At 43.0% G+C, this 137905-nt stretch overlaps 2 protein-coding genes and 2 non-coding genes across 4 annotated transcripts; 2 read left to right on the top strand and 2 right to left on the bottom strand.

Annotated features, from left to right (window-relative positions):
• The first annotated feature begins 17884 nt into the window (after positions 1-17884).
• Positions 17885-30993, top strand: Psmc1 (proteasome 26S subunit, ATPase 1). The gene is made up of 11 exons (XM_076849758.1): positions 17885-17927; positions 21032-21085; positions 21489-21585; positions 23616-23740; positions 23967-24152; positions 24334-24462; positions 25304-25400; positions 27226-27415; positions 28279-28430; positions 29251-29405; positions 30648-30993. Exons 1-11 carry the CDS (start codon positions 17925-17927, stop codon positions 30780-30782), a joined length of 1323 nt encoding a protein of 440 aa, XP_076705873.1. The 5' UTR covers positions 17885-17924; the 3' UTR covers positions 30783-30993.
• Positions 30994-36479: 5486 nt separating this feature from the next.
• Positions 36480-80892, bottom strand: Nrde2 (NRDE-2, necessary for RNA interference, domain containing). The gene is made up of 14 exons (XM_076849756.1): positions 80794-80892; positions 70158-70266; positions 68919-69152; positions 64866-65015; positions 57942-58392; positions 56632-57037; positions 55068-55201; positions 52598-52718; positions 47970-48145; positions 45517-45903; positions 43834-44762; positions 42598-42736; positions 37248-37319; positions 36480-36757 (listed from the first exon to the last, which is right to left on the bottom strand). The coding sequence occupies exons 1-14, from the start codon at positions 80855-80857 to the stop codon at positions 36629-36631; spliced, it is 3501 nt and encodes a 1166-aa protein (XP_076705871.1). The 5' UTR covers positions 80858-80892; the 3' UTR covers positions 36480-36628.
• Positions 80893-84725: 3833 nt separating this feature from the next.
• On the bottom strand, positions 84726-84846 carry LOC143395955 (U5 spliceosomal RNA). The gene has a single exon (XR_013090860.2). It is a non-coding gene; the product is annotated as a U5 spliceosomal RNA (small nuclear RNA).
• Positions 84847-119804: 34958 nt separating this feature from the next.
• Positions 119805-119877, top strand: Trnaa-ggc (transfer RNA alanine (anticodon GGC)). The gene has a single exon. It is a non-coding gene; the product is annotated as a tRNA-Ala (tRNA).
• Positions 119878-137905: the final 18028 nt, after the last annotated feature.

The raw sequence follows: 137905 nt of genomic DNA, 5'->3' as shown, positions 1-137905 counted from the left end.
ACACATGGTAAAAATAGACACATTAAAAAGATTACACATAGTGGTCCAAGGATAGGCCATACCCATGCCAGAAGGGGAGTGGACATTAAGGAAGAGAAAAGGTTTTGACTTGTTGGGGGTCCTTAAGGTGGCTGCCAGGTCAGTGAGCTTAGCAACATTGTCTTCTACAAGATCCAATTCATTGATATAATAACAGCATTCTTCCCTAAGGAAAAGACAGGTTCCACCCTTTTCAGCAGTGAGTAAATCTAGGGCCCTGAGATTCTGAAGGGTGATTTGTGCCAATGAGGTGACCTGTTTCTGTAAGGATGTTAGAGATTCTGCTGTGGAAGTAAGTGCTCCTTCAAGTTTTGAATTAATGTTTAATGTCCTTGACAGCCCATAGGGAATGACCTAAGTTTTCCTCCCGATAACCCTGCGCTTGCCGCTGAGGGCGTTAATGAAATGCCTATCACTAAGGGAAGGAATTTTCCTTAGCCCATTTTCCACGTTTTAGAGGGTTAAGGATGGATTTTACTTCAGAGTTGCTATAGAGAGTAAGCTGTGGAACTATGGTGACTAATAAACATGGGCTAGGCATGTTGGGAGTATAATGGTGGTGAGAGTGCCATTGCACCAGAAGAATAGACCTGGTGGGGAATAAGTGGTGTGGTTGATGGTTAGGTTACCGTGGCAAAAACCTGCCAGAAGGGAATTGGGAGTCGCGGATCCCAGAAGGCAAACCTGAGGAATTATGGTGTGGTTATTTTCCTTAGGTTCCCATAAAGAAACATTCTGCAGGGGTTTAATAGGATCCTTTTTGTAGGATGAGTTGGGCAAGCTGGAAACATCCGCACTGGAAACTTTTATTGGAACTGAGGCAAGTAAGGGCCGTGCTAGGGAAGCGCACAGAAAGCAATTTGCTGGACTTGCATCGGGGAAAGTTTGGTTTAGGTAGGACAATGTGTCAGTGATGATCTGTACCCAGGTATAGATCGGTGAAGCCTGAGAGTCAGAAGTGCGTTGGCTTTCTAGGGATGCGAGCAGCCGTTGTTCTGCTTGTTGAGACAAGAGAGACTGGGGACTCTATGGAAACATATTCCTGGGTGATGGATAAGGAACCACAGGGAGTGGAGGCATACCCACCGAAATAAAAGGAAGCCTTTACTCCTGCTGCCCAGCGTGGGTTCCCAGGGTCTGGGATGGTCAGCTTGTATTGGTGGGAGGCAGACTCAAGTTTAAACCTTCCTACACTTAATTGCCCTGAATATGCATCATGAATTCTGCATGACCAATAGGGGCAGCCCCTGTAGGTTTCCGGCCACTGTTTGCAATAATCCTTATTTTGGTCATATAAAACATAAGTAAGGGTGGCTGCCTTGCTTAATGAGCTCAGAGAAAGAGGAAGAGAGTACAATATAGATGGCTGAGGAGCACCCTGTTAGGGGACAAACAGAAGTGGTAGCCAAGCAGGTGGTCCGGGTATTTTTTGTGTGTATGTTTCTCTCACCTTGAAACTCCAGACATACGATGGTGAAGGCATTACCCTTGGGGTGGGGATGAGGATGAGGATCAGAAAGTTAAGGTACATTTTTGGATATGTTCTCAGCTATGGGTGTAAGGGCAGAAACACAAGAGAGACGAATTTTTAAAGGGTCAGTAGGGTGGGGAGAGCAAGAGTATGTAGGTGTGGATTCTTGCGAGTCCTCTGGTCCAATGTTGCCAGAATCAGTTTCCCGGATGCATGGTTTGAGCCTGGAAATGTGAATCCATGGAGTTAGTTGATTATTTGTGAGTCTTTGCTGCCGAGGGGGTGCACATGATAACCGAGGCGGGGCCCTCCCATTGGGCTGCAGTTGGGGTCTTTCACCTGGGGGGCAGTAATATACCTGTTGGCCGGGTGTTAGGGTGAGGGGGTTTTGAGTAATGGTTGAGTCAGGTAAAAGCCAGTCCTGGTATTTCCAAAGTTCAGAGCGTAGATGGAAAAGGAGGGGTAGAGCGTAGGAACCAGGTATAGGTAATTGTTCAGTCTGTATTCCGGGGGTAAGAATGAACAGCCGTACATAACCTCAAATGGGGAAGGGTTGGATGGTTTCTTTGCCCTGAGACACAACAGGACCAAGGGGAGGACCTTAGTCCAGTCTAAGCTTAATTCCATGGTGAATTTGGTGAGGGTTTCTTTGAGAGACCGATTAGTTCTTTCAACTTTCCTGGAAGCTTGGGGACAGTAAGGGCAATGGAAATGCCAAGGGAGTGATAGTGCGCTAGCTAGCCCCTGAGTTATTTGCAAGGTAAATTCTGGGTCATTATCCGATTGGATGGAAGTGGGCATCCCGAAACAAGGGATTATGTCAGATATCAACCGATCCACAACTGTGGATGCCCGCTTATTGGATGTGGGAAATGCCTCTATCCACCCTGAGAATGTGTCCACCAGTACTAAGAGATATTTGATGTTTTTTACCCTGAGCATGTTTGTGAAATCAATTTGCCAATCAGCTCCCGGGGTGTGACCACGGGCCTGATGAGAAGGATAGGGTCTGGTATTGGTCCTCTGGCAGATCTGGCATGTGGATGTAACCTGTTGCAGAAAGGTCCGCTCATCGGAGGAAAGAGGGGAAAAAAGATTGAAGGAAAGTTGATAAGCTCTGGGGCTAGAATGGAACAGTGAATGGAGGAATCTAATGAGCTGGTGAGGGTCAGGAGGTCATTCCTCAGAGGAAGGGTGGAGTAATGAGGAAGAGGATGGGGCCTGTAGGGTGGCTGACCCGGTCAGCTTTAGAGTCGCCCACTGTGACAGGAGAAGAGTCGGTCTGATGGGCTTTACAGTGGACTATTCCCAGCTGTAAAGGCAGCATGGAAGCTCGTAGCAGATTAGAAATAAGGCTGGCATTTATAAGAGCAGTTCCTCTAGTAGTTAGGAGTCACCCAGTTGAAGAGGGTCCGATTCAGTTTGTGGTTGTGCTGGGATTGAGGCAATGAATGGCCCAGGAAGGCACCGGTCTGCGTGTTCCCTTAGGAGTGTGTGTGGAAGTGTGAGATAGGGCAGGTAGGACACAGGGGGAGGAGGAGTGATTGGAAAGCTTTGGGTGGTTAAGAAAGGGCACCTATAGAGTTGCTCAAAGGGGCTAAGGCCTGAGGGGGCCCTTGGGGCTGCCTGAATTCAGGTGAGGGCCAACAGCAGGAGACTGGGCCAGAAGAGCCTGAGTTCAATAGCGAGTTTAGTGAGATGATCCTTGAGAATGCCGTTAGGCCTCTCAGCCTTACCCGAGGACTGGGGTCGGTAGGAGACTTGGAGCCTCCAAGTGATGTGAGGCCTTTGGAGACTAGCTGAACAACCTGAGAAGTGAAGGATGGACCATTGTCTGACTGGACAGAGGCGGGAAGTTCGAACCTGGGAATGATCCCCTCAATGAGGATGGAGGCAACAGTGTCAGCAGTTTCCCTGGATGAAGGGAAGGCTTCTATCCAACCTGAGAAAGTATCAACCAGAGTAAGTAGGTAGCGAAGCTTTTTGTGCCTAGGCACAAGAGTGAAGTTGATCTACCAGTCTTCGCCTGGCTGGTGGCTCCTCATCTGAGGGCTGGGGAGTTTAGGTTTGATGCTTCCTTGTGGGGATGCTGTAGAGCAGACAGAACAAGCAGAGTGGACCTGCTGGAGAGTAGCTCTCATTCCTAGGAAGTGAAAGAAGGTTGTGAAAACTGGAAAGAGGGGTTAGAGGGGGTTTTAGATGGGCACAGAGTCTCTGGAGCCAGAGGAGTTGGTCGTGAATCGTAGGTCTCCATCTTGGGCACCAGGGCTGGTAGTCTTCAAGAAGGGGTTGATTGGCTGACTGGTTGGTGAATTTGTGTATCTGATCTTGCAGGAACTTCTGCAGGCAATGTAACAGACGTGGTCCTATTGGTGGTCCTATTAGGAGAAACATTAAGAGGACTAACAGGAGTCCTGTGAGGGGGGAGCCCAGGCCATACTTGACTGAACATTCCCCATGGAGACTGTTGGCTAGTTGCTGTCTCTTCTTTTCTAGTTGTTTTTGTCGTTTATTACTCCTAGGAATGACTTTTTGGCCTCACTGGTTTGGGTAGGTGTTTAAGATCAAGCTGGTCAAAATTGACTTTGTTTCTATCTATTGTTAAGGGTCAGCCCCTAGGTGGCTCGTGGGGGAACCTGAGAGCAGCTTCTTAGTTCTGCTAGTGCCGTTTGTGCTAGGATGGGTCCAGGCCTTGCTTGACCATGTGGCTTTCCTTGGAAGCATCAGGGATATCTCCCTTCTCTGGTGACCCTCCTATTCACAGCAAGTGCATGGATTGGCTTTTCATTCTCCGGTGGTCTCATTCATCTCCCTGATCAGGAGGTTATGTGGCCCAGAGTTGCAAAGCTCTTTAGAGAAGTTTCCTGCCCCTGGATTCAGACTGACTCAGAGGGCCAGAGCCAAATATTGGGGGGGTTTTGGCCATTTTAATTTAACTTTAAATCTTGATCCTAAACATCTAGCAAAGTCAGTTTCACTTTAAATTAAGAGTACTGGGCTTTACCTGAAGTCTGGCCTACTTTGGAGTCATTCTGACATGTAGTCATATGGGAGGCACAGCCTTATCTCAGGTAAGACAGGGCTCTTTATAAATCTTAGGTAAAGTGTTCTAGTATTGAAGCTGATCTTTGCTTTTTAAATATCATTTTATAAAGTTTACATAAACTGTTGTTCAAGTTCACATGAATATTAGCTAACACAATATAATATCACATCTAAAACATGAATTAAATAAAGGCTGAAACTTTCAACCTTTTGTAGAAAAGTAGCAAAGTATTTTTGTGTTTTGCAGTACACAATTAATCACATCTGTTGACCATTTCATGAAAACATGAACAATGTTTAAGTATATGGAATTATACTGTTGTAGGGACGGACAAGGCAAGGCACCTAAGATAGCAGTGAAGGTAGGGAAACAGTCCTATTTGGTTGCAACCGGATTCAGAAGGCACAGCTTTTGTTGTAATCAATTAATCCCCTGAACCCCAAGTTTAGGTAGTTTCAGAATTTTGCACCCAACATGTAAGAGAAGGGGCTCAGAAGTTCACAGTCTGCAGAAATTCACAAAAAGCAGGGGTTTTTTTGTTTTTGTTTTTGTTTTTTTTCCTGTTCTGGGCAAGTTAACTTTTCAAGTTACCTGGGAAGGGGAGAACTTTTTCTTTTTCTCTCCTCCCCCTGCCAGCTGTTACCATGGAGCCCAGTTGGTAATTTCCTTATCTTAGAAATGTAGCCATCTCTGTGAAGCCCCAGCTCAAGGCCAGAGGCCTTGTTCACATATTTTGTGAAAAACTAGAAAGGGGGTATCTAGCTTTTGATTTTTCCAGCCAGTGGCCAAGTAGAACAGGGCAACATGAAAAGAGGAAGTTTATCTACACTGAACTCTTTTATAGGGATTTTTTTTCCTGAAAGTCCTAAAATCAGCCATGGTGAAGATTTCTGGAGAAGGTCCGTTAAGACTTTTCTGTGGGCCTGGTAGGGAGGGGGAAGACGGGAAGGTGGGGCTGAGAGCAGCTCTGGTGGATCTGAGAATGAGGAAGGAGATGTAAAAAAATAATGGGAAAGGGGTTTGGGATTTTCCTAGCAACAAAAACTTGAGCTGCAGAACAGGTAGAGCAGAGGGGAAGATGGGAGTGAGTATCCCAAAAAGCCTGTAAGGGACTTTCTTAGTAACCTGTTTTCAGTGATGACAAAGCAACTTTAAAGGCCATTTTCACCAGATCTTGAATAGGGGTCTGAGGGCTCTCCTCAGCTGGTTTGAGCTTTGGGTTAGCTGGTAAGAGGACCTGGTGGGACCCGTGGCACTGGCAGGAGAAGAGAGGAGTGAGTGGGTGGAGGGGTACCTCAGTACCTGATACCTCAGCAAGGGGGCAATGGTCTGAGAGCCGGCGGAGGTTTGGGTTTTTGATCTAGTAATTGGAGGGGAGAAATCAGGTTGCTGAGGTGGGAGTGACAGCAGAGAGTCTGGGGCAGAAGGCTGAGGGTGAGGATCTATTGGAGAAGCATAGTTCAGGGTGGGAGCGAAGGAGGGAAAAGGCCTCCACATAGGGGATCTCCTTCCACCCTTTTGAGCACTTGCAGAAGTTAAAAAGGTCACGAAGAATTTGAGGATCTAGAGACCCCTCTGGGGGCCATCGGTTTTGGTTGTCTAATTGGTAATATGGCCAATTCTGTGAACTGAATTTGATGAGGAGTTTGGGTTTGATGTCCGGAGTGAGGGACAACCGGTTAAGGTTAGCCAGGAGGCATTTGAGAGGGGAATCAGCCAGGGAGGGAAGAAGAGGCTCCCATGATGACTCTCGGCAGGAAGAGAAGAGGTGAACGGCCTGGACCGGAACAGAATTTGGTTGAGTTTCCTTCAGGCGTCCCCGAAAGGAGAGGTCAACCAAAGAGACTCGGGAGAGCCCGGGCCGGGAGGGCAAATGAGTCGTCACCCAAGAGCCCAACCAGCAAGACCTTCTGAAGGCCGGGAGTCACAGCCACCTGACGTCAGGGCTTTTCCAGGAGAGGAGAGGAGATAAAGAGAGTCAGGGAGTGCCTATTCTTCTGTCCCTTATAGCTCTTCAACCATGAGATGGGCATCCAGAGAGTCCACCGTAACTGTGAAAGTTGTGGTGGGGTGCGTTCTCTCCTCCAAACTAGGCGTCAAGGGCCTTGCTGGACGTTCACAGCCAAAACCTTTGCATATAGCCGTTTGGAGATGGATTCCCAAAGAGGGAGAGGGGGACTCACCGGTTGTTGATCAGAAGGAGTCACCTATTGGAGAGCCGGTGTTGGGTGGAATGTAGCAGGGCTCAAAAAGGTGAACGAGGACGGCGAACCTTGAGAGAGGGGGTCCTCAGAATGAGGAATTTCCCCTCCCGGGTCTCGGCACCAATGAAAGGCCAAGGTTCGTCGTCGGAGATTAAAATGCACACACACAGACAGCAGTGACAAAGATGAAGCACCTTATTGCAAGTTGGTGCTAGCTTATATAGAAGGTGAGAGTCAGTTATCTTAAACCAGGAAGCTCCCGGGGCCAATCATAATAAAGGTCAGGTCATCACCTATGGTGCACGCACGTCCACCCTGCATAAGATTCATGGCGGGCATGAACTGTCCACGTGTACGGAAGACGGGAGGGCCAATTAGAAGGTTTTCAAAACAACTTGTTATCCGCCCACTGGCAACTTGCCTGTCGCCATGTTGCATTAGGGGCTCCTTATCTGAAAGGCCCGGGGAGTTCTAGCCGCCCACTGGCAATTTGCCCACCGCCATGTTTGAAAGGCCCAGGGAGTTCTCAGGGAGACTCCCAACATCTTTATTCCCATTTTACAGAGGAAAATCAGAGACAGAGCTGTCTAGGGTCACAGTCATTAGTTGCCATTCATGTGGCCATCTTTTCAACCCCCTAGTGTCCATGGAGGCTCAAAGGAATGCTCTCCTTGCTATTTGAGTCTCACTGTGTGACACAGCTCCAGGTGACATCATTTGTAGGCCTAGATATTGAGGAGGAAGTATGTGTGGGTTTGTATCTGTCTATTTGGCTGTGGTGATGCTGAGTAACAAAAAGCTCCAATCCTCAAAGGCTGGCCATGATGAGCGCCGATACAGTTCATTGTCTGCATCTGGGGACAGCTGATCCAGGCTGGGCTCTCTGGAGGTGGCTGTGTCCCAGGTGTCTCTCATGCCCCTCCTGGAATCAGCAAGCTGCCTGGACCAGTCTTCTTATGGTGACAGCAGAGAGACAAGTGACAGGTGTAAACACAAAAGATGAAGCAAGGCACTTTCGTCTCTGTCTCCTGACCAGCACAAGCCCCAAGGCCCACCCAACATCAGGCCCCACGGCAGAAGTCATGGCTGCAGGGAAGAGCCGAGGTTTGGGGCCGTTCTCTCTCCCTCTTCGCTGAACCTGGCAGCATCTGGTGTCATAAAGTAGATGCAGAAAAATCTTCAGTTCTCTCCGGAGGACACCAGAATGTTTATTTCCGCCTCCACTCAGCAGGATGAACTGGTGTTGCTTTGACTAAACACACTTCAGTGGGTTTAAAAAATACGAATTGGTTTTTTTCTGTACTTCATTGTCTGATGATAACATTAATGACCGTCTGATTCCAGTTGTCTGGGTCCTGAGCGATTACCAGGCATTCATTATCTCCCTCACCTCCATGTCAACCCTGTAAAGTACCAGAGGAGGGAGGGAGCCCGCACTACCGTATAATTAACACCACAACAGAGGAGCAGTGGCGCTTCTTCAGCTCTCGCTAAGGCAACTGGCTCATTAGATGTAGAAGATGTAGACTCATTGCTCATCGTCGGGGCTCTGAAAGCAGAAGGCGCTTTGGAAACCCCGGGTACCAGTTCCTCAGCTGTACGCCCCAGGCAACTCATTACCCTCTCTGTTTTTCTTTCCTGAAGCTGCTCTTGCAGATGACACAAACTGGGTGACTTAAAACAGTAGAAATTCACACTCACAGTTTTGGGAGTGTAGAAATCCTCTTCCCTAATGAGCACCACCACAAGTCACCTTGGAGTAAGAGCCCACCCGAATCCAGGAGAAACTTTACCTTAACCCACCCGGTTTAATGAAGAACATCTGCAAAGTCCCTATTTCCATAGGAGGTCTCAGTGGGAAGTTCATGAATTTTGAAGGGGACCCTGCCCAACCCAACACTCTCTCTTGTTTTTATTTTTCTTTTCCATCTATAAAGTGGTGCCTTGAGTGGGTTCTATATAATAGATCGCCCTGAGGATGGAATAAACAATGACAGGAAAGCTCATTGAAAGTTCCCATCAAATGGAAGCTGTCATTGTCACTTTATATCCAATAAAATGAGGTCCCCACAGCAAAGCTGATTGTCATCCCCTAAATGTCAGAGACAGGTCTTCAGATTCCTGAGCCAGTGTGCCATGCATACAGTAGATGCTCAATAAATGCCCTATGAAAACGAGCTGAAGTTCAGCAGGTGTGCATCCATCTTCAGAACCCTGTGGTCACTCAGTGCTGGCACCTGGGGGCTGGAGTCCTCCACGGTCAGCACTTTCTTCTCCACCCGGCTCCGTTGCTCTCCAAAGTCTTGGGGACTTCATTCCGCAGTTCTGGCCGGAGGTGGGCCGGCGCCCGGGGTCATGATGCTCACTCTTACTATTACAAGCTGGATGCCGTGAATCAGTCCATCAGCCGCTGGCAGCTGCCTGGCTGGAGTCCTTCTGGCAGCTGGTTTTTAGCTGCTCAAATGCCACAGGGACTTGCCACTCGCTGCTTTTCCCCGGGGGCTGGGCTGGCTCGAAGGCTCTGCCAAGGTTTGACATTTGGCGAACACTCCTGTTAACAAATTGCACCTAACCTCACCTCTGCACGGGCTTCCCTGGGTGCACAGCTCATGTCTCCCAGGCATTAGGGGCAGCCTGCGGGGACACATGGGCGTGCGCTGATGGGCAGCTCTGTTGGCACAATCCGAGCAGAGCCAGGCCCAAGAAGATCAGCAGGGAGTGAGTTTGGCTCAGATGTGCAGCTGCTCAGCTCTGCCCAGGACCCATCTGTGACCCCTCATGACCTCATTTTCATTCTTGGGGAAGTTCCTTGCTCTTCCCCCCATAAGCAAGCCACTAGATCAGACACCCGTCCCGGGAAACAGACACAAACAGACGTGGTCCCTGCAATCTAGGCTCAGAAAGGGAACGAGGCACATACAGCCTCCTCAATTAAGCTCACGAATGAAAAGGCTTTGAGAAGTGAGCTCAGGAGCACTCGCTTCTGAGATGGTCAGGAAGTATTATAGACAGGTCGCATCTGAGTGGGCCTTGAAGGTTGAGTAGGAGTCTCTTGACAAGTAGTAGCAGAACTGGAAGTGTACGTCAAGACAGGAGACGCAGATCCCAGGGCAGGTATGAGAAACAGGACTGGCCAAATATGACAGGAAAGCAGGAATTATGGGAGAAGCAATTGGAGAGATGATGACACCTAATCAATCTTTGTCATCACCGTCACCACCCCCAGAGGAGTCAATCCACAAACATACAAGCACTGGAGACCGTCTGCAAGCTTCTCAGGATCCTGATTTTGTCGGGTGGGAGATGATCCAGATGCCACAAGTGCTCAGCAAGGGTCCCTCCAGGACTGTGGCTAGAACGCGCTCTCACCCCCGACGCCTCGGCCCCGTGGCACAGCCCCGGACCCCTCCCCATTCACCCCAATGCATTCCATCCTCACCGCATCAAGAAGTAAGGATGAGGAGTCCACTTCGCAGACGGGAAAGCAAGGCCCAGGGTTTTGAAATGGGAAATGACCCGCTCCGGGTCTCCAAGTGTGGAGTCCTGAAAAAAACTGACAGATGAAAGGAGGAAGGTTTTTCCAACTAACTTCCAGTCGTTGCAGAGTCATCCTGAACAATTCAGTGCACACTGTCATTGAGGTGCTGGGGATAGTGAGGTGACCCTGACTGAGCCAAAGACTACAGCAGGCCATTGTCGTCATCTCTGAGGGAACTGAGAGGGGCTCCTGATGTGCCCAGGGGGGCTGGGAGAATCTCCTCAAGTCCAGGAAGACAAAGAGAGCCAGACATTCCAGGTAGAGGGCACCAGCACAGGCACAGAGGTGCGCCGTGCAAACCACCTAGAATATCTGCCCGGGTGGGCCAGCGCTTTGTCCCTGCACCAGCGTGCCCAGTGACAGCGTGGCCCAGGACAGGTGCTCGGTGGGGATTGCGTGAGTGGATTAACACTGGTTTGTTAAGATTCAGGAGCCTTCAGGGAAGAAGCGCTTTTACTCTTCTCAGACTTGGGCTTTTGCCCAGTCCCTGAGGGGTCCTGCCGCCGGCCCCTCAGGCAGATCCCACAGTCATTTCCAACACGAAGACCAGCCCTAGTTTTGGACTCACCCTTATTAAAAAGTCCAGTTCAGGGGTTTGGGGTTGTAGCTCAGTGGCAAGCACTTGCCTAGCATGTGTGAGGCCCTGGGTTCCATCCTCAGCACCACAAACAAATGAAACAGGCCGGGCCCGGAGGCGCATGCCTGTAAACCCAGAGGCTCAGGAGGCTGAGGCAGGAGGATCTGGAGTTCAAAGCCAGCCCCAGCAATGGCGAGTCGCTAAGCAACTCAGTAAGACCCTGTCTCTAAATAAAATACAAAATAGGGCTGGGGATGTGGCTCAGTGATTGAGTGCCCCTGAATTCAATCCCTGGTGCCCCCCCAAAAAATGTTTTTAAATGAAAAAAATTAAAGCCATGCTTGTCCATCTACAGCTAAAAAAAAAAAAAAAAAAAAAAAAATTAAAGTCCAGCCCACTCCAAAGCACCCCGCCCCCACCTGACTCCTGGCTCAAGACTCAGGAAGCACTTTCCTTCCCCCAACTCTGCAGCTTCTGGCGCCCCCCAGTGTCACCACACACGCAGAGGGAGGGACCCAGGGAAAAGTTTCCGAAGTTTTGTGAGTAAAGTGTCTGCCATAGAGCTGTCGGGGACGCTCTTCACTGGGCATACACCTCAGGATGATTGACTCCCCCGTCGCTAAATGCCAAGGGCATCCTCCCTAACCATGTGACAGCACAAACACCCCCTCGTGCTGACAAATGCTCCCGATGAGGGTGACATTCCCTCACTTTGGGAACTGAGTCTTAGTGAGGGTGTTTGCCATGTTCTATTGGCCAACGCCTGTTGGTCCAAAGGCTCCTTCATGAAGCACACAGGGATTCTGGGGAGGTCCCATGGGGACTTCCACACTGTCCTGTGGTCTGACTTTGGCCTTACATCCTCCAGATGACCTCTTGTGACCCCCAGTCTCACCCCCAGGACGTCTGCCACAAAGACCTGTGTGTGTCCTGTTGGGGTCCAGCAAAGCCTCTTGGTTGGGATCCACTGAAGGCTTCAGCCAGCTACTTTCAGTAGCATCCCTGTGTCCCGTGATGAATGTCAGCTGTGCAGGTTGCCATTGCCATTGAACTCCGCCCATCCTGCTGTTCCAGGCTGGGCCTCTGCAGGGGAGGTGGGGGGGGGGTGTCCCCTGAGCTCCAGGCTCCTGTGTTGCAGTCTCACAGTGCTGCCACCTGGTGTCCCCGATCGGCAAAGACTTCAACGTGCAGCTGCCAAAAAGAGACACCGGTCCCCCTTTTCTTAAGAGAAACTGTCCCCACAATTATTCTCCTTGCATCTCTTTCACTCAGCAAGGGACCAGGAGGGGGGTATCTGTCCACTTCCACGAGCACCTGCCTCTCTTCAAGGTCGAGTCTTCCATTAATTTTTTGATCTGAGGAACATGTCCTCAAATTTGATGGTTGCGAAACTCATCCACCTGTACAGAAACATGGGTGAATTTCATGGTTTTGTAAGTCATACTACTACAAAATATTTAAGCAAGCACTGCACAGAAGAGGCCAGTGAGCCCACAAGAAGGTGCTCAGCAGCGTTGCTCGCGGCCACAATGGGACCCCACTCCATTCCCTATACATTTGCACTCTAGTGGCTAAAAGTTAAGACAGAAATGGTATGTGACACAGGTGATGGAGAGCACTCAGAACCTTTGTACCTTACTGGCGAGAACATAAAATTGTACGACCACTTTGGAAAATAGTGTCTGTTAAGCCTGTGACCAGCTTTTCCACATAAGAGCTGTGAGCACATACGTCCACCAAACACTTGTGTGAGAATGTACACAAAGGTCTTCCTGGCTATGGCCAGTGGCTAGAAACAGCCCTTTGGATAGTTGTAGCACATACATCTGCAGATTAGACCATTAAAAATGAATTGCTAGACTGCGGTTGGGGTTCAGTGGTAGACCACTTGCCTAGCATGTGTGAGGCACTGGATTTAATCCTCAGCACCATCTACAAAAATAAATAAATAAAAATAAAGCTATTATATCCATCTACAACTAAAAATATTTTTTTTTAAATGTATTGCTAGATGGGCTGGGGCTGTGGCTCAGAGGTAGAGTACTTGTCTAGCACGCGAGAGGCACTGGATTCAATCCTCAGCACCACATAAAAATATAATAAAGATATTGTATCCACCTGTAACTAAAAATAAATATAAAAATGAATTTCTAACTGGGCTTGGTAGTCTGCATCTGTAATCCCAGCTACTGAAGAGGCTGAAGTGGGAGGATCCCAAGTTCAAGGCCAGCGTAAGCAATTTAGGGAGGCCGTATCTTAAATCAAAACTAAAAATGTAGTTCAGTGGTTAAAGGCATACTTAGCCAGATGGGAGGCCCCAGGTTCAATCACCAGCACCAAAGTAGAGAGAAGAAGAGGGAGAATTACCAATACGTGTGACAACACAGACGAATCACAGAAAGTGTTTGAGGCTGGATGCCGGGGCACACGCCTATAAATCCCAGTGGCTCAGGGGGCTGAGGCCGAAGGATGGCAAGTTTGAGGCCAGTGTCATCAACTTAGTCAGACCCTGTCTCAAAATTTAAAAAATAAAAAGGACGGGGGGTGTGCTTCAGTGGTAGAGCACAGCGGAGTTCAACCCTCAGTACTGCAAAACAAAGGCAAAACAAAGCAAATTCTGAATGAAAGCAGCTAGATACCAAAATGTGGGCACCACCGTCAGTCATATGAAATTCTAGAACAAGTAAAACTACATGATGATGACCAAGACCTGATCCCTGAGCTCTGGGCTCTAGGTTGGAAAGGCTGAGACTAGGAAGGTCCATGAGGGAAATTTCCGGGTGCTGGAAATCCCTCAGCCCTTGTCTGCACAGCTGTGGTACATGAGCGTGACACATGCGTGCATACGCACACCTCATGCATTTGTATCTTATTTTTTTAATTGATTTGTTGTGTAAAATTTGCCTTCATAAAAACAATCAAATAGAGGGGAAAGGCTGAGGCTTAGGTGGGAGAGGCAGTGGAGCAATGTTCAGAGAGGCAGGCGGAGACCCAAAGGACGTGGGGAGACCGCGGTCGAGGTCCAACTGACCCCAGCAGTGGCCGGATTCAGAAGGGAAGGACAGGCCACGAGGTTGGGCAGCCAGAGGATGAAGGGAGAGTCTGGTCCTGTGTATTCCAAAGAAGCTCCGTTGATCAGCTTCGTGTCACTGTGACCAAAGAACAACTTAGAATCAGGAAAGTGTCTATGGGGATCACAGTTTTGGAGGGTTCAGTCCATCATGGGCTGACTCCCAGCCCAGCAGGAACCCCAACTTCTTTTTTCATTTCCTGTTTGTCTTAAGAAGACCTGGTAAGCTCACATTCCAGGACCTCCCAGGCGGTTGTTCAGTGCCTGGGTCAACCCTGGGGGCTCCCGAGACCTCTGCGTGGGGACCTGTGTGCTCCACTTCCCCCACTTAACTTTCACAGCTCAACTTAACACTGGGGGGACCCACGTGGAACTCCAGGGTTGGCATATGAACAGCCTTTGAGGCTGAAGAGGTTTGAGAGTCAACCTTTTGTTGGAGATAAACAAAGGAGCCTTCTTGAAGCTGCCCTTAACTAAGAGCAGCAGCCTGGGGAAGGAGAAGCTGGAGAGAGGCCAAGAGTAAACCTGTCACCACTCTGAGCGAGTCTGGTTTCTTTCTTTTTTTTTTTTTTTTTGATACCAGATATTGAACCTAGGGACACTTAACCTCTGAGCCACATCCCCAGCCACTTTTTATTTTTTATTTTCAGACAGGGTCTTGCTAAGTTGCTTAAGTCCTCTCTAAGTTCCTGAGGCTGGCTTTGAATTTGTGATCCTTCTGCCTCAACCTCCTGAGTCACTGGGATTATCCGTGTGCGTCACCACACTTGGCCACATTTCATTCCTTTTATTTTATTTTATTTTATTTTATTGTAGTTTAGACGGACAGCATGGTTTCGTTTTATTTATTTATTTATTTTTATGTGGTGCTGAGGATCAAACCCAGTGCCTCACACGTGCTAGGCAAGTTCTCTGCCACTGAACTACAACCCCGGGCCCCAGCCCTTTTTTTTTTTTTTAATTTTATTTAGAGACAGGGTCTCACTGAGTTGCTCAGGAATTTACTAAGTTGCTGAGGCTGGCTTTGAACTCACAATCCTCCTGCCTCAGCCTCCCAAGCCACAGGGATTACAGGTGTGTGCCACCTGCCTGGCTTAATCTTCAATTATTTATTTAACTGATACATAAAAACACAAAACTTGTAGGTAGCAATGGGATAGCATGTGATGTTTCGATGCATGTATACATTGTGTAATGTTTAAGTCAGGTCAAACATATCTGTTTCCTTACACACTTATCATTTCTTTTTTAATATTTATTTTTTAGTTGTAGGTGGACACAATATCTTTATTTTGTTTATTTACTCTTATGTGGTGCTGAGGATGGAATCAGTGCTTCACACATGCTAAGCGAGCACTCTACCACTGAGCCACAACCCCAGCCCCAACATTCCAAATCCTTCCTTCTAGCTTTTTGAAATATCCAGTACTTACTTGGGTTTTTGCTTTTGTTTTGTTGCTGGGTATGGAACCCAGGGGTGCTCTACTGCTGTAGGAACAAACTAGTGAAGGCACTGAAGACAGCAGGAAACAGTTTTATTTGGCTGCAGTCAGGTTCAGAGGGCACAGCTTTTGCTGTAATCAATCAATCCCCTGAACCCCGACATTAGGGAGTTTCAGAGTTTTACACCCAGCATGTAAGGGGAGGGGCTCAGAAGTTCACAGTCTGCAGAAGTTCACATAAAAGCAGCTTTTTCTTTCACTGTTTTGGGCAAGTTAACCCTTCAAGGACAACACCTGAGAAGGGGAGAGCTTCTTCTCCCCTTTCTTTCCTCCCCTGCCAGCTGTTACCATGGAGCCCAGTTGGAAACTTCTCTCATCTTAGGAATGTAGACATCTCTGTGAAGCCCAGCTCCAGGCCAGAGGCCTTGTTTGCACATTTACAAACTGCTATGCTGATCGTTTGTGAAAAACTAGTAAGGGGGTGTCCAGTACCTGGAGTGCTGGTATCTTCTCGGCCAGTGGCCAAGTAAACAGGGTGACACGAAAATAGGAAGTTTATCTACATTGGACTCTTTTTCTGAAAGTCCTAAAATCAGCCATGGTGAAGAGGGCTTTTCTGTGGAGAAAGGGGGTGCCACTTCACTACCACTGAGCTACATCCCCAGTCCTTTTCATTTTTAATTTTGAGAAAGGGTCTCACTAAGTTGCCCTTACTAAATTGGCCTTGAACTTATGATCCTCCTGCCTCAGCCTCCCAAGTAGCTATGATTATAGATGTGCACCACCGCGTCTGACTACAGAATGTAATTGTTATTCTTGGTCATCCTATGGTGTAATAGCACCCCAGAACTTCTTTCTCCTATTCAACTGTAACTTAACCTACTCCCCCACTGACCAACCTCCCCTTATTTCTCCCTCCCCTCGTGATCAAAAATTAGTATTCCTTGAAAAGACATTCTGATGGATTCCTTCAATACCCTAATGGGTCCTTGGACCTCCAGGGTGTGTATATCCTACTTTAGAGAGTTCTGCCCTGGAGCTCTGGCTCTCAAGCCACCAAATCAGAATCCCTGGGGATATTCGTTTAGAATGCAGACGCCTAGGGCCCTGTCCATGGCCTGCAGAATCACCATCTCTGGGATGCTGTCCTTTGACCAGCATCCTGACTGGTTCTCATGTGCCCTGATATCAGAGAAGGGCAGGTGAGCAGGGAGAGCCCTAGCCCCAGCACGAGGCCTCTGTCCACCTCTGGCCTCCACCCTCTCACCCACCATTCCATCCACTTTCATGAAAATCCACTGAGAACCTGGAAAGTGCATCATCCTCTCCGGGTATTCTCGGCCTGTGAGGTGGCTGTTCACAATCCCACCCGCAGGTGAGGCAACAGGAGGAGACAAGTTTCCTGATGCCAAAGTGACATTGCTGGAACTTGGCTTGGGTCTTAGCCTCCTGTCCCTACCCCGTCCACTTCCCTGGGCTCAGGGATATTCTTTCACAGCTGGACTTTGGCCTTCCAGCCCCCAGCAGTACTCTCCCCAAACCAATCTCCATTGTTTACACCTGATTCATCTTTTGAATGATTTTGGCCACCAAATCAGTTCAATAAACACTGTGTCCAGCTAGGACACCTCCATGGCACACGTATATTTTGCCTTTTGGGTTTTTTTGTTTGTTTGTTTGTTTGTTTTTTAATAAAATCCATTAGGGTGTTGGCATGTGCAGAATCCCCAGAACCTGGAGGAGAGCTTGAAGCAAAACCAGTACTCAGAAATTTTTTGCTGCATTCATATTCAGATAGGATCAAGAGGTCTGAAGAAGGCATTGAAGGAAGGAAAAGTAGGTTGAGGAAATGTGACAGAGGTTGACAAGGCTGGACTGCTAAGCTGGCTGGGATGGGTGAAAGAGAATGAAAAGCTTCTGGTTTAGGTCTCTGAATGGTGACATTGGCCAGGACAGAGTACAGGTGTGGTTGAACAGTTCCTGCAGAAGAAGCTAAGTTCGGTTTTGGAGATTCTACACCATGTAAGGTTAAGGTTAAGGTTAAGTTGCTTAACCACAGGGACACATTCTGCAAAATCATCATTAGTGGTTTTGTGCATACCTCATAAGTGGACTTACACAAACTAAGACAGCTGTGATGTCACTAGGCAATAAAATCATATGGGACCACCGTCAAACATTAGGTCTATTGTTGCCCAAATCATGTTCCAATTATTTTGTATACTTTTTTATTTTCACAATTGCCCCAGTTCTTTGACAGTCGGTGTCACTGTCGTAAGTTATTGACAAAATCCCAGTAAAATCTAACTTTTTCTTTCTTTCTTTTTTTATTATTTTTTTTTAAGGTAAAATATATACAAGGTGCACAACATATGTGCGAGGTACTTCGATAGCACAACCCACCAACACCTGCTCTTTGGGCGCAACTTTATTCGTAGGATGTTTGGCCTCCTTCGGCTTCCGTAGTCTCCCAGCAACTTCCTTTCCTGAGTGGTGAATGCACTTCCGGCAGCAGCAGCCGGAGCAGCCGAGGCAAGATGGTGAGTGACTAAGGGTTTCAGCCGGTGGTCGCGGTAAGGCAGTATCCGAGGAACGGCCCGAGGCGAGAGAACGAGGCGAATACCGAGGAGCTCGGTCCTCCCTCTCCCCTCTTGTTGGCCTGCTCTCCACTGCGGGCCGAGGCTCGCGGAGCCTCCGGCAGACGGCGCGCAGATCCACCGCGGACCGGGCTGACCAGTGGGCCTGGCCGGGGGCCTGCTGCCTCTGCCCGGCGCCGTGGGTCCTCACGCGGGGGACAGAAGAGCGGGCCGCCTCGCCAGCGTTGCCTCTCCGCCGACCGGGCTGGGCCGACGGCGCTTCCTTGCAGTACCGGGCAGGCGTTTTCCGAGCGTTGGGAGGGAGAGGTTGGAGGAGGAGGCGGAGGGAGGGACTCGTTGCAGCCGCCGAGGGGTGAGCGGGGCGGGGAGCCGTTTGGAGTGGGCCTTGGAGGGAGCCGAAGGACGGCGCTTTGACAGGCGGACTGGGAGGGAGGGGGCCGCGGTCCACTGCTAGGAAAGGCGACCCGCGTGTCGGCGTTGACCCACTGAAGGGCCGAGCGCGGCGCACCCCGGGGCCCGGGCGGCCGGGGACTGACGGCCCCCCGCAGGGCGCTCGAGGTCCAGAGGCGAAGGCGCACCGAGTACCTGCGGGGACGCGCTGGCCGGTGTCACCACTTGTTCTGTTTTATAGGAAGGGAAAGGACAGCGAGGGCTGGCTGTTTTTTGATAGGGCGTCAGCCAAAGACCCTCCGAGGAGGTGAAATTTGAGCAGAGGCCTAAATTGAGGGAGTAGCCATGTTGAGGGAAGCCAAGACCGCCAGTACAAAGGACCTGAGAGGGGACTGCGTTTAGCCTCAACCTTGGATGGCAAGAAGGCCAAAGCACGCAGTGAGGACTCTGGGTGGAATTCTAAGCCTGTGCCGGGTGTTTTACAGCGTTTCTCCTTATTCCTTACAACACACCAGCCCTATCTTTTCTGGAGCAGTAAGAAACAGCTGTGCTTTAGTATCTAGCAGACCTGGGTGTGATTCATGGCTGTTTCTGGCAGGCTCTATGACAATATGTAAGTCACGTACCCTCTCCAAGCCTTGGTTTCCTTATTTGCAAATTGGGGGTAATGATAGTACCAATCTCTTGGTGTTAGTAAGAATTAAATGGGATAATATTCCAAGAATGTTTAGCATACTACTTGGCATATAGTAAGGGCTCAAAATTCAGTGAACTTTTTGTTATTTGAGACTGAGAAACATGTAAAATGCCCCAGAGATGGAATGAGGGACCCATTCAGGAAAATGTTCTGATTTTTTCTGATGAACCTGGAAAGTTTAAGTATAGACAGGTTGGCAAGGGCCAGGCATGCCAAACTAAAGATTTTGGGCATTACACCATAAAGGCCAGGGACCGCTGGATGATTTTGAGGAGAATTGAAGGGCTAGCTGTTTGTTTTTAAAGGCAGTAGCTATATTGGTGAGAGAAGAAACTGAACCCAAGGTTCTCATATCAGAGGCTATAATCCAAATAGATGATGGCTTGAATACTGGGGATGTAGCTCTATAGTACAAGGCTTGCCCAAGTGAGGCCTGGGTTCATTCCCCAGTACCAGAGTGTGGGAAGTGGGGCAAAGGAGGCAGGGGATGATGATGGTTTTGGATGAAAACCAGAATGAAGGAGTAGAGATAGGAGAGAACAAAAAACAACCAGAACAGAATCTGGGCTGTTTTAAGGCCCACATTTTGTAGCCAGACTGACAAAATCTTGACAGGCAGAGCTGGGAGGGAGGGGGCCACGGTCCACTGCTAGGAAAGGCATAAAGTTTTAAGGTGAGGAGTAGATAAAGTGCAGTTGAAATTCTTCTGGATCATAGCGTAAGGTACATATACAACGTAAATGATTGTCTGTAACCTTGATTTTCTTTATTCACTACATATTGGTGAGAACTTATTTTAAATTGTGTATGTAGTAAGTTGTCTGTCATTTTCTGCAACAGGAGCTAGTATCATCCCCTGCTCTTCAGTTAAGACACCAAAACTCAAGGAGGTGACCTGACTTACCCAAGGCCACAGAGCCTATAGTAATAGAACCAGAATTCAGACCAGAGTCATCTAATTCCACAGCCCTATTCTCAGACTTATTGCAGTTCCTCATCTATAAAGAGGGAATAATGAACTCTTCTTGGAGGATTATATGTAATTAATGAGATTGAAGGAAAAAATATCTAGTAGAGTTGGGCACTTAGTAAGCATCTCACCAACATTAGCTGCCCTAGCCATCAGCAAGTTTAATAAATGTTAAAGGCTTATAATTTGAACTGCCTGTTTAAGCAAAACAAATTGTGTTACCCAGATTCTCTCTGTGTCCTTAATTACTTTCTTCAGAGAAATTACAAAATTTATTGTGCTTGTGGTGCAGAATAGAGTCACCTACATGGAAGTGAGTTGAGGGAACTAAGCAGTCCCCTCTATAATCAGTAAGTTAACTGTTAATTCATTTCTAAGTCATTGCTCTGTGTTAAGCATTGTCCTATAAATGAAGGGTCTATTTTAAAATAAGAAATCTCACAAGCTTTTTAGTTACATTAAGTTCTTAATATCTTAAGGTGATTCAGCTTTTCAGATTGAACAGAAAGACCTGCCTGGTGGCCCCCAGGTTTTAAGGTGAGGAGTAAAGTGCAGTTGAAATTCTTCTGGATCGCAGTGTAAGGTACATACAGTGTAAATGATTGTCTGTTATATTCACTTTCCATAAGACGATTCCTTGAAATACACTCTTGGTAGCCTCACTCTGGTAATTTTATATTAAAAAATGTCAAGCTCTATACCTTCTGCTCAAGAGGGAATGATCTTAGAACCCCAGCCTCCTTAGTTCTGTCTACTTCTTAATAGAGTTACTCTTGCTTCTAAGATGTAGTCAGTTATAAATAATCTCTACTACACTAAATACACACATTAGCTACAAGGCACATCCTGGGTTTGAAAATGTTAAAATAAGAAGATGTGTTTGTGTTTTAGAATCAGGACAGTAAGAAGGATGTTCTTTTGAATTGATCGTATTCTGAATTTATATCTATGTCTGATTTTTTTTTTTTTTTTTTTTTTTTTTCCTTTCAGGGTCAAAGTCAGAGTGGTGGTCATGGTCCTGGAGGTGGCAAGAAGGATGACAAGGTAAATAAGAAACCAGATATGTACTGTGATGTGAAATTATGGAAAATGGCATAGGTCTCAACTGAGTTCTTTGGGTATTCAAGAATTTTAAAAAACAAAATGATCTAATAATTATTTAGCCTGGTCTATAGATAAAATATACTTTGCATGAATAGTCTGACTCATTGTCATTAATGTGCATTATAAAAATATTACATTTACTTATTATAATTACATTTTACTTATTAAAATTGCAAGAATGTGAAACCTAGTTTTTTTGTTGTTGTTGTTTGTTTTTTAAGGATGTTTTTAAAATAGTATCCTAAAAGATAAGGAAATTGTACCACCTGATGGTACTACAGGAATACATTTATGTTTTATGATTTCCATATGACCTTTTTTCTTGCTCTTCTAAAAACTCAAGGATAAGAAAAAAAAATATGAACCTCCTGTACCAACCAGAGTGGGGAAAAAGAAGAAGAAAACAAAGGGACCAGATGCTGCCAGCAAACTCCCACTGGGTAATGACATGGTTCCTCCTTCCTGTCTTCCCAGTTCCTGGGGGAAACCATCTCTGTGCATGTGGCTTAGTGTCTTTAAACTTGTAGCTCTGTGCTCCTAACCCCATTCTACCATTCCTCTGAGTTATAGTTATACTTTATTTTAAAATCGAGTATCATATAAGTCTATCTCACTTAAAAAAAATTCATTTCTTTAAATAGCGAGCCCCTTTAGCTTATCAAAAGTATGTGTGTTGGTCAGCTTTCCGTCGCTGTGGCCGAAGTACCTGACAAGACAGCTTAGAGAAGGGAGTGTTTATTTTGAATTCACAGCTTCTGTGGTTTCGGTCTATGGTTAACTGACTCCATGGCTCTGGGCCTAAGCATTGTGGCAGAGGACAGCTCCTTAACCTCACCCTATTTGCCTGTAGTTACCAATAATCCATTCAAATTATCAATCCAGTAAAAGGGTTGATACACCAATGACGTTATAGCTCTCATAATCTAATCATATCACCTCTGAATATCCCTGCATTCCCTAACACAGGAGCTTTTCAGGATACATTAAAGATCCAAACTATAACAGTATGGTTTTAGATTACAAAACCCAATTTAAACTTGAGTAACTCAGAAACATTTCATGAAATGAAAGGTCACTGTATTAAAATTTGGATCATGTAATGCCTGAACTTAAAATTCAGTGACTTCCTGCTTACTAAATAACAAGTGTCCTGACCCTCTCCCTCTCTATGTCCAACCCTGCCATTCCTCTTTGCTCACTGGTCACACTACCTGCTTTTTGTCTTTCAACTTTTCTGTATATCAGGGTCTTTGCCCTTACTCTTCCCTTTGCTTAAAATGTCCTTCCCGTGGCTGTCTGCTTCTCATCTTTTCAGGCTTCAATTTAAAGACCACCACCATGTCCACCTAAAAGTGTCCTTCCCTACTTAGAAGAAATAAACTATTTTTTTAAAAATTTTGCTCAGTTAAAAACAAAGGGAGTCAAATAGTAAAATCACCCATTAATCTACTATGATAACATGGATATATAATGAATGTTAAAGGTGACATTTCAGTTTTATAGGCAATAGGATGGGTTATTTGATATAAATGGATGAGGTTTTTTAATCTTCTGTCCAGAGAAAATGAAATTAGGCCACTTGCCTCTTGCCAGATGGATTATAGATATACATGGGAAATAAATAAATGAAATATTCAGGGATATATTTAACCTTAGGGAAGAAGAGGCCTTTTGAAGAAAGCTAGAAAACCCAGAAACTATGAAAGGCTGACAGATTTGTCTGTGTAAGTGATAAAATTTCTCTGTAGCATGAGACTTCAAAACAATGTCAAAAGAATCAAAGCATGGAAAGGTTAATATCCCTGATATTGTAGAAGCCTAAAAATGGATGAGCATAAAATAAACCAACTATCTAGTGGATCAGTTGCTTTTTCTTCTTTAAATATATACACTGTTCAGTCAGTACATGTCATTTTGCGCTAGCAGTTTGGTCCTAACCTTGTTCCCATTTTTAGATGTTTGGTTATAACTGCCAGCATCCCTTTTCTATTTTCATCTCAGTACTTGCTTTGCTTGGGGTTAGCAAACTGACTTCTCCACAGTTTTTCCAACTGAAATGAGCTTATTTTATTTTGTTGTTTTCTTCTCTTTTGGTACCAGGGATTGAACCCAGGAGTGCTCTACCAATGAGCTATATCTCTAGTTCTTTTTATTTTTTGAGACAGGGTCTCAAGTTGCTGAGGCTGGCCTTGAACTTGCAATGCTTCTGTCTCAGCTTCCTAGTCACTTAGATTATAGGTGTGCACCACCACCCCCAGCTAAAGTGAGTGTTTTTGTTTTTGTTTTTTGTTTTTACAAAATCTTGGACTGGGGATACAGCACAGTGTTAGAATGCTTGACTAGCAATCATGAGACCCTGGGTTTGATCCACAACACTGCAAAAAAATATATATATATATATTAAAATGCTAATATTTTCTCCTTAATTGCAAAGTTCCAAGTAAAATAGAACTTTATTTTTTAATTACAGTGACACCTCACACTCAGTGCCGCTTGAAATTACTGAAGTTAGAAAGAATTAAAGATTATCTTCTCATGGAAGAAGAATTCATTAGAAATCAAGAACAAATGAAACCATTAGAAGAAAAGCAAGAGGTAAGTGGAGAAGTTACTCTAATTTTCTTTTTTACAAACTGAATTCTATTTAGAATCTGAAACTGTCAGATAAGTTAGATTCCAGTAGGTAAACTTCTCCAGGCCTGTGTGAAGCCTTATTAGGTATTTTAGAAAAGCATCAGCTGCTCTAACAACTAAGAACCTATAAGGACTACCTGGTGCCTCTTAGGTCTAATCAGCTTCTCCTTCTTGGTATATTCTATAGGAGGAAAGATCAAAGGTGGATGATCTGAGGGGGACCCCAATGTCAGTAGGAACTTTGGAAGAGATCATTGATGACAATCACGCCATCGTGTCCACATCTGTGGGCTCAGAACACTATGTCAGCATCCTTTCATTTGTGGACAAGGATCTGTTGGAACCAGGCTGCTCAGTTCTGCTCAACCACAAAGTGAGTTGCTAGTCTCTAAGGAAATCCATAGGAGTGCTTTCTGCCTCCTCACACCTGTCCCAAGTATGTGGATGCCAGAGCACTCCTGGGAGGGGAGAATGATGCCATAATTGGCATACTTTGTTGTCAGCAGACTGAGGGAATATCCTGTTCTGTGTTAAAGCTTGGTGTTCCTTGCTAGGTGCATGCCGTGATAGGAGTGCTGATGGATGACACAGATCCCTTGGTCACAGTGATGAAGGTGGAAAAGGCCCCCCAGGAGACCTATGCAGATATTGGGGGGTTGGACAACCAAATCCAGGAAATTAAGGTATGGCTGGGAACCAGTTCTAGGTTTTTAGACTGTTTCTTATTGCTTGTCCTATTCAGGGTACTTTGGAATTTGTTTTTCTTTATTGATCAGATTAGTGACTGTCTTGGGGCTTATCAGTTGTGAGTTGTTTTTGTTAATTAATCTGAATTAGATAGTAAATATTTATAGTATGATAGTTCCTACAGCAGCTGCAGCTTAATACTTATTACATGTAATGTTTAATTGTGTGAAGACATGTTTCCATTGACTTTGGCTGTGGATATCTAGAAACCTCCAGTGTTGTATGGAGGTAGCATGTGTACCTGCACATGCTTACAGAGTGCTGGGGTCTAGAACATAATTCCAGCTCCTGCAGTAGTCCTGGGGATTGGGGAATATGGTCATTTAGGATGCTGTGGGCCAGGTGTCTACATGCTCTTTAATCCACAGGGAAATCAATCACAGATATCCACTGGTTATCTCTCAGACAATTGGGATATAGATTTAATGTCCTTAGGTGGGAACAACCATCAGGAAATCTTTCTTGGTCCTATCTATAGTTTATTTGAAAAATGTGAATTTTACCTTTCTTAAGTCACTCTTGCTCAGTGCTGACTTCTACTAGAAACTTGAAGGGAACTGGGTATAACTTAGAAGCTAGCTGCTAGGAGCCTAGCTGGGACAGATGTCCTCTTCAGTATGCCCTTGCTGCTAATGCAACTTAAGTACATTGTCTCGAAGAGTGAGATTTTCAGTTATTTTAGCTGGAAGGAAGATATTCTCATGTTAAATAATGCTAATAATTTCAATACGAAAGACTAGTTTTTAGCAGGTTTTTTTTTTTTTTTTTTTTTTTTAGGAATCTGTGGAGCTTCCTCTCACCCACCCTGAATATTATGAAGAGATGGGTATAAAGCCCCCGAAGGGGGTCATTCTCTATGGTCCACCTGGCACAGGTATGCTGGTTTGACACTTTATAGGTACTCAGCTCATATCTTGAGTAGCAGCATTTGCTATTGTAATTACTAAACCATCCAGTGAGGACACCACAACTATTCTAGGGTATCAGATCAGATTCACTTTCCTGACCCACTTGTACTGTATACGTATTTGTCAATGAAAGTATGAATGAATCATGATAAAAATACATGTATATATCTGATTGAACATGTTCCTGAGGGTGTGCTGGGGGTTGCCCACTTCAGAGGTAAAGTAGGCCCCTGGGCCCAGAATCCTGGAGCCAGAAACAACCACTCTACTGCAGCCCCTAATCTTTCAGCTCAGGTAATTCATGTTTCAAAGAGGTTGGTGACTAACCCAGGGTGGCAGCGACTTTGGGCACTGAACAGATAATAGCTGAAGCCATAATGGAGACCTGATGCTCAGCCACACACCTTTTACAGAGCACTGGCCTGGTGAGCCCCTCAGAGAAGCAGGTGACCTGTTCAGTGATCCCTCTAGCTATTGAAGCAACCCAGCAACTGGTCTTGGCTACTTCTGGACTGTAAGATTCCATCTATTGAAAAGGCCCTCTTTTTCTTTTAGCCATCCTTAATTGATTCTCTTGGTCCAGCCCCTAAGCCTTTTCATCTGCCACTGTACCTAAGGGAACATCGTTGTCATATATCTCAAAAGTTTAGCTCCCTGTCCTTCCCACTCTGGAGTTTTCTGTGTCACTCCTCAGCTAGATTCCTCCTTGGGTTCCCCTGTTGGTCTCAGAGTGCCAGTTGTGCTGCAGCTATTTCTGAATCTTGCAGCGGCACTCAGTCCTCAGGCATGTCCTCACTTACCATCTAAAGGGGTTACCGTCTGACAGATCTAAAATTCTCAAATTGGATATTCTTTGTTTTGGACTCAAAATAGAAATATCATGGTATAGAAAAGTATTGGAGATATGGTTTGAGATCTTCCTGAGATCAGTGAGAGGAACTGCCTTTTCCTCAAAGGTCATCCCAGACTGAGAGAAGTCCTAAACTTTCCTCAGCTCTCATTTGTAGGCTCCATCAAAAGCTAGTTAGGGCTCACATGCCTGAGCTGACATCAAGCCCACCCAGAATAACTATGCTGGTGATAGAGCCATGTGACCAATGCTCATGAATCTTAGGTATAAGATTTTTAAACATTTAAACCCTTTTTTTTTAAGTTATAGACAGACACAATACCCTTATTTTTTATTTATTTTTATGTGGTGCTGAGGATCAAACCCAGTGCCTCATGCATGCTAGGCAAGCACTCTACTACTGAGCTCCAGCCCCAGCCTCTTAGGTGTATCTCTTTAGGATCAAACCTAAGATTCCAGATGGTGTATCATCACTGATAACTCTGCAGTTTATTTGATTCTCTAACCCTGGGTTGGATGGGTCAGGTTAGTTTTATATGGAGCTTTGAAGGGACCCAAGGAAAGCTCACCTAGAGGGAAAAATATATATATATATATATTGCTAGTATAGATGTTCTTCCTATAGGTAATTATAGTTTATAATTCTTTATTGGAAACTTTGGGTCAAACTTTAAAACTAACCAAGTATGTAAGATATTTGCTGATATTATTGTTGATGACTTTAAGAAAATGGTTCAAAATAATCAAAACATGTTAGGTTTTTCTAAATTTCCTCTTACCTACTTAGGAGAACGGAACTGCAAGACTCCTAATGTGGTGTGCCTTTCATCACTGGGTTACCCCCATCTGTGGTGATGTCACTACTTAAGGTTGTGATATTTCTAAGTTAAAATAAGACTTGAGGGTTTTTTTCTTATCCTTTTTCTTTTTATCTAAAATAGGTAAAACCTTGTTAGCCAAAGCCGTAGCAAACCAAACCTCGGCCACTTTCTTACGAGTGGTTGGCTCTGAACTTATTCAGAAGTACCTAGGTGACGGTCCCAAACTCGTGCGGGAATTGTTTCGAGTTGCTGAAGAACATGCACCATCCATTGTGTTCATTGATGAAATCGATGCCATTGGGACCAAAAGGTAAACTTCTCCACCTGTTTTGCCTTAATCAAAGGTAAAAATCACACAGCTCTTTAAGAATGATCATTGGGCTCTGCATGGGTGGTGAGGTCTTATTGTCTATGGCCTTCTGTGTGGTGCTTTGGACTCTGCTCTCTAGAAGCTAGGTTGCAACTACCCAAGAGCGGGGTTATGTCTGGAAATTGGTCAGTCTTGAAGAACTACAGCTTGAGCACTTGCCCTGAGCAAGGACCACCAGGATTTGAGGGATAGAGCCATGAATATCGTAGTCTCAGCCCTTGAGTTCACAGTCAGGTTGTGGGATCAGACACCAAACTGGAAAAGAAAGACAGAATCAGTACTCCAATTTCAGGCACAGAAACTGCTGTGAAGAATTTTGTGATCTGTAGCTTGGTTGACGGGGGTCTATTTGTGCTGCTGTAACAAAATACCATAGAATGAGTAAATTACAAAGACAGAAGTTTATTTTCTCACAGTTCTGGAGGCTAAAAAGTTCCAAGATCAAGGTGATGACATTGGTGTCTGGTGAGGGCTGCTTTGTGCTTCCAAGATAGTCACTTGTTGCTTAGTCCTCATGAACATGTGGCAGAAAGGCAAAAGAGGACAAATGCTATGTGCTCATATGGCAGAGTGAAGAGGCCTAAGCTAGTTCCCACCAGCTTTTTCTTTAGACACTAATTACCTTCCAACACATAAATTTGGGGGGACACATTCAGAACATAGCATAGGATGCTAATTTTTTGTGTTAGAAGAATGAGGGAGTATATTTGGATTGAGAAGAGGTGTTCTGTCATGGTAAGGTCTTTGCTGACCTTCTCCTTTTGCGGGAGATTTGGGTCTTTATTTCTTCTCTTTTTCCAAAGATACGATTCAAATTCTGGAGGTGAAAGAGAGATTCAGCGGACAATGTTGGAATTGTTGAACCAGTTGGATGGATTTGATTCAAGAGGAGACGTGAAAGTTATCATGGCCACAAACCGAATAGAAACTCTGGATCCAGCACTTATCAGACCAGGTTAAATTTGCTTTTGTTTCATCTTGGAGAATTAATATATTTGAGTGTGCTTTGGGGTGATTATAAACTGATACACCTAATAGCAAATGCCATAGTGAAACTTCGAAGGGGTATATCTTTGGTAAATCATATTCTAAGTTCTTGCATCTTAGCCCTTTGAATTCTAATCTTACATCTTGATCTTTTTCCCCCTAATATTCCCTTTTTAGCCTCAAACACTTGCTTTTTTCTTGAAAAAATAATTTGTATGACAGCTGGGGTTTATCATTTACATTCAGGTAGCACTAGAAAAAACTAGTGATTTGAGCCACACAGGGTGGAGCATGCCTGTAATCCAAGCAGCTTGGGAGGCTGAGGCAGGAGGATCACAAGTTCAAAGCCAGCTTTAGCAAAAGCGAGCGCTAAGCAACTGAGTGAGACTGTCTCTTAAATCAAAATAGGGCTAGGGAATGTGGCTCAGTGGGTGCAGTATCCCTGAGTTCAATCCTCCGTTACCCCCCGCCCCAAAATGATTTGTTCGGCCTCTTTTGTAATGATTTTAGCCCATAGGTCTCTCCTTTGTCACTAAATGTGCCATTCAAGAATTGCTTCTTTTATTTCTGAGGATACTAAAGCAGAGAGGATTTATTTTAAATGGGGTAAATTCAAATATAGAAATTTACTAAGTATTAAAGTAAATGTTCACTTTTTAAGATCTAGGTGTCATTCCCACAGAACACCCCCCTGACTGAAACCACACCTGTGGGGAGACAGGATGAGGCCTCTTTTTGAGGGCAGAGCTGGGTCTGGAGCGGTGTGACTGGAAGCTTTCTATCTGCAGGTCGCATCGACAGAAAGATTGAGTTCCCCCTGCCTGATGAAAAGACTAAGAAGCGCATCTTTCAGATTCATACAAGCCGGATGACACTGGCCGATGACGTAACCCTGGACGATTTAATTATGGCAAAGGACGACCTCTCTGGTGCTGACATCAAGGTGAGTTAACTGGGCTGAGTCAGCTTATTTCTGGAAAGGTCACTCCTCTGTCAGGAAAGATTGTGCTCCTAGGGGGAGAGGTGTGTGTTGGTCTTAACATTTTCTTTATATTAGTTTTACCATTACATCCGAATGGTAGATTTGCTTTTTATTTGAAGGTGTTTTGTGAATTATTTTATGAAGTAAATGACCCCTAAGTCCTTGTAGCCACAATGATGAGTTACTGGCGTAAGTCTGCCACCTTCTCTGCAAGGCCCAGGTGACTTGCTCAGGTGTTCTACGCCAAGATTCGTCTTCCCACTGCATTCTGATAGGTTACACCAGATTGTACCTCTGGGCTTTATTACAAATGTATTTGAGTTAAGATGTTTCTTCTCAGTTGCCCACAGGGTTTATAAACAAGGCCTAGCAGCACTGAATGTGAGCACAACTTGCTTTCTGTGGGAAGATGTGGGTCTTTATAAGCGTAAGTGCCATGGCTAGGGAGGAGTGACATACACGGCGCTTTCCAGGCCAGTGCCTCACTGAGCCTCTGGATAGCTGGCATCAGTTGTGGAAAACTAGGTTAGTTGCCTAGTTGGGGAGTAAAGTCTGTATTCTCTTTTTAAAACCATACAAACCAGCTTTTTATTTTGAAAAATGCCAAGCCTTCAGAAAAGTTGCAACAACAGTACCATGAACACCTACATTCCCACCTGGATTTATTTGTGGTTAACACTTTACCACTTGCTTTCTCTTCCTTTGCACAAGCACTCTCACTTTTTAGATAAACCATTTGAAATAAATAACCTGATAGCTATAACTAATCTAAGGGTCACAAGGGCTCTTTTGATGCTTGACTTTGGGCAAGAACATAAGTTTTGAGAAAATATTAGTATCAACACTGTAGTGCAACTTATACTATCTGACTGGAACACATGTTCTGACCCTTGGTAAATGAAGTAGACCTTTATTCTCAATTGCCTCTAAATTCCAGGTGTAATTTCCTAGGCACGTTCTCCTTAGTAATTTCTGTAGCTCTATTTTTTTTATTAACCTGCCAAGCCACATAGAACCAAAACTTAGACACAGCCTGGACTCCTGACCAATCTGCTTTCTTAAAGTATTCCCAGTTTAAGCCATTTCAGATCCTTTTAAAACTTTTAAAATAATCTTTTCCCAGTGAGCAATTTGTATTTAATCTATCTTATGCCTTATTTCAAAATAGCTCACTTTCTGAACATACTGACTGCTTTCTTTCAGGCAATCTGTACAGAAGCTGGTCTGATGGCCTTGAGAGAACGAAGAATGAAAGTAACAAATGAAGACTTCAAAAAATCTAAAGAAAATGTTCTTTATAAAAAACAAGAAGGCACCCCTGAGGGCCTCTATCTCTAGTGAACCATAGTTGCCTTCAGGAGTTTTCTTGACCCCTGAGAGGGTTGAGTTTGGGGAAGTTGCCCAGAAGAATCCATGTTCCTGTTGATTTTTATTAGCAAAACATCCTGTGTATCTTCTGGAGTACGACGTATAGGATGCCCACTGGGCACCTTCTCTTGGTCACTGTGCTGCTCTCTGCTTCCGAATAAAGTGTGCTCTTTCACAGACAGTGATCTTTGTTGTTTATAAGACTGAATTAATGTGGCTATTGCCTTTAGAGAGAGAGAGAGAAGCTTCCACCTGTGGACCACATAGGTTCTTGCAACTCTGTGGGAAAGTAAATACTGAAGTTCCCAAGAGACTGAGGGTTCCTAAAAGAAACTTCAGGTTAGGACTAAAGAATCTGGCTATTGGTCTTGCCTTGTTCTTTGGTTCAGAAACCTCACCTTCAAGAGTATTCAAATGCATGCCAGACGTTCCCCCTTCCCTTCTTCCAGCTATTTCCTTTACTTCCTTTTCTGAACAAAACCAATTCTAAAGTCACTGGGTGGGGTAGGTCAAGTGGCACATCCACTTGGCAGGGCAGCCTGAGTGAGATTATTAGTTTTGTTAGCACCATAACAAGTTACCACAGATTTCATATAAATTTGTCTCTTGCCGGGAGTGGTAGTATTCACCTATAATCCCAGCTACTCTGGAGGCTGAGGCAGCAGGATTTAAATAAATGTTCCAAGGCCAGCCTTAGCAATTGAGTAGAACTCTGCTTCACAATTTAAAAGGGCTGGGAGTGTAGTTCAATGGTAGCGCACCCATGGGTTAAATCCACAGTATCACAAAAAAAAAAAAACACCTAAGTCCAGCACTGGTCTTCTGCGGCTCATGGTGTTAGCAGACTTCATTCCTTTATGGAGGCCCTAGGGGAGAATTCAGTTTCTTAACCTGGGAGTCACTGGCAGAATTATTTCTTGGAATTTTAGGAGTTACCTCAGATGTGAGGACCTTTCCCAGATTGTGAAGGCCACACTTATTCCTTGACTCATGCCCATGCACCCCTGTTCCCCCAACTCATCTCAGCCAGCAACAGCAAGCCAAGTCCCTTTTGAGTTCTGAATTTTTCCCATCTTTCTGCCTGCCTATCTTTTTCACACTAATGCCATTGTGATTACATGGACCTACCCAGATAATCCAGGATAACCTCCCCATTTTAAAAAAGACAATTTGTTTAAAAGTTCCTTTTGCCACACAATACTCACATGTTCCAGAGCTTAGGTGTGGGCATCTTTGGGGACCATTCTGCCTACCATGGAGGATATCCAAACAAAGAGGCCCAGTGCAAGAGGAGGAAGACAATGTATGTGTGAGGAAGTGGGGTTCCCAATCAGGCAGCCTGAGAAGGATCCTTGTCCACATGGAGCAGCAGCACAGTATAGGGACTTGGCATGGGCAGGTTAAGAAGCATCCACGTGAAAACAGCCTAACGAGTATTAGAGCCCTTGTAAGTGAGGAGGGCATCCATGCAGGACTGGATAGTGGCAGAAATAGAAAAGGTTGGTTACATGTAGTTACATAGTGAGAAACCTGGCTCCTGCTATCCTTACTATCTGAGAAGTGACAGGTAAGGAAAGAAGGAAAGTAGAATGAACTCAATCCACTGACAGCCGCTAGGAATGGTGACACTCCAATTACAATGGACATATCTAGACCTACATCTTTGCTTCTAAATACCATTTGTGGATTGGGGTGTTAGACGGCTGAGCACTTGTTGAGCAAGAATGATGTCCAGGGCTGGATCTCCAGTACCACAAAAAGTAAATACCATTCTCTCCCTAAAAGGAACTAGAGTGATTCCAGAGCTGGGCAGAAAGCAAGAAATATACAGAATACACTGCCAGTCTGAAGATGCTGCCACTGGTCAAAATAATTAACGTCAATGGAATACAGTCCTTTAAAATAGGAACTGAATACTCTGGTTTCTCTTCAGATCGTATAAATCTTTTGCCTTTTACTAAAATAGGAACTGAGCTCATACTAACATCCGTGAATTGAAAACTTGATAATAGGACATTTGCAATTTTCAGAATACCTCCCCAATGCTCTTTAACTAGGGAAAAAGCAGCTTCAGTTGGAGAATCCCAGCAGACACCACCTTAACCTGGTTATCAAAACATCAACAATGGGCATCTTGAAAGTATGTGCTAGCCCAGAGGTGTCACTACTGTGACACTCCTGCCAAAGATACTTTGAATCCATTCAGGAGGACATACCTAGACCTACAAATTGAACAGTCTATAAATTCTGGACACTTCAAAAGTGTCCAAACTACAAAAAAAAACAAGATAAAGCTTCTAGACCGAATGAACCAAAGAGATATACATGATAACCAAGTGTATAGGATCCTTTTCCTACAGAAGACATTGGGACAATCCTTGAGGCCTAACTTTGACCTTAAGATCTTACAGGGAACTATATTCATGCTGATTTCCCATTTGATACTTGCATGGTAATGTGCAAAAACTATTGCAACTTACCCTCAAGTGGGTCAGGATAAAAAAGTTCCGTGTACAGTCAGCCCTCCACATCCAAGGGTTCCATATCCATGGAGTCAATCCCGGATCAAAAATATTCAGGAAAAATTGTGTACTGAACCTGTTTAGACCTTTTTCTAGTCATTACTCCCAAACAATACAGTAAAACAACTGTGTACGTAACATTTGAATTACATTAGGTGTTACAAGGAAGATATGCATAGGTCATATGCAAAGTTATACCAGTTCTACATAAAGGATTTAAGTACATTCTGGATTTCAGAATCCTCATGGGGTCCTGGAGCCAATCCTCCATGGATACTAAGGAATGACTACACTCACTCCTCTGTAAAATATTAAGTTTCAGACTTTAAAAGAATAAAACACATGCACATCAGTATTTCCTTCTCCTCCTCAGTGACCTCCAATTGCTCTATCCACAGAGATGTCTCCCTTCTCTCAAAGAAAAGTAGCCAAAGCAAATGCCAGTGCCTACGGTGTCTGAGTAGAGGGAGCTGAGGCACAGTGCGGTCACAGCCTGAACTGTACCCCACCTCCACCCCAATCCAGCTGCCTCTCCACTTAGTTTGCTGACCAAACCAATGCTAAAATTATCATTTCCACCGATGGTCCACAGTGTAAGCCACAGGAACAAAGTGACTAATAATTTCTTCAGATGAGTTTCTTCTCTGGTTTCTCACCTGGTGAACAGGGCAGTCAGCTCCGCTGCCTGTGGAAGTCACTAGTCCCTTAAAGCCCTTCCTCAGAAGAAGTATTTTAGGGTGAACTCTCCGATCACTCCCTTATAGCAAGCAGAGGAACTATCCTGTCTTTACTTTTTTAAATGCAAAATAATGAAGGAATATGTAGTATTATGAGCAGCAGCTAACAGAGAGGCTTCTCTTACCTGGACATAGCACAGAGGGCACCTCCTGGCTCTTCCTGATCCCTACAAGTCCAGCAAGCCACAAGCCAGAAGTATGGGCACTGCTCCGCTCCAGTGTCATCCCAGACCCAAGACAGGGCTGAACCCTAGGGTCTGAAGTGATAAGAACTCCTTGAGGAATTAATTAGCACTCCTGATAAATAAAAGAGCAACTGCCTGACTGACTTGGAGAAATTCAAACCCCTTCTTTTCCCGTCAGTTTGTTAGTTTTGGGAACAACCTAATCATCTTTCATGCTTTTATGTTGAGCAATCTCAAAAGTCTCTTAAAAAAAAAATCACAATTATATCACTATCCATTTTTCTATAAAACATCTACCCACAGCCAGCCAGGCATGGTTGTGTATACCTGTGATCCCAATGAGGCAGGAGGACTGCAAGTCTGAAGTCAGCCTCAGCTACTGAGACCTGTCTCAAAAAATAAAAGGGGCTGGGTACGGTGGTGCACACCTGAAATCCCAGCAGTTAGGGAGGCTGAGGCAGGAGGATCATGAGTTCAAAGGCAAGCTCACCAATTTAGCAAGGCCCTAAGTGAGATACTCTCTACTAAATTATTTTTTAAAAAGGGCTGTGGATGTGGTTCAGTGGTTAAGTGTCCCTGGGTTCAATCCTCAGTATAAAAGCTTCGATAAAGGGGCTGGAGATGTAGCTCAGTGATAAAGTACCCATTTTGTCTCAAGTACAAAAAACTTTAAAAAACACTGCTACCCGCAGAGAATTCGTGTGTGTGTGTGTGTGTGTGTGTGTGTGTGTTAAAGCATCTTCTCATGCAGAGGGTAATGTGCCAAAACTCAATGTGAGAAGCTCCTTTATCAAATTTCAGGGATTCACTGCCCATCTGCACAATTCATTCCAGGCTCCCAAGGTACAAGGATGCCACTAGGGTATGAGGGGACCAGTTACCCACAGGCCAGTTTCTAAAGTTCTAACCAAATGAGAACAGGTGCAGGAGTCAGATAGGATCAAAACATGAGTCACTGTTGTGGGAGATGTGGCTTGGTCCTGGGCTTCAACTGGATGCCCCCAATAGGGTGTGCAAGTTACCCTCCCAACAAGAAGGTGAGGGTGGCCAAGACTTTCCTTCATAAGCTGCCAAGAACTGGGAGCGGGAGGCTCCTCATTTCAGCCCTGCGCTCTAGTGGCTCTCAGCGGGTCCAGTTCAGGGCTGAGCTCTCAACTCCCTAAGCTCTGCCTGTTTCTGTGAAAAGACACCAGAGGGAGCACCATTAGGTGCCTCTTTGCTGAAGAAACGCACGCAGGGAGGGGCAGGAGGCGGTAGTGACTGGGTATCCTGAGACACTGCCCTTGGAAAGCACGCTAGCACACTGACTCCCTTCTATTTCCCAACCTGTCCATCAGCTTTGGGCCAAATTTACATCCCACAACACAGGCGTTTCTGTATGGGGGGGCCAAAGAAATGCAAAATCTTCAGCAATTATACAGATGAGGATTAAAAAAAGAGTCCAGAAAGGAGCTATCTGCTTTGCAGCAGGTCTGTGGGCAAGACAGACGAGACATGCCTCCCACCACATTTTTATGGTGAAAAGGACTGTGCTGCCAATCTCTTCAGAGCAGAAAGAAGCCTGAATGTGGATATTTCTCTCATTCTATTCACAGCCCTCAGCAATCAAAAACAGGGCCAGCTGCCACATGGAGGCCAAGCGGACCTCAGTGCTCCCTGCAGTCGGGCTGGGTGGGGAAGGTGCTGGCTGCAGTCTGCCCTCTCTGGGATGGTGTCACCAGTAGGCTTTCTGTGGAGGGCTGGCAGGGCTTTCCACTCGTCACTGATGGAGGGCAGACTCTGACTCGCAGGGCTGGGGTGGGCCTGGGAGTCTGCACTGCTCCCAAGATCCCAGGGGATGCTGCTGTGCAGAGGCAGGGGCCACCCGGTGGGGCTCAGGAAATAAGCAGACACCTGCCCCACACCTGACCCAGGAAGGAACACCAAGGGTTAAACGACCCTCCACTGTGCTGGGCTGAGGATAAGGACAAAATCTGCCCTCCTGCCACCCAGCTTCAGAAAGACGTCCTAATGTTAAGGGGCCAGACTTTAAAGTCCCAACACAGAGGGATCTGGAAGGACCCTCAATGATGCCACCAGGGGCTGTGTGTACCAGGGCGGGGCCAGTGCTGTCTGGGCAAAGCAAGAGCAAAAGGAACAGGAATCCACACACAGCTCAACCACACGTTTCGTCATCACCGGTGATTTTTCGCCTCTGTACACAGATGCACACATTCACATATATAATATGTAAAGCAATGGCTTTGTGTCGTGTACACATCCAAAACCTTTGTAAGATGGGAAAGCCTGACAACCCCGACACAAAGGACCAAGAAGAGCACTTCCAAAACAGAGGCTCCTCGCATGCGCTCCCCAGCTCCCCTGCCTGCACCCTAGTCCTCCTCCAGCAGGAGCTCCAGCTCCTCCAGGGGTAGCCGCACACGCAGCTCCTTCTCAGTCATCAGATCCAGGACCTCCTGCAGCTCGTCAGGGAAGTACTCCACGGCATCCATGTACAACACCTAGTGCCAGAGAAAGACCTCTGTGAGAGTGGAGGGGTTCCAGCAAGCGTGCCCCCCACCCTGGCCCTCCACAGTCCACTTTCCCTCTCTCTTGGGCTTTCTTAGCTCAGGCGGCACTGGTCAGGAAGGACAGTGGACTCGACAGCAGTGAAAGCCAGTGAACACCAAGTGAGGCCTCGCTTACAGCGGGGCCAGAGGTGCTAAAGACCCTGAATTACTATCTATCGACTCCGAATGTCTCCTGGCCTGGATGGGACATGGCCCAACACTTTTGGCATCTAGGCTGAATTCTGGGCAAGTGTTAAGAGCCACATTTCAATGCAGGGCAAGGAAACGGACCACTGGGCTCTGACTCCACAGGGAACAGATCACTAGGATAAGGCCCTGCATGTTCCCGGGGAAGGGGTACTGATAGCCCCAGATGTCCAGACGATACTGGCTGGGCGCAGGCCTAGAGGAATCTTAAGATACCATGGTGTGTAAAACCTACCTTTGCCCAGGGACAATTCTGAAGTGCTTTGTAGAACACACCTTTGCTTCTGTCTTTGTTTCCTAAGGAAGCCTGAGGGGAGGGCGAAAATACAAAAAAGATCAACTGAAGCAGAGCTCAGCCTTTAATAAAAAAGAAATTAAAAAAAAACAAAAAAACAGCCCTCACATGGCATACGGCCCCAGCTGGGTAGGCAGGCTCTGTGGATGGCCTGGCACCATCACGGTGGCTGACGGGAATGCGCCCAGATACCAGAAAATGCTCTCTAGGCCCCTGCTATGTGGTGGACATTTCCCTCTTCAAATGGCCTCATGCTGATGCTGAGCACTTTTATTAGCAATCCTGTTCCTCCTCCTGTACTGGGAACCACCTACCTCATTCTGCGTCCGCAAGATGAAGCTGGTGAATGAAGCTGGTGAGCTTCATAAGTTGTGCAAATGAAAAAAAACCTTTGCTTTAGTATGTGCCACTGGATGAAAGCTGTCTTTTAGAGAAATGAAATACTCAAGACTATCTCATTTCTCCAATAGCTTACCCCATTTGCCAGATTTTACCTTATTAAATTTTTCCATCAGAAATTTCAGTCTGAGTGTGTGCAGGTTCTCAGCCGGCTTTCTCTCTAGATCTAAACCCTTCATCTCAAGTCAGCCACCACTGTGTTCCCAACCCAGTGTGGAAGGAGCCACTGCTGGGGACCTCTCCTGACCTTCCTGGGAAGCCAGCTACCCAGGACAGTACCTGCTGGTGGCGTGAGCAGAGCCCAGGGAGCTCAAGTCTGTCTCTGTGCTTGTCCACCCAGCCTGCTCCCTCAGGATCATGTTCTAGTGGACACTCGCTCTCCCTAGCCACACAGCCAGCATGTTGCAGCCAGCAAAGAAGGAAGAGCTAATGACTGGGCTCCTGGAAACCTGGACTGCAGCATCCAGAGATCCAAACTGCTGCTCGGGAACTCCACTTTTCAATCTTGAAGGTTCACTCCCATGGTCACAAGGGTCTACAGCTTGGACTGTAACAACATCTATGAGAACCCTGCTTTGGGCAAGGCTCAGCCTCTCCAAGAGCTAGCCACAAGGCTCAGGAGACTCCCATGTGTCCTTTCTACTGAACGCCTCCAGTTCTGAGGCTGGGCCACTCAATTCACAACTAAGCAGCCGGTGTGTTCATTCCCACGTCAGTATGCGTCAATGTCCTCTCCTAACTCCTGACTAAACTGAACCTTTTCTTCCTTTTTGAAAGAATAAAGAAAAACTATATTACTATGTCTTCTACCAAGTGCAGAATCCTGGAACCCAATAAATCACTACACTCTTTTCAGTGCCATTTCCTTCATCAACAGGCCACAGGAAAACACTGTCCTTTTCTGTATCGGGGGTGGGAGAGCTTGATGCCAGGTGAGAACTCAGTGGTGACCAGGTGTTTTCTACCCATGATTTTGTATTCTAAGACATGGCCTTGGACATGCCTTCACCTGTGGGTAGAGCACAGCCTCCAGTGAGAGAAGAGTCCATGGACACTACCAGCTCTCCTGGTCCCTCTATCACCATCTAAATGTCATCTTAACAACCAAGACTCCTTGTAAGATTCCTTTAGGAATGAAACATAACTGGGGGGTGATACACTCTTTTCTGGAGTTTCTGTGACACTCCTGTCACCCCCACGGTATTATGACTGGGTAAATGTGTGTCCTCAGGCAATCCAGGAGCACCTAAGAGCACCAACTGAGTCTCTGCATGGAACCAAAGAAGACAGAGCTGATGAAGGAAGAGAGCTGCTGATAAAACTGTGCTCTTGCTCACCGGGGCCAACCATCTGCCGGGCATTTACTAAAAGAGAGGATCCCAATTATAAATATCTACCTTTTGCCAGTCAGAAGCATCTCCCAAGAAACTGAGAGCCACTGCTAGGAAGGTAACCCTCACCTCAGTCTCCAAGACTCCATGAAGACTGGAATCCTAACTCTGATAATTAACAAACGTGGCTGGCCTGGCCTCGTATATGTGAACCGACGCTTTGTACTTCTCTCTGAAGCCCCTTTCCCCACTTCAGTTACCTGATTTTTCCTGGCTTTACAAATCACTAATTCTGGAGGTCACGGAGCTGAGCTATATATTTTTAGTCTCTCACAAGCTGAGCTATAGATGACACCTCTGACACGTGGGTCATGATGGTAACAGCTGCCTAGGTTACTTTTCAGGGACTTGGCTATATTTGTTGAAACCACCAACTCTTCATTTGGGCCTGCGCAGGTGTCCAGTGGAGACCTTTTGCCATCACAGAGCCAAAATCTCTACCTTCAGATCATGCACCTCTGTTTTCTGTACATGTGTCTCATAAAGAGCCATGAAGTTTCATTACACGTGCATGAAACACAGATTACTTCATCTCCAATCATTCTCCCCACACCACAGATCACCCCCTTCTTTATCCCATAAATATCCAACACACCTACCCTCAGGTAGGGAGATGTGTGGCCTCCCACTCCACACTCAGCTGCCTTGTGATTAACTCTTTTGAAAATTTGTTTCAGCAACTAGCATCCTATGCAGTGGGCAAATGGTCACACTTTACCATCTCTGTGCACATCCTGATCCTGCCAATGAGTCTTCAGAGGGGCAAGACAGAGCTCACACAGAGGCGCCCCCTTCCTTCACCCTCAGCCCCCGGAGCCGAGTCCCGCACACGTAGGAACATGCAGGCCAGCCTCCCTGGAGCAGCTCCCGTGTCAGCCGTGAGATGGGCACCACGGTTCTCCTCTCCCTAGGCGGGAAGAACACCAGTGGCCATGTGGAGCGGCAGCCACCACCAGGCTGCCTCGGCACACCTACCAAGTGGTCTTCACTCACCCATTTTGCAAAGCTGTTTGGTGCTTAGTCTGGCATTCTATGCCTTCCTCTCTGATACACTCCACCTCGACAGGGGAAGCAACACCTCTAAGAAAATGAGAAGGTGGAAGTCTCCACACTTTTGCAAAACTTGATTCTCTTTTCTCATCTCATTATAAACTTATCTGAGCAACTGTTAGCTCACAGAATTTTTTTTAAGCAATTTGACAAAACTGATATCCACTTTCCTCCAATAAAATGTCATCTCTCTATAATACTCCCCTTATGAGATGCTGGCACTATGAGAAATTTACTCATTCACCCCAGGAGGGCAGCTGAAATGAATCTCTTCCCTCCCACCAGCCCTCCTCAATGGTGGCCTCTCAATATGGCCTGAACTCTGCCCGCTATCAATAGGACGGCACAAGGAACTGTACTGAGGGCAAAAGAAATCTAGTGATTAACCATTTAGAAATGCCACTGTTTCTTTTTCATGTAGCAAGTCTTCTTTCATCAACCCCATGGAATCAGCTGACTAGCTTATCAATACTTACATTTCCTTCCTTATTGTGTAGAAACATGACCAAAAAAATCTTCAAAGTAACTGCAACTTTAGCCAAAACAACAACAAAAAAAGTCTGGTTGAAATGTTAGTATCTATGCAGAACAATGCACTGGAAGATCCTAAAACTGAGGCTTTAACTGGCTAAGTCCCAATCTGAGTGCAGAGTTTGAACTGCTGTTAGTCCGCTTCCTTTTCCTTGCATATTCTCCACAGCCAAAAGTAAGTTTTCAATCCCTCAATCATTTTTGCAGTGAAAGAAGCCAGCAAGTCAGTCTGTACATAGGTCCAGGGAAGGCTCTAGCAGAGGCAACCCACCAGCCCAGCCCCAGGTCTCACCCTTCACAGGGCCCACGGCTCTTCTCGTGGCACTTGCAGCCTACATTTGGGCTCTAATCTGGTTTCTTCATGTGTTTAATTGATAAAGTGCTAGGCGCCCACCCAGATAATTCAGGAACCGTGAAGCAAAGTCACTGCTCTAATTAATCCTTAGCTCCAACACCACTTTAGCAAACAAATTCCGTAAGAGTCTAGATCTTTTTGCCAAGTCAATGGTATTTTTTAGTCTACAACCCAATTAAACCTAGCTCACAGCAGAGACTCAATAAAAATACTATAAATTTGCTCTTACCCTACCTTTACCTATAAAAGACTGGAAAAATTACACTGGCAAATTTGGAAGCTAACCCCACTTAAACCTACAGATTTCCCATTGTTTCGGAAGAGTGACAAGAGTATTAATGTTGGAAAAATCAGAGCAGGGTTCTGGCAAAAGCCCAGTCCTCCAGTCCTCCAGATTCTTCTGCACCTAGTCATCTCTGGCAAACAAGAAGCACCCTTGCAGCCACGAAAGCACATAGCACAGGACCCCTTAAGCTTCCATTTCACACAAATCACAAAATCTTTTGAGTTTCTGGATATAAAGAACAAATACAAAGGAAATGTACAAACTTTTATAGTATTTCATTTTTTATCCCCTTAGGATTGACCCATCTTTCCTGTATATGCCAATGAATAGCTGTCATGAGGTGCTGTATCCTCCTGATCCCTCAGGTCTTCAGCACATGGCCCCTTTCAGAGGTCAGGGAGGTACACCTAGATAAATTCTGGAGTGTCCAGTGGAGACCTTTTGCCGGCAGAGAGCCAAACCTCTCCTAACCCTGTCTGTCATCTCTTTAAAACACCCCAGCTTTGTCTTGTGTCAAATGCTCAAATTCTCTGATGAAATTTTTGAGAATTTGTCCTGATGGAATAATCAGGGATATACATAAAACCTATGAATAAAGGTCACTTCTGGCTTCTAAAAGGTACAACATTCACCAGAGGTCAGCTGGATGTGAGTGGCCTTGAACTAAAGCAACAAGCAGAAGGTCTAGAAGACTATGTCCTCAAGAACCAGGCAACCTGGAAACAGTAGATGAGGCCAGCTCAGGGCCAGGCCCCAGACCCAAAGCAAAGCGAGTTAAGCCTGTGTAGTCAGAGAAGCACCTTCCCGTCTGCACCCTCACGTTGACAAAATTAAATGGTGCTTCACCATTTAAGTGAACACAATCTGCTTGAAAATGTCTACTTTAAAAACCACACTCTAGACTGAATTTTATTTCTAATAACAAAACAGAATCAGGAAATTCTTATGAGTAGAATATAAAGAATTTAGGTTCCCTTCAAAGGAAAGCTCTTAGAACATTTTTCAAGTTGCTGGCTTAATGAAATCAACTCAAAGAAACCAACATTAAGTTCTGCTACATTACTTACTGGTTTTGTTCTACCAAATAATCTGAGTAAATATGCAATCCCCGCCCCTTCACAAGTCCTGAGAGGCCTGATGCTGTTCCCTCAGGGTTCCCACACCAGGGAGGCTTGAGGCCCTCCCAGCAGCAGCTCTGGGCCATGTCCACTTTTGCACTTAAAAAGGAAGAAGCAGAATTCTATTCAAACAAAAACAAAAGTCGAAATATTTTCTTACCAAAAAATTCAAATACATCCTCCACAGTAAGGGGCACTGGCTGCCGTGGTCACTCCGCACTGCGTTCTCAAACAGGGCTCTGATCCGATGTGTTAAGCCGGTCTCTGGGATGGTGGCGTGGATCTCTCTACCTCCCACCCTGCAAGGCAAGGGCTCATGTAACCAAAACACGTCCTCTCTGCTATGTGACCCGCAGGAAGGGATGCTCTAGTGACAACAAAGGTCAGCAACAGCTAGGTCACAGTGTGTCAGGGGAGTGCTGTCCTTCAAGTGTGTGGTGGCACCAAGCACAGGCACAATGTGATTTCTAGAAGGCAGTGGCCAGGGTTCTGTGGTTTCTGCCCCACATGAAGACTGTCCAGAAGTCACAAATTCTTTGCTTCTCTCTTTTCTAAAGACGCTACCCTACCCTGAAATCAGAATACAAACTCTACTCCCCAGGAAGGAAAGACCTTTCCATTCAAAGTAGATGAGGTAAGATTTACATGCAGTGAAAAATCCCAATGTAAAAAATAAAAATCAAGCAAAATGAAACACTACTCAATGGAAATTCTGCCTTATTTATAAGGTTGCAGTGAAACCACAGCAGAGATTCCAGAAGAAACAATGATGCCTAAACTAATATGTTCACAGGATTATCATTTACTTTTGGATATAATACACTGCGTCAAAAGACAGCATGTGAAACAGACAGGGCTTCCTAAGGAAACAGTGACAGCAGCTAGCAATTACTATGCATTGTCTCTGGGCCAAGCACTTACCTCACTGACCCGTCAGAGCAACCATAGGAGGCGGGCGGGTTCTTTAACTATTCTCATTTGACAGAGAGGAGCCTATTAGAGGGTGAAGCAACTTGCCTGAGGTCACCCAGCTGCTAACCAACAGAGCTGGCACTGGAATAGGAGAAGTGACCCCCCAGAGTCAGGCTCTCAACCACTGTGCTTTCACATAGCTTTTCAGACACTCTGATGGCCTGCCAGGTACACACCAAAAGCAAAACATGCCCCAAGAGGCCCAGCCCAGGAAGACAGCCACCAAAGCCTCTCAAGAAAGATGCTGCTATGTTCTAAGTCCCTCGTTCATCTTCAGTGTGTTCTCTACAGCACTCAGGGCGCTCACAGCAGGTGCTCGAGACCCTGCACCCCATCCCACTCCTGAGATCTGGCAAAGGCGTAGGAAAATGGCAAGCACCCCAGAGAGGTTGGAAAGTACACAAACAAGATGGCCTGTAGTTACCTCTGAACAGTTTCTACCAGTCTTTTCCTCATTTTCTCAGCTTCAATTGCAAATAACCATGGCTCCATGGGTTTGGCAGACCTGGTCATTGCATCAAAGAATTTTCTGGTCTTGCTAGCACTGTGAGACTTATTTTGAATCTGAACATATGACCTCCAAAGAACCTGGTTGCCGGGATACAGCCTCAAAGCCTCCGAGAGCGCCTCTCGTAGCGGAGTCAAAGGGTAAACATTAACTTTCATGTGGAACCTCAGCAGACTTGTGTGCATCAGCGTGATGGCTTCAAGAGCACCAGTCAGATTCTGGGAGCTGGCCCTGTCCTCCATGCCAGAGCCTTCTGAGAAAACAGAACCCTTCAGTTTGGCAAATAGCTGTTCATATATCTGCACGGCAGCATCAATCCCTACAGTCAAATACTGGAACAGCATAAAGCATTTGACCAAGCTACTCAGGCAGTTCAAGGAGTCAGCAGGAGTTGGATCAGAGACACAGCTCTTACCCAAACAGTCTTGTAGCGCATGCTCGTAAGCCTTTCGAGCTTTCAAAACATTAGTGGGTAAGACCTGCCCAGTGAAGGGCCCGTAGGGACTGCTCTCTGTCAGTCGGGTTAGTATGTGAACAGCTCGGGCCGTGGTGGCCCCTGCCGAGTCCAGTGACAGCTCCACCTCCAGCTCAGCATAGAGGAGACTGAGTTCACAAAGTTCACGGTCCTTCAGCTCGCTGCTGCCCACCATACTGAGGGCTGTATCAAAAACTTTTCGGGCATCCTCTATGTTGCCAAGCAACCACTCCAGATGTGCGTACTGCTTCCAGAGGCAAAAATTATTACGGTTTTCTGGCTCTTTGAGGAGATTCTTGGCTAGTTTTTTGCAGTTCTTCCCCTGTGACTTTAATCTCTTCTTGTTTTTAGTGTGCAGACACCAAATGACCTACAAGACAAAAATAATCAAAGAATGCTTGGAAATAACAGAGCACCCAGAGTCAATCTCTTTGTACTGTCAACTTTAGAAAACACCAACAGCAAAGGTCTCTACACTTCCTTTCCTGGGTGTTTGGTAAACACTGAGGCTCTCTGAGCTAGAAAAGAAACCAGGATTTTACCAAGGCCTCAGGAGCTCAACATTAACACATCCAGGTTTCCATTTCAAATCTCTATAAACAAAGTTGATAGACTTCAAATGTTCTTCTTCAAAGAGATGTGGCCGCCACATTTTATCAAAGACACTATTTTAACACAACTTGGTATGCATAAGCTGTAGTTAGCTTCAGAACTCTGAATGTTAAGAGTCAGTACTAACTATGGCCAGCAGAGGGCAGAGCAGCAGGCTGAGACTCACTTTTGAGCAGATAGCTATACCGCTCAGGATAAGTAGCTTATTTATCTATTCTAATAAGCACATAAATCCTTTAACCCTGCTTAAGCTGACTCTGGTTCTTAACACCAACTGCCCACATCATCACAGGCATCTGGTAAGAACCTCCTCGTGACAGCTCCAGCACTGAGCCCTGGACTGGCTCCTGCTTTCCTCTTCACTGCAGCCCCTCTGAAGGGCAGCCATGCGCAACGTGCCTTCAGGAGTCGGCATGGTTCCTGGAGCAGCACTTGGGGCCTTACAATGCCATCTGTAACACTGATGTGAAATGAAAAAGCCCCAAACCCGGGCAGGAGGCAGCTGGAGTTACCTTTGCAATCTCGTACCGTAACCAGGAGAAGCAGAGCTGAGACTTTTGCTTGCCTGAAAACAAAGGCATCACAAGGTGGAAGACATTGCGAATGAACTCCTCGCCCTCTCGATTGTGACCCCTGGTCCAGCGGAGAGAGCCCAACCGGTCCATGCGGCCAACACAGCTAATGCCAGAAAATGAAAGGTTGAAAAAAGTCAAGGGCTTTTCATCACAGAGTCCACTATCAAAGATGCTGCTCTCATCCATGGCCAGGTACAGGCAGGAGGCTGGAGGGACAAAGCCAGAAGGCACACCCAAGAACTGCAGAAAGGCCTCGATCAGCTGGAACTGAAGCTCTTGGCTGGAAAGTCTGATCAGAGATTGTCCAATATCATCAAACAACACCTGTATCAAAGGCAAAATAAAGGGATCCATTTAATGAAATGAACAAACACACAAGACTTCTGTCTTCACATTTTTTCACATTTCTGTTTATATGGAGGTACTAATGATTCAACATGACTCAAATTAAAGTGAATCTTATATAGAACTAAGCTTTCTGCAAAATACAAAAAAGCTGGATGCCTCCCAAGGCCTCCCAGACAGCTGGAGAACCACTAGCAGCCAAAGACTACTACCACTTTCACACCTCTGGGGAGAACTGTGAAGGCAGACAGGCACAAACAGGCTTAAGCCGACCACCTCCAAAGAATCCTGCTGGATTCATAGGAGAGATTGACCATGTTCCCTTCAAAAAGCACACATAATTGCTTTTATAGTTACTATAACAAACCTTTGTATCTTAAGGTAAAAAAATTCTATTTGAGAATTTTTTTTGTCCAAATTTTCTTCAGAAAATGAAAACTGCAGATAAACAGGCACAGGTAAGAAGAAAATGACAAGAGCATTTAAGAGCCCAATACCAACTATACATGTTCACAGCTGATTTCATGTAATTGTTTTAAAACATCCAAGCCAAGGACACCCACTGCCCTTTGTCTCAAGGTACCTTGCTGCTTGTCTGATTCATCTCTGTGGCTCTCGGCAGAGGAAATCAAAATGCAAACACAATAAACTTGGGACTCAATGAATCAAACCATCAATTAATCAAAAAGATTTTGTTCCCCAGGCCTGGGCTAGAGAAAAAGCTAAATGACAAGAAGTCACTCACAACAGTTGTGTGCTCCAGGTCCATGGGATAGGTGGAATTCTTGGTAGAGAACCAACTTCCCAAAGGTTAGTCGTGAACTCCATATAAGATCCTGGAACACCAAAAGGAGACCCCAGTCTCCCCTAAACACTCGGCTGCAGTCAGGAAAGAGGTCTCCCACACAAACAAGCCTCCCACAGCAGGCGGGGAGCTGAGGTTTCCCTGGAAGCTGGCCCTCCTGCCCAGACCACACCTGCTTCTCTAGCCCCAATTCTCTGCATCCTAACTCCAGTCTGGCCACCCTGTTCACAGATGTGGCTGGCACTGTGGGGCCTTCATGCTCCAGCATCAACAAACAACCCTTCAACATACAAGAACATCACCTAAGCATAGAATGAGCATTGCTCTAGGTACTGATGACACAGCAATGAACAAGAGGCAGAACTCCCCACCTTTGAGGCATGTCACTTGCAAGGTCACAGAGAAAAATCTATTCATGTAACACCCACCAAGTAGTAGAGCTGGTACCTGGTCAATTCCAGGCATCAAAAGAGCACTTCTGGGCTGGGAATGTGGCTCAAGTGGTAGTGCGCTGGCCTGGCACACGCAAGGCACTGGGTTCGATCCTCAGCACCACATAAAAATAAAATAAAGATATTGTGTCCACCTAAAACAAACAAACAAACAAAAAAGAGCACTTCCTCCCTCATTTTAATTTAAAACCCGCAGAGCTGCTAACCCACAAATGCAGAGCAGCACGGATCATACCATGGAACAACAGTAAAGTGAAGTGTGTGGCCCTCAACATGTTCAACCAACACCAGCGCCTTCCTCAACAAGACAAGCTGTGCGCCTACCGCCCTAGTACGGTCTCTCCATTCTCCCCTCATGCCTTCTAGAGTTGAATCCAGCTGCTACATCTCCATGAATCCAAGAGAATGGATGGGGGAACAGACACAATTAAACATCTAGGACAGTGATCCAAATTTTAGAACTTGAGGCCACAGGGCTCCATATGAAAAGTTAACTAAATGACCTGGAAGACACTCTCCAAAGGGGAGACCAAGAGAGCCTACCTTCAACAGGATCTACCTAGTCAAGTGCCAAAAGCACTCCCATAACCAGATGCGGGGAAATTCTATCTGATACTGAACAAGAGGGCTGTTTCCCCAGACACAGACAGAAACAGGCCAGAGTCTTCTGAGCCAGCCAAGCACTAGGGCACCCCCAGCAACTTCTTTCAGATAAAGAGACATAATGGGAATGAGAGGAGGACAAAAACCCCAAGGTCAATTTCCTGCCTGCGGTGGAGCGCACGTGCCTGTCTCTCGGGATCCTCACAGTCTTCCTCAGTTTGTTTCTTGGTCTTATCAGGGCGCCAGGGCCGCCAGTGCCTTTGATCTCGGGAACGCTCAGCAGCAAGCCAGATCTGCCACCTGGGCAGAGTCTTCTCTTTTATCTCCTGGTCATCCTCTTCTGGCTCGTCATCATCCTCATCTAGACAAGAATGAAATCTCCAGTTCACCTAAGCAATAAATAAAACCCCCACGGTCACCCAGTCAGCCTGCTGTGCCAGGTACTGTGTGGGCACCTACCCACCTACCACGCCAAGATGAATCCGAGCCAGGCCAGCCTCCTCAGGCATTCAGGGGCATCTAGGGACTCTCCCAAGGCCCAGGAAGAGCAGGCAGGAAAGATAAGGGAATCAGACGATTTGAAATGCTATCACAGCAAAAAAAAGAATGATAGATACTCTAGACCAGCACTGTTCAAAAGAACTTTCTGCAGAGGTGAAAAATGTTCTTTATCTGTACTAAAACAGTACCAACTAGCTACATGTGACTTACTGGGCACCTGAAATGTCACAAAAAAAAACCTGAATTCTTAATTTCATTTTAATTAATTTTTAAATAGTCAATAGAGGTAACTAGAGATCACTGTTTTGGACAACACAGTTTTAGAATGCTGAATATTATTTAGTGACCATATTGGCTTAGATTTCCTTAAGCCATCAGACTTTTTAGACAGTGGCCTTATCATTAACTATGACACCACTGTAAGTTGCTTAAAAATAGGTCAATTCAGAATATCTAGTAATTTCTCTGTTTCCTAATTCTGAACAACTGATTCCAGAAAAACAAAAACCTATCTTCACATAAAATCCTATACACTAATGTTTGTAGTGGCTTTATTCACAGTAGCCTAAACATCCCACAGTAAGTGAACAGAACCTGTGATACAACTATACTGTGGACTACTACTACTCAATGTTAAAAACGAACAACTATCGATAGCCACAATAATTTATACGTATCTCAGGGGACCTGTGCTAAGCGAAAAATTCAATCTCAAAAAATTACACAGAAAACAAGCGTTGCAAAGGAGGTGGAGAGACCAGAGTCTTTGTGCAGTGGTGGTAGGAACGTAAAATGATAGAGTCACTGTAAAAAATAGTATTGACAGTTGAAAAGATTGAACTTAGGATTACCATGATTGGGCAATTCCACTTCTCAATATATACCAAGAACCAAAAGCAGGAACTCAAATATTTTACACCTGTGTTCGTGACAGCATCAGCAACCACTGAAGGTGAAGCAACCCAAGTGTCCATCAATGGAAGAATGAATAAACAAAATGTGGCACACACATCCCATCTTAAGAGAAAGGGAAATTCCAACACATGCACAACACAGGTGAACCTTAAGGACACTATGATAAGTGGAATAAGCTTGTCACAAAAGGACAAAAAATTACAAAACTGATCTTGTGTGAGGTTACTAAAGCAAGAAAGAATGGTAGCTGCTACAGGGAGAGGGGATTAATGAGCACAGAGTTTCAGAGAAGGAAGATGCAAACATTCTAGAGATGGTAGAGAACAGATCAGTGGGAGGGAACAGGGGGACCAAAAAGGGGAGTCATGAGGGGGAGCTCTGTGTGATGAATCAGATCTGTGTTGGAGTGTGGTGGTGACTGCATGAAACTACACGGGACCAAAGTGCCTAGGGAAACACACACACACACACACACACACATACAAACGAGGTGCAAACTGGTAAAACTGGAATAAACCCTGCAGAGTATACCAATGCCAGCTTCCTAGTTGTGAAACTCTGCCCACTCTGTGGAACTGAGCAAAGGGTTCACAAAAATTCTAGGTACATTTGTTTTAGCTTCTTGTAAATCTACAAGTATTTCAAAATAAAAAAAACAACAAAAACCCTGAATAATTTAAATGTGTAACAGCATTCTACTTAAATGTTCTGTGTTTCTCAAAGTAAAATACCAAAATGTATTCATCCTCATCTTCTAAAGGTATACATTTAAAGTAATCCATTAAACTCTTTAAAATGATCCCTGAGTTATACATATTCAGTTAGACACCTGAATTTATTGCACTAAGAATTCAAGCAAGGCATGATATTATGTGTCTGTAATCCCAGTTACTTGGGAGGCTGAGACAGGAGGATCATAAGTTCTAGGCCAGTCTGAGCAACTTACTGAGACTCTGTCTCAAAATTTGAAAATATTTTTAAAAGGGATCAGAGTATAGCTCAATGGTAGAGTGTTTGCCTAGAATGTGCAAGGCCCTGGGTCCAATCCCTAGGTCTGAAGAAAAAAAAAAAAAGAATTCAAATGATCACATGGTTTTTGACAGGCAGACATAATAATTACAGACTAATGGGTAAAAATAAGCTGTGATATATAAAAAAGATATGCCTCAGAACACATTATAAAATCCCAACTACCTTCTAAATGTTACATTTCTCAGGGTGGACAGAAATTTTAAAAGTAAAAACAAAAACAGTTACCAACTAGTTTTCTGGAAACAAGAAAATTATCAATCTCTCTGCTGGTTTTTTGAAAGACTCCTATTAAATTCATCAGAAAGAAATTAATTAAATTCAATAGACAATTTTCTATAATGGAAACATCAGGAAATCTCAGGAAATATAGGTGCCAAAACACCTCCCTAACTTGATATTAAAACTCAAGGTCTCCACACTTAACATTCCTTTCTAAGAAAACTAACTGTACATCTTATTATCAGTGACCATGAGACATCTGGACGCTCATCAGAGAAACAGTGTTACCCTAGTCTCCAGATAACTGCTATGAGAACGCTACTTTATCATTGCAAAAGTGCAGAATTTGACAAACTTTATAATACAGATACTAAGCATCATAATAATCTTGCTCCTCAACAAATCAAAAAGCTAGCCTAAAACACAGACCCAAGTTGAGTCAGTCACTGAATAAAGAAGGCTTAATGCCAACACTGCCATTTTTTGGTCCTTGCTCACTACATCTCTGTGGCCAACAGTGCAACACTTCCATTCCACACATGCAGGCTTTAGGCTGTTGGCCTTCACACAGAGCCACTGGTTAGCCTGGAGACTGGTTCCAGTTCTTGTTGAAAAAGAACCCTCAAGGGAAATCTAAAAGCTGAGCCTACCACAGGGTCCCATGAGGCACGATCCTCACCTGAAGGCGCCCCCAGCAGAGCAAGCCCAAAACTTCAAAGGAGCCCTCTGACCCCTCAGTGATAGCAGAGATGCCACTTGGCCTGAGCTCTGTGCCGGGCAAACCACGCCGACACCAAAGTTTCTATCTATAGGTCAAGAAAACGGCCTAGAGAGGCTGGGGTTGTGGCTCAGTGGCACAGCACTTGACTCTCACACGTGCGGCACTGGGTTCGATCCTCAGCACCACATAAAAATAAACAAAGATATTGTGTCCATGTATAACTAAAAAAACATTTAAAAAAATAGAAAACAGGGCCTAGAAAGGTCATGCTGGGAGAAGAGGCTGCTGAGCCTCAGCTAGGACCTGGTACCCAAGTCCTGGTACTTTCGATGAAACAGTCTGCCTGGGAGACCTCCCTCTAGGCTAGAAGTGCTTTTCAGAGAGAGAAGCAGTTACTGAATGTCTAAGAGCTGCACCACCCAAGGCCCAGCTGTGAGTACATGGCTGGTGAGTACTGGACAAGTGGCTGGGTGAACTGACGTGAGCAGCAGGTGCAAAATACACACCAACTTTCAAGGAATTAGCAGGAAAAGGAGAAAAATGTAAAATATCTTATTAATAATTTTTAAATACTGATAGTATTTACATGCTACAATGTTTATGTTATGATATACAAGGTTAAAAATACCATTATTAAGTAATTTCACTGTTTCTTTTTACTACTTTTGGTACTAGGGATGGAATCCAGGGTCACTTTACCACTAAGTGACATCCCCAGCCCTCCCCAGCCCACCCCACCCCACCCCACCCCACTTTTTAAATATTTTATTCTGAGATAGGATCTCATTAAATTCCTTAGGACCTCAATAAATTGCTGTGGCTAGCCGTGAACTTGTAATCCTCCTGCCTCAGCCTCCAAAGTACTGGGATTACGGGCATGTGCCACCACACTCAACTTTTTATTTTTTCATTGTAGTTACTGGGAAATCTGAAATCACACATGTGGCTTGTGTTGTATTTCTATTAGATAGTGCTGTGTTAGAATTTAATCTGGAAAGAACTCTAGAGTTATGCAGAATGACAGTTATACAAATGCTAGTTAATAATTATTTTGCAATATTCCTAAAAAGGCAAAAAGGATCTGTTGGTCTGCATGTTGCCAAAGGAACAATAAGACCGTCTTAAACACACACTTGCTTCTTCAGGAGCAACTTACAAAGAAAATAAAAAATTCCTTCCCCCGAAGACTCAATCCTCAGAGCACTGTGGACTGGAGGAACGGGATGTTAAGTACTTTCAAGTCTAAAAGACGAAGAAATAGTCTACTCTCCCATGAAATCTACTTAATGTGTTTTTGACATTTTGAAGTTTGTACAATGTTCTTAAGCCACGGATAAAAAGGTTATACAGACATACAAGTGACTATAAAGATGCTGAAACTCCAGAAGAAAAGCGCATACCCATCTTCCCCGGGGAGGCACCTACCTGGATTGATGACCACCCAGCCACCCCGCTCCTGCTGGTGCATCCACGCTCGCCAGCCTCTTGCTCCTTTCTCCCCAGGCCGTGGCTCTCCACTGTCCCAGAAGGGCTCAAAGAATTCCACCTGTTTAGGTTTAAAAACACATAAGTTAGGCCTACCAGGACAACACTGCTGAGTCATTGGACAAAATAAGTGCTGGTGGACACACCAGGAGCAGAGGATTCCTAAAAGCCATGTGCGGCTACCAGTGTTTGAAGTCAACACACGGAACACGCCGTGACAAAAACACAATAGCTAGTGTGGTAGGCAGCTCCAAGACACCTCCCTCCTGCCTCGGAATGCACACTTCTGAGCAAAGGCTGGCCCAGTGACTTATAATAAATTAAATGTGGCCAAGATGAAGAGATGACACTTCCAAAGTTAGGTTATAAAAAAGACTGGCCAGGCTGGGGATGTGGCTCAAGCGGTAGCGCGCTCGCCTGGCATGCGTGCGGCCCGGGTTCGATCCTCAGCACCACATACAAACAAAGATGTTGTGTCCGCCAAATACTAAAAAATAAATATTGAAATTCTCTCTCTCTCTCCCTCTTTCTTAAAAAAAAAAAAAAAAAAAAAAGACTGGCCAAATTCTAGTGACAGGGCCTGCAGCTGGGCAGGAGACAAGCAGTTTCCCAGTTCTGCTCCTTGGTGGCTTTTCCTGTTCCTCTAATGCCACTGGATCCCCTGACAGATATCTGAAGTCACATTGCTTTCAATACCTTTTCAAGGGAAGGGAATTCAAAATTCCAATGACCATGAGCTCTTGAGGGGAAAACCACATCTTAGGTAACTCTACCCCCAACACCTGGCACAGAGCTCAACACATAGTAAGGACTCAATAAATGCTTGTTGGCACGGACACAGAAGGGAAGCATGCCAAAGAAAAAAATGGCCTGCATTTTAGCCTGACCCATGAGCCCCTGGCTCCACTCATGTGTGCATTAGGTCCATAATGTGGGGAAACCAGCTCACTGGCAATAAATAATTCCCCACGGAACAGAATGTGAACGCCGCTGAGCAGGAACGTGATCATGCTATCAACTGGCAACAGGACTTCAAGAGTGAGCCAACAACCCTACTCCCACAAGGCTCTTGTAAGAAACCTTTCAAAGGACAAACATTCTTCCAACCAGCACAGCACAGCATAGACAGAGTCACAGGATTATGCAGCCTGAGCAGTGTCCTGCACACTTGGAGGAACATGGTCTCTAGAAGATTCAGGGTAGGACAGGGCAGGGCAGAGCAAACAAGCTGATATGGGCCCTGCACTCCCAGCATGTGTCAGTCACCCTCAGAAAAGGAACTGGAAGACTATGCTTTCGCTTCATAGGTCTGCTCTTGTGAGAGTGACGGAAGAAAGTGCACTCAAAAAAAAAGAACTTTTCTTAAAATAGTGTGATATATTATTGTAACCAGTTTTTTTTTTACTCCAAAGAAACAGTGGTATCTGACTGTTTTATTACATAAACTGTTAATGTATGTACAGTAATGTCTCAGTTAATAAAAAATGGAAAATTGTTAAGTAAGAAGTTTCATTTCAAAGTTGTCACATAAATGCTTTGGAAACACACATTATTAGTACTTAAAACCTCAAGACCAAGGCTCATGATCCCTGGACACTTATGAGCAGCTGAGCACTGGTCCTCTTGTGTCACAGTAGCCAGTGGACTCCTTCTCCGGGCAGTAAATGCTCTCCTCACAGACAGTGAGTCTCAGTAGAGGAACAGGGATGAGAGGGATTCAGACCCCGACCCTTAGAATCAGCTAAGAATCACTTCTGGAACACAGCATATTCTTAAATACCAAAGAATATAAAACTACTCTATCTGGCTTTTTAATAATCCATTACACTAATGTTAACTGGTAATTCTTTAACCCAACTTTAACTAGAGATAACATCATTATAAAAATGGTTTTTACTGGCAATTCGTGAAACTTCCATAGGAGGGAGACCTGAGCGTCTTCAGAGCAAAAAAGCAGTTTTCTTCAGTGGAAAAAGGGAAGACAGAGGTTTTCACAAGGGCATATCTCTATAATAAGATGTTCTCATTTCTTCACAAAACAAACTCTGGCACTGTTCACTTGTCACCTAAAAGATGAACCCTTCTCAAGGACTCATGTGGACAAAGTGTGTGTATGCAATTTCATTTGCAACTCCAGCAAACACTGTAGGCAGTAGAAAGGTTACCTGGCCAGCACCACAAGACCCAGACTAGGACGAGGAGAGTGACGGGCCTGCCGCTGCAGCATGACTGCTGGAGATGACCTGCCTTTAAACAAGGGCCATGAGGGGAGAATGGATGGATAACGGGAGAGAAGGGACGAATCTTCCCTTCTCTATCCCTATTTCATTACTTTCACTGTGGAATTTTCCTTGGCTCACTGGAATATTTCTGAGAAAGAGACACTGATCATATAAGCAGAGATTGGTACCTGTACTTTGGTAGGCAGATCTTTCACACTGTCAGGTTTGAAGAAAGTGAAGTCAACCATGGCCTGGAACAAAGACACGGCCTTCTCTGAGTGGCCAGCCTGCCGCAGAAAGTGGCACTGCTGAAGAAGGAGTGCTGCAGAAGGGAGAAGAAAGGGAAGGAATTCCTTGCTGATACCACTGAGGGAGAGAACAGGATGCTCACAACATGCGACTGAACACTGAGAACATCTTTTGCCAGAAATTCCTGTTAACATTTTCAAACTGGAACACACACATGTCCTGATCTAAAAGGACTATCAGCAGTACTCCATCCAAGTATAATTTTGCTGATTTTTGATGAAGCCAACACAGAATACTATTATAATAAAAACTACACATGGTACCTAAAAATACGTCAAGAGATTGATCTGAATGTTGGCTGTCAAATATTCAACACTTCTACAAGAAGAACTGTAGGAAAAGGATGACGTAGATTTTTATCAGACAGCAAAGCTCTGTACCCCACGGATCACTAGATGGCGTCACTGCCCAGCAATTTTAGTCAAGCCCTCAGAGTTCACTGTGAACAAATAAAGGTTCCATGCTTGAAATTGTCAGTTCAGTGTTACAATGGTATAATTCCATTTGCTAAATAACATCAAGCTATGTATGTAGCATATCACAAATAATTTTAAATATCAGACTTTTAAAAGTTACTCCATGGAATTTATTTTATTTTTTGGTGCTGGAGAGCAAACCTAGGGCCTCATACATGCTAAGCACTCACTCCCAATACCTCCAGCCCCAAAGGTGAGATTCTTTATGTTAAGAGTGGTAAATGCTTATAAATTTATAGAGCGCTATGTTTGTATTAGATGCTAACAGTAATAACAGCAGGGAATTCAATAAAACATATGCCTGTTAAGTGCCACACACTAAGCTGGACTTACCATATATCATCTCTATCTCATTGATGTTCACAATAGCCCTGTGAGCAGATGAGTTTTTTTAAACTATTGCTCCTGATGGGGAAACTGGAGCTCAAACAGGAAAACGAATATATATGTCCAAAGTCACACCAGAGCCAATGAAGGACAAATCCCAGATTCAAACTGAAGGGTGACATTCTCCAGCTCCTGCATAACATGCTGCCTCACATTACTGCAGAAATCTATAGTCTAAGCTCCTTGGAACACACCCAAAACATTAACAGCATAATAATATCAAAAACGTATCTACTCAGTCAGTAAGGCATCACATGTACATTATTACCACAGACCAGGTAACTAGGGGTTGTAACAGGTTGATAGCCATAGCACTTAAAAGACTGTTTACTGGACTAATAAGTACAAAAGTTGGAACTTCATGTTCAGTGACATTTTCCCCAACTACTGATTCTAAACAATCCCCACCCTCCCCACCAACACCCCTACCCACAGAGCTGGAGGGGAATCTTATAATCAACCAGAGTCATAACACTTTTTTTAAAAATTACTTCTGACAATTTAGACTTTTCTAAAATAAACCAAAAATAAGTCCTTTTTTCCAACTCCTCCCACGCAACTGGATCAGTTATCTTCTTACCAAACATGGCCTCTTCTATGCCAGGCAGCGCAGGGTGAGATAAGATGCTGCCATCCTTAACAGCAGACAGAGTGCTCAAGCACTTTCCATAGAGACTGTGAATTTTTGATATTGAAAAAGTGCTAAACTGGCTCTGGCAAAACAAAAGGTATTTCTGCCAAAGGACCGTGTTATTGGGATGTAAAAAGATCAGTTTCTGCCACTCTTTGACCAGCGCAGCAGGCTCCCAGAACTCCGCACAGAGCTTCAGCTTGGCGAGCTTGAGATCGATGCTGCTCTGGTTGCTCTCAATGGCCCGCTCCAGGATGGCCAGCTTCTTCTCCAGGATGAGCTTCAGGGACTTCTTTCTCTTCTCCTGTTCTCCTTCCTCCATAGCATACAGGCCAGGACTCCTCATGACCTCATCCTCAATGACAAAAACACCAATTTACTAACACAATGAGTGGGGACCTCCAGCGGTCGACAGTGCTTGGGTAGGCTAACAATCCCCACGGGTTTCTACTTTATCGATAACCACTCATTCATCGTAATTCCTTTTCATGAAAACTCAGTTCTTAAGATGCCTGTGTCACCTACCACAGTAGTCGTGATCTCTTTACTTCAACAGATTGACCTGCCTACTCTGCCATTTTTAACTTACATTTATTTAAGTGTTAATAACCCGCATATCGTGCCCTGAAAACCTTTTCTGAAGAGCCAGTCTTACCAATAAAACAGCCAAACATGGGGCAATATCTAATGATAGCATGTGGTTCCAAGTGAAGACAAAAGACAGACCCATCTGCTTTAGGGAAACACACAGGGAGCACACAGCTCTAGCTACTGACTTCTGATTTGTGTGCTTGGCCTGTGTTGTTTGTACTTCAGACTTGCCTTCCATTGCCTAGTGAATATCTACTCCTCTTGAGATTCTGTTCCTTCCTGAGCTAGGATGTGGCTTGGTGCAAGAGCACTTGCTCAGCACAAGTGAGGCCCTTGTTTTGATCCCTAGCACCAAAAAAAAAGAAAAGAAAAGGATTCTGTTCCAATCTCACCTTCCCTTGGGAGCCTGTCTTCCTCCCCAATGGCAAGTGACTCCATTCCCAAATAACACAGCACAGCACTGACTACCCAGGCTGCATTTGTTCCTCACGTCAGGCTTCCACGGTGGACGCTGAGCAAACTCAGGGAAAGGGCTAGAGCCTAACTATCTTTACATGCTCGGTGCCAGGTTTCCTCATGGCAGCTCCAAAAGTGCTGCAGAATAAAAGGGTCTGCCCCAATTCAGGAACCTCATTCCAAGGTATGGGAACCAGGACAGGGACACTTACCTGAAAAGCGACAAACGCCATCCACAGCTGAATATCCCGAGGGTTCTCCCGAACCTTCCTATTAAACTCCTCCACCTTTGCCTTGAGAAGAGCATTCTCTCTGTCCAGCTGTGAGTCTGGCTGCTTTGATTCTGCTTCTGAAGGACCCTGTCCTTGTAACCACTGTGTGGTTGACCGATCATAAATCCCCAAAGGGTTCAACCAGGTTGTAACAGGAGAAGCCATATCATCCAAGTCCTTCACCGGGATAAACAAGACCGGCTCTGCAGAGGGAGGATCAGTTCTACTGCTAACAGAAACGCCATCAACGCTCATCAACCCCACGCTCTTCTTCGTAAAATAGCGTTCAACATGCCTGTGCGCACGCTTCTTTGTTGAGGAAGCCCCTTCCCAAGATATGCACTGCTTCTTCGGATTAATGCCCAGGCAGGAGTCTCCTTTCCTCTTGTATCTTTTAAAAAAAAAAAGAAGAAAGGTTTCTGAGGGAATACTTGTGCTACCTCAAAGTGCCTGAAGGCGCATTAGAACTTCAAACTCTTTCAAGTTCACTGCACACAAATTGCTTGTATTAGGGCTGGGGCTGGGGCTCAGTGGTAGAGCGCTCGCCTAGCATGTGTAAGGTACTGGGTTCGATTCTCAGTACTGCATATAAATAAATAAAATAAAGGTCCATTGGCAACTAAGAAATATTTTTTTAAAAAATTGCTTCTATTAGAGCCATGAGAGAATTAGCAATCAGCATTTTCTGCGGAGTCTGACTGCTTCCCCTAACAAGTCAACCCTCGTTAACGTTTCCATCATGACCATCTTCTAGATTTTAGAAATTTATATTTTCCTGGAGCTTTGTGGTTAAAGTACTGCCATATTTCATTATGTCATCTGATCATTACAGCCACACACGACAGGCAGGCAGAAATCTCATAACCTTTTACATTGTTCCCAATAAGCACACTGAGCTGGGAACCTAAGCCATCTGTCTCCTACCTCAGTCCTGATTTCTCAATATCGTCCTGTGTCCGTACGTAAGACAACATACAGGCCTAAGATTCTTTTTTCAGTCCTGAAACAAAGTATGTCAAATGAAATTACATCTGGCTATTTTCTACTCTAGAGGAAAAGAGGCTGGGTTCTTAAACGCTTTTATGTAACACGTAGGTGTCCCCAGAGTTACCAGCACATGACTACTGAATATACACACAGGCAAAACGAAAGAAAATTTTGTACTTTTCTGTATATAGTTAGCAAACAACCCAATTAAAAACTGAGCAAAGTGAGGCACAGTGGTGCACACCTGTAATCCCATCAATTTGGGAGGCTGAGGCAAGAGCATCCCAAGTTTGAGGCCAGCCTCAACAACTTAGCAAGACCCTAAGCAATTTAGCAAGACCCTGTCTCAAAATTTTAAAAAATAAAAAGGGCTGGGGATCTAGCTCAATGGTAAAGCAAACTGCATTCAATCCCTAGTACCAAAAATAAATAAATAAGTAGTACGCTCGCCTGGCATGCACGGGGCACTGGGTTCGATCCTCAGCATGGAAAACTAAAAAATAAATATTAAAAAATTCTCTTTAAAAAAAAAAAAAAAGAACAGACAACAGCCGGCGGCTGAGCCGGGACCAGCACTACCAGCAGCGGAAAGAACCACTACTGACAAATGCTGCCACGCAGGTGAGCCTCACAAACCCGACGCAGGGCGCTGCCAGTCTGCTCCGATGGATTCTGACCAGGCTCGAGGAATCACAGGTGGGAGGAAGTTAGGAAGGTGCCTGCCGCTGGAAGCATGGGAAGGAGACGGAGGAGGAAAGCACTGGCCACAGCGAGCCTCTCTTGTCATTCGGTCTGGCTCTCACAAGCTCTGCCTCCACCACACCGCAGGCCACTATGGCCTCCCCCTCCCTCTTGAGCTTCTCCACTGCCCACAGCTGCCCTCTGTGAACACCCTGTCCTTTGTCACTGCTCAAGTGTGATGACTTCCACAAGATGGAAATGTTTTCTCCCCTACCACCCTGCAGGGCTTGGATGTCCTCTCAGGAACTGACAGTCAATCCTAATTCCCAAATTCCTAAATGGATGGTATTTGGAGGCGGGATGGCTAGAACATAATGGGTCCAAAATGAAGGTCACCATCAGCATGCGACCCCCAAAGTGGGACTGGTGACTTCCCAGGAAGAAGGGAACAAAGTCCTGAGCTGACACAGTTGCTCTGTCTCCCAGGTCCTCATGCAGCCAGGGCCAGAGGCTGACCGTGAGCCACACACCTGGATTCTTCAGTGAGTCACCGAGTCCTGGACACCCAGGATTTTGTTAAAGGAGCAGAAAGCAGATAAGACAAACCCTTTTCCTATCCCCCCCTCTCAACTCTTCCTAGATCACCTTAGGACAATCTTTCTGTATTCCAATATGAGTCAAAAACTGTAACGGGGCTGGGGTGCACCTCAGAGGTAGAGCTGTGCTCAGTATGCCTGAGGCAATACTCGACCACCAAAACCTAAGGAGCGTAACAACTTGTAATGGGACAAAACAGAGTTAAACAGTTCTAAACACACTCCTCATTCCCTAAGGCACAAACTAAGTAAAAAAAACTATTACTATCTCTTTAATTACTACTATTGTAATAGTATTGATCCCTTATTAAAGACATACAGTATTTTAAATATTCATCTAATCTGTTAAAAAGGTTTACTGAGGCCAGGCACAGTGGTGCATACTGTAATCTCAGTGACTCAGGAGGCTGAAGCAGGAAGATCGCAAGTTTGAGGCTGGCCTCAACAACTCGGTGAGGCCCTAAGCAACTTAATGACACCCTGCTTCAAAATAAAAAATCATAAGGGATGTGGCTTACTGGGTAAGCACCCCTGGGTTCAATCCCCAGTATGGGGGAGGAGTTACTTAGTTTTCTAATTTAAAAGTAATAGCTTCATTTTCTGTAGCAAAGGAGATGAAACTGCTAGAGAATCTTACTGGCTTATATTATCTACTTTCAGACATTGTTCTGTATACATTTGTGATGTGCACATACACTTCCTTTTTAACAGTTGATATCACATAGTTTCAAGATTTCCTCCTACCTTCAAGCTCTCTCCATACCAACAGTCTTATGAGAATATAATTTTTATTGGCTTCCAACTGTTCCACTGTACAGATGTGTACAGTTAACTATTTCTCTACTCCTGAACATTTAGACTGTAAGTAATCACTTATCGAAGAATCTTAACCCACTTTATCCCACTGTCCCAGATGGAACACCTCTAAAAACTAAATTTGGTATATAATTATATAATAATGGGAAAAAATTATAATAATCAAATACTGTTGACAAATGTCATAACACTATATATATATAAGATTTATATTATGATTTCCAACCTATTTTAATATACCTGTGTCAATTCTACTGAAATATTGGCAGATTCGAAAACTTGGCCTTCAGAGGTTAACAAATTGGACAGAATTTAAGATGTTTTTTAATGCAATACCCCACCAATGAAGGTGCTCTTCCAATGAAGTTCTGTATCAAATAAACAGCTAGGCTTCACTTGAATAATTCAAAATTGGAACTTCCACTCTGGAGGTTCAATAAATGACACATCATGTGTACATTTTTAAATAAAAACCACAATAGTCGCCTGCCTGCCAAAGAAAGAAAAGGAAAAAAAAAAAAGAAAGAGAAAAAATAAGTCATTAGAAGATAAAGAGGGAAATAAATATATTTAAAAAGAGCACACAATTGTGCCTTGAATCCACTCAATAGGCCTGGGCCCTGGATGCCCATAAAGTTAACTCTTCTTCAGTAACTTCCATCTCATCTGCCTTCACAGAATAAGAATACCTTAGTCCAAATTCCAATCCCATCATTGTCTAGCTGGGTGAATTTGATCAAGTCATTAAAACCACTCTGTATTGGTCAGTTTTACAATACTGTAACAAAATATCTGAGGCAGGCTAATTTATAAAAGAAAAAAGTTTATTTTGTTTTAGAGGCTTGGAGTCCAAACAGCAGGGTATAAGCTCTGAAGAGGGTGCCCTTTTACATCATCCCATCATGGTAGGAGCATGTATGTATCTTTGTATTTACTTGGTCTCTTGCTCAACTATTATAAAAGCAATAAGGATTCTGTGATGAGGACTCCACCTTAGGGACCCCATCTAATCGAGTCACTCCCTATAGGCCACACCTCTACACATCACAGTCAGATTAAGTTTTCATCCTCTTAATACCTTTAGCATAAGGCTTTGGGGATTAAACTCCTGCATGAGTTCAGAGCGATAACTCATAGTCAAACCACAGCACTGTCTGTGCCTCAGTTTCCTTATCTGTAATATGGGAATAATAGTAGTCCCTTTGTCATAGTATTATTGGGAGGGCCAAAAAATTTTACAGATGTAAAAGTGTTAGAAGAGTGTCTGACACACAGTAAGGACCTGTAAATTTAAATTATTATTATTTTATAAAAACTGGCTCCTAGACATAAGCCAATATTTTGCCTGTTGTACAGCCAAAGAAATCATCTATTCAAAAATGGAGAAAAAACTGACTGAGCTGAATTTCACTGACAGTGTATCAGTCCTAAGGAATTTTCCAAAGGAAAGAATGACTTAGCATTTGCAGGTAATACCCTGATGAATATCCCTCCAACACATGCCGTGCACTGCTGGGGCGCTCATGCTTGCCGACGTCTTTGTTTTCAGCCAAGTCTGATTTCCTGGAACTTCCATTAGTCCTGGTTCCGCCTCCCTGAGTCAAAACTCTGTCAATCCACTTTCCAATGGACAGTTCAACAAAGCTTAAGAGACAGTGACCACGTCCCTGCTACAGCCCAAACATCCATCCCTTCACCTGGTTTTGACAGAGCAGAGCTAATCAAATCCTAAACAACGGCTCACCATCTGCTGGATGCTCTAGGTTTGTCTGCATTCCTTTTCAAGTGGAACAGAAATACAATATCCAACACAATATTACTACCACTGTCCTCTGACCAGTCCAGAGTGCTGAGGGATGACTATCTTCCTAGACCCAATTACTGACAGCTGTATGGCTATTAACCCAGGTAAGATTGCCTCACTTAAAATTCCTGAGTTACTAGGAAACCAACAATGCCTGAAAACCTTTTAATAGTCCTATTTGTAATTTAGATTAATAAGGTCATGTCTAATTACTCTTCTAAGGCCTATGCCATTCATTAGCAAGAATCAAGAGCCACTCTTTGTATTGTTTTCTCCTTTTTTTAATCTATTAATAAATAATAACCCTTTATTTGGTGTACCCTTTGTACACCAATAATAATAACCCTTTAATTGGTGTACCCTTTGTACACCAATTTCCAATTCCATATCAAATATCTCTGATCTCTGAACATAAGAAAGGGCAGAAATTATATTTCCCATTTCCAAACAAAGAAAAGGAGGCTCAGACAGAGAGGCAACCTTCCTGGGATTATGCTGCTAGTAAACAGCAGTTAGAATGAGCACATGGGTCCCATTTCCAACTGGAGAAAGCATCCTATCACACACCTGTCTCACATTACTTAGTTCAAATCCCAGCCCTACTGCTCCAGGGCTACCTGATCTTAAGCAGTTACTTAACTTCTCAGAGATTCTCCTCTTCCAGGAGCAGCCCTGAGCATCAGACAAGCTGACACTAAATGGAATGAGCACAGGACCATGGCACATACCTCCTGCCCAGTTATGTTTGCCGGCTTCCCCATCATTTACTAGGTATCCACCATATCTCTGGCACTATCCTGTGGGGGCATGGAACACCAAACAAGACTTCAGGCAACGTTCAAATAATGCAAATATATATGCATACAGGGCTGAGGTTGTGGCGCAGTGGTAGAGTGCTTGCCTAACATGCATGAGGCACTGGGTTCAATCCCCAGCACCACATTAAAAAAACCAAATAAATAAAATAAAGGTATTGTGTCCTTCTACAACTAAAAATTTTAAAATTAAAAAAATATATATATGTATACATTTAAATATGATAGTCATTTAGTCGCAGTCATGAGGTTTTAGTCAACAGTATGCATACTATAATATGTACTGACACCCAAATGATACAACTGATCATAAAGCTGGAATTGTTTATGTGTTGAGGAACGTTAAGATGAATGAGAAATGATTAAAATTTGGAGTAAGGTACTGGAAACTGAAATTTAGCCTATGAAGAGTAACCACCTCCAAAGTCTGTTGGCCTTATATTCCATGACTGCTACCTTCAAATTGCTTTACTTATAATGTGTTTAGGAACAGAGATAGTATATTATTGTTCTTTATGTTCCCACATTTCCTACAAAATATTGTCAAATAGTTGTTGTTTTGAGAACAGAGCCTCAATAAGTTGCCCTGGCTGGCCCTGAACTCACAATCCTCACACCTCAGCCTTCTGAGTAGCTGGTATGACAAGCACAAGCCTCCCAGCCATGCTTACTCAAATCTTTTTGATTGACAGATTACAGGGGAAAAGTTGAAATTCATTACCGAAGCAAATACCACCTATTTTTATGATCATCTGGTGGTGTGTGCTAGAAATAATTTGAGAAAAAGTCATTACCATTAAAAGTCTTTTAAATGGCACAGGCTTTTGCCACTTTTTCAAGTGGCACATAGATTAGACCAAATGGTTTCCAGATACTCTGTCACAACTGATTATTAAAAGATATTTTTAGATTTATTCATTCGACAAACATTTACTTAACAGCAACTTTCCTAGGCACTAAATGAAGCAGAAGAAATAAAGAAGATTAATCCAACCTGACCTCAAGGTTTCATTTTAGAATATGAAACGTCACATGTGCCTCAACAACTTAGCAATAGATAAAACCCACCACCAGCTATGAGAGAGAGGCAAACCGTGCTGAGAAAGCCCAGAGGGGAAAGAACTCACTTTCAAAAGCAAAAACAAGAGACTGACACCATGGATACCTTGCAATATCCCCTCGGTAGAGAGACTTATACTCCCAGTTTGCAGGATCGGGTTTCTTATCTGTTCTGAAGGTTTCTCCTGTCAGAGACTGAATGTCCTCAAGCCAGACAGAGCGAAGTCCAGCATCAGCAGCAGTATCATTTCCTTGACTGTGGGAAGAAGGAAAAGAAAGAGGCACTTCAGAGATCTTCCAGTGATATATTTGACATTTTCAGAAATATGGGAGTTAAAACCTTTCAAACCCCCACATGGCATCCAACGCGCCTAAGTACATGCTACAGGGACAAGAAGAGGAGTCCTATTCTGGGAAAAAGAGTTTAAAAAATAAAGCAAAACCTCCCACCACTAAATAACAAGAAAGGTCACCACCTCAGATATTAACCTGAGGGACATAGGTATTTTTTTTTTAAGTAGTTCATTTAAGTGACTATAACTGGAATTGCAAGTATACTTATAAACAAAATTTTTTCCTAAAAAACAATTCTGCTCAGAGGCATTTAGAGTACCAGGCAGAGGAAATGATGACACACATTTAAAGGTGACAACCACTGACATTACAGTAAGCTGCCCTCACTGCCCTCACTTCACCTCACCAATAAGAAAGCACTCAAATACTTTATACCAACTAGGTACTTTTTAAAAAGAAAAGAAAAAAAAAAAGCCACAATTTTGAAATTACTCAAGAGTGGTCCCAGTCTCATTTCTATAGTCTCGACTATTCCACGTTTTGCCTGTAGGTCTGTCTGGACCTCCTATAGAAAGGGCAGAGTCATGCCGACCCCTGGAAGTCAAGACCCTTATTTACCTCTTTGAACCAAGTTGCAGGCTGGCAGACTTTCAGCTCTGTTACAAATGAATAAAACTGCTTCCCTAGGAGTTAAGTAAGAGGGAGAGAAGGGTTTTCTGGCATCCCAGAATTTTTCTTCCTCTAAAGAAAATCAGTTTATAATGCAGCTGACACAGGAGCTGCCAAAGCAGTCAAAACAGCCATTAACTGTTGCTCCATCTTGGCTTTTTAGCTCTGCCCAGATGCAAATAAAAATTCTGGAGGCTTCTAAATCATTCCTGGCAGGGAATACAAGAGAATGCTATTTCAGGGATACAAAGTAGCTACTCAATAAATACTTGTTGAATGATAATGATAAAATATTGATAATGATAAAATTGTGACTTGAATGTATTTGCCTTGGGGCTGGGATGTGGCTCAAGCGGTAGCGCGCTCGCCTGGCATGCGTGCGGCCCGGGTTCGATCCTCAGCACCACATACAAACAAAGATGTTATGTCCGCCGATAACTAAAATAAAATAAGTATGAAAAAATTCTCTCTCTCTCTCTCTCTCTCTCTCTCTCTCTCTCTCTCCAAAAAAAAAAAAAAAAAAAGAATGTATTTGCCTTTAGGACAACTGTGGAGGGTTTTCTAACTACAAAAACCATAGGGAAGTGAAAGGAGGAAGAGTCCACTGGAAAGAGATTGATGCAAAGCAGAAATAAAAGGAAAGCCAAATGTGAGGCAGGGAGGAAGGGCCATCTGCAGCCCACCCCAGCACATAAAGGAGCCCTCATATCTTCCCTAGCAGCTATGAAGGTAGGAAGCAGGATGCCCTCTAAACTGTATACAAGGTGAGGCAGCCTTCCCTTTAAGGTGAAGAAAAGTTCATCCCAGGAAATGAAGGTCAATTAGTAGCTGCAGCCTCTGGGGAAACTGTCCCCAGATCTCCTGAAGTGGAATCCCTCATGGTATGCTGCCCTCCATGAAGCCGCTTTTCCCTGACATCATGGAAAGACATTCACAACTCACTAATGTCTCAGCACTTGTCTATGTGGAAACAAACACTTCCTCCAGGTCAACCTTCCCAGGAAGAAACTATAGAATTTAATCACAAAAAAGCAAAAGAGAAGGATAAGAACAATCTATTTTAATCTCAGGTCACTCCACAAAATAATAAATTTACAAATGCCATCTGGGGCTGGGGTTGTGGCCCAGTAGTAAAACACTTGACTAACATGTGTGGGGCACTGGGTTCAATTCTCAGCATCACATATAAATAAACAAAATAAAGTCCATTGACAACTAAAAAAATGCTATCTGAAAGAGAATAAAATCATGGCATTTGCAGGTAAATGGATGGCGTTGGAGAAGATAATGCTAAGTGAAGTTAGCCAATCCCAAAAAAACAAATGCTGAATGTTTTCTCTGATATAAGAAGGCTGACTCATAGTGGGGTAGGGAGGGGGAGCATGGGAGGAATAGATGAATTCTAGATAGGGAAGAGAAGTGGGAGGGAAAGGGAGGGGGCAGGGGATTAGCAAGGATGGTGGAATGTGATAGACATCATCATCCAAAGTACATGTATGAAGACATGAATTGGTGTGAACATACTTTATATACAAGCAGAGGTATGAAAAACTGTTCTATATGTGTAATAAGAATTGTGATGAATTCCGCTGTCATGTATTTAAAAAAAAAAAGAAAAAACAATTAAAAAATAAATAAATAAAGGTCACTTTAAAAAATGCTATCTGGATCATAAAACCAAGCATAGGCCAAAATTAACAATCTGTCAAGTTCTCATGGTAGTTTCTATATGGTTCAGGAAATCATTTAACACTTTCCTCAGCTCTAAAGAAACTATCACAATTTAAAGTAGCTTGCTTTGGAAATACAAAAAAGCTAAGAACACAGACCTATGGGGTGTAGCTCAGTGGTAGAGCACTTGCCTAGCATGCTCAAGGCCCTGGTTCAATCCCCAGCACTACAAAAAAAATAAAATAAAATAAAATAAAAAATAAGTAAAATAAAATTCAAAGATATCAATAATACATTAATTCACACAGCAACAAAGCACCGTAGCAGGCCCCACCAAGCACTTGGGCATGCAGCAGTAAGCAGGCTGGCCATGATCCTGACCTCCTAAATTCAGTCTGCAATTCGGAACCTTTTTGCTCAACTCCCTTTTTTTCCCCTCCTGAGAGAAAGCATGGGTTACAGGTATAGCACCTGAGACACACAGCACTAAAGAAATCTGGCTCCTCTGAGTGCTCTTCACCAGTGGTCTGAGGACGCTGCTCTGGGATCCCAGAGGGCTACAGTGTTTGCCTCTCTGTTGGAACACTCAGGGTCAGCTCCACAATTCCTAAGCAGAGAGCTCTCACTGGCATCAAAGGACTTCCAAGCATACAAGAAAAACAAATAATCCCTGAGGGTTGCAAAAATCTCAATGGCACCATATTTTTAAGTACACCCTGGAAAGCTACTTAAAATTTTCTTCTAATTTGTAGGAACTAAGAAAAGGAAAACGTTAAATGAGTAATAATTCAGTAGCTTCAGCATATTCTACCTGTTCCGTCTCACATACCTTTCTATGCAGAAGGATGTTCAACTACACAAAGAGGAAAAGCTATATTGAGTCCCTATGCTGTGGCCTCTCTGTGGAATGAAATTCCACAGAGCAATTGGTTCAAGGCAGATGAGCAGAGTGAGATATGGGGACACTAAGTCACCCAAGAAAAGAAATACTTTGGTCACAAGCTACTCTAACCCTTTTAACACAGTATTTCTAAATAAATGTGAAATTAAAAAATGAGAGGGATAAAAAGCAATTATTTAACAGTTTTATTAACTGAACTGAAAAAATAGAGTGAGACAGGGAGAGAGAAAGCATGTATAGGAGTAAATGAACAAAAAAACACATCAAGGCTAAGAACTAAGAGGCTTCTGTTAGTCTCTGTTAGGATGGAAACCAACAGCCCTCAGGGATGGAATCCTTCACTATGTAGTGCAGTGACACATAAGCCCACCATGTGGCACATGAGCCATCTTTGAGAAAGCCCAAATCAGATTTTGACACCATCATTACTGTGTCTAAGTAGTATTTCTCAAATAAAATAATACCCCTAAATTTTTATGACAATTTTTCTTTTGCTTTTAAGCTGATCTAATGATAGAGATCTTTTGAGTGACTGGCTAATTATTCAAATGTCTAACTTGTGGCAACAATCAAGACAGAAAATTCAAATTTAAAGTGCTACAGTATCTGAGCAGAGCAACATACTTGGGTTTCTCAGCTTGATTCTGGCTGCTTCTGATGCTCCTGGAAGATCTGTCCTTTCCTGAATCAGAATCTGGCTCAGACTCGCTGCTGCTCGACTGCCGGTGCTTCCTCTTGGTTTTCTTGTGGTGCTGATGCTTCCTTTTTTTCTTTTTTTCCTTCTTCTTTCTCCTGATTATTTGTGTGAGCTTTCTGCTAACATCACTTTCATCTGAAGGCTCTGATTTCAGAGGACTCCTTTTTGGGAAAATCAATTCAGAATTATTTTCAAGAGAAACAGAAAAAATTATATATAAATAAGAAAATAATATAGGTAAATACGTAATAGGGAGCTCTATAAAACGCCCACAGAGACTTACTATTTACCCAGATACTGCACAGAACCTTCCTGGGTTACAAATCACCTCAAAGACTTTAAGAACTGAACCTTAAATAAAAATGGATGAAGGAAAAATTTTCATATTAATAGTTTCCTAAATCTATACTTTCATTACATACACATTTTTAAATAAAAGTAACCTATCAGTAACTTCATCAAATAAAGCAGTTTTTAGGCACATTATTAAAAGTACCTTTTCAGGGCCATATATTATGCTGAAATGTCCTTAAGGTCAAAACAAAAAGAGGTTTAATTTGTGGTCCTTATTTTTAAAGATGACAATGAGCTCTTCTTCTAATTACCAAAATCTCTACAAACACCCTCTTGGATATTAATTATTATCAATTTCCAAAGGCTTCCTGCACAATTCTAGTACAGGATTTCAAATACAGATCACCTAGTCTACATCTGTGGAAGAACACGTTCCTCAATTCAATCATCTACAAAAGGCCTTTCATAGCTGGGTAGCAACGTGGCCACTTTGCTGTCTTGGATGTTAGTCTATGTTATATCACACAAGCTACAACACAAGAAGTGCTGAAAAGGCAACTAAAGAAGTACCCAAATTCTAATAATCTAAAGATCACTAATGAAGCTAGCAAAGTACTTGAGAATCTCAACGACGCCACTTCTCTCATGGCCTACCTAACTCTAGGAACTGTCATGCACTTGCCACTGCAATGCAAAAGGGGAAGAAGGAGCCCTCTGCAGGGGTGAGGTGGGAGGAAGCAGCCAGAGGTTGCCTTGTTGAGTACAGGGACGAGTTTCACTCACTCTTTCATCACAGGGCTTTCGAGGAGCATCAGCCTAGCTAAGCTACAGAGTGGACCAACAAAGGCTAAAATCCATCTGTCAAAAAGTACCTTGTTGGTGATGACCCTTCAGAAACAAGAGCTGTGGCCTCTTCAGTTTGTTGGCTCAGGGTAGTTACAGTTCCAACACAAAAACTTGGGTTACTCAGCCAGTCTAATTCTGCAGATGCAAAAGAGAGAAAGGATCAATGAAAATTGGCTCAATATGATTTCTAAAGCAGGAAATCCATCCGTCTTATCTGGCATCTCAATTCACAGCCAAAGTCAGTCAGACATTTTGAACATCCCATAGAAGCTCAACAGAATCCATGAAATTTTTATTTCACAGGGCACGGCACTTTAACATGCTCTTAAATATTTCAGACTGAAATCCTCTTGCGGTTTCAGGCTGCAGCTTAAGCAAAAGCCACATAACAGGTGTGGCCTAAAAGGTAACCTGGTTTTCTGTATTCCATCCACATTGTTTAACAAGCTTGAATGCTTCCAAAGCATTAGGTTTTAGTAATTTCAAATTTGATTCATACAAATCATAAAAGTGAAAAATCAAATCATGCATAAAAGCCCACCATACTTAATGTTCTGACAGAAGGTAAAGATCTTTTTTACAATATTCAATGCTCTGTCTTCATGTAGTAACTTAACAAACCTTTCCTTGTAACAGTACTCCTCTTTGGCAAACACACACACACACACACACACACACACACACAAGGGGCTGGGCTGGGCTTGGGCTGAAGCTCAGCGATAGAGCGCCTGCCTTCCACGTGTGAGGCACTGAGCACTCACTGAGTTCGATCCTCAGCACCACATAAAAATAAATAAACAAAATAAAGGTATTGTGTCCATCTATAACTAAGAAAATATTTCAAAAAAACACAAGATGTCAAATTTTAACGCTGAAATTATAAAAATGTTATTAAAATTATCTCTGGGGGTGAGATTAAATATCTAAAATCTTTTTGTGTGTGTGCTTTCCCATAATTTCTGACTTTTCTATAATAAACTATTACTAAACTGCTCATTTTCTAACTTTTAGGAGTCTTGGCTATGAAAGGAGAAAAAGCATAGGATGGAAGTAGCAAGGAGTCCCACAGAGAAGTGGCATTTCTGCTGTCTGGCTTTAGGATGGGAGGCCAGAGCACACACACATCTGAGGAAAAGGAGGCCACGAGACAGAGGAAGATGCAAGAGAAGAGGTAGCTTCAGTTTTTAGTAACTTAAGATATAATTTACATGCCACAAAGTTCACCCATTTTAAGTGGACAACAGTTTTTAGTGCATTTAGAGTGGTGCAATCATCTCCATAACTTTAGAACATTTCATCGTCCCATAAAGAAACTTCACTGGTAGAGCAGCCGATTCCTGTCACCTCCCCTTGGCGTAGGCCATCACTGATCTACTTTCTGTCTGTCAGATTTGCCTATTTTGGACATTTAATATAAATGAGCTCATATAACATGTGGTCTTCTGTAACTGGCTGCTTTCACTTGCAAAATGTTGTCCCCGCTGCAGCACACACCACCACACCATTCCTTTTTACCACCAAATGGTATCCCATGTCATGGCTATACCACTTTTCATTTAGTCCTCCACTGATGGACACTAGGGCTATTCCCTCTCTATGGCTATTGTGAATAATGCTGCCATGAACATTCATGCTCAAATTTTTATATGGAAATGTTTTTCTCTCTCAGGTAGATAGATACTTAGGAACAAAACTGCTGGGTCACATTTAGCATCCTGAGGCGCTACCAGCCTATTTTCGAAAGTAGCTGCGTCATTAGATTCCCATTAACAATATATGAGGATTCCAATTTCTCCACATCTCACAATCGTCACTGTTGTTCTGCTGATTATAGTCATCCTAGTAGGTATGATATGTTATCTCAATGTGGTTTTAATTTTCATTTTCCTCATGACTTGAGGAAATGATCTTGACATCTTTTTAATCTGTTTATTGGCCATCCACAGATCAAAGAGAAGTAACCATCCAAATCCTGAGCTGTCTTTTTATTATTGAGTTCTGAGAGTTCTTCATATCTTCTGCATTCTGTCCCTTATGGTAACTGCATCTTACTGAGGACATATCAGCACACATGCTCCCTGAAGACAGGTCCTTTGTTTTATTCACACTGTATCCCCAGAACCTAAGGCAATGCCCGGCACATGGCAGGTATTCAATGACTGTAGAAAAGGGAGGAAGGAGAAAGGATGGAAAATTCCAAAGAAAAAAAGAAATATTAAATAGCACAGGAAAAAGGGAGAGAGAGAGACTCCAACTTAGTGTCTACAGTAGGCCAAGCACAAGGCCAAGTATGTCCATCCCTTACATCTTTTAATCCTCATAACAAGGCTCTAGGGAAGTATTTTGATGTCCACTTTACAGAAGAGAAAACTAGGGCTCAAAGGATTAAGTAATTTGTAAGGTCGTATCTATTAAATGTTAAGCACTGTTACTGTTCGTGCAATCTTTCTTCAACTGTCTCCTTTTTCCTTCTGAGGTTGGCTCACTCCCGCAGGGCCTAATTCCTGGCAAGACATGTGGAAATAGTTCCTGTTGCTAAGATCAGAATTATTTCCAAAACAATCAGATCCTATCATGGACAACAGAAAAGCGGGAAAGATGAAACAAACATTATGCTGGGAGAGTGCTCGAACCAGGATGTCTTTCCACAAACATCCCAGGTAACAATGAGAGCTGAAAGCAAATGTAAATGCAAACATCAAAACAATGCAGAGTGTGTGACTCTCAGTATCTCAGAAGGTAAGAGACAAGGCTGCTTAAGAATGCAGCTGATGGGCTGGTGGCTCAGTGGTAGAGCACTTGCCTAGCATGTGTGAGGCACTGGGTTCAATTCTCAGCACCACATATAAATAAATAAAGGTCCATTAACAACTAAAAAATATACATTTAAAAATAATGAGAAGAAAAAGAATAAAGCTGAGGCTTTGACCACGGAATTACTGGGAAGAAAGTAGTTTATAAAGAACTAAAATTCGCCGGGCATGGTGGCACACACCTGTAATCTCAGCAGCTCAGGAGTCTGAGACAGAAGGATCACGAGTTCAAAGCCAGCCTCAGCAATGGCGAGGCACTCAGCAATTCAGTGAGACCCTGTCCCTGAATAATAAAATACAAAAGTAGAGTTGAGGACATGGCTCAGTGGCCAAATGCCCCTGAATTCAATCCCTGATACCAAATTAAAAAAAAAAAAAAAACACTAAAAATTCCTGGGTTTTGAGCCCAAATCACCATGGACCCTGTGTGAGGCCCTCATCTCAAAGGGGGAAAGATATTTGTAATGGTTTAGATCTAAAAACCCCACAGAGATCATTTGTTAGGCAATGTAACAACATTCTAAGATGAGAACTGTAACCTCATCAGTGAATTCATCCACTTAATGAAATAATCTGAATGGACTACCAGCTATGACTGTAGGCAAGTGGGGCGTGATTGGAGGAAGTAGGTCATTGGGAATGTGGTCTTGGTCTAGCCCTACCCCTGACCCCTTTCTCTGTTTCCTGCTACGGTGAGCTGAGCAGCTTTCCTCTGCCATGCCCTTCCACAGTCATGTTTGTGGAACTAGTAAGGCCCAGAGCAATGAAGCTGGCCAACTATGGACTAAAACCTCAGAAACCACGAGCCTAAGTAAACTTCTCCTCCTCTAAATTGTTCTTGTCAGTATTTCGTTCACAGCAACAAAAAGCTAATTAATAGTACTGACTAGACAAGAAGTTGGTTTATGTTTGCTAGTATATTTGCTGAATAAGTACAGAATATCATAAGTAATAATCACTAGATGATCATTATTGAAGGAATCTGGGGAAACATCTAGTCCATATTTTTTCAAAATTTCTTAACCAAGGAATTCACTTTTCTTAAAGAAACAAAAAAAAATTAAGAAAAGTTCAACCTGCAGAATATAAAAGGCAGGGATGGTCTGGCTGGCTGTTCAGAGGGAGGGGATGAGATGCTCTCTGGAGCACAGCTCTAACATATAGCTGGAGGCTCAAAGAGATTAAATCATGTGGCCAAGGGCACACATCTGAACCTGGTCATCAATTCTTCATCCAATGCTCTCTACCACACCATGGTACTTCTCTCTGCTTCTTCACGCAGGAGGTAGCTCTCCTAAAGTCTCCTTGCCACTGTTACCTGAAGCTGTTACGGCAATAGTCACACTATAATCTCATTTTCTACACATCACTATTCCCACTATATTCTACACTGAGCATCAAACAACTCAAATCCTCTGGGCACCAGATTAGTAATGATTACTGTGACATGATAAGACAGTGGCAACAGAAAAAATAAAAACAAAACCCCAAAAATATTTGTCAAAGAAATACCTCCTAAGTGCTAGGTATTGGGGGTAGAGTGGTAACAAAACAGGCTATGCGCACATGGTGCTTAATGATAACCTTTTTATTATTTTTAAAAAATTTTTGGTGCCAGGGATTAAACCCAGGGCCTTGCTAAGTTGCTGAGGCTTTGAACTTGTGATTCTCCTGTCTCAGCCTCTGAGCTGCTGGGATTACAGGCATGCACCACCATGCCTGGAACTTAATCATAATTTTACCTGGTCAAATAGTATATTTGGATTGTCAAATTCAACACTGGTTAAATAGATTACTGGAGTCATATAAGAGATTAAAGATGCTTATTTAGTCAGACTGCAAAGTCCTTTCAACGGTTACTGACATCCTCACATAATTTACACTGCCTGTAGAAATCAAACATGTAATTGTGGCAATACTAAGCAGGATGTAACATATTACAGAGAAGAGCAACAAGGTACCAAAATGTTCAAGGCTTAAGAGAGAAAACTGACAGACCTTTCGTCCCTGAGGGCCATGGGTCAGTAAATAAACCACAGGTTGTGACTTGCCTGGAAACTGGCACTTGGCCATACACATCTAAGAAAGGAAAAACGGTGGAGGTTCAGAGCAGAAAACCACTGTAGACCTATTGCCTAACAAAAATAGGCAGCTACCTGGTGGGACTGCAGCATGTATACACTTCCAAGGTATTTAACAGAAAACAGTAAGATCAATCAACATCAAATACTTAATGCTAAAATACTTTCTGTTGTAAGTTTATAATACAAATCCACTTCTCTGTCACTATTGAAAATGCTTTAATTCAATCTCACCATTGATAAACAAAGATTTAAACTTTAAAAACAAATTTCGCATTATAATTGGATAAAATATCCCAGTTCTACACCCACTCTACATTCTTTTACTACAAAATAGCAATGATTACTAGTTTCAGTGAACTCAAAAGATGTGTGTCACCCCAGAGATGATAATCTAAAAAACATTTCTAGGGATGAATGCATTAAATAAATTAGCACATATATTAAGGAAGATGTTTGCTCTTAAAAGAATAAATCAAGCTCTTTGTTTTGATCAAACCCCTTATTTTCTGACAATCCAAGAGCATAAACTGAACTTGTATAAAGAGTACTAGCAAACATGGCTGGCAGCTGTGTCAGGATGGTGATGACAGACAATGGAGCCAAGTCAATCCTTCCATGGACGTTAACCTATGGTTTGAAAAGGCTCAGGAATTCCAAAGAGAATGTTTAAACAACCCTGTAATATTGAACATGGCCTCCAACATGGCTCAGCTTGATTTATAACCCAAGTTCTGGAGTCAGAAAGATCTGGGTTCAAACTTACTTTACCATTCATCAGTTGTACAACTCTGAACAAAATGCTTAACCTCCTGAGTCTTTTTTCATTCAGTAACTTTTTTTTTTTTTTTTTTTTTCTGGGCACTAGGAATACAAATGAACCAAATAAACCCAATACTACCTTCACATGCTGGTGGTCACCATGCAGTATGATAAAGGCCAAGCTCCAGAAAACACACAAGGTATAATCAGAGGATTTCAATAGGTTACCAAATACAGACAAAGTCTGAACCAAGGAAAGTTACCTTGGAGAACATCTCAGCTAAGATCTAAAAGCTGATGAGGTAAGCAAATGCGCTCCTGGGAAGTGTCCAGGCAGAGGAAACTGGTTATAGAAAGGTCTGAACGTGAGAACGCATGATCTCTATGGCTAGACCACTGGGGCTGAGGGGAAGTGGGGGCAAAATGAAGGTGGGGAGATCGGGCTTTAAAAAAAGTGGTTTAAGTTTACTCTAACAACAATGGATAGACATTCTGAGAGTTTTGAGCAAAGGTAGTGACAAAATCAGATGTGGTGTTCAAAAGAAGAGAAGGTTCTTGGAAGCTAAACCTCCTGAGTTCCAATCCATGGGCAAGTTACTCTGGTTCTGGCTTCCATTTCCTCATCCATAAAAATGCAAAGAACAGCACCAACCTCATAAGGTTGTTATGAGAGGTCAATGAGTTAGTATTTGTTGAGATGAGTTAGTATTTGTCGAGCATTTAGACCAGTGAGTGGCAATGTGTAGCAAAGCCACTCAAAAGAATTATTTCAAGTGATTTTTAAAAACTTACATCTTTTTTATAATATTTTATAGTGTAAGGCAAAAATCACAGTGCTTCTACTTATAATAGTGAAACACTAGAAGCAGTCCAAATGTCTTTAATGGAAAACTGGCTGAATAAAGCATATATATATATATATATATATATATATATATATATATATATATATATACATATATATAGTTGCAGATTAACACAATACCTTTATTTTATTTATTTATGTTTATGTGGTGCTGAGGATCACACCCCAGGACTCACAGTGCTAGGCAAGCACTCTGCCTTGAGCCACAACCAATGTGTTTTTAAGTAAACTCAATAAATACATTTTAAAATTCTTGCTACATTGTGAAGAGTGATTAAGGGAGTGAAGGAGAGACTGTTCTAGGAGGTTATTGTAACCCAGGAAATGAGTAGGGCAAAAATTAGGTAGTGGTAGTGGAAACAGAAACAAACTAATAAACTGGAGAACTGAATGGGGCACAGGGAGAGCTGCAGTAAGCACTTAAGTTTGGGTCTGTATGAATGGCAGTACCATTTTCTAATATATGTGGTCACAGAAAGAACAGAGTTTGGGGGATAATAACTTCAGTTTCTTCCCCAAATAAGGGTAGTACACTTGCTTCCCATGAACTGACTCGCCACCTTCCATCCCAACTCTGTCCACATATTTTACTCATAAGCAACAATGTTTAAGGTACACAATCTTAATAAACAATCCAAGGATACAAAGAAGAGTTTGAGAATTGGAGGAATCTGAAACTGGGGGCTCTCTGCTGCTCCTGACCCCCAGTGGCCACTCTGCATTCCTCTTTGTTCAAAGCAAAAGTGGTGCTGAACACAGCCCTCCAGACCCTCTACTGAATGTGATGCCTACTCAAATGCTGGCCTTACTCTTCACAATACCTCAACACTGGAGAGCAGAGTCCCTCTCATTCTTTTTGGTACTACCTGTCTTTCCTGTCCAAGAGTTAAATATTTTGCTTCCCCCACCACTGGACCTCTTTACCACTACTCTTAAGCTTACATCTTTTTTATAATATTTTATAGTGTAAGGCAAAAATCACAGTGCTTCCACTTATAATAGTGAAACACTAGAAAAAGTCCAAATGTCTTTAATGGAAAACTGGCTGAATAAGGCATTTGCCATTCACACAATGGAGTTTGGGACATCAATAAGGAAGCTCTCTACACTCTGCTATAATAGCCATCTTCCGGATCTAAGATAAAATACAGAATAGTTAAGTGGTTAGGAAAGAGAAGGCAAATGCAGTTAGTTACATTAAGGCAGAAAAAATGGAAGGATAACACTGACCAATGGAAAATGTTAACTTGTGGGGGAAGGAAAAGAACTTTATACTTGGTTTACTTAATCAGGATCCAGAAGCTTTCTTTCTCTGAATATAACGGATTTATATTTTCATCTTTATAATATGTACCATCATTATAGAACAAGATTAAATGAAAAAGAAGAAAAAGCATTCCCTAAAAACTGAAAATATAACCAACATATCTATGTATCAAAAGTGGTAGCAAAGGGCTGGGGTTGTGGCTCAAGTGGTGTAGAGCGCTCTCCTAGCACCTGTGAGGCACTGGGTTCGATCCTCAGCACCACATAAAAATAAAATTAAAGATACTGTATCCACCTGAAAATTTAAAAATTTTTAAAAAGTGGTAGCAAAGCCACTCAAAAGAATTATTTCAAGTGATTTTTAAAATAATAATTTGGGCTGTGTGTAGTGGTGCACACCTGTCATCCCAGTGGCTCAGGAGGCTGAGGCAGGAGGATTCCAAGTTCAAAGCCAATCTCAGGAACTTACAAGGCCCTAAGCAACTCAGCAAGACTCTGTCTCTAAATAAAATAAAAAAGGTCTGGGGTTGTGACTCAGTGATTGAGCAACCCTGGGTTCAATCCCTGGTACAAAAACAATAATAATTATTATTATTATTATTACTACTTTTGTTATTATTATTATTCATGAGTTAATAATGAAACACAAAAACTCAATGGTAACCTCTAGAAGTTACCAGGACCCAACTTTTCATTCTGCAAACTGACAAAGGAAACGAATCAAGTATTCATCCTGTCAAATCTTGCCTGAATAGTATTTTATGGTACCTCAAGAGTTCTCTAAGTATTGACTGATGCTAATATAGGAGTAATGAAAAAACTAGAAAATAACCAGTTAGTTAGCAACTGGTGATTGCAAAAATCATTAGGTGAAAGGTTGATGGGCAGCTTCCTAATGAAAGAAAGAGGTTGCAAATATATGAATCCACCAATGAAATCTTTGTTTATTTAGTACTGGGGATTGAACTCTGGGGACTCAACCACTGAGCCTCATCCCCATCCCTATTTTGGGCCAGACCAGTGAAATCTTACTATCACTAAAAGAGAAAACTATATAGCATACCTTCCCAATATAATATCAAGTGCAAGGTGTTTTCCACAAAAGAGATTATTCCTGAATCTAATTGTTCTCTAGATCTAATTACCAGCTTATAAGAAACAGAGAAGCATTAAATGACATCATGAAGATGTGGTGGAAAATGTCTTCAAGACAAATAACCCAGTTTCCTTTACAAAAAAAAAAAATCACCTGAGAATAAAGAAGATATGAAGAAATTGTTTTATACTGAAATAGACATATTCATAAAATGCAATGTGGAGCCTGACTTCTGGATCCTGATTAAATAAACCAAGTATAAAAGGCCATATGAAGACACCTTGGGAAAACTGAACACTGATTCATAGCTAAATGATACTAAGAAATTACAGTTAATCTCACTATAAGTGATAATCTAGTGTTTAAATTTTAAAAAAATATTTTATGAAAAGCACTTTTCCATACATTATCCTGATGCTGGATACCCAGAGCATGTACAATAAATACTGGTTAAGATAAACCTTTAATAAACCTTCAATTTCCCTCCCAAAATAAAATACACCCTCATCTTGTTTAAAGGTCACTATACTCCCTTATCACCAGCCCAATCATATTTCCACACTAACTGGATTATTTGCAGTTCTATGCACAAGTCTCATGCTTTTCCTCCTCAGGTTCTTCTTGGAATACTCTTCCACAATCTCTACTTGTCCAAATCCTACTCTCTTGAGGACAGTCCCAAAGTTAGCTCCTACATAAAAATAAAAAGCCTTCTTTGAATCTTCCATTAGAAGTTGTTATTGCTATGGTTCACCTCTGACGTCTACAACATCCTACTTTGTACTGTTATTTTTTAGGTTCCCTTATGCAACACATTAATTCTGAGTAATTCTAGCAAATATTTATTGAACACTTACTGTATTCTTACAGTAAGTGTTCAATAATACTTTATACTTTATACAATAATACTTTATACTTAGCTAAGAGCTAAGTGGCTAAGTATAATGTATACTACAATGTAGAGACAATTTCCCTGACCTTATTGATTACAGTTTAATAAAGATTACATTAACCACATAAGAAACTACAAATGTTAACAACTGTTACAAAAAGAGAAGTGCAGGAGCTAAGAGAGGCTGGCTTTGAACTTTCGGTCCTCCTGCCTCAGCCTCCCGAGCCTCTGGAATTAAGGCGAGTGCCTCGGTGTCCAGTGAAGGATTGTTTTTTAAATAAATTCACTGTGTGTCTCAATTTTTAACAATGCATCCCTCTTCAGATGTTTAAGGCTTAAACAAAATAATGTAGGGCTACAACGGGACACACAGTAAACCCTCAAGAACATTTTATTCTTTTCACCACTAGCCACGTCCATTTGGAAAGAACCTGATTAGTCTTTGGATTCCAATCCTTAGCTCTAGGTCTGCCAAAAGACAGAAATTCAACAAGTATCTTACAAATAAATAGAACATTAAAGGTGGAAGTAAGTAAGAACCTCCAGCATTTGCATCGGGAGTCTCTTTGCAAGGTGGAGCACCGTCATTTTAAAGGTGAAGTGAGGCTCCGAGAAAGAAAGAAGTCCGACAATATCTTGATCCTAGCTCCATAGCCTCTTTTGCGTCTTTCCTCCTCCTTCCAAAACTCGACCACCCTCGCCCCCGAAGGCGCCCTCGAGCCCCACGCCCCGGGCAAAGCGCGGAGCCCTTCCCAGAAGGCTTTGCAACACGCGGAGAACTCTGGGACACAAACGGGTAAACAAACCTAAGACAATACCAGCGACCCGGGCCGAGAGACTGGCCTTAACCTCGCCGGGTGCTTTCTTCAACCTTTTTGGGTGCTCACCTTTCCTGGAACCCCCACCATCGGGGGCCTCACTAACGCCCGCAAAGGCTGGGAACAGAGCCATGGGCACAGGCCGCTCCGCCGTTCCTCTCTACGGAAATGGCCCCTGCCGGCGAGCGCCGATTGGAGGACTCCACGGGTCGCAGTGCACTCTGGGAAGTGTGGTTTCCCTGGGGCTCGTCGGGATTCGAACTCAGACCTTGTGGGGCGGGACAAGAGAAGTGAGGTGCCTGCCGGAGGGCACAGGGAAAGAGGGCTTCCTTCCTGCTGGCTGGTGCCCTCAGGCTTCTGTGAGAGCCGGAAATGGAGGCGCTCAGACCGGGAAGGGACTAGGAAATCAGAATTCTAATTCCCCCTTAAACGTACACAGTCATTTTGTCAACCGGGTCGGATGAATCAAACGCTCTAAACTTTAGTTTCGTTATCTGCAGAATACCGAGAGAGTAAATGAATGAAATTTACTTCATGAAAGCTGTGTGAGTTGTGACTGTCGAGATGTCAACACTTATATCAGGTTGCCATTTTAAAGACCCCTGAAGTATGAAAGAATGCAAGGGCCCGTCCAGTTCAACCTTCTGTAATAGGAAATACATTTGCCTGCCTATGAAGTATTCTTGTGGGGTGGGGGGGAGAGGTGCTGACTACAAATCTAATCAAGTCTGCTACTAGAAATTCAAGAATAAAGGAAAATTAACAGCCTTCATACCACCTAGAAGCAATCAGCCGAATCCAAAATGAGGGAAATTGTGGAAAGCTAATGATTGGATTTCTTTAGCAAATCAGTGTTTTTGAGAGTGTTAACGAAAGTTCCACCCTTGTCCCCAATGCCAGCCCAATAAGGAAAACATGATTTTGCAAACATGGAAAAAGATGTTTCATTACTTTGCTAGCAAAGGAGAAACACAGGGGACTCCTGTCCCCAGAGTCTGTGATTCTATCCAGCAGGGGAAACAGAGGGCTTTAAAAGAGGTGAGTCAAAGGCTATATTCCAGGTGCACCTTGTCAGGGGAAGTAAATCACCTGTGGCCCTGAAAGATAGCATTTTTGTTAGGTCTTCTGGCGCCATCCTCAAAATCTGAATTGCTTCATTCCTGTGATGTGTGTTTGCTCAAGGACAGATAACTCAGCCTAAGATGGGAAGAAGGGTAATCTTGCTCCCACAAGGTTAGGGAGAGGGAGAAGAGAAAGGGGGGAAAAAATGTCAGTTTTAAAATAGGCCGCCATGGCAGAGCAGCAAGTGTTTTGTCCTAAGCATGAAATGTGGCCTTGTGATTCTGATTGGACAAAATGAAGAAAGACCTTTTTTTCTTTCCTTTTTTTTTTTTTTTTTTTTTTTTGTGTGTGTGTGTGTGTGTGCGCTGGAGGCTGCAATCCAGGGCCTCTTGTATGCTAATGCTAGGCAAGCATTTTACCACTAAACTACATCCCAACATTTTTAAGACAAAAACATAAGAAGGTGGATAGAGTATTTATTATATGACATCAAGAGATTATTGATAATTTTCTTACATTTTGTACCAAAGGACAAATGGCACAAAAATGTCTTTTTAACTTTCTTAGGTATTAGAGATTCATACTGAAGTATTTGCAAGTGAAAATAGATGGTGATATTTTCCTTTGGATTCAAAGGAACTCAGTGATCTTTGGAGTTAGATAAAATGTCAGAAATCATAGATGTGCATCTAATCATCTAATCAAGTGATGAAAAGTGATGAATGAACCCTTGCATAGGTGTACACCTGCATGAGAACTGGGTTGTGTGAGTCCAAAATCAACACCTTCAGCTTCCAAGTCCCTGACATAGTATTTATAAAAAGGGGCTTAGTAGGACAGTAGGGACAGTAATCCTCTACATTTCTGCAACTAAATATCAGGTTCTGTCAAAATCTCTGGCTGTAAATGATCTCAGTTGATCCATGTAGTATCTGTCTTCACTTCAGATAACTTGATGGTAACAATCTTTCCTAATATTTCCTATTTTTCCATTCCAGAAACCTAGAATTAATATGAAAGGCTTAAGAAATCTAAACCATAATAATAATGTTTCTGTAATTTAGACATACTAGGTATTTTGTATATTTATAAATGTGTAAGAGAATTTAGCATGAGACCCCTTACACGAACAATTTAAAGTAGGTAATCAAATAACTAGTATAGATTTCTGGTTGTAAGTTGAAATCTTGATGAAGCTTATGCAGAGTTCCAGGACATCTAAGAAACCTAAAGTTTACCATATCTGCAACTATAATTGATTAGCTTTATTAAGAATGAATAATTGCAGAGATAGTCTGATAAATGAAGTACCTAAAAAGGAAACAGTATTGTTAAATCATATAAAATGTACAAGTGCTCTGTAGAGGTCAGCAAACTTTTTCTTAAAATGACACATTGTAAATAATTTAGACTTTATGGGCCAAAGGGTCTTCTTCACAACTACTGTCATTATATTGGGAAAGCAGTCACAAACAATAAAATATATAAATGAATGTGCATGTCCATGTTCCAGTAAAATTTTATTTACAAAAACAGATGGTAGGCCCAACATGCTATAGTTTGCCAGCCCTAAAGACTTCAAAATTATAATTGAACAGCGTTTAATTAACTACCTTTATAAATTCAAACCAACATTACTCAAGACCCTTTTAAAATTATTGCTAAAATCTGGGGCTGGGCTGTCCCTCTCCTCGATCAATACCCAAAGGACTTAAAAAACAGCATACTACAGGGACACAGCCACATCAATGTTTACAGAAGCACAATTCACAATAGCTAAACTGTGGAACCAACCTAGATGCCCGTCAAGAGATGAATGGATTAAAAAAATGGCATATATACACAATGGAATATTACTCATCAATAAAAGAGAATAAAATCACGGCATTTGCAGGTAAAAGGATAGAGTTAGAGAAGATAATGCTAAATGAAGTTAGCCAATCCAAAAAAAAAAAATTCTGAATGTTTTCTTTGATATAAGGAGGCTGATTTCTAGTGGGATAGGGAACAGGAGCATGGGAGGAATAGATGAACTCTAGATAGGGCAGAGGGATTGGAGGGGAAGGGAGGGGGCATGGGGTAATTAATGATGTCGGAATGTGATAATCATTTCTATCCAAAGTACATGTATGAAGACATGAATCAGTGTGAATGTACTATGTATATAATCAGAGATATGAAAAATCGTGCTGTATATATGTAACAAGAATTGTAATGCATCCTGCTGTCATATATAAATTAAAAAAATAAAATTAAAAAAAAATCTGCGGCTGGGGTTGGGGGTCAGTGGTAGAGCACTCGCCTCTCATGTGTGGGGCCCTGGGTTCAATCCTCAGCTCCACATAAATAAACAAAGGTACTGTATCTCTCTACAACCAAAATAAAATATTTTTTAAAAAGAAAGAACAAAAAATTTTTTTAATTATTACTAAAATGTGTTAAGACTTATAAATAGAACAATGAGAGCTTTATCCTTCAATTAAAACATTTATTCCTTTATATCCAACAAAATTTCAAGATACGAAGAGGACAGAGAAATATGTTAATACTACTAGAGAATACAGTTAGCAAAACCCTGATTGTAAGAATCCATAGAGAACAAGCTACATAATTCCTTCAAAAAAGTATAAGGAAAAAAAATAGAAAGAGAGCCACAAAGGGATGCTATGGCTTGACTATTTCTGTCTCCTCCAAAATTCACACATTGAAACTTAAGAAAGTGATTAAGTTTCACCACTTTAGTGGGTGATTAAGTCAAGTGGTGGGATTAGCAACCTTAAAAATATGGGTGGAGGGAAACAGTGTTCCTCCCACTTTCCCTTCTGTCTTCTGCCATGTGAGGATATAGCAACAAGGTACCATCTTGGAAGCAGAAACATCTCTAACCACATACTAAGCCTGCCAGGGACTTGATCACAGACTTCCCACATTCCAGGTCTGCAAGAAATTCATTTCTTTTTCTCCCACATTTTTTTTTTTTGTTATTGTTGTTGTTCCTCTCCAAGGAAATCTTTAGTAAAAGGCAAAAGATTTATACAATCTGCAGAATAACCCGAATATCTCTTCCACATTTTTTATTGGCACATTATAGTTGTGCATAATGAAGAAATTCTTTTCTATTATTTATAAATTACCCAGACTCGGTTATTTTATTAAACCAGCACAAATGAACTAAGGGGACTTACACATGCAAAGAGATTTGAGAGATATATTGATAAATAGTTTAACTGAGGTCTTGTTTGGCTTCTGATTCAAACACAGTATGTAACTTTGGACACTGACTGGATATTTGGTAAAATTAAGGTATTATTGTTAAAATATTATAGACATGAAAATGGTATTGTGATTTTATCTTTTTTTAAAGGGTCCCTATCTCTTAGAAGTAAGTTCCTAAATACTGACAGAAGAAATGAATGACATCTAAGATTTGCTTCAAATTAATACAGGAGGTAGTTAATGGGTAGGGATAAGGTAGAAACAAAACCGGCCCTGGCTTGATAATTGCTGAAACTGGGTTAATGTGTACATGGGAATTCATACCCTATTTTGTCCTTTTCTGTTAAGCATATTGAAATATTCCATGATACAAAAAAATATTAACCAGTAATTAAAATGTTGCTTTTCTGAAAAAAAAAAATCATCATAATAAGAAGGAACAAACTATTGCAACATTCAACAGAAGTGAATCTCGAAATCAGCATGGTAGGTGAGATAAGCTAGACCCATAGTGCTTACTGTATGTTTCCATTTATACAAAATCCTAGAAAATACAGATCAATGTATAGTGACAGAAAGTAGACTAGCCAGCAGAGAGGTCTGGGAGCAGAGGAAGGGATGTTCTACAGAGGGACCCGGGGAATCTTTTGAAGGTGAGTGATGGAAGTGTTATGTATTTTCACTATAGCTTCTTAGGTGTGTGACCATCTGATATTTAAAAATTTAAGAGCAAATGAGGGATTTTAATTTGTTTTAATAAATTGAACACTAATGCCCAAGGTCAGGTCAGTGCAATGTGGCCTGGTTGTCCCAGCACCATCTGGTAGGTCAGGTGTTATGTTTGAAGCTAGAATGTCCCCCAAAAAGCTCATGTATTGAAACCATGGTCCCCAATGCACCAAGGTTCAGAGGTGGGGCTTTTAGGGAATGCCTGGATCATGAGGGGTCTGAGTTCATCAGTGGATTATGGAGTAAGCAGATTCATCCATTGACAGCTGAATGAACTCCTGGGAGGTGGGACCTATTGAGGAAGCAGGCCCTAGAAGAGCTCCTCTTCTATTTTCTCCTCCCGCTCTTTGCCTCTCTCCCTCTCTTCCTCCTGGCTGCCATGAGCCAACAATTTCCCTCCTCCACACCCTTTTGCCATGATGTTCCACCACACCTCTGCCCCCAGCAAAGGACTGAAACCTCTCACCAGGAGCTAAAATAAACTTTTTCTTTTTTAAGTCTTTAAGCTGTTGTCAGGTATTTTGGTCACAGCAATGAAAAGCTAAAAATGTCTTCAGCTGATAGGTGTTCAACCCAGCTCTGACCCAAGCCAGGCCAAACAATGTTCTTTTCTGGAAATTTTAGAAATAGAATTGTAAGATAAAATCTAGTCACTCTTGTGTCTAGACTGAAAGATAAAATAGCTCACGTGCTGGTGGAGAGGCGGAGGAAACCCACCTGCAGAGAGAGAAAGGTGAAACCGGATATAAGTTGGAGAGTCCCCAAGGTTTTGGAACTCTGCTTGTAGTTGTCTTTGAAGCTCAGCCTCATTTCTATGTTTGGGTTCTAGGAAACAGTCAAATATCCTAATTTCCCCATTTCAGGAATCAAATCGAAGCTCAGTTTGTCATTTGCACCCCAGAGTCCTAAATAATACAGAATGAGTGAGTGATGATGACATTTCCTCACACCAGGTCACCATCCCAGAGTCTGGGCATGTTTCAATTAGTTTGAACAATGAATGAAATTTTTTAAACTGGTCTACCCAGAACACATAAAAGCCAACTCCCTTTCATCTTGAATGGGAAAGAATCCTCATTCACTCCCTAGCTCAGGCGATCTGGAGAAACAGGTCTATCGACTCATTCAGTCTTAAGGAATTCTCTGGTAGTCCCTGTGAAGTAAAAGAAAGAAATGTGCCCTTTGGAAACCAGAGATAACAGCAAAGAGAGGAAAGAACTTGAGCCACTTCACAAATGTGGTCTGGGCTGGGGATGTGGCTCAAGCGGTAGCGCACTCGCCTGGCACGCGTGCGGCCCAGGTTCGATCCTCAGCACCACATACAAACAAATGTGTTCTACTCTTCTGCTTTGTTTGGAAGCTGTGGGGACCTTGAATTGGAAATGTCTCAATATGTGGACACAATTCCAATCTTTGGTCATAACTAAAGCAATCTATTTAAGCGTGATTTATAATTTCCTTAAGCCAGAATACATCTGAAATACATAAGGTTTGAGAAATCCTGCAGAAATACACAGAGGGAAGTCACCAACACCCCTTGATAATGGTGTTACCATTTAGAAATATCTTTAGGAGAAACTGCATTTACGTTTGCTCTCTTGTAAGGAAGCTCATGAATTCAGGCTGTGGCACTTCATGAGAGCCCTGGATAAAAGTGGCTTTAACCAGAGTCTTTTTATTTGGGGGGCATGTTTCAACATGTTTCCCAGGCTGGTCTTGAACTCTGGGGCTCCCACCTCAGCCTCCTGAGTAGCTGGGACCATAGGCAGGTGCCACTGTGTCTGGCTAACCAGAGTTTTTAAAGGTTAAATGAATCTTGTTGGAGCTTATTCTTTTGGGGGAGATGGAGCGGTACCAGGGATTGAACTCAGAGGCCCTCAACCACTGAATCACATCCCCAGCCCTATTTTGTATTTTATTTAGAGACAGGGTCTCACTGAGTTGCTTAGTGTCTCGATTTTCCTGAGGATGGCTTTGAACTCATAATCCTTTTGCCTCAGTCTCCCAAGCTGCTGGAATTACAGGTGTGTACCACAAGGCCCATCTCCTTGAAGAGCTTAGAATTTTCACCTTTTGTTGTGATTATGTCTCTTTAAAAAAATGATAAATGGTTTTATTTTATACATTGGTCTTGGGGGTTGAACCCAGAGACTCACACGTGCTCAGCATGCTCTCTACCTCTGAGCTACACCCCCAGCCCAATGAATGTTGTGAGCTTTTTAAAATATTATGTTGTGGGGCTGGGGTTGTGGCTCAGCGGTAGAGCACTCGCCTAACATGTGCAAGGCCCTGGGTTCGATCCTCAGCACCATATAAAAAATAAATAAACAAAATAAAGGTATTCTGTACAACTAAAAAATAAATATAAAAAAATATGGGGCTGGGGATGTGGCTCAAGTGGTAGCGCGCTCGCCTGGCATGCGTGCGGGCCCAGGTTCGATCCTTAGCACCACATACAAACAAAGATGTTGTGTTCCTCGAAAACTAAAAAATAAATGTTAAAATTTAAAAAAAAATGTTGTTAATCAAAGAGATAAAAGAAACAACATTAACCATTTTTTAAAAATAATTCTTAAACAAACAGTTAAATTCCTATACTATTCAGACAGCCTTTCTCTGCCTAGAAAAGTGGTATTTTAAGAGCTGGTTGGTCCTGGCCTCCATTTGAAACCTTCTCCACTATGTGGCCTGTGTGTCTTGGGCCCTTCTCCTGGCTGTGGGCAGGTGAGGCAGAAAGCCTTGACTTTTTATTTAAATAAAATAAATATTTATTTAAATCAGTGACTTTCAGTATGGCGGGGGAGCAATTTTCCTCCCCAGGGGGCATTTGGCAATGTCTGAAGATAGTTTTGACTGCCACAACCGGGGGTTGCTACTGGCATCCGCAGTAGAGACCAGGGAGGCTGCAAAACATCTTACCATACACCGGTTGCCCCCACCACGAAGGATCATCTGGCCCCAAATGTCAACAGTACTGAGGCTGAAAAAATCCCTGGTTGAAATAGAAGAAATAAAATATTAAGACTGGGGATGTACCCAGTGGCAGAGTGCCTGCCTCATGTGTATGAGACCCTGGGCTCCATCCCCAGCCCTGAAAAAAAAGAAGAAAGGGAAAGAGAGAGGAAGGAAGGGAGGGGGGAGGGAAGAAGAGTTACATCTACAGGAATGAAAGTGCCCAATGTTGGGGCTCAGAATATGATTGCTAAAGTATGACACTTGACATTTCGAGGGTTTGAAATGGAAATCAATTGAGAAAACTGCAGAAATAGAAAAGTTACCCTCTGACGTTTTTTCCGCCTTTCTCCATGAACATGGCCCTAGGGAAATTCTCCAACCTACCTCTCCTGAAAGTGGGTCATAAGACTCTCAAGGGACAGGTGTCTGTCTATAACCAGAGGAACGGAATGAAGACGTGGACGCCAGGATGAGTCTGAACAAACAGGAGCTGTGTGTCTCGGCCCTCCTGACCTGGCCTCGCACCTGTCCACCTGTCCACAGAGAGGCACAGTCCTCCCTGGGGCCCGGAGCCTTCTTTTCTTTTCTTACATTTCTTTTTCCCCTGAGTCTTCATTTCTGAGGTCTCCCTTGTCACAGAACCCTTGGGTGAAGTAATTGGCTTTTCTCTTATTAATCTGTCTTTTGCAATAGTGGTGAAAGCCATCAGCCACGAACCGTGTGATGGGAGAGGAAAAGAAATTATGCCACCCAAGATGCCACTGTCACCATCTAAAAAGAATTCATGAAATTCTGCCTTTCGAATCCTTTACACACACACACACACACACACACACACACACAGAGCCATTCCCTACCACTGTGCTGCCCTCTTCCTCAGCCTAGCCTGAATGCCCATCTCAGAATGGGAGAGAATGAAGTCTCTTTTATGTACTGTGATAGCAAATGACACCGTGGAAAACCATCGCCTGGAATAAGACAACACACAGGGCCAGAAGTGCTTCCGCACCCAACAAGCCACAGGGTGACGAGCCCTTCCTCCTTCAGCTTCCTTTGACACCACTACCAGGAACCCATCCTGCAAGATCACATGGTGGCCTCTTCCTCAGATATGGTGTGTGTTTAGAAACATCTTTTGGGACAGGTTCACCCAAGGGAGGGTTATTAAACAAAGATGATCTGAGTCAAATCATACTTTTACCAAAAAACTTGTAAACAGATTGTGGTCTATATTCTCTGGAACTAATATCCTATATAAAGAGCTTTTATAAATTAATAAGAAAAATGCGACTTCTGTAAAAAAAGCTAAGGAAATAAAAATACTATTCACAAAAGAAGATATGTAAGTGATCACAGGAAAAGTTGCTCTTTTCGTTAATAATCAAAGAAATGTGAATTTTACCAAAATAAATTATAGCAATCATTTAAAAGACTGAAAATACCAGCTTGTGGGAAAAGGAAGCATTATTATTCATTGATGGGAAGTTGAGGAGGCAGAAGTCTGTGTGTGTGTGTGTGTGTGTGTGTCTGCCTGCATGCGCAATGACGGGGGTGGAACCCAGGGCCTCCTGCATGCTGGGTCAGCTCTCTAAAGCTGAGTTACACCTTTAGCCCTAAGCAAAAATCTTCTGGATGAGGATTTGGTAATATGTAGTTACCAAAAAAAAAAAAAAGAGGTAGGCGGAGGGGAAGAGGAATATTTTTGAAGCTGCAAGCCATCTTTGAAGAATTTACCTTAAATATGCATCCATCATGTTTATAATAGTGAAAAATGGGAAATGATCCATTCTGTAAAATATCATGCAGCCTTAGAAGTGATGAAGTCAATTAAACTTATTAGATTGGAAAGCTGCCATGACTTATGATGTTTCTTAAAAGTCTTTAAAACAATAGGGTTAGTAGGACCACACTTTTTGGAAAGTTTGTATGTCCCAATATTAACTAGGTAGTAAATCATAAATGAGATATATAGTAAACTTTATACTTTTATGATTAATACATAATGATTTTTTTCACCTTTATAATAAAGTAGAAAAAATATTTTCAGAAGGACATTTCAGCCCCAAATTTATATTTTGGGGATTATTTAACCTTGATTTCTGATTGCTATTTTTTTGCATAAATATCTGTAAACTAGGAGCCAAGGTGGCTCTACAAGATGCACTATCAAAGAAGCTAGTGACATGAAGCAGGTGACAATCTAGAGTGGAAATAATTTGTAGAGAAATTGTGAACCTAACAAAATAGAAATTAGCCAGTAGAATTTCTGAATGGGCTTAATGAGTATTTGTCCATCATTTAGTTAATCTGATCTTTGTAGCTGGCGAAACTAGATAATTTAAATCAAAATGCTCTGTTAGAGTAGGCAAAAATACTAACCAAGCTGGGTGAGGTGGCACAAGTCTGTAATCCCAGTGGCTCAGGAGACTGAGGCAGGAGGATCACGAATTCAAAGCCAGCTTCAGCAGCAGCAAGGTGCTAAGCAACTCAGCAAGACCCTGTCTCTAAATAAAATACAAAATAGGGCTGGGAATGTGGTTCAGTGGTTGAGTGCCCCTGAGTTCAATCCCCAGTATCCTCCCCGCCCCCCGCCAAAAAAAAAAAAAAGTACTAACCAAATTTCAAGAAAAAATAAATTCCTTTCTTGAGCACTAGGAAATATATGTACAATTTCAGTGCAACCAAATGGAATTCTACAGCTAGATCCACTTTTACACTAAGAAAAATTAATCAACACATCATTATGTGTTGGTACAGCACCTGATTGGCTTATCAAGGAATTCAGCCCCTGATGTGACCTCTTTCCTTTAGTGAAAAATCATCCCAATTTGTTACTTATTTTGAGTGAGTTTTCATATTTCAAAAATCAAAACTCAGTTGGGTGTGGTGGTGCACTCCTGCAATCCCAGGGACTCGGGAGGCTGAGGCAAGAGAACTGCAGTTTCAACACCAGCCTCAGCAATTTAGTGAGACCCTGTCTCAAAATACAAAATTAAAAGGGCTGGAGATGCATCCCAGTGGTAGAATGCCCCTGGGTTCAATCCCCAGGGCTGGGGAGGAAAAAAAAAAAAAAAAAATCAACATTCGAGTCAGGGCCCTCAAATTCAAAGACCTCAGCCATGAAATTGTCACCCGGTGGTGACAGTCATTCAAAGCAACATTCCCAGTCTAGCTCTGCCTCATTGGTGATGCTGACGTCATAGGCAGAACTTTCACACAGGCAGCTGGAATGGCGTGAGCACGGGAGCCCGATCTTTCCAGGTTAGACCCAGAGGCGACAACGGGGAGGGAAATCCTCCCCTGATTTTCAACTATGCTCAAAAGTCTAGCTAACTGATCAGAATCAGCAAAAACCAGTCTTGCAACATCTCGCGAGAGTCCGGAGTCGCTGGCTGCAAGTCTCACACCCCCTTCAGCTTTCGGCTGCACGATCTGCAGCGGACTCTGCAGAATGCGCTGATAAGGGTTTCCTCCTTGACCTTCAAGTTAATTATCGCTGTTGAATCTTTAATGTCTTAAAAAGACGTGGCACTTATTTTGCTCTCAAATCCGAGGTTTGATAAATGCCAGCGTAGGGATTAAATTATTTTAATGTTTAATATCTCTGATGAGCAGTCAAAAGTCTATTAAAAATTAATATAAAAATGATTCAAAAAAAAAATGATTCCCACTTTCCCCTTCTTACGCTGTCGGGTAACGTTATTTCACACCACGCTGTAGTGTTCCACAAACTGACATTCAGCGCTTTGAGTTAATGAACTTGGTGATTTATTTACTGCCTTGGGTGTTATTCGTTACTTTTTCAATTACTGTGAAACTTTATGCATCATGGGCTGAGACCCTGAACAATCAGATGAACTATGCTGGGCAGATTTTTTTTTTTTAAAATGGTATCACGAATTAAAGAAGAAAGACTAAATTAGTATTTCTAATATGCTAGTCAGCCATGCTGGGCTCCAGGTTGGTGGGCTTGAGAAGAACATTCCAGAAGTGATCCTTCCACAGTCAGGAAGCTTGAGGAAACCTGGCTTCTGCCCTTGAGTAGCTGCTTATGTCCTGGCAAACCAACATCATCCATGGAGCTAAAAAGCAAAAATCTCTAGAACCCCCAGTGTATTGTTAAGAGGCAGCTGAGATTTTGAAAGTACTGACATTTGACATTTGTCATATCACCCTGCAAATATTTAGAACTTCCAGAAGTGATTGTTATGCTCCATGCCAAGACCAAAATGTGTCCATGCGTTTGATTTCTTGGACTGTTTTATTGAGCACTAACAGCCCTTAGCCCAGCCCTGGGGTTGGGGATTGAGAGCACATCACACAGGGATGACATTCCCCCCTGGGAGGGTGTTTAGTCATTGCAGGGGACGCATCCTGTGTAGATCACTGTCCCTAATGGAAAACTCTCAGGAGGTGAGGCTGAACAGGGAAAGATTAGAGGAGGTCTCACCCTGCTGCTCTCATAATCACAGATGAGCTAGGGCCAAGAACTGTTGGCCAAGAGGTCAGAAGCACAACTGGGCTCAGCAAGAGTCCAAATTCAGCAACAGCAACCTTGGTCAATACAAGCCAGTAGGGCTCCAAGCAGCCACCCTCAACCCAGGCAAAAGTTTCTTCCAGCCAGCCCAACCCACTGAGCCTCTGCGCTGTGATTCCGTTTATTGGAAATGTGCCAATGGAAAGGGAAGCTTTTTGCTTGGCAGAAGAGGAAAGGATATGGGAAGGGAGGAAAAGCTCAATATTCTTGCAGAAAAACAGGCTTGATGACCTGACACTGTACTACTAATTCCAAGGGGTTGCGGGGAGCCCCAGGCTGCTCAGGCAATTTGAGATCAGCCCAGCCAAAATACAAGAAGGAAACCTGTGCTAAGAGGAAGTGGTAGATGTTTAATTAATAAGCATTTATTAAACTTTTGCAGTGTTTTGCAAAATACCCATTACACAAGAAGACTTGAATAATATTAGTAATATTATTCCTATATCAAAATATCATGTGAACTCAATTTTCATACAATTTTCCTGATTAGTCTGATCTGGAATATCTTGGCTAGACAAAACTACCCCTTCCTTTGTCCTGAGTTAGAGTAGGTCCTTCATTCCCCCTTCCCACTAAGGCCATTACCTGCCACGTCACAGGCAGGGCTGACCCAATTCTCCAGGGTCCATCGTTCATGCAGTGAAGGTTGTATAGGGTTGTGGTTTATCCAGTGGATGGAGATCTTGATTTGAATGGCTTCTCTTGTTATTGGGTGTTTTATTTATTTTTGGTACTGGGGATTGAACCCCGGGGCATTTACCACTAGCTACATCCCCAGCCATTTTTATGTTTTGAGACAGGGTTGCTGAAGTTGGCCTTGAACTTGTGATCCTCCTGCCTCAGCCTCCCAAGTCACTGATATTATAGGAGTGCACCACTGTGCCTGGCTCATTTGATGGTTTCTGACTAAAGGCTATTGCTACAAAAAAAAAAAAAAAAAAAAAAAAACAGAAGCAACAAGATTACAGTTGTGTATTCTAAGGAAAGATGGTTTTTTAGCCCTGTGATGTCATAATCATCCTAATAGGTCCCAAAAGCTATGTAGCCTGTGGGAAATAAAGACTACTCTAGGCCTCCAAACCTACCACCCAAAATTCCTATTTTGTAAATAAACCACTCTGCCCAAAAATACCCACATAGTTCATTCTAAAGTATCTGATTTCAGGTTCCCCAAGGAACCTGGATGAGTAACTGAGTGTAGGTGTATTAAATAGAGACAGCCATGAATGGTGCCCAGATCTGGGGTGGATATGGTATGGGCAGTCCCAGCCTGGACTGACTCAGGGATTTGCATCTCTGCAGATGGTGGCCTATCCAGTGGCCACCAGCATCTTTGGGAAAGTGGCCACAGCCTGGACAGATGACAGAAGGAAGATGCAGGAATGCAACCCACCTTAGTCCCTGGAATAGGTGGATCTCTTTGTTCTTCTCAAGCTCCCAGTTAAGATTGCCAGATTCCTCAAAGCCTCCCTTATCTCTCCTAAGAGAACAGACTCCAAGGAGGTTCCACTTGGATGCAAGCAAGCTCTGGGTCAAAAGATGCTGGGGCCCCAGCTGCCATCTTGGGATGATTAAAGCAGAGAATCTAAGACAGAAAAGAGACATGTTATTTTGACCTGAACTTCCATTGTAGCATTCAGACACGGTGGGAATGGGTGTGAAGAGTTTGAGACTTTCGTGTACCTGTTGGTATTAACTTATAACAATAATCACTATACTGTAGCTATGATCGTAAATGCTCAGCTTCTATTCTGATCTTGATTTTGACAAGTTTAATATTTAAGCTTGATAATAAATATTGTTGAAATCATTGACTTAAGAATTTACTTTGTGACTGCTTTTTTTTTTTTTTATTTTTAGTTGTGGATGGACACCGTTCCTTTATTTTATTTATTTATTTTCTATGTGGTGCTGAGGATCAAACCCAGTGCCTCACACAGACAAGGTAAGTGCTCTACCACTGAGCCACAACCCCAGCCCTTGTGTCTGCTTTTTGACATGCAGTTTTTTTCCACAGCAATCCCAAACTCTTCCAGGACTATTACCCATATAAATGTGGCCTCTGTTTTCATATTGAGATTATTGAGATGTACTTGATTGTTTTCTGCTTTTTGTTAATTTGCAGAACTCATTCATTCTCAAAATGAAAATTCTTACGATCTAATCAAATGCCCTGGTCTCCCCCTCCAGCCCTGCTGCCCCAGGCACAGCTCCACCCCACATCCTGTTATGGGAAACAAATCCATTACCTTCCCTCCCAATGCACTTCCTCATCCAAACCTCCCTGTTGATTTCCACCAGTTACACAGTGCAAGTGTTCCTCTTTGGACACTCCAAATCCATTTATTTTATCATCCATTGGGATCCCCAAGTCTCCCAAATTATACATAATACTTGATACATGTGCGCATATTTTCTAAAAATACCTAGAGTTTTCATTCTATTCTCAAAGCTTCCAAAAGAAGCAAAATCTATCACTTGACAGATTATTTTGCTAATCTTGTAATGGTCAATTAGCCTCCTGACTGGTCCCCTGCCTCCAGTCTCCTCCTCCTAGTGCATTCTGTACTGTGACATCACCCCCGTTTCCATCCCCCCATTCAAGGTTTGACTGCTTGGGCTTCTCTCCCCCTCCTTCCGTTCTGCCCCATCTGCACCCTGATGCCATCAAATCGCTTTAATTCCTACTTCTACTTTCCTACGTGGAACAGCTTCCTGGCCTCCTCACCAGACTCTTCAAGGCCCAGTAACATATGCCTCCCAAGCCCAGCCCAGCCCAGAGACTCTGGTTTCAGACAATACAGTAAGTGAGCGGGGGTCAAAAACCCCTGTATGGGAACTGCAGAGTTGAGCACCTTGAAGAATGAGCTCTCCCACGTCCCAGCCCTGAGAGCCAAGGAGCGCTCCAAGGTAAAGAAAAGCAGAGAGCCCCAAGGGCTGATCCTCCATTTCCACTGCACCCAGGTGTCCCAGCCGAGCCCAGCACAGAGAAGCCCTTGACACTTAGAGAATGGAAGAGGGATGTTATGTTGAAAACAAAACGTATCCAGGGGCTGGGACTGTGGCTGAGTGGTAGAGAGCTCACCTAGCACATGTGAGGCACTGGGTTCAACCTTCAGCACTACGTTAAAAATAAATTTTAAAAAATTAAATAAAGTTATTTTCAAAAAGTCAAAGAAAATAAAATGCATCTAGAGCCAGGAACAGTGGCACCTCTGTAATCCTAGCTACTTGGGAGTATGGAGAGTCACAGTTCAAAGCCAACCTGGGCAACTTGTCTCAAAAAAAGAAGGAAGGAAAGAAAGAAAACATGTATGATAGGAAGGTGAGAGTTTCACAGCATCAAAATTTGCCTGAAGAATATGTCAAACAAAGTGCTTTATACAAACGAGTTATTGCACTAGTCCTTATGTCAAAAATGTTTATTCATAAATTGTGGGTGACAACAATTAAATGTGATTTTCAAAGCCGCTAGTAGAGAGAATTTGAAATGTCTCCAACTCAAAGAAAATGGAAAATGTTTGAGGTGATGAATGTGCTAACTATTCTGATTTGATCATTGAACACTATATACATGTATTTAAATGTCACACTGTAACCCATAAATATGTACAATTATTATATCAATTAAAAATAAACAGTACATTGTAAAAAGAACAAAATAATTACTTATAAAAGCATTGTCGTCTCTAAGTGCTTCAAGCAGTGCACTAAAAGTCAGGTGGCATCTTTAATAGGAGCACTTGAAATACACAACTTGCTAATAGCATTTTTCATAGATGTGATTACAAAGTCAATCTAAAGTGGGGAGAAAGAAAATACCCTTGAGGGGCTGGGGTTGGGGTTCAGTGGTAGAGCACTCGCCTAGCACGTGTGAGGCCCTGGGTTCGATCCTCAGCACCACATAAAAAAAATAAAATAAAGGTGTTGTGTCAAACTACAACACAAAAATAAATATTTAAAAAATACCCTTCAATTAATAATTAGTTAAATAATCATCTCAGACACCTGCTCAACTACTTTTACTTATGCAACTAACCCCGGGCATAACTATACAGTAACACATTTTAAACCAGTAGTGTTGGTCTCTGAGGAGCAAGTGTGTTAAGTCTGGTGTTCAATATGAAGGATCAGTATTGATATTGAACCTTGGGCTGAAGAGAGAACAAAAAACAGGCTAGTGCACAGCTACGAAACCACCCGGCGGTCTATTACATACTCAGGTGACAGTGATCTACATAATGCAGTTTTCCTGAAATGGAAGACCAGGTGAGAAGCTGGTGGCTGAGCAGATAGGACTCACTCTTCACATCCTCAGTGGTCACCAAGAGAAGGTTCCTGAGGCTTCATCTTCATTCACAGGGGATAAGGAATAGTCTTCAAGGCGGGGAAAGTGCAGTCCCTTGCACAGATGGTACGCAGCTGCCGTGGAGTCAGGCCCCTCGCGACAGCCTAGGTCTCTAAGTTTCCTCTAGACTGAACCATACCCTTTGACCCTCTGTGCACAGGAAGCTTTAAAAACAAAAAACAAAAACTTTCAATTAAGTTTCTGAAACTCCAAGAAAAAAATCCTTGGAGATCTCCTCCAAAGACTCACCCCAAAGCTGGCTGCCCACAGCATTCCACCAGTGCCCATCTGTGCCCCAAACCCAGGGAGGATTTCAAAACAGGGGAGCCCTCCACATCACGGCCCCTCCCCTTTCACATGAGAAGAAACAGAGGCCTAGGAAACCTGAGACGGGCAAAGACTGCACCGATTCCCGTCCTCCCAGCTCTCGGGGCATCGAGGAGAGTTGGATGCTCAGGAGGGGCAGTTTGGGTCCTTTAGGAGCCTGCACAGCTATGTTATTTTTACTATTATTGGAAAGACACTACTCCAGTTCACTGGACTTCTTTCAATTACAAATTGATTCTCCCCCCTCTCCAGACCTTTCCCATCCATTTCCGTTATCTGTGCTCTGATCCCTGTCTACTGCACTCCCGTGTGAGGTTCAGCGAGTGCTGGCAAAGAAAGGGAGGAAAGGGTCAGCGCATCACAGGCTTCCTGATGCAGCCAGGGGTCAAGACCTCAGATGGGACCCCTGCCCAGGGTGCCCAGCAGAGGAACGACTCGAGGGTGGCCAGCAGAGAAGGTCGCGCTGCCGTTCAGCTCATAAGCTCTGGGCAGTGCTGCCTTGCTGTTGCCAATTAAAACTCCCTTCCCAGCTAGTGCAGTGGCACACACCTGTAATCCCAGGGGCTTGGGAGGCTGAGGCAGGAGGATCGTGAGTCCAAAGCCAACCTCGGCAACTTAGTGAGGCCCTACACAACTTAGCAAAACACTGTCTTTAAGTAAAATATAACAAAGGCTGGGGATGTGGCTCAGTGGTTAAGCGCCCCTGGGGTCAATCCCTGGTACAAAAAAAAAAAAAAAAAAAACTCCCTCCCCCTTTCTTTCTCCCTCCCTGGCTTGGACAGATGGTCCAATTCGTCAGCAACCAAGGCAGAGAGGATGAGATGAGCTGACTCATTTAGGAGCAGTAAGTCCTTCCAGAGAAGATTTCCCATTTATTTAGACACTGGAGCAATCATTTACTGGCTGACAGTTGTAATTACTTTTACTGCAGGCAGGCAACTGTTCCAAAAGTCAGGCTCCTGGGATGACTGGTTTCTAAAGGGCTTTGGGAACAAGGGATTTTCAAATGGTCATCATAGTGTGTTCAATGAACTTTCCACCCAGGTCAGTTCTTCCTCTGTGGCTCCTCACCACAGGCAAGGTGGCGGTTCCCAGAAGGGAGCATTTCAGATCCACAGAGACGTCTTTCCTCCTGCTCCTTTGTTTAGAAATGGAACCTGCACAAATCATGGTTGGAGACATTTCACAGGTTTGCACATAATTATCCCAACATTTTCAACTGCTCTGGGAGTTGGCATTAAATTATATCCTTCACCAACCTTTTAGCAATAACAGGGTAATATCAATTGCAGAGTCACGGTGTCCCATGGTGACTTCTCCCTTCAAGCCACCCATTTCTGAAGGAAAAAATAAGTCCACAGGAACTTTGAGATGCGATTTCTAACCAGATTACCAACCACGGTAGACTGGAGAGCCTGACTTGGCAACAACATTCTCCAGTTGATAAGAAAAGACCCTTTTGAATCCCTGTCAACATTTCCATCTCTGCAAATTTGACATTTGACAGAATCAAAAAGCACGTGGTTAAATGTTCCCACCAGTCATCAACCACCTAGCTGAACTCTGGTCTTGAAGGGGTCATAATTGTTCCTTTGTCTGTGTGGTCTGTCCATCCACCCCGTCCTGACGCAGCAACAAATGCAAAATCTCATGACTGGGAGAAGACCCGGAGAATTTAAGACCAGCACCTCTGGAAGAGGCGGCACTGCTATTAAATTGATGAGAACATGGAGTTGAAAATCAGCAAGGAGTGAGCCATAGAGACTGTTAATTTGCAGAGTATTTCTTTAGGCTCCTTGACATAGTTAATGCATATATCTTGTAAAGAAATTTTGTTGCAAGTAATTTGTGCTTTCAATTTGGTTTGCTGACATGTAAACTCATCGGCGTCTGTGATCTCTTAGGAGGGATCTGCATTCCTCAGCCAACTTCTTTTGCAGCCCATAGAAATCAAAAATCTTCATTTATTGCTAGGAAAATTGAAATATGCTACATAACTGTCCCCAAAGCCTGAAAAATACTTAGCTAAAAGTCTGAAAATAGGCTTTTATTCATTCATTCATTCATTCATTTTTACCATTTAAATTATACAACTACTATAGTTTGGACTTGAAATGTCCCACCAAAGATTCTTGTGTTAAGGAGATGGGGCTGTGTCTCAGTGGTAGAGCGCTTGCCTAGCATGTGTGAGGCACTGGGTTCAAGTCTCAGTACCGGGGCTGGGGATGTGGCTCAAGCGGTATCGCGCTTGCCTGGCATGCGTGCGGCCCGGGTTCGATCCTCAGCACCACATACAAACAAAGATGTTGTGTCCGCCGAGAACTAAAAAAAAAAAAGTCTCAGCACCACATATAAATAAATGAACAAAATAAAGGTCCATCAATATCTAAAAAATAAAAAATAAAAAAAGATTCATGTGTTGAAGGTTTGGTCCTAGCTGGGTGCAGTGGCACACACTTTAATCCCACGGTTCAGGAGGCTCGGGTGAGAGGATCGCATGTTCCAAGTCAGCCTCAGCAATTAAGTGAGGCCCTGAGCAACTTAGTTAGACCCTGTCTCAAAATGGAAAAGAAAAAAAGAACATTTAAGCAGGTGCAGTGGCACAGGCCTGTAATTCCAGTGGCTCAGGAGGATGAGATAGGAGGATCACAAGTTCAAAGCCAACCTCAGCAATTTAGCAAGGCCCTAAGCAACTCAGTGAGACCCTGTCTCTAAATATAAAGTACAAAATAGGCCTGGGGTTGTGTCCCCGAGTGTCCGAGTCCAATTCCTGGTACCCCTAAATAAATAAATAACGTTTAAAAGGGGTGGGGGGTGACCTGGGAATGTGGCTCATTGGTTAAGTGCCCCTGCGTTTAATCTTTAGTATTATAAAAAGGTTTCGTCCCTGGTGTGGTAGGTGGTAGAAGATCTAAGAGGTGGGGCCTAGTAGGGGAACTTTAGGTCATGGTGGGGTGTTCTCTTTAGGGATTGTGGGACCTTGGCCCCTTCCTGGCTCTTTTTTTGATTCTATGCTTGAGCTGAACAAGTAGATTTGCTCCACCATTGTTCCCCCACCATGACCCAAAGCAATGGGACAGAAGGATGATCGACTGAAACCTCTAAAACAGAGAGCCAAAATAAACCTTTTCTCTTCATAAGTTGATCATCTCAGGTGTTTGTTGTAGTAGTACAATGCTGACTCACACAAGATCCTTTGGTATTACACAACCTTTGCAAGTCCATGTGGGAACAGGTATCAAAGTCACCATCAACTGTGGACCCTAAACCTTAAAACCTCAGGGCAGCGTCAAAGGACAAAATTACAACAAAGTGAGTGTCACGATTTCAACTGACTCTACCTGGCAACATTTGACTCTCTAAAACAGAGTAAGTATTCCAGGGGGTTAAGCAGGGGAGATTGGTTTTATAAACAGAAAAAGACTGAAGAAAGTAGAAAGAAGAAACCAAAAGTGGATTGGCCATTTTAAAGTTACTTTCTTTGTAAAGTGAAACAGGGAGACAGAAAAACAACCACAAAGAATAATAATTGTTAATATCAGGTTACTTCAGACTCTTTCTTTCTTCCTCCCCCACCTCTCAGTACTGGGCATTGAAACCACAGGGGCTTCTCCACTGAGCTACATCCCCAGCCCTTTTTATTTTCTATTTTGAGACAGATTCTCACTAAGCGTTTCACGGAGGGTCTTGCTAAGTTGCTGAGCCTGGCCTTGAACTTGCGATCCTCCTACCTCAGCCTCCCAAATTGCTGGGATTACAGATGTGCACCACTACACCTGGCATTTTCTTCTTCTTCTTCTTCTTCTTCTTCTTCTTTTTTTTTTTTTTTTTTGGTAAGAATTAAAGCAGAAGATTAAACTTTGAGGTCACTCAGATTGAAACTAGCCTGCTTGGGACATTTGGCCATTCTCTCTCTGATTTCAGGAGGTTTGCAGGTGATACAGAACTTTAGCATGAGTTCTCCCTTTTGACTGTTAGTTTGTACTTTAGAGAGATTGGTCCAAAACAATGCCCACCATAATTGTTATTTAACAGGAGTAAATCTTGGAAATTGAGAGTCTCTAAGTTAAAGTACAAGTTTGGAATCAGACTGAACTGGGTCCAGATCCCACTCTTCCACTTCCAACTTGTGACAACCCTATTTACCTTGCAAAGGTGGAGAATACAAATAAAGTATGTGGAGCACCCAGCATCATGCCTTGCACATAGTAACTGCTCAACAAACCGACCAACCTATTAACTATACTGATGACTCATACTCCCCTCAGTGACATGTACCTTTCACGTGTGTGTGTGAAGGACGCACTGTCTGCCAGCCAAACTTCCATCATGGCAGATCTAACATCCTGGGCATTGAGAAAGTTTCTAAGGTGCCCATGAAATCTGTACTATCACATAAGTGCAGTCTAGTCATTGGTCACCAAGTGTGGTCAGTGGTCCTGCACCAGGATCACCAGTAGTGCTGGTCGAGAAAGCTGACTTCCGAGCCCCATAGAAGGCAGGCTGCCTGGGTCAGGATGGGCTAAGCTACGCTGCAGGAACAGCTTGGCCATTCACTGGGGCTGGGGCTCCGTGGTGGAGTGCTTGCCTTGCATGTGTGCGGCACTGGGTTCGATTCTCAGCACCACATATAAATAAATGAACAAAATAAAGGTCCATCAATGTCTAAAAAATATAAATAAATAAATAAAGATTCATGTGTTGAAGGTTTGGTCCTGGCTGGGTGCGGTGGCACACACTTGTAATCCCAGGGCTCAGGAGGCTGAGGTAGGAGGATTGTAGGTCCCAAGCCAGCCTCAGCAATTTCTTATTTCTCCCTCTTGCTAAGTCCACTTTGGGCCTAGGCCTCCAGGGAATCCAGCTTGTCTTCAGGCCTCTTGCTGCTGCTGTGGAAGGGGAAGGAGAGAGAGAAAGTGACTGCTGTCCCATCTATGTACAATCTATAGGCCAGAACTTGTCACAGGACACCACCCACTGCCAGGGGCTGAGAAATGGTTGGGGGAAGGGGAGTGCTGAATATCTGGTGAATGTCCTCATGGAGGCAGAATCCTGGAGCCTCTATTTTCAAACTCCCCAGGTGACTGAACTGCAAAGTCAGTCCTTACCGGGCTGTGGTTAACCACAGGAAACATTCCTTTATGGGATGAGTAGTTTGAAATAATGGAAATGAAGGGTGGCTCCGTCGATGTCATAATAGAAAGGAGAGTCTCAGAGTCTGTTACACAGGGTCCTTTCTAGTTGTCATTTAAGTGTGACTCTTAGATGCCTTCCCGGCCCAGACTCTCCCCTGCCTTGGGACCTTACACATTCAGCTGGGGTCTCACAGTGGCCTCAAACTTAGTTCACCCATCTCCACGTCCAAGGACAGTACCAATGTGTGCCACCACCACCCCAGGTCACTGCTAACCCTTCCCAACTAGGGAGTCTTCCTTGCCTCTCTTATTACTTGTTATTCCTCAAATTCAGGCATCAAGACTGTGTTTCTGGGCCTGGGGCTGTAACTCAGTGGCAGAGCATTTGCCTAGTATGTGTGAGGCCCTGGGTTCGATCCTTAGCAGCACATAAAAATGAAACAAATAAAATAAAAGCATGCTATCCATTTACAAGTACAAAGAATTTTTTTTAAAGACACTCCTTCTTCCTCTTTACCTTCTAATGTATCTCTTCTCTCTGCCTTCACTGCTATACCATGGCCAGGGATGCAAAGTTGGTCTCCCTGCCTGACCCAGCTTCTCTCTCTTCTTTCTCTTATGCTGCTGTGAAAATGATGATCTCCTTCTACAATGAGCATCTCCCCATCTTCTACCGCTCAGCAAGACCCCTCTTTTCTATGATGCTTATGTTTGTCAGCTTTCTATCCTGTGACAAAACACCAGAGATAAGCAGTCTATGATAAGGAAAGGTTTATTTTGGCTCACGGTTTTAGAGGTTTCAGTCCTTGGTCACTTGGCCCTATTGCATGGGGTCTGTGGTGACACAGTATGTCATGGCATAGAGAGCGCATGGTGGAGGAGGCCTAGTCACCTCATGGTGGCTAGGAAGAAAAAGCTAGAAACGAGAAGCAGCAATATCCTCTTCAAGGGCACACCCCCAAGGACCCAACTTCCTCCAAGTAGGACTCACCTTTTAAAGGTTCCACTACCTTCCAGAAGCGCCAAGGTCAGGGATCAAGCCGCTACAACAGGAGTCTTTGGAGGACATTCAAGATGCAAACTCTAGCGACGCCTTTCCTGATCTTTTTCTTTTGCGCTCCACTGTCCCCAACCCACTTGTCTCATGCATCTGTGGTTGCTGTCACCTGTATATATGTCTTCCCTCACTTAGAATGCAAGCCCTCTGAGGGCAGGTGGCAAGTCTCTTTGGGCTTCTCACAGTCTAACACAGAGCCTGGCACATCATAGGCCTGAAGGAAGAAAGAGATGGGACTTTTAGAGATGAAAGTGCTCTATAAAAGTTGGTTAAATGAAGGAATAAGTAAATATCCAACCATCCTCCTCTGCTTAATTATCCTGAATATCCAGTAAAGGATTTAACCAAATCCAAAATGATAAACTAATTAAAATTGACTATTCATGTATATGCATATGGTGGTTTTTTTTCTTGAGAAGACGTGATAATGAAATTCATCTTCATTGGAAACCATGTTCTGCAACTCTGATCAAAGACGGAAATAAGAGCAGCAGCAAATCATCATGCTCAGGGTGTTTGAGTTCTGGGGCTGTGCCAGCAGAGCTTCATTATAACATGCAGAAAAACAATTTTGAGTAAAATCAAGTAAATTAAAAATAACATCAAGCGAATTAAAAAGAAAACTGCTTAAGCAAACTAATTCCACAGTTTGGGAAGTGCTTACCAAAGAAAATGATGCTGTTTTTAAAAATGCACTATGTAATCCCTAAGTATTTGTGAGAGTTAAAATGACAGTGTTAATATTTTTTATATTCTTGAATATATCTATAGCAGTACTCATTCTCTTATAATAAAAATGAACCAGGATTTACTCAAAATGTATGTCTGGTATTTGTGAACCACTTATTACACAGTGTCTCCTGTCTTAAATTATAATATTTTATTAGAGAAGCATGAGATATTTTAGTCTATTTTCTTACCTTTAAATCTGTTCTATCACATTTTTAAAGGAGGACTTAGCCCTTCTATTTACTAAATATTTTCCCTCCAAATGACCCCAAATAGTAGCAGCTACAAAAGAAGACTCAGACTGAGACTGCACCATAGCAGTCTAATTTGTTGTTATGGCCTCCAGAGATAAAGAGAAGAGGTATGCTATGAAGTTCCCAACAACCACAAGAGAAGGACGGACATGTCCTCTGTGTTTGGCACTGTCACAAAGTCTCTCCTAGACTTGGGATTTCACCGTCCACTCTGCTCACAGAAGCAGATGGTTTTTATTTTAAAAAGTGGGAAGGGTCATCTCTTTTGCCACTTTGGCAAGTCTTATCTCTCACTGATTAGATGACTGTGTTTGTTTGGGCTTATAACCAACAGAAGTGTCTTTCTTGCAGTCTGGAGGCTAGGGAAGACCAAGATCAAGGTGCCGGCCTACCCGCGCCTGGTGAGGACTTGTTTCCTGGCTCATAGACGGCTGTCTTCTGGCTGTGTTCTCACATGGTAAAAGGGTGAAGTTCTCCAGGGTCTCTCCCATAAAGGCACTGGTGTCAGTGACAGGTCTCCAACCTCATGACCTTACCACCTCCCACGTGCCCCGCCTCCTAACCCCATCACCTCGAAGGTTAAGATTTCACATGGAAATGCTGGGGGAAACCCAAACAGTCAGTCTATGTCAATTATCAGACCCACTAAAGACTTGACCTTTGGGTCCTTCTATATTTATGGCAGCTGCCAGATTAGTCTATCAAGCAGAGTAGCAAAGGGCAGCTCTCCTGGGCTGTGGCATCCGTCTGGTTCTGAGGACCATCTGAGGGAGGAGGAGCAAGGGTTCTTCCCCTGACATGCTGAAGGCTGGTTTTGCTTTGTCACATAAGAAAGCCTGAGTGGCAGGGCTGACAGGGCGCAGATACAATGGGCACAGAGCTCCTCTGCCCATCAGGGCCCTGAGGATGCCCTGGAGCAACTGTGCTCCTCAGATGTTGATTCTGTAGCTGGAGAAAGTGGGGGGGGCGGAGGGGAGCACCGAAATAGTAGCCATGGAGGAAAACACCACTGTCGCCGTGATTTATGGCTCTTTTCCTAGGAAATTTTGTGTTTCACGTTCCCACCCCACCCTTGCCCAGGGGTTGGAGTGGGGTATAAATGGTTTGTACTATAGTTGAACTGGATTAAAACATGCAGACACTGACCATCTGCTCCTGTGAGCAGAGTGGACGGTGAAATCCCAAGTCTAGGAGAGACTTTGTGACAGTTCCAAACACAGGGGACATGTCCGTCCTTCTCTCCGCTTGCAGGGGCAGGACTCTGGGCACCACTTGCTCTTACCCCAAGTTGGAAAATCCTAAAATGAAGGGTTCTGTTAAATGAGGAAGTGTCTCTTCTCCTCTCTAAGTTCACTTCTGCCATGTGTCTTCAACTACCCTTCTCTGGTTGAGCACTCAGTCTTTCCCCTCAACGGCAACTCTGCAGAATACCGAAAGCACTTCCATTGAGGAAAAAAAAAAAAAAATAGGGCTGAGGGTGTCCCCAGGGATAGAGGGCATGCTTAGCACACCTGAGGCCATAGACCCAGTCCCCAGTACCCAAACCCAAACCCTCCACACTCTCTCATTATGGACTGAATTGTGTGCCCACCCCCCAGACCTACATGTCGCAGCCCTAACTCCACAGTGATGGTTTAGGGAGCTGGCCCGGGGTTTAGTTAGTTTAGGGGAGGTCATGAGGTCAGGGCCCTCAGGATAGGACTGGGGTTTGTATGAGAAAACAGCTTACCTTTCACTCTCCCTCCACCATGTGAGGAAAAAGTCAGGAGATACCCTCTACGATCCGAGAAGAGGTCCTGCTGGGCATGGTGGTGCATGCCGTAATCCCAGAGGCTCGGGAGGTGAGACAGGAGGATCACGAGTTCAAAGCCAGCCTCAGTAAAAGCAAGGTGCTAAGCAACTCAGTGAGACCCTGTCTCTAAATAAAACATAACAAAGGGCTGGGGGTGTGGCTCAGTGGTCAAGTACCCCTGAGTTCACTCCCTAGTACCAAAAAAAGAAAAAAAAAAAAAGAGAGGCTCCTCATCAGAAATCAAATCAATCACCTTCATCTTAAGACTTTGAGGCTCCACAACTGAAAAAATAGGCTGTGTGTGTGTGTGTGTGTGTGTGTGTGTGTTGTTGGGGACAGGACCCAGGGCCTCACACTTGCTAGGCAAGTGCTTTACCATTGAGCTACACCTCCAGTGAAAAAATAAATGTTTGTGATGTAAGTCACCCAGACCGTGGTAACTTATGGTGACCGCCAGAGTGGGGACCGCCACGCAGCCTGCTCTCCAGTTGCCACTGCTTCTGCCTCGTCACAGCCAAGTTTCTGAGGGCAGTGTGGAGTGGAGCGTCTCCATTTCCTCACCTCCCCACCCGCTCCTCCAACCCCCAACCTGGCTTCCACCCACCTCAGTACCCCAGAGCTTCTCTGGGGTTGCCAACTTCCACGGGGCTCCTCTCCCACCCTCCCTTCCTCCCTCTCAGTGGCACCTGTTTGCCGTCCTCCTGGAGCGCGCTCTGCTTGCTGTCCCCTCTCCTGCTGCTGCATCTCAGCTCCCTGCTGCACCTGATTCCAGCTGCTGCCCGAGGCCGTCTTCTCTTCTCCTGGACTCTCCCCTCAATCATCACTCGCTGGCCAGCGACTTTGTCTTCAGCCAGAACCTGTCCTCGCAGCTCCAGATCCTCAAATGCTGGACATTTCTATGAGAATCATCCCAAGCACAGAAGGTCCAGCCACACTCAAAGTCCAGCCCCCTTTCCGGTTCTCTCTCTGTGCCCCGCACCACCCTGCGTTCAGGCAAACTAGTCAGAAATGGTAGGCATTGCTCATTGACCAGGCCCTCCTCTGCCCCCTCAGGCTCACTGATGTCCATCCCCTTCCTCTCCAACCTGCTCGGCAGCAGCTTCAGAACTGGGAGATATGTGCCCACCCTCTCTGTCACCAGCATGTTTTGCCCAGTGCAGCCAGAGCAGTGTTCTTCCAAGTACAAACCCAGTCTTGTTCCTGATGAAGACCTTCAGGGACTTTTCACCGCCATTACAATAAAGATCAAAATCCCAGGAAGGCCTAACGACAACCCTGCAGAGGAATCTAGCAGGCAGGTGGGATGGCACGTGCAAGGTCTGATCTTTGCTTCTTTTCAGCTGTTAATCAATCATCTATCTCTGTGACCAAAATCCTTGAAAAGAACAACTTGGAGGAGGAATAATTTGTTGGGGACTCTTTTGAGATCTCAGCTAGCTGAGTCCATGGCTCTGGGCCCAAGGTGAGGCCGAGGGGTGTGGCCGAGGGAGTGGATGGGGGAAGAATTCTTCCAGGACAGCCTCCAGTGACCCACCTTCTTCAGCCACACACCCCACCTGCCTCGGGACCACCCAGTTAGTCCATTCAAACTGGGATGAACCCATTAGGTTACAGCTCTCATAATCTGATCATTTCACCTCTGAATAATCCTGCATGAGCAGGAATTGGCGGGGGACACCTCATATCCTCACGGTAACACCAGCTCCCCTCTCACCTCACTTCTCTTCATTCTCTACTCCACAGGGGCCATGCTTCTCCTGACAAAGGACCTTTGGACGTGCTGTCTCACCTGCCTACTAGATTCTCCTGCTACCCGTCCTGAGATACGGGTTGGATTGTCACCCCAAAACAGGTACAAAAGGTATGTTGAAGTCCTAGCGCCAAGAATCTTATTTGGAAATAGGGTCCTTTATGGAGGTCATTGATACGTGAGGTCATTAGGATGAGCTCTAACCCAATATGACTGGTGTTCTTATAAAAAAGAAAATTTGGACAAGAGACAGGTGCACAGAGAGAAGGGGACATGTCCAGCCACATGCCTAGACAGATGCATCTACAAACCAAGGGACACCAAGGATGCTAACAAATATCAGAAGCTCCGAGAGACAAGGAAGGATCCTACCCTGGGGCGCTCAGAGAGAGAACAGCCCCGCAGACACCTTGATTTCAGATTCCTAGCCTCCAGAACTCAGGCAATACATTTCTGCTGTTTCAAGCAACCCAGTTTGGGGTCCTTTGTTATAGTTGTCCTGGGAAATGAATATATCCTACAATTCCCTTAAGTCCACTCAAATCAAACTCCCCCAGGGAATGTGTCCTGGACTTCCTGAGCCGAACTCTCCCAGTTTTACAAGAGGCACTCGGCTTCCCTTCATGGCAATGCCACAGCTGTAACCGGACATTTATGTGTATAATTATTTGACTAATGCTCCATGTCTCATTAGGCTACAGAGAGCAGGTACCTTCCTTCAGCTCAGGGTGATGAGTGCAGAGCACATAGTAGAGCTCCATAAATACGTGCTGGAGAGGAGAGGAGAGGAGAGGGAGAGGGAGAGGGAGAGAGGGAGAGAGAGAGAGAGAGAGAGAGAGAGAGAGAGAGAGAGAGGGAGGGAGGGAGAGAGAGGGAGGGAGGGGCGGGGGGGGGGGGGAGAAGCATCTTGGAGGTGAGGTTAGAGGTCAAGACCTTAAAGAAGGCCACCCGGGAGATGGTTTGGCCTGATATAATTTTCAGAAGAGCCTAAAATGCCTCTCATTTATGCCCTCTGAGATCATTAAGGTTGATTTCATAAAGAATTAATCTGCACACCTGTAATCCCAGCGGCTCAGGAGGCTGAGACAGGAGGATCGCAAGTTCAAAGCCAGCCTCAGCAACTTAGCAAAGTACTCAGCAACTCAGTGAGACTCTGTTTCTAAATAAAATACAAAATAGGGCTGGGGATGTGACTAAGGGGTTGAGTGCCCCTGAGTTCAATCCTAGGTACCCTAAAAAATAAAAATAAATTTTAAAACCCCAAAAGGCCTGGGGGTGTGGCCATAAAACACCTCTACCGTCAGCTGATTCCTTCATTCTACAACTACGGGAGTTTGAATTGTACACACCCCCAGAGACGCAGGACATTAATCTAGATGTGCATTAGCATGGTAACCACATAATCTTCCTAGAAAGCAAGCTTGAGGAGGGGTAACTGGGCAGAAAGCTCAGTCAAGACCCTGAGGGTCTAAAGGTGGAAACTGTGACTTGATGACCAGGCAGGAGAAAGTGGGGACTAGGATGGTGTCAAACGTCCTGACGTCCCTTTCTTGCTAAGGCTCAGCTTACTGTTGATCCCAAACAGACTCTCACCCTATTCTTCAGCCTGGGCCAGTGAGACCTTCTCCCAGGGCTTTCTAACACAGTGCTTGGCGATGCTTGGCGTGCACTGGCAGCTGGGCAGCCATTCCCCTTTCCAACTAGATGCATGTGAACGGGCAGCAGAGCTGTACTGCTGGTGCCCACCCCCAGGGAGGAGTCACGCCCCTGGCTTAAGGTCACAAGGCTCTTTCACTGTAATTAAAACTGACCAACTTCCACCAGCATCTTTTTTTCCACTTTTTTTTATTGGTGCATTATAATTGTACATATTGCCATCAACACCTTGATCCCACTAGGGACACGCTACCACACATGGCCAGTTATCAAAGGACAGACATCTGTTTAGGGAGAACAAATTCTAGAACCCAAAGATGAAATGATTCTCAAATTCTATTAAAAAGGACTTGCTGAAGATCTGCAGAAAGAGGAGAAACTTGACCTAGATGCTGCTTTTATAAAGCACTTTTTAAAGCTACAGGAGTTCACTTTTTTCTCTACTTTCAGTGTACCTTTACGGCACCAACAGGGGAAACAGAGTTTTTCCTCCACTGCCCCAACTCAGGATATATATCTATAACAATGACTGAACACCCGCAAATTCCTCCCATTCATGCCCTCTGGTATTGTTAAGGCTAATTTCAGAAGGAATTAGTCTGAGCCATGAATGGTAGTACACTCCTGTAAATCCCAGCAGCTCAGGAGGCTGAGGCAGGAGGATCACAAGTTCAAGGCCAATCTCAGCAACTTAGTGAGGCCCTAAGCAACTTAGTAAGACCCTCTCTCAAAATAAAAACCAAAAAGATCTAGGGATGTGGCTCAGTGGCTCAGTGCCCCTGAGTTAAATACTCAGTATCCCCCCCAAAAAAATTAGTCTGAGATTTATTAAAATCTTTGACTTTTAGAATTTGAGTATAGAAACTTTCTCCCTGCCAGTGAAAAAGTATATTCTATAAAACCCCCAAGTACAGGCCCTAATTTATGCTTGAGTCTCCACAGAAACAAGGATCTGATTTGCTTCTTTTCTGGTCAATTTATTCCACCATTGAGCAATTGTGCTTTAAAGATTTTTAAAATATCTCATTACATGGGATCCTATATAGACAAATGGTTTAATTTAAATTTTACACTAGGGCTGGTGGTGTAGATGAGTGGTAGAGCTCTTGCCTAGCATGTTTGCAGCTCTACGTTCTCTTCCCAGCACTGCCAAGAAGAAGAAAAAAACTTTTACACTGATACCTTATTTTTCCAAAGTTAATTGCCCAAAGATAGAGATTTTAATTGCCAATTTACATAAAAGGCCCAAAATTGACGATGGTTTTTATTTTTGAATTTATGGCCACTAGAAGATTCTTATGGCATGAGAGAACATAAATGAAACTTTGAAATCAAACAAAGAGCTATATAATTAAATTATCTATACAAGTAAATTACATTTGCAGTCCTTCCCCAAAGTTCAGTTTCAGAATCATTTCAAAATTCTGACTTTTTGAGGGGAGGGGAGGGGAGGGGGGATAGGAAGGGCAGCAGAATACAACAGACTCTAGCGTGGCAGTGTGTATAAACGTGGCTGTATAACCAATGTGATCCTGCAATCTGTCCACGTGGAAAAATAAGAATTCATACCCCATTTGAATCAAATGTATGATATGTCAAGATCATTGTAATGTTTTGAGCAACTAATAAAATAAATAAATAAATATAAAGATCAAAAAAAATTCTAACTTTTTTTCCTTAAAATTTGAATCTCACAAAACATTATTTATGAGGTAGCTTTCCTACAGCTACTTATATTAGTGAGAAACTTCATTTCTATTAAATATATTCTTGGCACTTGGTAAACTCATTTAGTTTTATGACAGCATAATTTAAGAGAAAAAGAATCCACACAGAACTGTATTGACATATAATCAGCAGTAGAACTAAAGTCAGTGCTGTAGGGAAATGCAAAGTAGTTAGGACTCCAGAGAATCCCACAGAGATCTCCTGCTGCCAAATAAAGGAAGAAAAAAGAATAAAAGCAAATGTATATGACTTAGAAAATCCAAAGCCTGTTTTGAGCAACTGAAAATAAAACCCAAAAGCTTTCCTGAGTATGTTTTAAGTAAATGATCAGATCAGCCTACAAAAGAATACTTTTAACTTTGACCAGAAATTTTTAACATTTCAAATATTTATAAAAATTCTAAATATATAATCAAAATACATGGGAAAATATGGAGGACACAGTCTTGGGATGGGCCTTGACACGGAAATAACACTTTACACCGTTTCCTGCAAGTTGGTAACGGACTTGGTCAACCCGAGAAGGGAGAAAATTCTAAAGAAAAGGAGGTCGCATAATTAAATCATGAGATGATAAGGAAAAGCACTAACCTTTCGAGAGAGAGCAAGGAGGAGATAAATCTCAACCAACATCTCTATTCAGCAAAAATGGGAGCTGGGAGAAACTAACAGGGTTTGACAGCACTCTGCTGTAGTTCCCATGGTTGATATTGGTGGCTGATTTCTAATGCAGGTGGAAGGATCCATATAAATGGAAATTATAATGAGTGCTATACATGTTATAATAAGAGCTTACATTGTCAACCAGTCCAAATATCACCTTCTACAATACTGTAATATCAAAATATCCACAAATGTTGAAAGGTATCGAAGGTAAATCGAAAATCAGTGAGAATAGAAGTAGGCTTAAAAAGCATCATGAAAATGGTTGTGCAACTGATGTGATTCTGCAATCTGTATATGGGGTAAAAATGGGAGTTCATATCCCACTTGAATCAAAGTGTGAAATATAATATATCAAGAACTATGTAATGTTTTGAACAACCTACAATAAAAATTAATTTAAAAAAAAGCATCATGAAATTAGCAACTTTAAACAGAATTATAATTTTTTGCCCCTGGATAAAATGTCAGGATGTCCATCAAAAGCAATCCTGTAGATATTTCAGTGTCTCTAATTGTATTAGTGGGAAGGAAGCAAAATAATTATATTTGGATCTGTTTGGGACCTAAGTTTAATTGAAGATCAATTCTAAAATTCATGTGAGAATCATAGCCTTTTTATTCCTTGATCAATATTTTGAAGATGTAGTTTTGAAAGAGTTGAAAATGTTCCCCATTGCCTAGCTGCACCTGTCGGAAGCCATCCGTGAACTGTGCATGAAGCCATTGGGCAGGACAGCCTGCTATGGAACTCCCAGCCGCAACCCTGCTGGTTTGAGAGCGCCAGGTTCCTGTGACTTCCTACCCAGCTCCATCAACAAGTTCAGCACAGCACAGGGGTGACCCGCTGGAGCCAGAGAACATCTTGGAGATGGGTGTGGCTTGCCAAGATGACTCCTCTCGCTGAAACCTTATCCCTGCCTTTGATGCAGTCCCTCTTAAATAAAAGATTGGAGCCATTTTTTAGTTATTCAGTTCCAGCTCCTATCAGGACCGGAAGACCAATCAGATGCTCCCTTTAAATCTGATTTTTGGCTCTGTCTCTTATTTCTTACTAATTATTTCAGACTTTCTATTTCTTAGGCAACTCACAACTTCTGAGCAGGAAACTACCTTGGCGGGGGTGCTGCCTGCCCCCGCAATTCCATCTGTGCTCATGGTGAGCAAAAACTCTGTGATTTGGATCTTCTGTGAGACAAAAGATAATGCTTAGGTGCATGAGCAGGAGATAGGAGAAAATTCCACGAACATATGTGTGCTGTAACTGCCAGTCACCTGTGCTTATCAGTTTCCAGCTATATAGAAACAAAAAAGGGCTGGGCACAGTGACACACATCTGTAATCCCAGCCACTTGGGAGACTGAAGGAGGAGGATCTCATGTTCAAAGATAGTCTCAGCAACTTAGTGAGTCCCCATCTCAAAATAAATAATAAAAAAGGGCTGGAGATGTAGCTAAGTGGTAGGGCACCCCATGGTTCCACCCCAGATACCAAAAAAGAGAAGAAGGAGGGGAAGGGGGAAGGAGAGGAAGGAAGGGAAGGAGGGGGAGGAAGAAGAGGGAGGAGGAGGAGGAAGAAGAAGAAAAGGGAGGAAGGAAGAAACAAAGACAGGATTTACATTTCCCAATCATTTCCAAGTCTGCTCTCAGCTTTCAGCTCTCACAAACTATGCTGGTGTTTCAAACATTCTCCAAACCATTTGTTTCACAGTCATTTAAAAACGAAATGTTAGCGGCACGGGCTTGTAACCCCAGTGGGTGGGGAGGCTGAGGCAGGAGGATCCCCAGTTCAAAGCCAGACTCAGCAATGGTGAGGCCCTAAGTAATTCAGTGAGACCCTGTCTCTAAGTGAAATACAAACAAAAAGAAAGAAAGAGAGAAAGAGAGAGAGAGAAAGAAAGGTAGGTAGGTTACCTCTCATAAATAATTATCGACAATTAAAATTGGGAGGGGTGGAGTTCTTCAATCACTCTATTCTTTCTGGAGATTTAAAATTAAGAATTGGGCTGGGGATGTGGCTCAAGTGGTAGCGCTGTCCTGGCATGCGTGCGGCCCGGGTTCGATTCTCAGCACCACATACCAACCAAGATGTTGTGTCCGCCGAGAACTAAAAAATAAATATTAAAAAAAAAAAAATTCTCTCTCTCTCTCTCTCCCCCTCCTCTCTCTCTTTAAAAAAAAATAAATAAAAAAAAATAAAATAAAATTAAGAATTGTAAAGGCCGGGGTTTAGCTTAGTGATGGAACACAAGCATGCTCAAGGCCTTGGATTCAATCTGCAGTGCTGCAGCCCGGCTGGCTGGGCAAAATAACCCGGGGGTGACGAGCAACTTGTGTAGATTGATACAGCAGGAGTGGAAGCCATTTATTGTAAGACAACCGAGGTATTTATACATTCCACACAGCTTATCTTAATTAACATAAACTAATACAGCAGTCATCCAATAAGAAATCTCCACACTTAATGGCTCCTTGGCCCCACCTCATAAACCACTCCCTCTGGCATTTTGCCAGGTGCCATCCAGACTTGTTTACAGACTAACATTTTCCAGGAGCCATCCTGATTTGTTTACAGACTCTAACACTCCAGCATACATCTCCCTATAGGGAATTATCAAAGAAAGTAAATTTCAAAATGCTATAAAAACCCCTTTAGAAACAAGCCAGATGTACATAAGCAGGTATTCTGGCAATTTGTATAGAAATGATCTCCTGACACTGACAATATACTACCCCGTGTTTTGGTAGTACCATTTAGGATCCATAAGATGACAGGCCTAGATTTCTCAGTGAGGTTTAAAAGTGTAAATATTCTGAATGCCTTGAAATAGATATGGCATATTTTCAGCAGCAGGTGGCTAGTAACAACCTTGGGGGCATCCACCAGTGAATGAAACCTGTCAATTGTGAAACCAAAGAACTATTACTGAGCTAATGCCTCCTATTCATTCCTATTGAATCCTAAAATGTTATGGCCAGAAGGAAACTGAAGGTCATCTATGTTGTGGTTCTGCTTTTCTCTATACAAGAAAACCAGGGTCCAGATTTCAGTGCTTTTCCCAGAGTCACTGGAGAAAGGGAGTGGCATAGAGAGGCCAGAATTTGGCCTCCCTTCTCCCGGTCTGAATCAGCCCTCTCATTCACAATATTTCTCCAACTCCTCAAGGTGGCATCAAAGTCCAGCTACTGCTCTCCCTCCCTGCTTTGCAGCCCATAACTGCACTGCCCCCAACTGCCTTCTACTGGCCAGAGTCACTCCTGAGTTACCACACTTTCTGGGCTGGAGGCATGGAATTCCACAAATCTCTTCATAATTAGTTTGTGAGCTTGTCAGGCTTGGATGTGGTGATGCCCAGGCTAACCAGAAGCCACTGGATAAAGAAGAGCCATCTCCTTAGGTGACTTCTGGGCAATAAGATCTTTTTAATTAGAAGTAACATAGAATATGTATGAAGGTCAAACAGGAAATCCATAGTTTATAAGAAATGTGTACAAGGTGCAAGTGAGGTTAGCCTCGCCGCAAACCTGCAGCAGTGATTCCCACCAGTGCCCTGGGCTGCACAGGGTACTCTCCTGGAAAGCCTAGCAGGATCTGGTGAGAAGGCTTCTTCTGGGCTTGGAACATAGCTCAGTGGTACAGCATTTGCTTAGCATGCACAAGGCCCTAGGTTTGATCCCTAACACACACACACTCACACACACACACACACACACACACACACACACACACACAGAGTCTCCTCTCCTTCAGGACATAGTCTTCCATGATATCTTTAACATGGTCACATTATATGTATGTCCTGGAAAAATTGTCACACTTCTATCCAAATACTATGTAGATGGAGCTAAGATATACTGTATTATAATGTAATATAGATACTATATTATAAATATAATATAATTCAAGTATCAAATGTTGTACACAATAAATATGTAACATATCACTGCCAGGCAGAATTCTTATGCTAAAACCAAACATAGTGGATGGAATTAACTTGGGGGAAATTTTTTTAAATGCAAGGTACTACTTTTAGATTTTACGACTTTTTTTTTTTTTTTTTTTCCATTAAGCTATGAAAAGCAGGAGACCTAGAGAACGTTTGATCAAACCTGTCTGGGTTTATTTTCTCAACTCTGAAAGAGATTGGACTGGGTTAGTATGGGGGCACAGAATGAATCTAGAATTCTAAATTGTCTTTCTCTTACCCTTCACTCTACCATTTCTTTGGGAATGTTTTTTTTTAATGGTTGTAGCATAAGATAATTGATAATTAAACCTTTTCTGTGCATTTTGATAGTGATTAATTCAGTTGCTTAGAATATAAGCACTTCCATAAAAATGCTCAGCATATCGATTGGTGTGATATCAGTAAATTAATCAATATCATAGGGAAAAAAACAAGACTGAGAAACAATTCTAGATTACACGAGACTAGGGATGACATCTGGATACAATGCGTGACTTAGGAGTTTTGTTTTGCTATGAAAGAAAAAACATTTAAATCCCATCCCTATGCACAACTATAGTGCACCAAGAAAAAATGTGGAAAAAAACAATATTGAGACAAGTAGAATAATTTGAATGAGGATTATAGATTAGACAACATTAATGATGGTGGTGTATCCATTTCCGACTTTGATAATTGCACTAAGGTTATGTAATAGAATAATCTTAGTTCTGAAATTATACATTGAACATTTAGGGAAAGGGCCACCATGTCTGGGGGAGGGAGAGTGAGCCACAGATCACCTGCACACATAGCCTGTGCACCAAATGCTAACACTGGGAAATTCAGGGGCAAAGCGCGTAGAAATTCTTTGTACTATTCTTCTAAATTCTCTATAAATCTAAAATCAAAAAATTAAAAGGAAAAAGATGGGAAAGACAATTTGTCTGACAGTAACCTTTAGAATTGCTTTAGAAATTAAATGTAGAAAGATCAATGGGAAGGGTAATATTGTACAGGAAAGGGGCCCTATTCATTTATAATCTATTTCTTTGGACTTTATGAGTTTAAGGGAATACACACAATACACTACATTGTGTATTATATCAAAAGATGCACCTGGTAAACACTAGTCCAAGAATTCTTTGTTAACAAATATGTGGCTCTCATGATGGAGTACACCTGTAATCCCAGAGACTCAGGAGGCTGAGGCAGGAAGATTCCAAGTTTGAAGCCAGCCTGGGCAATTTAGGTGAACTGTCTCAAAATAAAATAAGAAAGGCTGGGGATATAGCTCAGTAGTAGAGGTTCCCTGGTCTCAACAGCCAGTACCTGCCCACCCCAATTGCTATAATGCAATTCTGGTGTTTTCTTTTCTGTTTTGGTAAATATTTATGTATACCCAGTATTCTAACTTAAAACCTCTTCAGAAAACTCACGGAATGAATTTAACTCAGAATATTTGTAAGAACATATCTAAAGTGTTTAGGGACAGTTCTGAGACTATGAAATAGAAATCACTACATATGTCAAATAGAAAAGCAATCTATAGCAGACTGTAAAAAATAAAAGGACATTTCAAAAAATCATTTTACACCGAGGAGAATACTAGATCATTATAGGACATATGTTACCTGTGTGAGCAGGTCAGTAGCTTAGGATTTAGCACTCAAAAGTCACTTTTCCTTTTTGTTGTTCCTATTTCTAGAATAACTTGGCTCATTATTTTTTGATGATGATAACAATAAGGACTTTTAATAAATGATCTTCCACATGACGATTAAGAATATATTCTTCATTCAATAAGTTTGTAATTCTTAAAAGTGTTATACAGATTTGTCTTTTGCAATCTTTGTTTTTGATTTACACATCTTAAAGTTAAAATAATCCTTTTTAAAACTTTTTGGTGCTGGAGATCAAACCCAGGGCCTCACACATGCAGCACTCTACCACTGAGCTACACTCCAGCCCTCAAAGTTAAGATACTCTTGAAATGTAGTTTGAGTTGGTGGGGGAAGGAGCAGAATGACATTTGTGAGTATACAAGTATTTTCCACAGTTTTGGCAATTTTCTAGAAATTTGAATGGATGGTGGGTTTACTATGGCTTATTTTAATATTATGTTAATAACTTCTATTTACTGTATATTTTGTATGTATCAAATATCACAAAATAAAATGTTTTAAAATAACAACATGATGTAATATTTTCCTTTGAAAAGCTGTATTACAAAATAGAATTGTTCTTTCTTTTATGTAACTCTTTTTTTGATTTAGATGTCCAATATATATTTGCTTAGCAGCTTTCATATACTGGACATGGTTGTACATATGGTGGAGGCCAGAAAACATAAACATACGAAAAATGAATAAAACAAAGTATCTGGGGTTGTGGCTCAGTGGTAGAGCGCTTGCCTAGCATGCATGGGGCACTGGGTTGGATCCTCAGCACTACATAAATAAATAAAATACGGGTATTTTGTCCAACTACAACTAAAAATTGAAAAAAAAAAAAAGTCTCTCCTTTCATATGGGTTACAGGCTAGTCCTGAGCACCTAAAGGACAGGGACATGTGCAGTTTTTTACAAGCTTGATACCTCTTGGAGTACCTGGCACATATAAAGAATTACAATAATGTTCACTGATGATTCTGATAACGTTTGCCATGCCTATAGTTACTTAAAATAGGCAGAATAATCTCCATGTTGTAATCAAACTGTTCTATAATTTAATATAGACTTCAGTGCTGGGCATGTAGCTCTGTGATAGAGCACCTGCCTCGCATATGTAAGAATGTGGGTTCCATCTCCAACAAATAAATGAAATGAAACACACAGAATTCATTCAGAAACAAATCAGTCTTACCAGATTCTAAAAAGCACTTGGAAGGAAATCTTTTGGGGAATTTCAATAGCTTTGTCTTACTGAAATAATAAAAACTGCAACAAGTTTCTAGGTAGAGGCTTGTAAACATTGTTTGGTGTCAGGTGATCCCATTGTTAACTGTTCACATACAGAAAAATCCTCAGGCTGAGGTTATAGCTCAGTGGCAAAGCGCTTGCTTAGCACGTGTGAGCAACTGGGCTTCATCCTTGGCACCACATAAAATAAATAAGTAAATAAATGAATAAATAAAATAAAGATATTGTGTCCATCTACAACTAAAAAAAAAAAAAAATTAAAAAAATGATTGTGGTCTTGGGATATAACTCAGTTGGTAGAGTGTTTGCCTGGCATGCACAAGGCCCTGGGTTCAATCCCCAGCACCACACACACACACATACACACACACACACATACACACACACAATTTTAAAGAAAATTCTCAAATGACAGCTTTTGTTCCCTCTTTGAGCCCTTTAACACATCCATAAATTTCATATACACAGGGCCAGTTGAATAACACTATGTAACATAACACAATGTAAGCTTTTAAAAAGGAAAATATTACATTGTTTTCAGTCCTTTAGCACTGAAATTTAGCAAATGCTGATGTTAGAACAGTCACATAAGTGAAGAAACCCAATCCACTAGTAAACTGTTTTGAAAATACTCACTATTTATTCTCTTCAATGAAAATAAAAATTTTTCAAGGTAATAAATAAATATTGATCTGGGTGGTGGTGCAGGCCTGTAATCCCAGCAACTCAGAAGACAGGAGAACAGTAAATTCTAAGTCATCTGGGCAACTTAGCAAGACCCTGAATCAAAATAAAAAAAGGACTGGAATATAGCTCAATTGGTAAAGTGCCCCTAGGTTCAGCTGACAGTATCAAAAAGAAAAAGAAGAAAGCAGCTGGGGTTGTGGCTCAGTGGTAGAGCGCTTGCCTAGCTGCCTAGCTTGTGTGAGGCACTGGGTTCGATCCTCAGCACCACATATAAACAAGTGAATAAAATAAAGGTCCATCAACAACTAAAAAAAAGAAAGAAGAAATCAAACATTGTTCAAACATCAATAATAATAAATCTCATGGGAAACTATTTTGTAAAAAAAAATTTCGTTTTTGTATCTTGGTTAATTTAGTTATAGATGATTCACAAAATTTAAAAGAGAGACTAGAACTTAAAATATCAAAGACTATGTTAATTGATATGGCATGTTATAATTTGAAAAATGATTGTATCCATAAAGAATGAGAACTCTCACCTTATTGGAAAGCCAATACTATAATAAATTTTGCCTTTCTAATTCTTGTAGCAGAAAGGTGACCATTTTTGCTTTAGGGACGAAGATTTAAACAAACCAACAAAAATGTCAAGTATTGACCTAGTTTCCATGATGCTTTGTGGCTGACCTGCCACATGTGAATGCCACCTAGCTACCTGTACAGTACAGGCAAAGCACACACAATCAGAGTGGTGAACACTGAACACATCACACAGGGGCTGGTCCTTTGTTGTTGTTTTGGATGCTTTTTTGGGCTTGGTTTTAATGGAAGCAGAAAATTAAGGGTCTAATACCGGAACTGCAGAATTAGTTAAAGGTACGTGTTTTTCTGGGAGGTTTCTATGGCTTTCACAGATTCTCAAGAGTCTATGATCTCCCAAATTCCAAAGATTTATGGTCCCCAAAGAAAATAAATGGCACTCACATTCTGAAAGGCCTGGGTACATAGAATGAGTAAATATTGGTACTAAATCTGAATGAATACCCTTTTCAATAAACTTTTAGTGCTGCCATCAGAGACACGTTGTGGGGCTGGGGATGTGGCACAGTGGTAGAGCACTTGTCTGGCATGTGCGAAGCCCCAGGATCCGTCCCCAGTACTGAAGGGAAAAGAGAGAAATGCTGAATAGGAAAGATAAAGAATAGCAAAACAATAAAACAAGATTGAGAGACAATTACATCCAGGACATGTAGTAAGTGGGAGGACTTTTTTGAAGGTAATTTGTTTCTAAGGGACTTATGATCTAATTAGAATGATAAACACATACACAAAATGATGTACATTATTAGTAAGGTGGAATAGGTAGTCCATAATCATGAAATGTGCATAGAACTTGTGAAGGTGATAGCCTCTGGGCAAAAAGCCTTCCTAGATTTGAAGGATTTTCTACCCTATATAGGGTTTAATTTTTCCATCTACAATGTGAAAATTTCCATCAACAGAGAATAGGAAAATCACTTCTCCAGTGTACTGAAATCATTACGCATCTTTAAATAGGTACTAGCTCGAGAAAGGTCTTTCACTCTGGAGGAAATGTCTTGATCTCATTCAGGAAGGGTCCCTGGTGGGAATATTTGCAACTGTAAGGGAACACTCTCTCCTACAAGGTTTTTGAGAAGTCCTGAAAGTACCCAGCCCATTGGTATCTGTACACTGCTCAGAAAAGGGTCGAGGATGCATATGATGAGACCAATATTGGACAAAAAAGCCCAGGAATTTAGTCCCACTGTGGTGACATTTGTTGCTTTTTGTCTCAAACACAGACTGCAAAAACACTATCATTTATAGAGTGTCATCTCTTATACTTTCCCTACTCTAATTCCACGAACATCTTCAGATTCTAGCCAACTCATGGACCACTACAGATATTAACATACATTTGATGGTTAGTGGTCCCCGTGGGTGAACCTGGACAAGTTATTTATCATCTGTAAGCCTAAATGTCCTTATTTGTGGAAAGGAGCAAGCAGGATTTTAGTGACCAATACGTGAGATACTGCAAATCAAGATGGTGCATAGCGCATCCTAAGTGCTCAATAAATATTGGATGTTGGGGCTGGGGTTGTGGCTCAGTGGTAGAGCTCTGGTTGAGCATGCATGAGGCACTGGGTTTGTTCCCTGGCACCACATAAAAAAATAAATAAAATAAAGGTATTAAAAATAAATAAATATTGGATGTTATTCCTATTTTTATTGCCTTCATTGGCCTCCCGCTCTAGTCTGTCTCTATAAAACTCACCTCTTACTTTGCTACATTATTCTTAAACACCTTTGGTTAGTCAGCCTCTTCTCCTAGCTCTTCAGTGGATTCCAGGCACACAGGATGGTCTAGTCTTCTTGCTGGAGCACACGGCCATTCATTCTCTAGACTTAACAAACCTGCCACGGGCCTAATTGTTCACCAGGCTCCTGAATAATAAACTGAAGTTCTTGCCCTTCCCCGATCTCTCTGCTCTTTTCAGTCTCTCTGCCTGCGCTCCCAGTGTTCCCCCATGTGGCATGCCTTCCCTGGGTACATCCATATAGGGTGCTGATCCTCCACGCTGGCTCAGATGCCACCTCCTCCGCAAAGCTTTCTCTGATCATTCCAGCAGACTGAATTCTCTCTCCGGACTCCTGAAATACTTGTCATTTTCTCCTACCTGGGAAATAAGTACTTGGGTTCACATTCTCTCCCAACCTAAAATGTATATCCTTTAAAAACTCAAAGTCCAAATTTATTTCACTTTATATCCCCCTTCTGTTCAGCATCACAGTGGCGACTTAACAGATATTTATTGAATGAGTAATCAAATGCCCATAATAAAAGTTGAGTGTGGTAACACAAGAGAGTGAAGTAAATGCTAAGGGATCCCATGGGAGGAAGAGTTCACTTCAGCTGACTTCACATTTGAAGTGAAACTTTAAGGATATCAGACCTTTGTTAGCAGACGATGGAGACCAAAAGTGTGGGCCAAAGCAGCAACACCAATAAAGGATGAGGGAACACAAATTATTTTGTTTCTTTTTTGGCACTGGGGATTGAACCCAGGGTGCTCGACCACTGAGCCACATCCCCAGCCCTTTTTATTTTGACAAGGGTCTCGCTAAGTTGCTTAGGGCCTAAGTTGCCGAGGCTGGCCTCAAACTTGCAGTCCTCTGCCTCAGCTGCCTGAGTTTCTGGGATTGCAGGCGTGTGCCACAACGCCTGGCAGGAGCACAAGTATTAAAGATCAATTCATCCAACTGAAATTTAAGAGATGCAAAGGAGAGCAGGTTATTAAGACTGAAAAGGCCAGATTATGGAGATCCCTGAAGGAATTCTTAAAGGAACCTGGACTTAATCCTGAAGGCCATGAGAAACTATTGAGGTTTTTAATAGGGAAACGATATCGTCAGATGTGGTTGACTCATTTATTGATTTGCAGTGCTGGGGATTGAACTCAGGACAATTAGATGTGTTTTAGATAAAGTCCTCCATCGACTGAGCAAAAGATGGGAAACTGCTGTGATTTGAAGGTATGTGTCCCTCGAAAATTGAAATTTTGGAACTTAAACCCCAAACTGATGGGGCCTCTTGGGAAGCGATTACTCAGGAGAGTTCTGCCCTCATGGATGGGATTAATGACCTTATAAAAGAGGCTTCAGAGAGCTACCTGGCTCTTTCATCTCTTCTGTCACATGAGGACACAGCATTCACCCCCTTTTGCCCTTCCACCTCCACAATACGAGGAAGCCACAGGGTGTCTTCTTGGAAGCAGAATGAGCCCTCATCAGACTCCAAATCTGCTGGTGCCCTGACCTTGCACTTCCCAGCCACTGGAACTGAGAACTAAATTTCTGTTGTTTGTGAATTACCCAGTCTGCGGTATTTGTTATAGCAGGAGCAGACTAAAACAGACCAATGGAGACTTTTGTAAAAGTGAGGAAAACAGCAGCAGCGTGTTGAACCATGGTGGTGGCAGTGAGAATGTAAAGGCAAAAACTGTGAAAGTCATCGAAGTTGCAAGAAAACTGAAATGAGGCAATGGAGAGGGGGAGGGGTTCTCAGGGTGGACTTCTTGGAGGGAATTCAAGGATCCCTGTACTTGGATGAAAAACAGAACACCTTTGTTTTCACTAACCTCTAAGTGAAACGGAGCATGATGTCAACTATGAACATGGGCAACAGATCCGAAGAGCATTAGGCTTTATCCAATTGGCCAAATGAGACAGCCCAGGAAGGGCCTGAACCTTCCCGAAGGGTGTGGATATAGGTTGCTTTTGCAGACAGCTGAAGCCACCTGGGCTGGTGGGAGCACCTCACCCATCCCAACAGCCAAGTGCAGATGGACCCAACAAACCACACAGATCATCAAGAGCAAAGAACCCACGTGAGGGAACAGTAGTTCCTGGTTGACAGCTGACTGCGCCTTTTGCAGACATAAGCTTCACTCCTTAACTCCTCAAGGAGCCAATCCAGGAGCTCAGCCCTGTGTACTGCCTCCCTGTGGTAGGGCATCAGTCCCAATAAAGCCTTGTTTAAATGGTGCTGCTGCTTGCCTCTTCAACATGCACATCCAAGACTGCAGAGAGCCCAAGTCTTAGCTGTAATATTCACGGCTAAGAGCTAAGAAGCCACCACACCAAAAAAGCTATACTTGGCCGCCCTTTCATGATCTCTCCCTGAACAAAAGAACCCTAGGCTGATTGGTGACAAAGGACCTAGGGCATGAGGAAGTATTTCTGTATTCTACAGTGACAAACAGTTTTGTAAAGTCTTTACTAAAAATAAAGGTGACAATTTAATAGGAAAAATTTAAGATATTGAAAACAAGTCATGTGTGAGAACTGAACAGTAAAGATGGATAAAGTTAGCTGGGCAGAGTAGCACACACCTGTAGCACACACCTCAGCTTGGGTAGGCTGAAACAGGAGGATTGCAAGTTCAAAGTTAGCCTCAGCAAAAGCGAGGTGCTAAACAACTCAGGGAGACCCTTTCTCTAAATAAAACTCAAAATAGGGCTGGGGTTGTGGTTGAGTGCCCCTGAGTTCAATCCCCAGTACCCCCACCCCCCAAAAAGGATAAAGTTATCAGTTTGACTTTGGAGCTTTGAGTTTCAGGTATCAGCCCACACCACACTTATTTTACACAAGGACATCCTTTTTCTTGGGCCTGGTAACCCCCAGATATAAGGAACCTCCATATAGTAAAAGTCTTTCATTTTCCATTCTGTTCATCCTCCCATCTTTGACACTGAAAACAGTCCAAAGTTGACCAGTTGTCCTGGTTTGTGGAGCTAAAAGGAACTTTCTGAACACATTTGATATTAAAACCAGGCACATTCACTAAAGACTGTGATGAGCTAATCACTCTAAGAGTCCCCCCAAATCTGGTACCGCATGCTAACAAGGTTGTATTAATACTATTTTCATTAAGAAGAAAACAATGCAACGTAAGGTTTATTTTGGATATGAATTTATTTTGGATATGAATTTATTCACTTGCTCTTTCCAGAGACAGAAAATCCTGAAGGAAAATCTTCCTCTCAAAAGGCAAGACAGTATGGGCACTCAATTATTGCATTAGTAATTCCCTATCAATATGTCAATAGTTCTGCAGTTTACACAGTGCTGCCACATTTGCACAGCATACAATCCTCACAACTCTGAGATTTGATTCTCTTCACAACACAGAAGCAATCCAGGCTCTGGAAGACTTTTTGTGCTCGCAGCAAGCTAAGGACCAACTCCTAGCACTGCAGCTGCCAAACACTGAGGTACTGTGTGCTCTACAGGCAGGAGGGGTTGTTGCTATATAGAGATTATACAAAGCTGCAAGTTTCTTTCTTTTGCAATGTCCATGAACTCAGTGCTCTGACATAATATTTAAACCCAATAAAATGGGAGTGTTAATTCTAGGCAGAAGGCAATGATGGTTTACCTAGATTAAGGGGAAAAAAAGAAATATGAGTCATAAGTAATTGTTAAAAAATGCTAAGATTATGTAAAAGCAGCAATAACTTGCAAATCAGAATGTATGGCAAAGGGTACAAAATCTATACTCCTAGATGCACCATCTAATCAGGAAATCTACGCGTGGTAATGAGTGCCACTTGTATTAGTCATTAACAGGAATCGACACGCCCATGTGTGCCTGCATTGATCAATCCACAAATCCTAGATGGGGATGCGGATGGAGAAAGCCTGGATACACAAACCAGAGCAGTCAATTACTACTAAGGCTTAATACACCAGAGGCCTGGCCCTGCCAGGTTTATTGGCCACACAATTCACTCCCTTGCCCTGTATCCACGGCAACACCCACATGGAGGCAGCTCCAGAATTCACCTTTGGATATCCACAATCCACTGAATCTGCACCTCCACAGCTCAAATAAAACCCACAAAGCTAACGCCACTGGCGAAACGATGACATCCACGACCTCTTCTGTTTCCCCAATTTCTAAATCATCCAGGGAACATGTTCTTTAGTTCCACAAAAGGGGAGAGTGAGTCCTGAATAACTATCACGTCTGATAATTAGGGTTTGTTTTTTTTTAAGTGGGGAGGGCAATCGGGGACAAATGCACAAACATCATAAATAACATCTGCCCAAAAAAGGCAAATAAGCTGACATGATCAAAATCATTTTCTGGAGCTGTCAGGCGAGGTCAGTTTTGCCCCTGCAGGCCACTGCCTCCGGAGCTGAGAAGTAATCTCCAGCCCGGCTGTTTGATTTACAGTTCTCAAAAAACAAAAACTCATTCCGGGCTGGCGGGTCCGCGCACTGCGCGAGCAAGAACCAATGACGTATTCGGGAGAGCTTTCCAGAATGGCTCTCCGACTCGAGCAAGATGCCCAGGCAGCAAGTCTCACTTCTGTCTGCAGAAATTCAATCAGATCGCACCCCCGCCCGGCCGTGCACGCCGAGAGAACGCAAGCCAAGCAGTTTTATTAAAGCCAAAGCTAAAACCCTTCTCAGACCCTTTCCATCCAGTGTCCATTCTACCCTCAGCGCCAAGCCCCGAGTCGTCGCCTTCTACGTTCTCCAAACAATCCCCCGAACCTGAGCAAAAACAACCCACCAGAAAGGAAAAAGAACCCCCAAATAAAACTTCTGCCGCAGAGCCTTTTTCTACTGGTCAAAGAGCGCAGTGCAGCCCCTGCGCGCCCGGGGCCGTCCGCGTTGCCACTAGTAAAGATGGCGGCCCGGGCGGGGCCTCTCCCTCCGAAAGGCCACGGGCTGCCCCGCGGGTCATGGCCATTCACGCGGAGCCCTCCACGCCCGTCGCGGCTTGACGCATTGCAGGTGCGGCGCGGCCAATCAGGCGGCTCGACTCTTTCCGGCCAACCACTGCAGGGTCGCGCTGGCCTATCAGAGCGTCCTTGCCGAAGTGTACGCGGAAAGAAGCCGCAGCAGCGCCATCTAAGCCAACGGCTACGGAGCGCGTCTCGGGGCGTGTCTCGGGGCGTGTGTGAGACGCCGCTGTGTGCTCCTCCGCCGGGAAATGTAGTGCCCGCGCCGCGCCCGGTCCCGCCAGCGCTCGAGGGCTTCGGGACAAGGCTCGCCCTTCCTGCCCCCGCGGGGCAGGCTTTGCTCGCTGCGAAGCATGTGCATGGCTGAGAAATAATGCTGCATTTCTGTGCCGTGGCCCGTGGCTCTCCGCGGGGCGATCTGGAGCCAACCTCGCCTACCCCCCGTGTTCCAAAAAGCAGCGCCCTTGGCCGCTGGTCGGGCGCGTGGTGTGAACCACCGTTGCCACCGGAGACATAAAAGCACCTCCCCTCCCCTTGAAACCCGAACTCGAATTGTCACCCTTCTGGTGCCGGAGCGCAGGGCCCAGCCCCTCGAGAAGAACCCTTGTGGGCACTCCTGTTTCCCAAAGGGCCCGTTTCCAGTTCCCCCTTGTGGTTCCTTGTCTCCGGCCGCGGCAGGGGCGTGCTGGGCTCGGGTTTTTAGTATAGTCGAAACAGGAGGGGACCCCAGGGGACGCGGCCGAGAGCGGGCTCGAGCTTGATTGGCAGGCAGCGGCGGAGGGCCCCTGCTTGGCTCTGACTGGCAGGTGGACAGTCGGGAAACTGCCCTCCCCCGCCCGAAGGAAAGCCCCTCCTAGATAGATGTGAGGGTTTGGTGAAAACTTATCAAATGTCCAAATCTGTGACCTTACTCGGTCTAGTGTGCAGGGTACCTCTAAACCCTCAGTATGTGGAAAAATCTGACACCAGGAAGGTCGATTGATAACCGTGAAGTCACTTAGCAATTTAGAAGCAGAACACAGAAGAGGGGCGGTCTCCTGAGTAGATGTTTCCACTCCAGGAACGCCTCGTTTTCTAGAGCTGAACTGCAGTTGTGCGATGGCTCAAGCTTTTGGGGGCGGGGGGGGGGGGGCGGGGGGACTTTATTGTGCAATCGAAGGAAGCTGGAAGAACCAGAGGAATCATTTCCTCTGAATGCAATTTTCATTCAGTGGCCTACAGACAAAGTAGCCGAAAAGAAGAGTTACTTGCTTATAGTCAATGCTATAAGAAAATTAAGCCTTGTAGATTTCTTAAAATCACCATTTCTGTTAACCTTCAAACACATATCTGTAATTTTGACGAGAGGTTGGATGCTCTGATTTTTACCATTTGCTGTTTTTTGCTATTTCTTCTAGATGCACATCCTGAGTGGTCCTTCCCAAAGCTTTGAAACTTCTCATGTAGTGGTGTCTGCCCTGTACCCAGGAGGTGGATCTTTGATCTGAGACTATTGTTGCCAAATTTCTGTTTATTGCCCTTTCTTAAACTTTTACTCAAAGTCTTGTTAAGAAAGGAGAAAAACTGTGATTTTTCTTTCTGTAGGCAGTTAGTAGTCCTCTTCAAAAATATTTACTAAGTGAGCCAATACCTTGGAACTTTCAAATGTGCATCTCACCATAAAAAAATATCTGCCCAAAGAAACAACAAACCATACTTCTTTTGCAGTGTACATGGAATAGAAAATATGTACTGTGACTTCTTTGAAACAGGTCAGATCATCCTGTGGAAAAAAGAGGAATGACTATGCCGCTAACATATTAGGAATTCTTGAGTAAGTTCCTTTGTTCTTGAGACCTCGGTTTTCTAGAATGTAGAATAAGAGGATTGGATTAGATGAATTCCAGATTTCCTCTGTGAGATTCCTGCTGTGAAAAAGTTGGACCTTAATTATGTCATATTTAGAATTATCTGATTCTTTTTACCCCCTAAGCTTTTCAAGCCACATTTCTATTTATTATTAGCATCCTCACAATACTTACAGAGGGAAGGTCCCCATCTATATAAAAGATAGGTTTTCTATAAAGCCTGTTCCAGGTTTATCTAAACATGAAATATTCCTTAGGACATATTACGTCAATCCTAGCACATAGGAAATCTGTTTGTTTGTTTTTAATTAGTGTACTAAATTGTAAGTTCATTAATGACAGGGCCTTTTCCATACATCCTTATATTCTCTGTGTTCAGTGAATTTCATTTACATTCTGGGAGTTCAGTAAAGGTTTACTGAAGGAATGAATGAACAATTTTATTCACCTTTAGATTAATGTAGAAGAATCCAGATTGGAAAGGATCTGCTGATTTCCGACAAAATCAGCCAATACTTATGGAGAATCCATAGTGTAGAAGATAGAGTTTCTTTATTCAACATAATAATTTTTTTCTCCATTTGTCTCTACATTTTTTTTTAACTGGGGATTGAACTCAGGGACACTTTACTACTGAGCTGCATCCCCAGTCCTTTTATTTTTTTATTTTGAGACAGGGTCTCATTGAGTTGCTTAGGAACTCACTGTTTTTCTGAGGCTGGTCTTGAACTTGTGATCCTCCTGCCTCATCCTCCCAAGTCACTGGGATTACAGGCATGTGCCACTATGCCCATCTCCACTTTTTATTTTTAAATTAAGGAAGAGGTTGGGGTTGTGGCTCAGCAGTAGAGCACTCGCCTCACACGTGTGCAACCCTGGGTTTGATCCTCAGCACCACATAAAAATAAATGAATGAATGAATGAATGAATGAATGAATAAAATGAAGGTGTTGTGTCCAATTACAACTAAAAGATAAATATTTAAAAAATAAATAAAGTAAGAATCATCTTCATTGAACATTAATAAATCTTCAACATCAGGACTGATATCCAAGTTCTTCTTTGAATCCTGTTACATTCTTTGAAGAATACAAAGATTTAGAAGAAAATGACTTTTAAAAAATCCCCATCTGAGCCACTCAAACAAACACTCATTTCCCCAATTGTTGCTTTTCTGGTCTTTGTAAAGAGATGATGTCTTCTGATCATCTTTTGATCTTCTTAATTTTGGGGAATAACTGTCAGGATCAGCTGGTCAGTTTGAGTAGACATGGCTTAGTCTAAATATTTTATACAAGTCATTCAACAAAGAAGGAATTCTATAATGTTCAAACTTGTCTATGTTCAAAAGAAGATGTAACTCTGAGTTGAGTCCAGTGTGAATTTAGCTCTATATACATCTACAAAACTCACAAACAAAATATTTAGAATCATGAAATCCTAAATCTCGGAGAAACCAGAGAAAGTCCATCCGGTACAACTTTCCCATTTTCTAGATAAGAAAACTGAGTCCTGAAAAGTGACGAGGTAGGGACAGAGAAGGCTTTAGGATCCTACTAGCTGATCTTTCCTTTGACCTTTGAAAGCATTTTAGTGCCAGAGCAATTGTAATAAGGAAAGCAGAGGAATGTTGTCATCCGCAGGGCCTCTGCGTGGACTGGAAAAATCCTGAGGTGACTCTTTTTTGGACTTTGGTATTCCATTTAGGGATTGGCTGTGCGGAATTGTTCTGGGGCTAGAACTTATCTATCCTGCTTGTTGAAAATCTTTGACCTTCATTTAAGTTGCTGACACTTTCCTGTTGTTAAGCCTTATCATAGCTTCTTTACGCTCTCTTCTGACAGGGCTTCCTTTTCTTATTCCCACAAGAGCTCAGAGAAGCTTATTTTTTGATAGGAGTAACAAACAAATGAAGAGGAACCCAGCTGTACACAATTATTGTTCTTGCATGAAATTATGGAGTATTTTTTAGGGTTTTGCAAAGTGCTCCTAAAGATTAATCCCAGTTATATCTTCATTTGTCATTATGCAACCTTTAGGCTGTTTCTTAAATTTTGGTTTTCTTCAGGTGGTTCAAACAGCTATGACAGGACTTGTTTAGCATATAGTACTCTTTTACAGAAAGAAAGACTTGTTGTGTGGCACCCGGACTCCTTAACCTAGCTGGCTACCTAACAGATGTTTGCAAGCAAAAGTTTAGAAAGTAAGATTGGTATTACCACACAGAACACGGGTTGAAATGTGTGTGCAAATCACAGAGAATCCCCAAATGCAAAGTTCCTGCAGGTAAAAACTGCTGAATACCTTTTATTAGTTTCCCACTTTCTTTAGGATTTAAAAATTGGAAATGCCTCTATTTGAATCACTATGTCAATAGTTTTAAAATAGGGTTTGTGACCCACATTTGTCACCCTAGCTACTTGGGAAGCTTTGAGGATCACAAGTTCAAAGTTAGCCTGGGCAATTTAGCAAGACCCTGTCTCAAAAAACAAAACAAAACGACTGAAGGGTCCTTGCCTAGCACCCACAAAGGAGGCGCTGGGATCTACCCTCAGCACTAGGGAAAAAAAAAAAGCCAAACGAAACAAAACTTTAAAAGGCTTGTGTGTGTTGGGGTCATTTCCTAAGTTTCAAACTTTGGGTGAGACAGGTGCAACTCTGAAACTTTGTGTGGCAGGAAAGAGTTGGAGCAGTGAAACATGAAACTATAAATCAGTTCTGAGTCACAAATCTCTCAGGCTGCTCTGGAAGACAGTGATGACTCAGCAGCAGCCCGTAGGAGTGGTGGAGGGAGCCAGGCTGCGGAGGGCTTGTTGCCCCTGGCGTCGGCCTGTTGGTGGCGCCGAGTGATGGGACACCTCCTCGGATCTTCCCACTGCGGGCCTCCTGAGACTCACTCTGACTTCTGAGTGGATTTCTGCTCCCCCATATTTAGCAGATTGATGTGTCAAACATTATACGTGATCACACCTTAGGTTTGCCTGTGGCTTTGCCCTATACAAACCAATTCAACACATTTTTTTTCTCTCTCTCACGTAACCTTCACACCAAGCCCCTGAGATTGTACCAATTTTACAGATGAGGGTGTTGAGTCTACCTGGCTAAGTGAGAGAACAGTCATTTAACCTAGCCAATGCCTTTCTCCAATACTTTCTTCTCCTTGGGAAATGTTTTCTTTTTCTTTTTTTTAAATTTATTTATTTATTTATTTATTTTTTAGTATTTGGCGGACACAACATCTTTGTCTGTATGTGGTGCTGAGGATCGAACCCGGGCCGCACGCATGCCAGGCAAGCGCGCTACCGCTTGAGCCACATCCCCAGCCCCTGGGAAATGTTTTCTTTGTCGGAACTAAGAATACCAAAATTTTGAGTAATCTTTCATTGAAATAGGACAAAATTTCTTCTATCCACTGGGTTTTCAGAGAACATGAGAAGGGAAGGGGCACATCCAGGTGCACTTGGTCAACTTGAAAATCTTCTGGAGGGTAAATCTTTTAAGTGACCAAATGATTCAACCATCTTGTTGTGATGCCTAGACTTGGTTTATTAGCCAATGACTCAGAGTCTCTAGTTAGAATGAGTAAAATTCAAGAAGCAACATCACTGACTTTAAACAGAGATAGGTTTTCAACTCAAGTACAACTTCCCGTTGGCTATATTTTCTCCATCACAAGAAGCAGGGGATGGATCCAGTTATGCAGAAGTGTAAAGACAATTGTCAAAGAAGGATGGATCGGTCCAGGGACACACTTGCTCAGGGCTGGAGAGGGTACTGGTTGGGATCAAAGCAGGGACAGCCCAGAATATTCCTGAGGAAGGTGCAGGCCTGCCACCGAATCCAGGAAGGCTGACCTTGGTAGTCCATTAAAGCAAAGGACTTCCTTTCCCTTTCCTCTTTTGGAAAATTTGCTTCTAATATCCTCTCCAGTTCCAAAAGTGAATGAACTGAGTTCAACACTAATCAAGTAAGTAATCTATTGGTATTTACTGGGTCAGTACTATGCTGAGTTCAAAGGATATAAGATGGTTGCTCCTGCTACTATCTAGCTGAGGGTAAGATCCATGAAAAATATCAGGTAGAAATGGATAAAAGATATAGGAATTCAGAAGAGAGAAAGTTTATGTGAAGCTGTGGCAATTGGGAAAGTTTGAAAGATGTGGTACTCAAACTGAGTATGAAAGACTTAGGTAGGTGATGAGGATGTGGAAAGGCCTTTGGACCCTGAGAACTGCACAGAAAAGCCAATGAGTTGGGTATATTCAGGGAACAGAATGAACCGATGGTGTGAAGCGATGCATTTATATTTGTAGAATAACAAAGGATGGTAACAAGCTGTTGAAGGGCTTTGAATGCTAGGCACAAGCATTGTTTGTATCTGCTACAGGCACTAGGGAGCCACTAAAGGTGTTTGAGTAGGGCAGTGACATATTAAAACTGACTGGTGGCATGTATTCTATGGATCAAAAGGGACACAGTTCACTGGGATAGAAAAGGAATCATGGAAGTGGTATTTAAAATTTTAGGCTCCTCAACATTACAGATCTGGGGAAACATGGATATTTCCTTTTTAAGAATCTCTAGGGCTGAGGATATTGCTCAGTGGTAGAGTGCTTGCCTCACATGCCTGAAGCTCAGTACTGCAAAAACAAACAAAATTAGAACAGTGCTGTCCAATAGAACTTTCTGCAATGATGGAAATGTGCTATGCCATCCAATGTGTAACTACTAGTTATGTGGGCCTATTGAGCACTTAAAATGTGGGTAGCTAAATGGGAAACTCAATTATTAATTTTGATCTAAATAGCTACACATGCTTGGTGGCTACTGTAATGGATGGCACAACTCTAGCAGGCAGGACAAAGTCTATTCATTAAGATTGGAAATCAAACCGCACAGTTATTAACTCGATCTTAACTGTTGTAATTGGTAAGGCTACTTCTTTGATAAAATCCACAATCAGCTTCAAATATCTGATTTATCATTACAGCCCAGTTTTCTGTGGATCGGGACCTTAGTGAAAGTACCAATTCATGCCAAATTCATTGATTCTGCTCTATAGGCAAACTGAGTTACTCCAAAGTCTACCGTTCCAGCCTACCACAGTGGCCATAGAGCCCTCACCTGAAGAGTTGTTAAGTCATTTGTAAGCTGCTAAATGCCTATTGTCGCATGTATAAGTCTTAGATCTGCTCTTTGGTTTGATCCCGGCTCTATCTAGCACACATAGTAGAAATAAGAAGTTGCTGGTCATTATTTAAGTGCTCATTAAAGTTACTTTTGTACTTGGTTTTTGAAATAATTAGAAAAAATGGTAGCTTAAGTTCTTCCAACATAAATGACTTAAAAGAATATATTGCTTGATTGGTCAGCTGCATTTATTTAATCAATTTGAATTTAGTGTAAACAACAAAAGCACAAAACTATGATCTTACCCATTGGGCATTTTACTATCTGAATTCACATCCTCAGTGTCTAAGTCTGCATAATCATTGACTGCTGGTGATTTAAGGGCTCAGTTGGTTCCAACACACAGCTAATGAAATCCAAGTCATGGGTCCAGTCTTATTAATGGCCAATTATTTTGCTCTGTGCTGGTTCTCTCTCCCTGATCCCAACTTGCTGTGTTGCATATTCATGACCTTGGTCACAAGGGTGGCCTGGCCAGAGAGGGAATAGATGAGTGTAAATCCATCACCACAGCTACTAGCAAAACAAGCACAAACGCCGTGAATACAGAGCAAGACGTGTCTCTATTATACAAAGGAAAGAGTTGTTTAAAAAACAAGAATGAGGCACACACTGCAACGTGAATGGTACTGTTTGGAAATATTGTATTAGGCCATTAACTGAATATATGACAACCTTTGCAAGCTGAACATACAGCAGGCCAGTTACTCTGAAAATCATGGAACACTAAAGAGCTACTCTACCTGCTCAAATTGGCGTGGTTCTCTCATAGTAAATATTCACGGCTAACACTTGCTTATTATGTTCTGATGGTAACACATTTTCCAATTGAAAAGTAATGTAAGAATGCTCCCTCCCTGGACTCCTTACCTGGAAGACTGATCCATAAAGATAACAAAACAACAAGATAATAGCAAAACTTAAAATGGAAAAATAATGAGTATTTTGTTTGTTGATAAAGACAATAAATCTTCTATAATAGTCTTTTGTAAAATTTAATCAGAGGTAAATCCACACACAAACAGAAAGAAACTGCTCTGGAGATTGGGGATAGTTAGATGAATTCCCAAAGAGTGGGAATCCATCAAAGTACTTCTGCACTACAGAGAGGAGAAGGAGGACACTGGGGATGGTGGAGAGGTAGGAGACAAGATTTTTTTTTTTTTTCAGAGAAAGGGCTCCAGAGATGGGTGCCAGTTTGGCATTATAATTTTCTTGAGGCCTCTGATAATTCAGCCACAACACAATGAGTGGGTTTAAATTGGTTATTTACCATCAAAGAAATCAACCTCTCCCCTCTCTCCTGCACCACCAGCACCAGCACCAGCACCACCACCCCTCCCTCCCCCCAGCCTCTTTCTCAAAAGATTGTATACTCCATGAAAAGAGATTATATATGCCATGTTATGTTTATGGTGCCTAGAAAAGTGTGAGGTTCAATAAATAATATTCAAATAGGGAGTCGTTCTGACGTAGATTTAATTATATTCTCTGAATATAGGCTAGTAAAAGTCTGAACTACACCCATTTTGTATGAATTGATATCTTAAAATTGGGTTTTACTTCAGGGGCAGTTTTGTGAAAAACAAATTTAAAATACCTGGAGAGACAGCCTGGTCTAAAGAGCAGGACTGGGATTAAAGAGCCATCAGTCATCGGGTGTCACCTGGGTGTGTGACAGTGAGCAAATCCCCTTACCAACTCTATAGGCCTCTGAGGCAAAACCAGACTCGTTCCTTAGCTAGAAGGCATCACAAAGCAAATGTTTTGCTTTGGTTTTCTTTCACATTGTGTGCCTTGTGTGGGAGACAGAGCCATTACTACATTCCTTGGGTAAGAAGTAACTCTGTAAAAACCAAATTTTAATTTTAACCTGAACTTCCCGTCCCCCCTCAATTAAATGAAAGTAAATGCTATTAAATTACAAGTGATAGTTATGGTATGAGACTTGAGTGCTTAGGTTTCCAGCTAGACTTTTGGATTCTACCACTTAGATTAGGCAACCACTGAATTACTCAATGCCTCAGTTTCCCCATAATGGATAAAAATGGCACCTGCCTCACTGGATGGGTAGCATGAAGTAATACATTTAGAACAGGGCCTGAACACAATCAACACTTAGTAAATATTAATTTAAACTATTTCCATTTCTCCATTTGCCCTCTTCATCTTCAATATGCATATTTTGTGTGCATATATGACACATATATATAACACATATGTAAGACACATATATATATACAGACACAGGGTTTCACAGCCAGAAGGAATTTATAGATCAAGCTCAAACCTCTTATTTTAACCATGGTTTTATATACATTTATTACACTTGTGTTCTTTCTGTCAGTCTCAGGTGGTGTGATCGAGCCAGTGAGAGAAACGATATTCAATCCTGAGAGACTTGGCGAGGGGTTGCATTCGCTCTTTTTTTCCATCTAACATTATTTGACTTAAATGATTTTATATAGAACCATTTCCTTTAAACATCACAGAATGTTCCCTCCATAGGCTTTTTGATTCTCAGTAAATTAGGATATTAACGTAAGGTGGCTTGTTTTCCTGATGGCTGATTTCTTTTCCACATTGGGAAGCTTGGTCATTTAAAGGAGTCTATTTGATAATGAAAAGCCAATGAGCTCTGTCAGAAGAATCTGCTCTACGAACTAGACAAATCCTTAGCATTACGCCTTTAAAAACTTTCCGAAACTGATTTCACTCATATACAATCTAATATTAGAGCCCCTGAGCAAGGGCTCAAGCTCTCTTTACACCCCATCACTGACTCACGGTAAGATCTTGGGCAAGTCACTTGACCTTCTTATGTTTCAGTGTGTCAAACAAGCCATAAAACTCTGTAAAGCATGACCTCATTACCAACCAACTAGACTTGAAAGCTAGGGTATGCTTTGATACATTAAAGAATTACCCAAAGAGAACTCCTTTGCATAATATGAAGATCAGAAAAAGAAATTTCACTGTTATAATTAAAATAATTCTGAGATGCAGTTTTTAAGCACGTAACCTCATGCAAAAGTTTCAACGGATTTTATTTGGGTGAAATAAGGTTAAATGATATGAGAAAAATTATTATTTGAGAAACAGATTGTAGCAACTTCACCGAAACTGCTTGAAATGGAAGACCACTAGAAACTAGTTGGATCCTCAATATTAAACACAAATAACTCATTTAGGAACAAAGCAGTTTTAACAATGACTTTGGCTGGTTGGACTTGTAACCTACTGGATTATTGAATATTTTTAAAACAGTCTTTGTATTCCTTACTTTTCCCCTCTGTAAGTATGAGGATATTCTTCTGGGGGTTGATTTGTGAAGAATGTCTTGTCTGTTCTGCAGAGAGAAGGCAGTATCCTTCCCTG

This window comes from Callospermophilus lateralis, chromosome 3 (assembly GCF_048772815.1).
Source record: "Callospermophilus lateralis isolate mCalLat2 chromosome 3, mCalLat2.hap1, whole genome shotgun sequence".
Lineage (NCBI taxonomy): Eukaryota > Metazoa > Chordata > Mammalia > Rodentia > Sciuridae > Callospermophilus > Callospermophilus lateralis.
Note: the sequence above shows the minus strand (reverse complement) of the source record. Positions and strands in the feature narration are given on the sequence as shown.

Bases quoted from the DNA above. Each gene is read 5' to 3' on its own strand.
- Psmc1 (XM_076849758.1), top strand. The intron at 25,401-27,225 runs GTATGCTGGTTT...TATCTAAAATAG, and splicing joins CTATGGTCCACCTGGCACAG to GTAAAACCTTGTTAGCCAAA. The intron at 29,406-30,647 runs GTGAGTTAACTG...GCTTTCTTTCAG, and splicing joins TCTCTGGTGCTGACATCAAG to GCAATCTGTACAGAAGCTGG.
- Nrde2 (XM_076849756.1), bottom strand. From the start codon at position 80,857: ATGGCTCTGTTCCCAGCCTTTGCGGGCGTTAGTGAGGCCCCCGATGGT. The intron at 57,038-57,941 runs GTAAGTGTCCCT...TTTGTCATTGAG, and splicing joins TGGCGTTTGTCGCTTTTCAG to GATGAGGTCATGAGGAGTCC. The intron at 55,202-56,631 runs GTAAGAAGATAA...TCCCTTCTGCAG, and splicing joins CATAGAAGAGGCCATGTTTG to CACTCCTTCTTCAGCAGTGC.